Source organism: Perna viridis, chromosome 2 (assembly GCF_037379345.1).
Source record: "Perna viridis isolate PV_CMFRI_1.1 ecotype Kerala chromosome 2, ASM3737934v1, whole genome shotgun sequence".
Taxonomy (NCBI): domain Eukaryota; kingdom Metazoa; phylum Mollusca; class Bivalvia; order Mytilida; family Mytilidae; genus Perna; species Perna viridis.
The window spans coordinates 23,194,292-23,302,416 of NC_142446.1; the positions used below are offsets into that span (position 1 = coordinate 23,194,292).

The window sequence follows — 108,125 nt, forward strand, 5'->3', positions numbered from 1 at the left end:
TTAACTGAAGAAATGAATAAAACATTTGTTAAGAACAATGGATATCTACATATTTTCTACTAGTCTAAAACAATAGCATCGACATCATGTGATTAAAAATATGCGAGGGATTAGAACCATATACAGTTAACAAGAGTGGAGTTTGAAGATGACTCTGTCGGTAGTGTTGTCGAAGTATGCTCTCAAAACTCCTCAAACGCTACAAAATCATAACTCTTACAACTAATTAAAACAAGAACAGTTGTTTAAACTGAAAACATATTTTCGTGATTATTGTATCTAAATTTAGAACAGAATGATGACTTATCCTCCTAAAATAGAAAAAGAGTTGTAAAAATAACGTGAAGAAGAGCAGAAGTGCATAATTTTGTCGTAAGATCAAAAGATTTTGTAAATGTAAAAACTGATATGGGTTAGTCATCAATATGTAATCAAAGGCAGACGGGGTGGAAATTTCTATGCTGGATTGGCAAAGTAGTGATGTGCTATGCCTTATATTATTGGAAAATACTAAGTTTTGCAGGATAACTATTGGAATATTGCTGCTGATAAAAAAACGAAATCTAGTTGTTATTTTCTTGGTGATGATAACGCGTGGGAGTATAAATCAATACATCAATATAGCTTGAAACTTGTATTGGTCTTATTTTGTGTATAGTGAGATTATACCATGGACAGTTTAAAGGTAAGAATACTTTTACTTTTTGAGTCGAAAAGATTCTCAAGAAAAACCAAACGGACATCTTAGCCAATAAATCAAGCCTACCTACATGACATCACGGAATGGGCTAAAGTTGAACCGATGTAGAGTTAGAGTAGCACATTCATTTCATTTTCGGTTGCCTAAAATCAGGTGCAAGATGCGTAAAATAGCCCAACTGACTAGTTGACTAATAAATCATTGATGATACAAAAGATGATCTGTCCATGTTGTTTACATTTATATTTGCGAAAGAGCGAAGATTACAAATGAAGGAAGCAAGTGTTATTTCAGTTGCAAGAATTACAGTATGTAGGTATGGAAAATAGAACCTTCTTTGTATTGCTTTGTATTGTTGCAATTAATTACACCAAATCCGCAACACGTGTTTCTCCACAGCGATAATTCCATTGAATTTTAAAAGAAAACTTCGAACAGGTCACAGGGGATTATACTTTCATTCGCTTTGGAAACAAAGAGCGTCTATTTTGCTTATTTTTCTCTCTATTCATATTGATACGTTTTAAGTACAGTGTAGATAGAACTGGTTAACCAACTATTGATCTGACGTAGAGTTGATTATGACGTAGTGGGTGTTCGAGGTTGATTCGATTGATTTTAATTAATCTATAATTTTGTCCTTACAATGGAACTCGTTCCTTGAATGTTCATTCTGGTAAGCAGTTGAAACCATTCAAGGTATTTTGTTCTGAAAATGTTTGCGATTTTAGTTGCTGAAAGCTGTTTTCTGTCACAGAGAGGCTTGTGTGAATATGAAAGTATTTTTCTAACAATTTAATGCTGATTTTACAAAATGCTTTCTAAATCGCATAAAATTATGTACCACTTTCACTGGTCAACGATATTAAACATAATTTGTTTCCAAGTAGAGTAAAATATTTGAATGTATATTATTATTACTATAACTCTTAATTGATTCGAGACTTTTTGAGCACGTGTTCATTTTCATACCCACCATAAGGAAAGCAATGAACCTGATATTAAAAGATATATATATATATATATATATATATATATATATATATATATATATATATCAAGCACAAATACCTAGAAAGTAATAGATGTGAAAGCAATACCCGCAAGCGAAAAAAAAACCTAGAATCTCGATAGAGATCATTCTAAAACACATTAAAAATCCACAAACAAAGACCTGTTAACGAGTTGCATGGGCTTTCATTAATGGATTTTCCTGTTGATCAATTAGTTTACTACCGCGTTGCTTACGAACACAATATTATGCATTTGTAACATGTCTGGACAAAGATTCCGAATTTCCATTCATCAATTCATCATTGATTGATAAGTCTCATTCATGGAAAACCCCAGCGACGAGAAAAATACCTGAACTCCCACTCGGAAAATCCAATGACCGTTTATATAATGTTTCGGATACAGATCTTCAGAATAGTCAAATCAATATTGCTATTTATAACTCTATTCGATTGATGGCTTACATTTGCTTAATTTGTCAGCATTTATTGTTGGACTGCTCGGAATAGTAAATAGGAAAATTATAGATTAACAACAAATACAGAAAAAAAAGCGAAAACGCGAAGCACGTTGTTTTGCTATTTAAGTCATACAGGCGTTATAAATTATATCAATGTTAATGCATCCAGTATGAAAGCTTTATGTTTTACAAACATGTTGTACGATCATACACTTTGAAAGGTTTTCTACATGTATTAAAGACGCTCACTTTTTAACTGGTTCAAAGTTCAGATTAATCCTCATGTGGTTAAATATTGAGTTCCACGTCTCATTTAAAATGATGTAAATGCTTTCTTAACAAGGGAAATATAAGATGTTCAAAAAGACAATCTTCCCATTGTGAACCATCGGGATTTATGTATTTTTGTAGTAATTAATTATGTTAGCCATTCAACTGCAAATTCATGGCCAAGTAACTTGAAATAAAAATGTCTAATTAAACAATTTACGGCTCCTAAACGGCAATGTTAACATAACCTTAACTTATCAATTTGTAACAAGACTTGTATTAGAGCTGAAGCAAAAACATGTTAGATGGTCATGTAATGAAAAAAGTATGTAATTTAAAAAAAAAAAGTAATAGAAAAAAAAATCATGTAATTCCGTTTGTGAGCGTGAATATAATTGCAGTAACGCAGTAAGTTATTATTCACTTACTGAAAAAGAGGGAATAGGACACAAAAGTATCATAAGAATGAACTTCTATAAACTTACATTTGATATACGAAGTCCTTTGGTAGACTACAAATCTGAGATTATTTTGGTAATTATTTATAACAATTTATAACAAACTTTGTATAAAATACCATTTGTATTAGTATTTTGTTTGTTTCATGTGTTCACGTTTAGGCCATGTTTTTGGATTTTTTACGTAGTTGAATCATCCCACTGTTGACATTTTGGTAGTTTTTTGTCGATATTTATTTCAAGAGAAACGAAAAAGTTTTCTATCAAAGGTTATATATATTAAAACCTCGATATTATAAAAAAAAATATTTGAAAAATAGCATACACAGAAAAAGTCCCCAGTTTTATAACGGTCATACCAATTCGCATTTGTAATAGTTATACGAAGTTTGCCTTTATAATAGTAATACGAAGTTTGCCTTTATAATAGTTATATGAAGTTTGCCTTCATAATAGTTATACGAAGTTTGCCTTTTATAATAGTTACACGAAGTTTGCCTTTATAATAGTTATACAGTATGTAGCCTGCAGTTAACTTTGGTTCACGATTGTTCCGATTGTCTTCAGTTTAGAAAATATCTTATTTAACTTCCAAGTACACTTAATGACGTTGCAAAAGTATTACTTAATTCTCCTTTTCCATAAATTCACAACGTTTTCATGTGTATTCGTGGTTTTGCTTTTACTATTTTTTTTTGTGCTCAACAGCTTCTGATCTTATCACACAGTTTCTTAAATTTGGCCTCCAGATAAATTCAAAACAAGCTTGGGGAAGAACTATATTTATAACTATGATTCTGTTCACTAAATAATGACGTGTTTTTTACATCAAAAAGAAGTGATGAAAATATTCCTGAGCAACGTTATAATTTACGTTTTATACCTAATGCTATCCTAGGTTTGTGCAGCCCTTTTCACAAAAAATCGTAAGAGTAAAATTAGTCGTAAGTTGTGACGGCACAATACTTAACTCTATTATGACATCATAACTTACCACTAATTTTACACTTACGATGTTTTGTGAAAAGGCCCGCTGCTATGTTGTTAACATAGTCAATAACAATAATCCAGTAACATATAAATGAGTTCTCTCTCTCTCTCTTTTTTGCATATTACTGCATAATTCAGATGAAAATGAATTGAATATATACTTTTAAGCAACCATACAACTGTAAAATAAATACAATAAACATCTTAAGAAGAAATAATTGACATATATTTGATAGAGTAATCAAGGGAACCAATGTTATAGCGGTAATCAAAAGAATGTAATCCAGGGACAAAGACCAGACATAGAAAACAGACATACACAACAAAACTAAAATTATACATACAAAGTAACAGAAGTAAATGAGCAACTCGGACTCCACTAAAAACTGGGAGCAAGGACCAGGTGCACCGGTAGGGTAAGCGTCCTCTGCTTTTCTAGAAACACCCGCCGAGTTGCTCATAAAAAGTCAAGTCCGGGGTAGACAAAAGAGGAAAGGAAAACTATGACCCGTTGAATAAATCAGTTTTCATGGTGCTGATGGATACACCATAACGATCCACGAGTTCATGATGACGACCATAAAACTTATGTAGTGATGACTTCAATCTTGTAGCAACATAACCCTGTTCCAGAAGCCTATTTGTTAGAGTTCTAGCGCGATACAAAAAGTCTGCGTAGTTTCGGCAAGCTCTGGCATAACGTATGAGTTGTGATATGAACACTCCATACGCAGGAGCTGAAGGGATGTTGCCACAGATGAAAGGAAAGTTGACAATTCTGAATGAAAAGTCATCACGTTTGTCGTAAAGTTTGGTCAATAGTTTTCCTTTACCATCGATTTCTAAGTGTAGGTCAAGATATGAGGCTGACTTCACAGTGTCTGTAGTATCCTTTATCTCAAGTTCTTTTGGGTAGATGCGATGTATCAAATCCCCGAAATTAGGATTGTTTAAAGATAACACGTCATCTATATAGCCGAAACTGAGATAGATTAAAGGATCTAGCCCAACGATATTCTTTCTTTCGGATCAGATCAGCTACAAAGTCAGCCTCATAAGAATGAAGGAATAGGTCAGCAAGTAAAGGAGCACAATTTGTTCCCATTGGAATGCCGACCGTTTGTTGAAAAACACGTCCACCACACTGGACCAATATGTTGTCGATTAAAATTCCAGCATTTTGTAAACATCTTCCTCTGTATATTTGGAAGATGATTTGGAATTATTTCTTACAAAGTATGAGGAATCTCTACCAAGAACTATATATTTGTATCTAGGTGTACCATCTTTTTTGGAAAAAAACAACGATGTATAATGTTTTTAAGTCGGGATTTTAACTGAGTATTGGGAATAGAAGTATACAGTGTTGAAAAATCATAGGTTTTAATGCTATTATATTCAGATAATAGTCTTGAACTGATTGTCTCCAAAAGATCTTTTTAATTTTTCAGGATCCACATTGAATTAATACCACTACGGGAGTAACAAGTGTTGTGGTAGGACTGTAGACCCTCTTTGACAGTTGTGAGTATAGAAGTTAAAAGTTTTGAAAGAGGTTTGGTGGTACATTTTGCAGATCCAGCTATGAATCGTTGTTTGTATGGATTTTTGTGAAGTTTAGGAATCCAGTACATAGACGGTAAATCACAATCATCGTCCTTGGTAGAGAGATAACACAAATATTGACGGTCAATGAACATACTAAAATGACTCAATAGAACGATTAGTGTTTTAAATTTTAATTATTTCAACATAATTTTTCAAGTTGGGGAACGATAATAAATACAAACTTGTATCTTAAAGTAAAAAAAGTCATAAGAAACGAACCTCGACGTTTAATTTTCATATGCCATTTTGCGATATTTATGACGTCACCATTTGTTACGTGAGTACAACGTAAGACACGTTTCATGTTTAATGTTGCTTTCCAGTAGGACCAATCCTATTTTATCAACAATGCGTTACAATCACACAACTAATCACAACGACGATTTTTTGATATTACTTCTAGTTCATATCACATCGTCATCTGGCCGTCCAAGAAGTAGATAAAATGACCAATTCATAGATGACTCAACTGATGATATCATTTATTTTACTCTGACATTTACACGTTTCCTGAAAATTATTAGTAGGATGCAGATTAGCATATGTATTCTGTTCCAGATAATAGGGTCATCATCAATCTGCAAAACGTAATGATATTTGCTTTTGAAAAAAAAACCGTTAATAATCGAAACACTCATGAGAAACAGTTGAACCATGACCGTACCTGTGTGGTCTGTCCATAATGTAAACGCTTAGATCATACTCGTACAAAAATTACACGACATTTAAAAAGAGTTATATCCTTGTTAATTTAAATTTGTACTGTTTTTTTTTTATATACGAGTAAGTTAATAATAAAAAAAACAGTCGTATAAAGTTATGACGCAGTTGCCTCACTATAACTTAAGTGTAGTGAATGATGAATCGATAGGTCATCAGGCACAAGGTAATTTACCTCAAAAGTCAGGTTTGAATAGGGTTTTGTAACGGTGAGAAACGTTTGGTTTTAGAATTAGAAGTCACAAAGAAATAATTAAAAAAATAATTTTACTGGTTTCTTAAGAATAATAGAATAAAAGTCTATAAAATTCTTTTTCTGGACATAGCTTCTATCTTTTTTTGAAAAGAATGACCTTTACTAAAAACTGGTTGGTGCGATCTGTTCATTGATATCTTTGATGACTTCGATCTTGGATTGTTGTTTTTAATTCAGGTTTTATATTTTTGTTCTTGTCAAGTAGGCTTTGACTTTGTTTTTCTACAAATAATAATGTGTTAATCTATGAAATTTAATACTATAAAAACAAAAAGTAATGATTTTTTTTTATTTATGAAATGCAATTTGTAGTTGCAAATTATTTCAATATTTTTGCAACCTTACATCTGTAATTCATAACAAAACGATGATTTTGATTTTCCTATTGTTAATTTTCCATTCCTGGATGGTGATACTCCTGAAACAACCTTATACGATATTTATATTTCACAACTGGTCAGATATTATTGAATATAACACGGAAAAGTTTTTGCACCAGGTGTATCAAAATAACAAACTTCTAAAGCATTGAATTAGTTTTTCACCGTTACAACTCTTTGATATAAAATGTAAAAGCACTGTCCTATTTTTAATTAAAATGGTACTGCTCATCCAGTTTTTTTAACGGAAATATTGTATATAGAGCACATTCTTTCAGATAAAAAAGATTACGGATTTATCAACTGCCCTTAATAAATGTATTCGGAAAAGATACATTTTTCAAATTATTGTCTTTTTTTTAAATCTTGTTTTCGTAAACAGAAGTAATCGACCTGTAATTGTATCCCTACGTTAACATGAAATCATTTTCGGGTATTGCACTTCATCTTGCCCATTTAATACTTGATGTTCTATTGTAAATGCAGACCACTAGAGTTTTAGTGACTGATTATCTGTATTTCTAATGCTGGTAGTTTTGATGGTATTGTCGTGCTTTAATATGTTATGAGCTAGCTTTCAGTAACTGTGAGCGTTCTTTGATATGTTCTGAGCTAGCTTTCAGTAACTGCGAGCATTCTTTAAGTGGATATCTAATTTCTGCCTGTATTATGTATGTTGAGGTATTCCATGGAGAGAATTGTGTCGTATTTGTTTGTTTTTTTACCTAACATTTAAGGCAATGATTAAGGCCTTATAAAACTAGTTATACCCCACCGCAGATTCCATGCTCTTGTTTTTGACCATTTATGTGCCTTTGTGTCGTTATATTACTTTTTAATTGGATTTTGAAGAACTGTCATAGTTCTGTTATCGTGGATTATTTTACTTCTGTTGTCGGGGCCTTTCAGAGCTTTCTTAAAGGTTTAGTTACACTTGTTGAAGACTTTTTTTGTGATCTCCGAAAGCATATACTATTTGGGATTTTGGTTATAATTGTATTTGTTGCGTTTCATTTTCCATCTTGACATAACTCATTGAGTCTTTAGGCGACCGGACCAAAAGAAAGCAAAGTTTTTAATAAGCATATATCATCTATCGTCATATTAACTCTTTGCTTAATTCTTTCATCCAGACGAAACTTATTGTCTGTGTTTGCAAAGTGTTGACTGAATAAAATTGTCTAAATAGTATCGGTATACTAGATATCAATTACACGATTTACTATAACATTTTGCTATATCAGATAGTCATGAAAAAATGTGAAGGAAACTCAAACCCATTTTATGAAAATTCGGAAGTAATATTGCAGACTTTATGGCTAAGCGTATTTATTTTACAAATTTACGGCTTTACACAGACTGCAGAAATACAATAACTAAGACAAACGATTTCCTTTACATGCTGAAACTCAGCATAGATAACTGCACATATCTTGTTGCATTTCTGCTGTCAGTATATCGATTTTCTTCTACTGATGTGCGTGGGCGTAAAAACATGAATATAACAACGTCTCTTGACAATTACCGCGTTATAATTTTACATTTGGCCCAGGCCTTTGAATTCTGAATTTCAATCTAGCAATTTATATCTTTTTATTTAAATTAATATATACCTTTGTTTTGTTAGTTGGTAGAACATTGAATCAGTTGTGTATACATATTAAATTAATTTTAATTTATCAAGCTCTAAACCATTTCTTGGCATTGGCCTTAAAAGTTTTAACTTCTTGCGCCAATGACATTAATAGGAAACAATACTAAAGAGAGGATAAAAACTGAAGAAACATAACATACAGTACAGTTTTTTTTACATAACATCGAATGTGGATAACAGGAAATAAATATTTTATTTGAAATAAAGAGCTCGTATCTTTTCCATTCAAGCAGAAAATTGTCAAATACAATCAAATAAGCCAGAAAAGTCCTACGTACGATATGAAATAAAGCAGAACAATGGCTATCAAAAGATGAGGTTGCGGTCTTTCCTATATGTTAATTGCATATTTTTTTTAACTTTATAAGACGCCTTGAATTTTCACAAATCCAGCAATACTGATGTTTGTCGAAATAGATGAACAGTGTCTTACAAATTTCGTAGTAAATTTGTGTTAGAAAAATGCTTTATTCTTAATTCTTTGAATGTTATTTCTTGTTTTGTTCATTAAGATATATTAATACTATAAAAAAAAATCATTACTTTGAGTCCACGTACTTATTGAATTTGCCTAAAAATCAGTTCATCAAGATGAAAAATGTCGGCATATAACTTTCGTTTGTTTTTAACATCTTTTATTGTATGGACAGTCACGCAAACTATTTTATTATCAAGTACTGGTTCTGTAGTACATAACTATTATAAATGCATGTCGATTCTTCTTTTTATGAGGATATTATTTCAACTTATTCATGGAAATCTAAAAAGATTAGATGGACACAAAAATCTGTGAAATGTTTGATGAATACTTCATACTACACATATATAATTTAAGGAATAATGAATCATCTGTAGATTAAAACAGTGCAATTCTCGTTTACACATATGTACATCAAATCAAGAAGCACTACAGTTGTTCACATATGGCTATAGCTTGAATGTTTTCTAAATCCTTATAAATTTGTAGATTAAAGTAGATTCATGGAACTAAATGTTCAGTTGTTTAACTCTAAAGAATCTTGAACAAATGTCAGAAAAATATGAAATATATTTGGTGTGTTTGAAATAACACTATATTTTACAACCATTTCATTAATATGCCCATTAGTAAATATTATTGTCTATGGTTAGTCTTCACAGTAATTTTAAAAACAACTCTAGGTCGTTACAAAATGTTAGGAATATACCACCAAATGTATTTATATGTATTATAAAATAAAATAAAAAAAACATTATCTCTGTCCGATAACCTTGGTTGACATTAAAAGAAATAACTATTTTTTTGTACCACACAAAGTTGCTAAGATTTCAATGATGCCCATGACGTCTGAATGTGTTTAAACTTTTAACTTTTAAAGTAAGAGAGCAGTACCTATCGTTTTGATGGGCACATTCAAGGTTTTTCATATTGTAAGTCAACTAATGGAATTGTAATGACAAAAATTCCACTGTGACCTCAATAGCAACCCCGCTTGCACAAAGTCCAGCGCCCTAGACCACCCGACCAGCTGGGCTATATATAAGTCGGTGTTGCCATAGATGTCACAGCGGTACGAGTTCGAGTCCCATGGAGGGAAAAATTTGCATCGCAGATTTGTCAGTTCTAACATCGTTGAAAATAAATCAATGGTACTGAAAGTATTTATATACGTTCTTTCAGTAATAATAAACAAATGCTTTCTTGCACGTTGAATAAAAACTCTAGTCTTTTAACATGACATATATTCTGTCAAACATTTTTTTAATTTACCTTTTTAAGTTCATAAATGAAGAAAACAATTGTCATGGCTTTAATTGGTGACAAACCATCTTTTGTATTTCCGTATGTTTTTACCGTCTTGATGGAATTTCCGAATGTCTACACCTTCACCAAAATTGAAAAGTTCATGAATAAATTATCATCATAATAGTGTTAACAACAGAACGGACCTAGTTATATCTGCAAATATTGTTTTAAAATGATTGTTTCCATGGACAACAGGTTATTGAAGTATCCGGTAATATTAACTTTTGTCCTTTTATACTAGTATTTCACCTCCTGTTTTCATCTGTATACGGTACTAAAACTTTAAAACTACTTGATGTCGTTTAATTAAAAAAAAAAAGAAATATACACAAAAATAATAATAATAATAACAAACAATAAAAGTGATTTCTAAATTCGTATAAAAATGATTATTGTCTTTAAGCAATCATGTTTGGTAACATTTATTCTATTTAAACGTGAATAAAGGATGATACCTAAAAGACTAGTGTAATTTGTTCTGACTTTAAGAAGAACAAGTTTTTCTAGAAAGCTAAATGGTTTGTAAAAAATATTAAGAACGATGTATCCTCATTGTCATTATTTTCTCTATCTAGTCACAAACACATCGCATAATGAAAAGTACTGGTTTCTCTACCAATGCACAAATTCTGGGTTCTAAAATTTGTCATGGAACATGGTTTTTCCTGGAATCAGATTATATCTTTACTGTGGATCAGACTATCTCTCCCAGTTACACAATTCTTGTTAAAAGTTCGTTCGTGTATTCTATATTTAAAATTTCAAGGTTAAACCGTGTTTTTCTTTCACTCTATTTTACTTTCATCTGATTACACTTGCTATGACATAGGCCATTTGCAAATTCGTGGTTACGAGTCATATTTTGTTGTTGTTGTTATTTTTTTTATATTATTTTTTTTTTTATATTTTTTATTAAACTGCTATAAGGTACGTAACTCTTCTGTAGGACAACTATAGTAAATCTTTTTTAAGACAATCATGCATTATTTTTTATATTAAATATAGATAATTATAAGTATAATAGACACTGATGTTTCATTCTTGGGTAGAAATAGTGCAGAGTTAAGTATTACAGATAATTAGATTTTCTCAAAAATAAACAAACCCCTGTTTTAAATACTTAGTGATTTGTTTGCAACTTAGTTTGGAAAAGGTTGGGTGTATAGTTTTTTTTCCGTATTTTTTGACTGGACTACCTCCTAGTTACAAATTGTTTGCTTACCAAACAAAACTCGTTTGTTTTTTTTACTAATCGCAAATATAAAAGTAATTGCATGACTCCCTTCACATATATCAGAGGATGATAATAAAAGAGCAAAATAGTTAAATATAAGAATGAGGAAAACACTTAATTTTGATTAAAATTTATGGTTTCGATGTTGTACTTGAAAATGTATAGGTACCAATTTTGCACATTGCAACATAGAAGAAATGATTTCCTAAAATATAAATAAATGAATACGACTATATTTATGCAATTAGTTCGAACCTTTACCTGAATCTTTTCTCATTTTATGATTATGTTCTGATGTTCTATATATTACACGGACAAAATAACATAATTATTGAAGCGGATCTTTTACATCTGATTACAAGTAATTAAATGACCATACTGTCCAACTGTTTCATGGTCGGACGCCAATTACTATTTCAATATGCATTTCCTGTTTTAAGTGAATTAAACTCTTTGATTTGTTTTGCCTATTATTTAAAAAAAACTGTGCCACTATATTTTATATAGAAAGAAAATTATCATATAGAATCGTTGTACAATATGACAAAGATTATGTATGTTTATTTTTTTCTATTTAAGAAAATATACAAACGTATTACCGGAGTAGGTATTAATTATTGAGAAAATGATTAGAAGACATAGGTAAAGGTAAAAAAAATATTTAATAGAAAGAACAAACAAATTAAAGAAATTCTGGATTGAAATTTGTTTCTGATATTAAATTAAATTGCATCGGCGCTCCCTATTTCGTCTATTATTTTGGGTTAACATGCAATGCAAAATTTGACTCGGGTAGGTGATGATCAACAACATTTTTGTAAGTCAGTTTGTCAGATAGTATTTTTGATTTGTTTTTAGCTGTGTTTTAACTGAAAGGGGGCAAGAAGGTGAAATATACTTTTCGCAAATATTCCTGCAAACACGCTGTTTAAAAGGCATATATCTCCTATTATTATATTAATACTTCATAAACAAATACTCAAACTTTGTGTTTTACTTCTTTCACAGACTGGGTCTAAGGAAGCAAAATGTTCAATAATAGTTTAGTACTGAATAGAAAGGCACGTGAATTTAATAACTGACTTCCAACGCATTCTTTTCAAATTTTATTCAATCACTTAAAACGTTTTGAATCGAACAAAATAAATACTTAAAAAGAACTGAACATCTATCAGTTGCCATTCAACGACAAACTAAAAAACCTCCCAAGGATTTCTTTAGGTGCCGATAGCCTTGTGTCTCTTTGGAGAATCATTTTGTTTAAGCAGCTAACAAAAAATATGCACGCTTACCACTTAATAGGTCTTGAAACATTGATAAGAAGGTTGTGAATCTCGTCTCAAATGCCTTTATACATTTGTAGCCTCAATATCTTTATTATCTTTCATATTGTTTTCACTGCTATAACTATATTTGGTTCTCGCCATTTTGTTGAGGGTCACGTTAACCTAGAGAGTTAAATCAGCTGAATTATCGATAATCAAGATTTGACGGTAATTACGCATCAATGCAGTTTGTCAGATCAAAATATCACAATTCTAAATAGATTTTAAGAAACCTACCTTTCACATTGCATGTCATTTTCTCTTTGGTTTACACTATCCGTCTCCGCCATTTTATACCATTCTGCCATATACGCATTGTCGACACCTATGTATCCTGTATATAACAGTGCAACGATTATGTTTTATGCCAATTTATAATAACCAAAACATACTTATGAGTACATAAAGCAAGAGAAGAATGCAAGTCGACGTCGTGATTGCGAATGAAAACTAAAAAAGCAATTATCAATATAATGAGGTAACAAAAATTTTGCCAGATTTTATTACCACATGTTCGGTATCAAATTTTTGATGTTAAATAGACCACTTTAGTTTTTTTACGTACTCATTTCAATCAGAAGCTGTGTTAATATTGTATTTTATTCTGCTGCTGATCATCCAAATATGGACAAAACAAATATGATTGTATACAGTCTCGCCAAAGCTTATCATTCGAGTATTTTGTTTTAAACCCAATAACCTATAAATTACAAATTAAGCTATGATGAATTCATTAGTATAGATAGAGTTATGTAGACAATATCATCTAATTGCAATATCTATGCGTTTGGAATACAAGTGAACGAACATTTACACCATAATTTATTTGCACTCTCAACTTACTAATTCCTTTTTTTGCACCAAGATTGCTAAACCAAAAGTTGGATTCATAAAAAGCTGATGTAGCCAATTAAGAAAAATAGATAAGAATGCTTTGACATTTGGAAGGGACATACTCCTTTAATGCATATTTATAAAACAGCAATACCAACAATACCAAAACAAGAAAAAATAACCAACAAAAAGCAAACCAACATAAGGAACAGCAACAACAAACAATAACATTGTAATAAACAAATTAAGAGAATATGTCTGATTCAACACAGAATATTCTTACATCTGAACAAAATGATAGCACATCATTTGAAACTGAACTACCACAAGAAAAACTTGTTATGGTTAAATTTATGACCTTCAATTCCAGTCTATGCAAAGAAATAGACAGACAGACAGACAAACAAACAAGAAAACACATAAACAATAAATTATTTACAAACACCGTCTTGAAAACTAAACACTGATCATATCTCATAGGATAATACGAAATGCAAGGCATATCATACTTAGGGTCTACGATTTACGGCTTGTATTTTCCCTATGTTTTGTTGTCTATTGTTTTGCTGTAAACATATAAACATTTAATTAGTCTAATTTGGAGAAAACATGCTCATAATACACCTACCACTCTTGGTGCAGTTTTAAAGGGAAACTTTTTATTTGATAATAACATTATAACACTTTTTTTCTGTTTTCTTTTGTTGAAGAAGCATGAAGATATAAAAATACTCGTTCTACAAACTTTATATTTTATACTTGAATAGGGGTTGTAAAAATTATTTAAAACAATTTGTACCATTTTATAGTGTTCACACGTTGGTTGACTTGGGTTTCTATACGTAAAATGTAAAGACAACAACAATTTTTTAATTGAATCGGAATTGACGTTTACCCTTCCAGGGCATGTAGTTTATCCCGCTAGTTTCTAATAGAGTCCGGTGTTGTTAATTTACATTTTATAATCTGTTTTTGTGATAGTTGCTTAGTTCGTTTACCGTTTACTGTACTGCGAATCTAAGCATATAGTATTTAGTGTTTTTTTTTAAGGAAGCGTCAGAATATAACTCTATTTTTTATACATTGTTCAAATAATTGTTTAAAGACGATTTTCCAAAGTGGCAATAAAAATAACAGGTAACCTAGCGTTTAAGGAAAGTACTTATTTGTGAAAAGGTATTTTCAACTCTTCTGTTATGTTTTGTACTTAATATCCGAAAAGATAGTGGAATATTTCACATTTTCGAAATTTCATCCATGCTCCCAGTTTTTAGTGGAGTACTCATTTACTTTTGTTACTGTGTATGTATGATTTTAGTTACTTTATGTTCTTTGTTGTGTATGTCTGTTTTCCATGTTTGGTCTTTGTCCCTGGATTACATTCTTTTGATTACCGCTATAACCTTGGTTCCCTTGATTACTCTTTCACATACCTGCCACCCTTATCCTCTGTCTCTTTAAAATATTTCTTTTAAAAACTGTGTTATGTGTAATGTTCTGCCTCGTATTGTGTAGTGTTTTTGTCTCATATATTTGTTTGTTTTTGTTTTTTGTTTTGTATAAAAGGTTAGTGGAATAATACTTAATATTACAGGAAGCAATTTTCAGACCTACATAATAATTTATGTTTTAAGAGGTAATTGACCCTTTTCAAGAGGTTTAAAATTTAACCAACAAGTGGACAAGACATCTTAAAGTATTATTATGACTTTTGACTAGACACATGGATGATGCCGATTACGTATTAGGATAAGCATCTGAATATTTAAATTCTAGTTATTTTCAAGCAATTTTTTTGTTCATTTAATGCAAAACTTTTCAAAAGTCCTTATGTTTTCTCAGTTGTTATAGATTCAAGTCTCTTAATTCAAAATTAACACTTTTAACACTGAGTGATTACTTTTCAGTGGTATTATAGGCCAGTTAAAGCCTTTAAACCACTTCTCCTTGTTTTGGTATTCAAATCATTTTGAGTCAATTAACAAGTATGTACGGTGAAGGAATTATCAAGGGATGAGTGTTACCAAGGATTACACTAAACATTAATGGTTAATTCTGGATTTTAACCACAAATTTACAGACAAAAATATGCCCACACTGTTTTCTGAGCGAAAAAGATTATATTTTGCACACCACGTGAAAGTCATTTTTTTAAATGAAAAAATGAAATGAATTACATATGAAAATAATATAAATTCGTGAGACATTCATGTGTTATTAACATTGCTGGAAAGTATTTTGACCAGTTAAATGGATACAAGATAGAGGGGATTATTATTTATTTTAAAAAAAAAGTTGATTTGATAATATATTGTATGTTAGTACAACAAATAAACCGCCTGCATCACTCATAGTCACTCTCTTTTGACAATAAAACCATTAGGAATAAAAGAAAAAATACAGTTATTTTTCTCTTAAACACGAGAAGAAATGTATAGATAATACACAGCTGGTTACACGCTAAATTGAACAACACACTAAGAACAAGATAAAGGAACTTAATGTACTCACTTAAGTAACCAACACTCAACTCAAAACCCGAGATGATTCTGATCTTCTGGAATAGTTCCTGATCGTTGAAGGTCAAGTGCGGTGAAAATAAGAAAGTACTCATTAGTTATTAATAAAAAATAAACGCAATCTTGCAGACTAGGTAAATAAAATATGTCCGCTCTGACGACATGATTTATTCCATGCACCTGAAATTGGTTATTTAAGGAGTGTTTCAAGAAATATATTATGATTTTTCAAAAGACAAAGAAACAAAAGAATGTTATGGAACAACCTACTAAAGTCTTTGTTACTATGACGAATGATTTTGAAAAATCATTAATATTATAAAGCTTAAAAAACAATATTGTTATAAAGACCAAAATTTATAACCATTCCTCGAGCTTAAGTCTCTTATGTGTCCTTACAAAAGTACATAGTAGATACAATTATAGAATCTGGGATTCACATCCATATCACTTTATACATTTGTCATGATTTGAATTAAAATTAAATTTATTTTTTTTATTTAAGGGTCTCCTAATGAGACTTGAGAACTGCAAAATTATGTCGTTCCCTAAGCGGGATCGAAATTCATTTATTTTTTTTATACTACCGCAAAACATTTGGTGCTGTGCTGACTTCGTCGCACGTGCCGCTGTCATCCGTAGATACTTAGTTTTTATGCGATAACTAAGATATAAGTTGGTTGGTCTTTATAAAATTTAAAATTTAAAATTTTATAACAAGGTTCCAAACTACAAAAGGAAAGATGGTGTTTTTTTTTCTTTGTGTGTGTGGGTGTGTGTGTGTGTGTGTGTGTGTGTGTGTGATGGGGGATATAGTCCTAACGGTTTTAGAATAAAGATCAAAAAGAGGGCACAAATAAGCATTTTATATAGTTTAACTAAATGACGCCAGTAAACCCAAATAAATGATATTGTTCCACAATGTTTTATAATACAATGGACATACTGGGATTGACTTTGGGAGGGGAAACTTTTTAGAAATTAGGCACCAAAAGGGGGTCCAGAAACATGCAATTTCTTGATGTCCAGGCAAAAACTTGTTTATTAATAAATAGATATCTCTGAGTGCCATACCACCAACGGCTAGGATAAAAGTTAACATTTGAACCTTGTTACAATTAAGAGGCCTGAAACAAGCATTTTCTTTATGTTCGGACAACTAATTGAGTAAAACTGAATAGATCTCTTATAAATCTTATTAGAAGGTGTCATACCACATAGGAAGACTTGGATTAATATTTTGGGTTGTGACTTGAGCCTAGTAAGAATTAGGGGCACACAGGGCAAACAAGATTTTTTTCTGATTTCTTGATGTTAAATTGACTAAAAGGAAATGGATCGCTTCGAAATTGTACTACAAGTTGCCATACCCTCAAAGCAAGGTTGGGATTGTTTTATGAGGTTTTGAATGGAACCATTTATGAAAATTCTGTTCAAGTTCTTATCCTGTATCAAATATTTAATCGTTAGCAAAATTCAAAGCTGTATCAAGTTCGAGTGGTGTGTCCATATATGCCCAAACTGTTCAGGATTCGATCTCTGCGCCCTGCAAAGCATTTAATTTACATCTTATGGCAACATCGTCTGTACGTAGTTCAACAACCCACACCACTCGGTCTGAAGGGTTACATAAAATCAAGCTAACACTGCCCGGACCATTCCTCCTCGTAGGTCTATTTTAGGTATCTATTAATAAATACTTTGGCATACAAACAAAACCAAAAAAACAACAGAACCCGTACCCCAGATTTGATTTATTTTCACGATTGCCACGTCTATGTCTATGCACAGATCACAAATATTAATTGACGATACTTTTCTCAAAAAGATCTCCTGATTTCTGCGAGTTTCAAAATCTGTATATATTGAGTTTATACATATCCTCCAGTCGTATTTTAGATTTGAAAAAAATAACACAAATGTATAAAGTTTGCGGGTGAACTAATTTATAAATCAAAATATTGATGTGCACTGATGGGCTCGTATCATTATATGCAGAATGACGACGAGAAAAAAAGTATGACAAACAAATTTGTGACTTGAAAGAAACATCTGGAATTAAACTGAGATCAAGGTTTAGATTATATTTGAGGTAACACAAACATTCATGACATGTCGGAAAATGCTGAGTATTTTATAAAAGGTCAAATTAAAAAAAAAAAAAAAAAAAAAAAAAAAAAAAAGACGACTCTTACCCCACCAGATTTTAGTGAAGTCTAGGTTGCTCATTTAGTTTTCTTTGTTTATTCATGGATTGCTCTCTTTTTTTCATAATCGTTCTAATCCTGATTTCTTTCATTTAAAGTGAGTTAAAGCTGCTAGCTAATAAGTAATGTTTTTCCCCTCATTTTGGAGTTTACCATTAAAATATACCTACTTCATCAATGAAATTTTAAAGTTTACAGAACGAATAAAACTCTATGTTATTAAGATTGACACGTAGCTCTAACTACGGATTCAAAATGTCTCTTTAAAAATGGTGCAGTCCGTTTCGAACACGTTCAGACCTTATTCATAATCTTAAATGGGCTACCCATGGAAATAGAAAGGAATATTTCTTATGTGGACGTCAAGATCTTTCATATTAATGTAGCAATAATAAAAGATCAACACATCGAAGCGTTCCTTCGCCGTTTAAAATACATGAAATCTTTTTATCGCATTATTTTTTTCTGTTTCATTTTATTGCTATTAATCATATTTTTGGAAGTAATTAGGGTAAATCCTTGTAGTATATATGCTCCATGTAATAATATAAGAGTATTCAAGGGAACCAAGATTCTAGCGGAAATCAAAAGAATGTAATCCATGGATAAAAACATTGAAATCTGTCAAATACGGGATGAAAAGTCATCACGTGTGTCGTATAGTTTGGTCAGCAGTTTTCTTTTACCATCGATCTCTAAGTGTAGATCAAGATATGAAGCTGACTTCACTTGCAGCATCCTTTATTTCAAGTTTTTTGGTGTAGATGCGATGTATCAAATCCCCGAAACTAGGATTGTTTAACGATTATACGTCACCTATATAACGGAAACTTTGATTAAAGGATCTAGCTAAACGATGCTCCTTCTTTTTGATCCGATCAGCTATAAAGTCAGCCTCATAAGAATGAAGGAATAGGTCAGTAAGTAGAGGAGCGCAATTTGATTCCATTGGAATGTCGACCGTTTGTTGAAAAACGCGTCCACCACACTGGACAAATATGTTGTACATAATTTCTCTTCGGTCTATTTGGAAGATCATTTGGAATTATATTTACAAAGTATGAGGGATCTTTACGAATAACTATATATTTGTATCTAGATGCACCATCTTTTTTTTGAGTAACAACGATGTATAATGTCTTTGAGTCGGGATTTTAACTGAGTATGGGGAAAAGAGGTATCAAGAGTTAAAAAATCATAGGTTTTAATGCTAATGTATTCTGATCATAATCTTGAATTTAGGGTTTCCAGAAGATCTTTCAAATTTTTCAGGATCCACACTGAAGATGGATTTTTACCAACTTTTTAGAAAAATAAATGATAAAAGCATGGCAAAAATAAAACGCCAAATGTTAGAACGAAGATTTGAAATGTAAGTAGCTCAGATTTCTATATTAAATTTCTAACAAGAGCACAATATTACAAAATCTGTTGATATATTTGACATGTAAAATCGTGTTAAGAACAGAAATAGAATGAAATATTACGTAAATTTCCGAATGTTGACAATTTCCGGTGACACCAGTAATAACTTACCTTTTAACAACAGTAAATGTATGAGAAAAGTTTAGAGTAGAAATTGTGACAGGAAAATAAATATCAAAGTTTCTGAAAATCTGACATGAATTGCTTTTAATTTAATTTTCTTTATCGGTGATTAGGTTTCACCCAAGTTGATAGGAAATAAAGAAAAAGTGGAAAGAAGAAACTTGATTCAATATTTTAATTTTATTAACAGATTTTCAGAAATAGTTTTCTGAATTATTTGTTGGAATATTAAAGTTAAAGACAGACGCCATTTTATGTATAACAAAAGGAAGATATTCTCATCTTTTATGACAAACGAAAGAAAATACACAATAATTTTATTTATTTACGCTAATGTGTTTATTTTACAGATATGATGTTATCACCCGAAAAGGACGACGAGTCATGACCCGGAAATAATGTTTTTTTTTTCTCTTCAGGTATTCAGCAAACATCATAATGGTGTTATTTGCTTTTAAACAGTTTATTTGTGAGAATAATGTACTATTAATTTCTTTTCGGTGAAGTTTGTAAGAACCCATGACATACTCTTAGAAACAAAATACTCTATAAATAATGTAAAAATCGGCATCGGTGAACTTTTCATTTACTTTGTTACTTTGTTAAGTTTTTCAAATAATTGCCTTTTTTAAAATCATTTTTCCTTTACACTAACCTTTTGACTTTGCATAGTAATTTATTCGTTGCAATTTAAGGATGTTTTTTCCATCGAAACCAGTATGTTGTTAATTTTTTTTCGACGGAAAGAAAATTGATACATTAAAGTTCATGGAAAAAATTTATGACTTACAAAAAATATTTCCTTTTTGAAATAAAAAAAAAACACAACTCGTCAATAATATATGAGACAAAAAATAAGGGATAAGAAAACAATAATAGAAGTTCATGTCTTCTGCTGACATATATGAATAAACGTAAGGTCAATGTTTTTATTTTAGATTTGTCTAAATTTAGTATTGATGACTGTCCTCGTTCAGTCCTTGATGTCTAATTATTTTATTTCTAACACCATATATACATCCCAAGGGTGGATTTACAAATAATGCACATCATACACACATCACAAGGGTGGATATACATTTAATACACATCATATATACACATCACAAGGGTGAATAAATATAAAATGCACATCATATACACATCCCAAGGTTGGATATACATAAAATGTATATCATATACACACATCCCAAGTGTGGATATACATAAAATGTATATCAAATACACACATCCCAAGTGTTGATATACATAAAATGCACATCATATAGTACTTAGCCCAGTTAGATAACACGTTTTGTTTTATTCTGCTGAATTGAAGACATCATAAATACGTTTATAAACAAAATACATGATAGCCTTCTTTGTGACTAGAAAAATGGACACACAGAAATAACTATACAATGGGTTAACCTAATGTACCTGGCAGTTCATCCATTGTTTGTAGTATTTCCGAAGTTTATTGAAAACGCTGATGCCCATCGTTCCCCCCCCTCATTGAAAAAAATGCAATTAATACTTTGTAAATTTAGATCTTACCATTTTATTGTTTGTCAATGTGATGTGTAAATACTATAATAATTCTGAGATAGCCTATCAAAGATAGAAAATGTATTTTTTTGTTTTCATTTATTTCATGCTAAAAGTCCTGTCTATCTTGATGAATCAAATATTGATCGCAGTCTCTCTGTGTAGGCGTTCAACACTAAAGTAATATTGGATGATCTAGCCAGCGAAGATAATTGTTTATTCTTCCTAGAGTGACAAAACAGATAGTTATTTTATCCATGTTTTGGCACTGGCATCAAATAATACAGATTACTTTTAGTTCCTTATGTACCTTATCCAATTGCCGTCTTCAGTTTGGATGTTATAATGAGTAAGCACTAATTCTACTTTGTATTGACTGAAAAGACAGTAGTGTATTGCATTGTGAGGTAAACATTTTAGAAAGAAAACAATATTTAAGTTTAACCATAAATATTATAATTTCGTAGAAAAGTACTTGGCAGTAAATTTATAAAATGTATTCATTTTAATGCTTGCTTCACTCTTACATGTAAATATCTTATTTGAAGGTTTCTACTTAAGTAGCACTCAAGCTAAAAATCATGCAAAATGTGATTCAAACTACCACTTCCAAGACTATGTCGAGATAAAGAATGACTCTTTTTTTCAGAACAATTCAAGGACAGTTTTTAAAGTTTAAAAAAATACAATAAATATCTTAACCCCCCCCCCCCCTCCAAAAAAAAAAAAACAAAAAACAAAAAACAAAAAACAAAAAAAACAACAACAGCAACATACAAATAAACAAAAAACATAAACACAACTTAAGATTATTGCATGCATTTATATGAAAATAGCAATAATAAAAAAAAGATAGGATATAGTGAATCTAAACCTATAAACCTATACACCAGCGTATAACTTATGTCCAAAATAGCAGATACTTTCAGAGATCTCCAAAAGGTTAATTTAGGTTATACTAAGACGTTGATGATTTTGCGAAGAATACACACGGCTCGTGATTAACCTGTTTAAAGTGAAGTATATAGGTATAAATATATATATAATACGTTAGGGTTTTTAATGGATATATACATACAATTTGATCTTGTTCTGATTTCTATTGCTAAATTGCCTTCACTAACGCCTAAGCTCGATACTACCTAACCGACTGAATCACATAAATGTGTGTGTGTGTGATCATCTTGGTAATTGCTAACATCCGTTATAACCAATGTATTGCAATTAGAATTTGAAAATCTTTTTAGACTAATACCTATAACTGATACTTACTTCTCATGTTTTGGAACGTCTAAATAATTTATTTTACATTGAAAGAGTAATCAAGGGAACCAAGGTCATAGAAACAATGTAATTCAGGGACAAAGACCAGACATGGAAAACAGACATACACAACAAAGAACTTAAAGACTATTACCTAGAAATTCGCAGCGTTAAGTAAAACTTCCAAACAAACTAACGGTATATGATTTTTACCATAAATGGAGTTTAACATTAGAAATCAGTCGTTCGAATTAAATGTGGTCATTCTTTGATATAAGCTCAGAAATAATATTATATAGGCTTCTTTTAATGGAACAAAGCTAAGTCTGATTGGCGCGACGTATTTACTAGAAAACATTTCTGTAGTTAATGATGTTCAATTTATTTTCTATAAACTAATAGTGTTTGAAGAGATGTAAAAATAATGTTAAAATTATTTCATATATATTTTTTTAAATAACAATTATAATGATTATATCAATATTTTTTTTTAAAAAGCCTCTTCCAAGGGGAGATAAATGACGGGTAAATACTTTCAAAGGTGGATAATGGCCGGTAAAGGTTCAATTGAAATAAATTGAAGATTTTATTTTTTTATTAATATTGCAAGAAAAAGAGTTGAGAACCCAAATTTTCGTCTTGAAATATGAAATAATATCAGTAAAGGGTTTTTATAAGAAATTTTAACAACCGCATGTTTTTAGAAGTTTGCGAAATATTGGAAATTCCCTACAGAATCCATATAAAAGGTAGTAAAATATTGGCTTGAATAAGACTCAACTATCTCAAAATCAAGTTCAGTGACCTATATCTTTTTTTTACATTTAAATTCTAAAGAACGTTCATTCAGAGTCATCTTTGAGAAAATCTATGAAAATTCGTCAACTAGAAATATTCGGTATGATCTACCTTAAAAAAAACCAGAAAAAACCTACCACTAAAATTAATATTGCAAATTACGGTATACTGTTCACGTGTTTCAAGGAGTAACTTATCATTAGCTGCATTCAAACCAAATGCATAGAAAGATATAAATAAAAAATAAATTGTTTTCAAGAAGTGGTTCAAACCAAAAGAAAATAGAAAGCCAACCCCAGTATCGAGTTGTGCTAAATGCAATACTAGGAGTAAAGCTTCAATATTTTGTGGCCATTGAATTTTGTGAAAATGCAAAATTACGATAAATGATCTTTGTTATAAATCAGGTCCTGCTACAGGGCTGCTTGATACCCTCAGGGACCTTTCGTCCAACTGCAGGTTAACATACAAAAATACCACTCATATTCATATTGCAAATTTCGGTATGCAGTACACATCTTATCACCAGCTTTAAAATCAAATACGTACAAAGATTTTCATCAAAAGTCAATTGCTGAACAGGCAATACTTTTACTTCGTGTAAATTCGGTAAAGGTGATCAAACCATCTGATACAATATTAACTACAAATTCTACATGATTGAAGTCCTCTCTAAAGACCTCATGACAACACGGCAATTATTACGATAGCTCTTTGACAAAGAAAAAATAATTTCTACTTTATTTATAACTTTATACCTAAATGCGCAAATTTTCTTTATTTCAATGCAAATGATTATCATTCTCTGACAAAAGACATTTTATCCATTATAATTGGTATTTTGTACTCCGAAATTGACGCCAATATCATATCGCATTTTTATCAAGAAAATAGAGAAATAACGGACATTGACCGATTAATACTACAAATTTTAAAGAGTAAAAATGTCAAAAGTATCTTATATAGATTGGACTATTACTAAGAAACAAATGAAGAATTTCCTAGGCGTACTAAAAAAAAATTGGATGTGAAATATGAATAGCACCTGTTGCAGTAAAATTCTGTCCCGTGTTTAACTGTCGGACTGTTACTGCATTTAGATCACTATAGTTCGGATTTATATTCTGAAATAATTCAATTTAAATATTATTCCAAACCCCATTTAAAACTAAAATGGTTGTATTTGCTTTTGTTACTTTGTATGTATGATTATAGTTACTTTATGTTCTTTGTTGTGTATGTCTGTTTTCCATGTCTGGTCTTGGGAAGTTCCGTTGATTACTCTTTTACTAACTATGATTATCTTTCAAGGCAAAAAAAAGAGATCTCGATATAAAGTTTATTTGTAAATGAAAACCAAAATATTTTGAATAAGTCTTGTTTTTTGTTCATGATAAAACATATATTTGTTTTTTGATAATGATTTTGTTTAAATTTAATGAAAAACAAATCTAGAGGGTAGAAACCCAGTCCAGTCCTTACACGGATTAAGTTAGTATTAATTCTCACAATCATTACTACACAGAAAAAAATAATGAGAAATAATGTGAACATAAAACACAAAAGATTATGTTCAATCACAGAGGAAAATGAATAGGATTGTTGTGGAAGTTATCTAACTTAACAATGTTACTTTTACTGAAGAAGCATCTACGTTGTTTAGTTGGCTATGATTGGGAAGTATTTTTGTAATGATGTTGTATTAATCAGATTATTGTTTTGAAATAGAGTGCAAGTTTGCAAATCTTTTCTGTAATGTGTTAACCGGTATTATTAGTAAAACTTTACATAAATGAATTGCACGACATCCAATTTTGATTTTACCAATGCAAGAAATATGCCTATCAAAAAGCCAATGCGGACTAACTTTTTCTCTGTTACAGTGTCTTTCACTTTGTCATGTACCGGTTTTGAGATGATCAAAGTTGATATGCATTTATAACATCGGAGCATTTTAGTCAATTGATGGAATATGAAAAAAATAAAATAAAAGACTTTTTTCACAAAAAAAAAAAAAACAATGCTAAGAACATTTATTTCGATTTTTTTGTAAGCCAAACCCTCCGCGGTAGTTTTGTTTTTTGCTATTTCATGTGAGTATTACAGCGCGGAATGAATGTGTTGCAATTATTTAAAGTTCATCGAATATTATTGTTTCAGTAAAGGTGATCAAAACCATCTGATACAATATTAACTACAAATTATACATGATTGAAGTCCTTTTTAAGCACATCATGACAACACGGCAATCGTTAACGCAAAGTTGCGAATTTGAGACTGTACGAAAGTTGATTATTCGGAGAAGTCGCGAAAAATAACGGATTTCAGATATACAGTATAAGATTGAATTTTATTTATTTTTTTTTTGTTGATACCATCTTGAACATAACCTTTAATTCCCTTATTCAAAAGTTATCTCAATATTCTGTTGTTTATTGGTCATCTGAAAATAAACAACCCAGATGAAAAGTGTCATAATATGAGTATTTTGTCAGATTCTGAACTCGTTCATTATTCACAGTGGAGAATATCATATTTGTCGAAAAAAAAAAAACATCTTTTCGCCGTCTCTGGTTTGCAAATATAGTTAGACTTATATATCCATTTAATTTATATTACATCGTTTTTTTACATGTTTATTAGCTCATGTCCTAGTAGATTCTTTTAAACTCTTTTGATATGTATACATGTGTGTTTAATTTCAAGCACACATCTAATGCTTCATTATCAAATGTCATATAGGTCTCCTCATAATGAAATTAAATGCCAGCCACAGTTAATGGTAGTAGTATCGATTATCCATGTTTGCTATCAACAAATACAGTTGCTTCTTCCATTGATCTTGGGAAGTCATCAAATATCTGCGTGGGTGTAAAGGAAACGTTTAAAATGCGTTATTCTTTATTTTTTGCTGAATTATTTGAAAGTGTACAAAAGTTCCGATTAAATGAGAAACAATAACAAGACCGACTGAAGTTACTGCTAATGTATATGGAAAAAAAGGGTTTGTTGTATATGGAAGTAAAAGAAAATGGGTATGAAAGGACTTCCCTTTCAAGCTTATTTTGTAGTAACACAGCCAAAAAATAATATTTCCATTATTTAACATATCTATCAAAATAACTATGATGTATCAACTCTAAGATACCCAGTTATTTAACTTTTGTTTTATGAAGTAAATTTCATTTCCATTTTCGACGGTTTTTCTTTTTTGCACTTTTCGCAGAAGATGTATTTCTAAAAATGTTTAATTAAGAATGAAAGATAAATGAATTCGAACCAACATCGTTGTATCCACACATCGATAAATATAATAATCTATTGTTTTACTGAAGATTTAATAGTGCTTTGTCTCGATGTAGTAAACACTGGCTGTGTCGACACTAGTTTTTGTCGATAGTAAAACTTCATTGCCTTCTACCTTTGGAGAGATTGTTTAAAGTTTCTGTTTATTCTTTTTAAACAATATATTTTGAAACGAAACTAATCAGGATGAAAGGAACATTACAACATATTAATTTTTGTTGTTGTTTGTTGTGTTTTTATTGTTGTTGATGGGTCACATCGACATTGAGTTTTTCATATTTAAACACCTGTTCATTGTTTTGTTACATGTATCAAAATGTTTTGAAATAAAAAGAGAGTAAAAAAAAACACTTTTATTTTAACTATATGCATGTAATATTTGTGCCGTTATGGTAAGTCATACTTGCATATTTAAACTTTTATATAAAAGATCGGTATGCACATATGTAAGTAACAAACTGATCTTTTTACCATTGGAAATGATTTTCGTTTTTTTATAATTATTCGTTAGGAATAAGGGACCAAAAAGGGGGCAAAACAAGATTTTTCATGATGGCGAGGCAATAACTTGCTTTGAAATTATTCCACAATGTGCCATACCACAAAGGATAAGATTATGATTGACTTTTTGGATTGTGACTTAAGCCATACAGAAATCTGGAACAAGCAACAAGCATTTTACTGATGTGAAGGACAATAACTTCAGTATAAGTTTATGGCTCTCTTTGAAACTGTACCACAAGATCCAATGCCCAGACGATTTATTTTTAGGGTAATTATTTGCTCCATTTAGGAATTACGGACCTGAAAGGAAATAAAATATACCATTTGTTGTTACTTTAGATGTATTATTTTGGTTATTTTTTTTCCTTTGTTGTGTGTGTCTGTTTTTCATGTCTGGTATTTATCCCTGGAGTACATTATTTTGATTTCCACTAGAATCTTGATTCCCTTGATTAATCTTTCCGTTTCTGGGAAAAAAATTCTATTTTAATTAGAATCTTACACTGTGTCAATCCAAATTCAGAGATGTATCAAGTTAGCAAGTTATATCCATACTTGTCTCAACATCTGCGGTCGTATCAAGCTGCGCCATGCGAATCAATTCAATTATATACATACACTGGATATGAAGAGTCTATATTTACATCAATTTATAAATACCATAATATGAAACAACAAGCTTGAAACCATGTATATTCGACAAGAAGTTGTTAATAAATTTTTCCTCATAAGAAAAAGAAATAATACCAATATGAAACACGAAGGGAAATCCACGGACAAAATACATAGTCACACACTACACGAAATAAAAAAGAACAGAAAAAGTAGACACAAAAAATGCAATACTGAACCCCCTCCCCCTAAAAAAAAAAGAAAGAAAAAAAGTTAAACGTCATCTAGTGAACAAATGGTTATTTAGATTATGGAATGGATCCGAGCACCTATATACGCAGACAACTAGGTTCTGGTGATTAGTTTTGTTCAAAATATTTAAATATTTTATTTGATAAATTCCTTATAGAAGCTACGAGTAACGATCTGAAACGTGGCTCCCAGATATGGACTAAAATCATTATTTATGGAAGGCGGAAAAAACACGGATTTATGTCGTTTCGAAAGGGGAAACTATTACCGAATAACATAAAAGAAGTTGTCATCAAAGGTTATCAAGGTAACCAAGATTAGAGCAGAACATTTTCCAAGGATAAGACTAGACAGAAAAATAGAGACACACACACCAAAAAACATTACCCCCCCCCAAAAAAAAAGAAAAAAAAATAATATAAATGTACAAAGTAACAAAAGTAACCCGGACCCCCAAAAATTGGAAGCATTTACAAAATGCGGCTTCCACTGATTTTCGGGGACTTCTTTAAAGTGAAAGAGTAATCAAGGGAACCAAGGTTATAGCGGTAAATTATGTACATGTACTTAAATACTTATACACCTTTTTGGTCGGTCAAACATTTTTAGGGTGTAACCTTAAATCCCTGACAGTGTAGCCAAATCTGTAGTATCCCTTGCCTAAGTTTCATGCTTTTAGAACACACAGTGTCATAAATAATAAAATACTTTGCAGAGATGTCGATTCTCTCGGTTACTGGCCTTTTCTTTTGAATTTGTTTATTCAAATTAAGAACTTATACGGACAATCGCGACAATATTTTTGACAAAATGCTAATAGGGACTTCCACTAAGCAAACACACTTCTTATTTGAGAAGATCTCATTTAAAATTAACCATGGACAGTAATAGGTAACTATATTTGATAATGAACATTTTGTTGACAATCTCATTACATGTTGTTGTAGTAAATGTTAAACCCATGAAAAAAACATGTTATGAAATACGAAACTTATCTGCATCGGTTTTTAAATTGAATGGAAAGAAGGGAAAACTCTTGTCGGTTTGCTCTAATAATTATCATTTAACAATGACATATTAAAACATAATAATTCCCTATAAAATAGCAAAAAAAAAAAACTTAATAAACACCAATGACAAAAATATAAATTTCAATTATAATTCAGTTTAACTCTAATTTCTTCTTTGATCATTTTTAGGGTATTTTTAGGGTATAATAGCCAAATGAATTTTCCTTTTACTGAAAATTTTCAAATTAGTCAACAAATGATTTAAGGTCTTACTGTATGAGTTATACATGGGCTAACAATGTTTTATGGTTGAGCTAACAAACTTTAAACCTACAAAATGACTAGTCCTAGGGTTTTTGCTCCTGTATACTGTAATATACTGTATGGTGTTTGATAAAGCGAAACGAATTAAAGCATATTAAATATGACATTAGAGACTCTTGGTTAACTATGCTATACTGCTGAAATGAAAGTATAGTTCATCATACTGTATCTTTCTAATTATCATATGCAAACAGACATAATTAGATTTCGCTCAATGTGTATCGAATTAAAAGTAAATTTGCACTTCTTTAGTTCATTCATTGATCCATTCATTTATTTGTTCATAAATTCATTCATTCACAAAAGTTTCAGAATGAGTAAAAAACGTTAGGGAATTGTGTGCTCGTCATATTTCGTCGTTATTTGGCTTTTGATATCTTTCTGGACAAAACTGGTTATTATTTAAACTACTTCGTGTTTAATATTAAACAATACACTTCCCTGTCAACAGGCTAATTTGAATCTAATCTAGCAAACGTAAATACTAATTCTGGAAGAAACAATGATAGTAAAATCAATACCTTTAGCTAGGACAGCTGTATACATGATTCATTCATGACCTAAAGTTCACGGTCGTTGTCCCTGGCCTAGTGCCTGATTCATGACACCATCATCAAATATGGATTTTCCAATAAGATACAATTGTAATAAGGATCAAATGGGGTAACAAAAGCACATACAAACACACAGACACACACAAAACAACAACAATCACAAAAGTATTTAAAATGATATCCCGTTTTAATCGTTTTAATATCACTATATTACTGGGAACGGTTACATTTGCTATGGAAATTTTATCAATGAAAGTATTGTTTTTTCATTCATAGATAGTGTTCATTCATTATATTCAGTGAATGAAATATGAGTTGATTTACCGCTGTCGCTAATAGCAACAACATTTTCCTGAAATTGATCTGTATCGTCCAGTGGAAAAACCCGCTCCATTCATAAATTATTACAAAGTAAAATCAAATCAATGTACAAGTAGTAAATTGATTTACTCCGAAAATGTCATGTGGTTTCCGTTGAAATGTTACTAGATGTATATGTAAAAATAATAACAACAGAAAAGACCAACAATAAAAAAAACGACATTCACAACAAGTAAAACCCAACACATTAAATACTCAAGATATTAGAGAATGGAAGTTCTAATTGAATGTCATTTTTAATAAGATTGTACATGCAGTATGCACTAAACAACATTAAGAATTTAAAATTAAGATATCTAACAGTAATTTCAATATTCATACTCATCATATCTTTCTACATCAATATATTTTGGGTGGTTTCACAATATTCTAACATGCATGAATAATAACTCGGACTTTTACATTTTCAATTTAACCATTTGTTTGATTTCTTTTTTCTTTCTATTTTTATTTTTCAGTAATTTTGCATCAATTGTATGCTATTCACTAAACTGATTTTCTTCAGAAAACACCCTTTTTAAGGAGACAATACCTTGTGAATCACACAATTGTCCAGAAAAGATATGAATCAGTGTGGAAAAATATGAATTTTCATCCATTATTTCTAAAATGTTGCTTGTACCGCGATACTTGTCTGACGCTTCAAATTGTCAATAAGTTTTTTCTTTTATATCCTCTTTTTTGGGCGCTTCCTTGAAAAAGATCCTTAATATCTCGTGAATCCCCCACCAGTTTTTTTCTTCAATAAGAAATTAAACAATTTGATTGGACTTTAGCTTTACCAGTATTGATTATTGAATAAACAAACACCCACGCTATGTCAGAGATGGAGCACATTGATCAATGTCTGTTACTACGACCCAATGTCTAAACTTAGCATCATTGCAGTTTTCGAATATATTATAGTAACGAGTAAAGACTAAAGATTTGTTGGGATTAATTGTAACCATAAAGATAAGAAAACAAACAATAATTTTGAATGGTACAACAGCATAGAAACCCGGTGAAGGCGACTATGAGAGTCATGAGAAATTAAAAAACTTTCACATACAAAAGTTTTTTTTATAGATTTTTTAATAAGACAATAAAACTGTGCAAACAACATGACGTGTTCGCATTCAACGAACATTTTTGTCAGTCAAATGATATCAACATCAAACATATATTTAAAAACATATTCCTAATAAAAATAATAATATTAAAAATGAGATCTTATAAAGCGCACAATGTTCGTTTAAATGATTCACATTATGTAAAAGTATTTCACAAATAAAAAGGAATGAAAAGTTGAAAAAGTCAGTCATAGCAATGTAATACTAAGGCAAAAATGACAAAATAAATCTTTACAACAAAACAAAACAAAATATGAAAAATCTTTTCTGGACGCATATCTGCATTCTGGGCCGCATGTTTATAACAAAACACACACATACACACACAACAAAACAAAAACAAAACAAAACAAAACAAAAACAAACAAATAAAACAAACAAAAAAACCCCAAACAAACTAACAAATAAACAAAAACAAACAAATAAAACCCAAGATATTTTAAATGTAGAAATTAAACGTGGAATGTCGCATATTTATCATTTGAATCTCCACTCAACAAACATTATGACATGTTAACTTCTTACTTATTTACACCATGCCAGCTCATGTGTTTACCTGCATCATATCACAAAAGGTTCAATGATTTTGGAGAATGATAAAGTAACATACTTGTAGTAACTGTCCACAAACAATGTTTAGGAAAAATAGACGCTATTCCCAGACAAAAATCATTGCACAAAATGTTGACTAATTCCTACGATGAGAGTGTACTGCCGCCAAAGCGATATCGGCTAATACCTTTTTATGCAGCATGAAAGATTACCAGAACAACTGATAAGCGGCTTTAAAAGAGGCAGTAACAAGAGATCAGCTATGAATTTTATGAGTTATGAATTAAGAGTAGGAAATTCATGCTATTAAGATGATTTATTCATCGTCATATCTATATATTTACATATTTCCCAACTAACAAGCAATCATTACACGATAAAATTAATAGTAATAATAATTATTATTATAACGCATAGATCAGGAATAATCTTGGGTGAAAAATAAAAGTAATTGGAACATGGACCAGTAGCAAGGGTTAGGTAAGCAAGTTGCATGTCATGTCCAATACGATAAAGAGAATTGTGTATAGAATGGTACTCATCGGATGAGATAGTACTACACCAAAACTCTCCGTCTTTTCGTTGTATATATTTCCTATGATAAAAAAGTATCTTATCAAAAATTTAGACGTCTTTCATTTAGGTTCGTAAAACTACTTACGCTCAACTGGAATATGAAGTAATGATTTTAATCTTTAAGTAATTGGTAATTACTAGTGTTGTATACCAGAATAAGTGAGTAAGCACAGAAGAAAAAGTTGGTATAACATGTGCTATGAAATAAAACCAAATTTACAAGAAAGAATGAATTGTTATTACAGATGAGTAAATGAAAAGTTGACGATACGGAACGAAAGGTATCACATTTTACGAAGAGGTTATACTTGTGTCCTCTTCCGTTAAATCCTAAAGAATGTGACATATCCCAGCGTATGGAATTTTCGTCTCTCGACTCATATACTTTGCTAAGAGTAATCAAGGGAACCAAGATTAAAACAACTGCCACCATTACATCGATTTTATAGATATCAGCTTTAAGCTGAACTTAAGCGAGATGTAGGACGTTGGCAGAAGCAGGAAATGTAGAACTTTTTGTACATAGATTCTGCGTTGTGATAACAAAAGGGAAGACGCCAGTAAAACTCCAAAGAAATATGTAACAAGAGTTATTTATAAGGCATTAGGTAATCCAGCAAAACGAGACAAACTATATATTCAGTTTTGTGTGAGGACAGAATGGGCAATGTCAATCTTTTGAATATTTGTCCTGATTTTTTGGATATCTAAATTCCTTAAGTAAACTATTTTTAAATCTGATTTGACTCATTAGTCTATCATAATGACTTTAAACATCTTGTTTCTAAAAAAATGTTTACTGTCTTCTGTGAAGTATGTAGATAACTCAACATACAATTAAAGATGAAACTGAAAAAATGCGAGACCAAGAAAATACTATAAACCACGAAAACCACCAACATAAGGAGGGACTAAGAAATAAAAAGGAACCTTTTTCAGATTGTAAGCGGGGATCTATACATGCATTCAAACTGGCCATTCATAACGAACAGTACTCCTAAAAGTATAACATCCAAACAGTTAATTTTACAGATATAAGAAAGTTTTACCAACACTGTGAACAATGATCAAAGTACCGGCTATTATAAAATCCAGACAATGCCCATGGCAGAGGTACAAAGTACGGATCTGTATTTTGGAGAAAATTTGGGAGCGTGGACCAGGTGCACCAGTAGGGTAAAGTGTCCTCTGCTTTTCTAGAAACACCCGCCGAGTTGCTCATAAAAAGTCAAGTCCATGGTAGACGAAAGATGAAAGGAGTACTATGACATGTGAAAAAATCAGTTCCCATGGTGCAGATGGTTACACCGTAACGATCTCCATTACCAGAAGCCTAATTTTAAGAAGTCTAGCGCGGTACAAAAATTCTGTGTAGTAACGGCTAGCTAGCTTTTTAAAAGATAAGACGTCATTTATATAACAGAAATTGAGATCAAAGATCTGGCTGATGTTCCTTCATTTGGGCCAGATCAGCTATATGGTCAGTGTTATAAGAGTGAAGGAATAGGTCGACAGATAGAGGAGCACAATTTATTCTCATTGGAATACTGACCCTTTGTTGAAAAACGCGTCCACCACACTGGACAAATATGGGTACAATTCCAGCATTTTGAAAGCATTTTCTTCGGTATGATTGGAAGATGATTTGGAATCGTTTTTTACAAAGTATTAGGAATCTCAACAAAGTATTGCAAATCTGTATCAAGGTGTAACGTCTTTTTTTGGAGTAACAACGATGTATAATGTTTTTAGGCGGGATGTTAACTGAGTATGGGGAATAGAAGTATAAAGAGTTGAACAATTTTAGGAATTAATGATCTTGTCTTCTGATAATAAATTTAAATTGAGGGTTTCCAAAAGATCTTACGAATTTGTCAGGATCCACATTGAATTAATACCACTACCAGAAATGGGGTAATTTTAATTGTAATCGTTAATCAGCTGTATTTGATTACATTTCTTCAAGTAATCATTGATCAGCCAAAAAAACTGATTACATGTAATTTAATTTAATCAATTACTTTTCAAAATACCCTGTAAATCTGATTACTTTTTGATTACATTATGATTACAATGGAAATATTAACGACTCAAATGGTATCTATGGACAATACATTATGTCAACAACAACAAACAGAGTAAAATGATTGTTAATCATTCAATGTTTGTGTAATCTTTCATTAGCTTTTTCTTCTTTTTGTTTGAAGATATAACAAAATGTTAATCCAATACGAACAAGTAAAAAAACCGAATAATTTTAATGAAAAAAGATGTGAGAGCTATGAAAGATCCTATACAATTGTTTTAATGCATTTAATAAGAAGTACAAATGTATATACCTAGGGTATGGCTATTTTCTTATATATTCAAATATCCCTTAGGGCATACCTGTATATGAAACAAATGCAATAGTTATTAAAAATTCAAGTGAAATTCAAATTGTTATATTGAACTTATATATATTTGTTGAAAATTAATGTTCTACTTTTTGTATACTTTAAAAAATAATATTACCTGTTAATTTCAAAGAATTTAAGGCCTCAAAAATACAAATAACATAGACAAAATGTTCCAAAACTTTCAATTAATTCATATTGCAAATTCATCGTAATCAGATGTAATCATGATCACTTGTCGATGAGTAATCAAGGGAACCATGGTTATAGCGGTAATCAAAAGAATGTATTCCAGGGACAAAGACCAGACATGGAAAACATACACAACAATCAATGTAATCATTAATTTAATCAATTACTTTCAGAAATTCTGTAATCATTAATTTAATTTTATCATACATTTGACACAGTAATTGTAATTTAATCAATTACATGAAAAGTAATCGAACGCATCTCTGACCACTACGGAAGTAACAAGTGTCGTGGGAAAATTGGAGACCCTCTTTGACAGCTGTAACTATAGAAGTTAAAAGTTTTGAAAGTGGTTTGATAGTTCATTTTGCAGATCCAGCAATGTAGCTTGTTTGTATGGATACTTGTGGAGTTTATGAATCCAGTACAATCATCATCTTTGGTAGAGAGACCAAAAGAGGATAGCACTGATTTATGGTTTTCCGCTATCGGTAGCAGTATAGGTCTTATTACTGCTATTAGTTTCTACGTCTACTTTTGATAATAAACTTTATGTAATGCGTGTTGCAGACAAAACCTTTGTTATTTAGGGCTATGTCTGCTGGTACGACAAATTATTTGTCATATATAGAAGGCACTACTTTAGTAGCATCGGGATCTTTAAAAACTGATGCAGTATTGACACTCATTGACCTACTTAAGATTTTCTTAAGTTTCAAAATTAAAGACCTCACAGTATTTACCCACTACCCTACGATAGCTATTACTTAGGATAGGACTGTTCGTTGGATGGTTTTTTATTTCAAGAAAACGAAATTTCATAGAGAAGATTGAATGATGCTGTTGATTAAAATGTTTATAAACTGTTGGGAATATGTTAGTATTTATTCCCAAACGATAACCGCATATTCGTTTGTTTAATCGTTCTTGCGTTTCACCGACAAATACTAGACCGCATAAGTTGCACTACAATCTACTTAACTTAGATTAAGTTAGCCGATTTACAAATTCAATCATCATGACTTCTTAAGTTAAAGGTTTTGATCATAAGGGTACTAGTGAGGAGTCGGTTATTAGAATGTTGAGTATTTTGTAATTTTTTATTCCACATTTTCATATAGTACAATGTGTTTTGTCACCGTTGTGGTCAAATATATCAGTCCGAGTTGCTCATTTCATTTAGTTTCTTTCAATTCTTTGTATGTATCATTTTTATGCTCTTTGTTGCGTTTGTCTGTTTTCCATGTCTGGTCTTTGTCCCTGGAAATTTACATTCTTTTGACTTCTGCTATAATCTTGGTTCCCTTAATTACTCTTTAAAGTAATAGAAACTGGTTTGATCAGTTTGCACCGGAATAGGTGGTCAGCAGACTGCACGTGTAATTGGGTACACCTCGTTGTCATGACATGTCCATACTAGACGTGAGCGTGCTAAAATTCCCTTCTAGAGATACCAATGCCAAATTTGTGTACAGTCTATATAATTATTTTTATCTCAAAAGTGCAACAACCGAATGACAAACTAAGACTGGTCATGTGATCTGTAACAGAATGACAAACTAAGGCTGGTTATGTGGTCTGTAACAGAATGAAAATCTAAGGCTGGTTATGTGGTCTGTAACAGAATGACAAATTAAGACTGGTTATAGTCTGTACAAACCAAGACTGGATATGTGGTCTCTAGCTGTTCTTGAATTAAAATTAAAAGTATTTTATAGAGTTTCGACATTCTGGTATCACCTCTCTGATGTTTATAAAGGGTACTACTTTAAGGTTTAGATTTAACAAACAAATGCGAAAGTGATACACTGAATCCTAGGGAAAGGTGGACTGTATGTCTGTTATTGTTAAGGTCGGGAACACAGAAAGACTTAGATAATGCCTGGAAATGGGGACTCAGAGGACTATTTACAACACTAAACAAGATCTAGAATCGAATGTTTGGTTTTGTCATTGCAGCGTGCATGGAAAATTAATACAAAAAAAAACTTGTTTACCTTTTTGGCAATCTAGAAAACAAAGCAAAACATGTCCAAATATGATTTTGAAATGCTGAGTTAATTTCTTAACAGTCATTATGGCACATTTTTGTTCTTTCAATGACATTTTTAAAACTACTTTGTACATATATTTTTTTTTTATTTTTGTCTTATTTTTTATTTAACCCATAGTAAATTTTGATTACTAAGAGAGCATGCAAAGGGTTCCGACTTAAAGGTTTTTTTCTTAAGTTTCTGGGTTTTACTTTTCTATCTTTTTTCATCTACAACCAAGTAAACAGTATGTCAAATGGAGATAACAATGAAAATAAAATTGTCTATGATGATGTGCAGATTTATTTTGAGTGGAGATGTGTGTTTGCTTCCATAATATCATAAGTTCTTTGGAAAGATAACAATAATTTATCACAACATTCAGATGTCTCTTTCATGTATTCAATATCTTATTAACCTAAAAGAAGACAGATTTACTCTTCTCGTGAATGTTTCACTTTCTTCATCGTTCCACAATACACTGTATAAAAATTAGAAGCATATAAGGCTTTAGATGAGATCAGACATTTCATCTCATGGTAAATATGCTTTATTATGTGATGTTTATCTTCGACCTCTTCAATCCAATGAGACCACTTTTTAAAGGATGCTTAACAATCTTAATTATATTGAACTTCCTAAGTATTTGGTTGTAATGTCGCTGATAAGATGTTACTCCCTGAAGCAAGTGCATGTACAGCATATGGAAATTTGTAATATCTATATGATTGGCATTTTTATATTTACTGAAATTCTAATAGTGAATTTTGAATACAATTAACATTTGATTTCAATATCTTTTATTTACAAGATCAAAAATCATGAGCTACACGTTATCCTATTAATCTTTCCGGAAGAGTAATCAAGGGAACCAAGGCCATAGCGGTAATCAAAAGGATGTAATCCAGGGAAAAAGACCAGAAATGGATAACAGACACACACAACAAAGAACACAAAGTAATCAAAACCATACATACAAAGCAACAAAAGTAAATGAGCGACTCGGACTCTTCTAAAAACTAGGAGCATGGACCAGGTGCACCGGTAAAAAATCAAAATAAATAATTTTCTGAAATGCATGGATAAAGAGCGATAACCTTGACATGTCAAACACCCAATCGTATATGATAAATGAAATTTGATATTATTCGGTGTCAGACAAGTCTGACTACTGGTTTGGTGAATACGATGGTACCTTATATCAACCAGGAGGTATCCCAATGGCTATACAATACGGAAATAATATCAATCATACATATTGTAAATTTTGCTATGCCGTACACTTGTTTCAATGAGGAACCTATAATCAGCAGCATTAGAATTAGATCCTATATCAAACAGACTTGTTTCTTATTCATATATGTATTATTTGAATTATATTGTGATTGTGGTTGTTATCTACCTTTATAATTCAAATATTCTCAAACTATAAAAGGTTATAGAGGATGTTTGACGGCGATAACGGTCAACAAATCTGTTAAGAAACATTTTTGGACTTTTGATTGAATAGAACCACATTCTATTTGTTTTTTTAGAAAGTTATTGATAAATAATAGACAACTGATCCAAAACATTTTTCATCTTATTTCACGGAAAGGTATATTCTTTTCAGTTTTTATGCAGATTACATGATGTTTTATACTTCTGTAATCGTTTTCATATGAAACTAAGAGAAGTAAAACCAAAAAAGGCAATGAAAAGGCTCAAACACGAACAAAGGAAAAAAGTAAGAAAAGAAACACGAACTAATTACCAATACAAAAGCACATATTGGCTGGATTAGTTATTTTTCGATTGATAAGTACCTTTTTGACAAAATAAAAATAAAAAATAAAGTGAGCAAAACTAAAACAAAACAAACAATAACCAAGCGAACAAACACACAGACTGGTCCCGGATCGCAATATTCAGTATGGTACACATATACAAATATTGCTAGTAGCTAATACCTGGAACGTAGTCCCGGGAACCAGGATAATAAACACATAAATTCAAGTAAAATACAATGTATATGATTTTAACAAGAAAATACAAAAGTTATGATTCCGAAGAATCTTGAAACGTCGCAGTGATTACGACAGTATATATCTGTTTGATTTATATGTCCATTTCAGTTGTTTGTATTATAGAAGCTCCTAGTTTATACAGATTATACTCAATTGAATAAACTTATAGAGTACATTTAATGTAAACTTTGTACATATAGGACAAAAACCTTTTTAGTTAACACATGACTTAAATACGAACGTATAAAGTTTATTTAAGAAAATCTTGCCTGCCTTCAGTCTTTGGTTGATATCATCATACATGCCAAACATTATCTGCACGTCATTTTTTTATTCTACCATAGATACCACAGTTGATGTACCACACTTGATCAAAAAGTCCTTTGTTTCCATCCTATTGATCAATGTTATATTACGGGTAGTCACATCATCAATAAATTTCACATTGTTCTGCAACTGTTTTCTTTCTCTCAAAGGTCTTCTCTTCACAACTGTATTAAAGAACTTAACAATCAACGGTCTACATACTAGATCAGCAGGAAGGAAGTGAATTGCTTCAATATCTCTATCTTCAAGTGTCAAATCCGATTTTACCATCTCAATGAAATCATGACAAATATCTTGTCACGCCATTGTTCATTGTAGTTGTTGCTTGCATTTGCAATCTTTGCAGTTTTAGATGTTTCTTTCAGTTCCTTTTTCATATGGTTTCCATTTGCCTCGAGTTGTTCTTATTTTTTTGTGAGATGTTTATTTTCAATTTATAAAGCATCAACCTTCTCAACCATCTCAGTCTGAATTTTTGTAATTTGTCATTCATTTTTTTTTCAAGACTGGATTCAAACTTACTAAATAGTTTTTTCGCTATCCCTGTAACCATTTTTTCAAGATCAACAGTTTTAACAAGATTTTTGTCACTTCATTTAAATCACTTTTGGTGGTAACATTCCTCAGGGAGAATTTAATTTTCATCTAACTCTTTCTGAAAGTTAATCAACCCTGATATATCCAGACTTGTGTTTGAATCAGATGATATATCTGCATGGGCTGTATTAGCAGGTGGTTCATCTTTTTCCCTTTTGGCACTGAGTACAGATTAAACAGTTTTTTTTCCTCTGTTACGGGTTACTAGTATTACCTCCAGGCATATTTACACAACAAGTCTATTATTAACAAAATCCAAAACAATTTCTTTGTCCAGTGTTGTACATAAGGAAAAAAAGTTGCAAATTATAAATTTCAAAACAAAAATCCACAAAAGGTACACCTAAAGAATATCCATTTCATTTTCTATTTTTTTATATAAAGTTCATACAACTTCAATCACTACATCAAGCTCTATATTCTCACTTCACTCAGTCTCACCATATTTTTATGTGTATGTATTACGTACTTTGTTGATTTAATTTTTGCATTTATAATATTACATTCGTAACTGTTTTCTATATATGTAGTTAACCTGGGTGTAAATATGTTCTATCTATGTTAATATAATCCCAGTATTGGGGAAATAAAGAAATGAATGAATACCAGATTAATACGATGCTAATTGCCTAAATGTTCGTCACCGTTGTCATGGCCGTAGCCAGGGCGTGTGACGGGTGCGATCGAACCCCCATTAAAAAAAGTCTTTGGTTTATATCTTAGCCTGTAATTAAAGGGAAATCATACCAGATAACCAAGTATAATTGCTTATCAGTGATCAGTTCACACCCCTACTCCTACAACGTAAGAGGTTGGAATTCCGTTCCTCCATACCCCGACCTCTTACTTTCGAGCGCCATATTGCATACCGCTCGTTCCGGTATTCTTAGAAATGGCTGAATTATTGTAAAACTATTACCATTTAAAACATTTTATACAGTTTCTTTACCATATCACGGGAGAAGGTGAACAAACTGAAGAAAAACAAATAACCTACCTGATTAGAAAAGCCAGCAATTCTGAAAATCCTTTGTACTTCATATATGATTTTCAGCTTTTTGTAATTCCGGTTGATAAAATTAAGGATTTTAAAATTTGCGAGTATTCACACCCCCATTCAGAAAACGTGGTTACGGCCCTTGTTGTTGCCATTCGATTCTTGTCTTATATGTAACAACACAGACCTGTAATTTAATTACAGATCCATGGTAACAAGTAAGATAAATTCATCAGTAAAATTTTGTGTCTCGAACGGACGCCTACGGTATCAAGAAGTATATAAAATAATCATTCTCTGATTAGATTAAATCGGGGGTGTTAACTAGCTTTTATATTAGAAAATAAAAATCCTTGGGTGACCTGACGTTTGTATCTAGTGTTGCTGTTCTGAGGTAATAAGTGTGCGATTTGAGCAAATAGCATATTCATTTTTCAGTTTGTTTTTCCCGCAAAATGAAATATGTAGTCATGTGACAGGAAACAATTTGTAAGCGAATGTTGTGACAGGTGCTTGTGACGTTAAGGTTAGTAGCGCCACCTGTACTTACGGGATTTAATACCGGCTATATAAGCAAGTTGTGGCAGTCACATTCGGCTTTCGTTAAGCCCACCCGTTTCGGGTTTAAACTTTATACAAGCAGTACAAATTTATATTTGCACGCCGATGTCTACACCAAACCAAGTGGTGAGTTTTTGTGCACGTCTCATTCTCTAATTTCCCTATTATTTTGAATTTAAATCATAAATGCGCACAAAACTTGGCGAAACGAAAACGATGGAGTCCATCTTGATTTTCATGATGTATGTAGCTACTCAGACACAGGTGGCATTTTCCCTACTGGATGTCACCGGCAATTTTAGTAAAATAATGCTAGATATAATGAGATGAAAAATGGTAGTTCATGGTAACTAATCCGTCCCTTGTTTGCCTTACATGCTGTTATTCGAACCACTTAAGACTTAATAAAGCTCACATGCCCCCCCTTTTTTATTGTTTTAACTAGGGGTGATAAGGCTGATTCTGATTAACAGACCTTGTATAATGTGTCATTTCAATTGATGAATTATGGCAGACACTAATAACTTGACTTTAAAAAATTATTTAATAACAGTGTTAAATTGCTTTAAAGCTGCAGTAGCTGTAATTTTCGTTAAAAAAATTATGTTGAAATATGCCTTAATTCTACGATATTGTTCTTTCCCTATAAAATTTCATTTGATATCCACAAATAAAATGTGTTAAATACATGAAATAGGTGTCTATATGTTTATTGTATTGCAAGACAAAAAATCGACCTAGATAAATTCGTATGCATGTGACTTCTGGTGACCTTAATCTACACATGTGCTGTAAGGGTCGCTTTTTTTAAAAAACAAATCTAATTGCAAAACGAAAGTGGTTAATCAATGGCAAGGAAGACCGTCAGACTGAAGCTGTGAAATAAAAAAGTTCGAATAAAATGCAAGGATCCTTTTGAAATTACGTATTGTGATATAATGTGGCCCAAATATGGTCAGTAACTGTCATTATTTATTTGAAAACTAATCAAGAAATAGATGAAATGGAATGTAAACAAGACACGTGCTTACCTGGGTATCTGTTATTTTTTTTACCAAGGTTAAAGTATTTTTAACCTGGGTTGATATCCTGTCGGTAATCTTTGGAAGTAATAGCGAAAAATAATTAGATCTGAGTTATCGATCCTCTTTGATTGAAAAAAACGTTGTTTTTACAATATTCTGTAGGTATTATCGACATTTATTACGTCAATTGCATTTCTACAAACTTATTTTATTTTATCAGCAAAATTCAGTAGAATCAAAACAGAACAAATTTGGCGGCTTATCCAGCTTTAAAATATATATTACTGTCTTTCTACTTACATTCGTGTCACCTAATTTTTCACTTCTGGTTTTCTAGCTTTTAATTTTATAAACGCTTCCATGATTCTAGAATTAAATAAATAGACTATTTAAGAATAAAAGTGGCGAATTTCAAGAAATTTTTGAGAGTTTTCATTTACAATTGCTGTTGGCTCTAAAACAAGGTCAAAACTATGTTTTGAGTACTGTGTCACCTTTTTTTGTGAACTGTGTTAAATAGTATTTTCTCAAACTGACAATAGCCCTGTTTAATCCTTAACTGATGTTAAACCTCATAAATCTTCACTTAAGATGATTGAGTCCACAAGAAAAGGATTAATAACACAAAATTGCCCAGTGATGAAAACCTGACCCCCAAGAATTCATGAAAACTTTTAGAATATTAAATTACTAATTCTAAAATCATTGGAAGACTAACCCTGCCTCTTTTTGAATCAGAATAACATGCCAAAGGAAAAAATAGATTCTTAGAGACTTTTTTTATACAAAATCAATTTTTTGGCTGAATTATACTCCTATCAACAGAGAATTTTGGCAGAAAATGTACAAGGACTGTTGTTGTTTAAGTTTATAACTTTCCCAATATGGATAATGATCACAAGACAGTCACAGGAATTCATTGATAGTTGTCCTTAGGAGGTCACATCTGCAAAACAGTTTTCATTAAGTAACATGGCTAAATTATCTTGGGCATTGAATTTGAAAACAAATGGACATTAGTGAAAGCAGATAAAAATGAATGATACCATTTATTTACAATTTAAACTTGCCACTTTTCTGCCAGTTATGACCAGTAGTTCTGCATACGTTTAGCAGAAGGCTTATTTAAGAAAACATGCTCTGTTTGATGTCCTATAGAAAGCAATTGTTATTAGCAATTTTAAAACGAATTCACAAAAATAGGTGACTCTTGATAACAGGTGGTGGGACCATAGAAAAAAGAAAGTATATACATATTTGTAAATAGTGACATGCAACAAATGCACCATTGCATCACACCTATGAAAATAGTAAATACACTGTACTATCAGAGATCACCAAAACATCTTCAATAAGTGTAAACACACCTTGAAGTAAGCTGTGAAAGGCTACCAAAGTAAAAAAATCCATATTTATACTGTGATTCTAACTTTTATATTCTTGAATATTGAACAGAATTAGAATTGAAGCAATAGTTTAAACATTTTTTAAATACATGTAAAAAAGGCTTTTAGGTAGTTGCATTACTAGAATCAACCAATTTATCTGAATAATTAAGTTTCTTAATGTGTTAAAGTTATTTCACTATTAAAGTATCCAAATGTTTGGTTCAGTCTTCATGCAAAAATTGAGTAAAAATAAACTTTCTGGAAAGTGGTGTATTTCTTAAGTACTGGTTCATTTATTTTTAATGACATTTTCATGTACATGTATATCAATACATGTGTAAATTTAACTACATTTATTGAAATGCAAAATATTTGGTCTACAAAAAAATTATTGTGGGCAAATTATGTCAAGGAATACATTGTACCTTGCAGCTTTTTGTAGTCGTAGGATCTGTTTTTAGCAGACATTTAGGTAGACTGTCCAGTCAAATCCTATTCACATTATGGAACAGTCTACTCTGCTACAAATTTTGCATGGTTCATATATAACATGTTCATTGTTAGAAATATGACTGAAAAAATTCTTCATTTTATTGCATATTGGCATCCCTGTAGTACAAACATTAAAATTTGAAAATTCTATGCCCTATGTGCCTGCTTGTTTTTTTGTTGTTTTTTTTTTTCATTTATAAAGTTGACGAGTATTTCAACCTTTCTTATCATTTCAGCCCAGGCTTTATAAGTCTGTGGTGGATGATGTTATTACCAATGTCAGAGAAGCATTCCTTGATGAAGGAGTAGATGAACAAGTACTACAGGAGCTGAGACAGGTACATTCTTATGATAAAGTATTGTTTTAAACTTTCATTTTAATTTTTAAAAACCTCATATCAAAGATTGTTGAAGTTCATTTATCATAGGTATAATTAACACATTTAACATAGTAGAATATGGGAATTCTCTGTGTTAAATTTTGTAAGAGAAAAGCATGCTTCAAAATTATGACTTAGTATTGAGTACAACTTTCTTTCAAACAGTCTTGTACATTGTGTAAAATAATCTAGTTTTTCTCGTGATGATTATTTGTATTGACCTTATTCCCTTTTGTTTGACCTTATGTCTATCATGAACTTCAGTTATGGGAGAGCAAGTTACACCAATCTAAAGCATTAGATCCTGTGATAGAGCCAGATCCAGCTGTTGCACTGCCTACAACAATACAGTATACAACTCAAATGGTACATCAGCAGCCTAGGACACAGGGTGAGCAATGAACATTCAGTAAAAAAACTTAAAAAATTTAGAAGTAGAAAGTTGGTTTGGTGTGGGAAATGAATCGGTGTATCTCATGCATTGTTGTTTAAGTTAGCCACACATGTTTTACTATTAAATAAATTCATTAACGATTGTTCAATCTAATGAAATGAAAAAATTCAGGAAAAACAAAAAGATTGGTGTTTACAGCATGTTGACAGTGGTATCCTTGGTATTGATCTTGTTTTGAATACAGTAATGTAAAATTTTACAATTACATGGCAGATTGCAAACATGATAAGTATTGACAGTTTTGTCCAAATAATATATTTTGAAATTAATACAATGTAATGTCAGTATACACAAGACAAAATGTAGATTGAATAAGGCCTTTAAAAAAAATCTGTGTTTTTTGGTAACATCTCCTTCGGTTGGTAGGATTTTTTTTTTTTGGATGAATTTTGAACCTCCACATCGGAGAGCAAAGTGGTTCTAGTACGCCAAAAGTTTGACCATCTGTATAATAATATAGAGTTGCTGCATTTATATTGGTTCATATTATCCCTAGCAGTTATACTGAACAAGGTTGCAAATTTACACTAATATTTTTTATTGATTTATAGCCCAAACAGTACAAGTTCCTGTTCAGATAGCAACACAGCAGGGAGCAGACTTGGTATGACTTTGACCTATACTATATCACTGAAACGAATATATTACAAAAAAAACTTTAAAAAGTATATGTTCTAATACTTGTATAACATTTCAGTATAGGGATTCCTACCAATCCTATTTTTTTACTCTGTCTGCCCTAATTTCTCTTTCACCTCACACAATTCAACAGTATTGTTCCTAAAATATATAAACTTTCAACAAATGTGTGTTAACAGCAAAAGTATTAAATTGATGAAACAACTTCTGATATTGATGCTAATCTGCAATGAAGATTACTATATTGCTGAATCAGATTCTGGAACTGAAAAGTTCTACTTCCAGATTTGACAATTCATAACATTTTTTTAAAACTCTCCATCTACCAACTCTTGCAACTCCTGCAATATAATTTACCATGTGGCAGAGCAATATACCAAAAAAATGTACTTGTAACATACATATGTTCCATGTGTGCATGTAGCTTTGAAGTAAATGATATAGAAATAATATCATATTTTTGTAATTTCAGTCGAAAGGTTTGGGTTTCTCGACAAAAAATTCTTTTCATCAATTTTGGTAGGATAATGGGTCACTAAGTAATGATTTAATAAAAATAGAGTTTTGCTATGTCATGAACTATATTTTTAGAGTCAACCAGCCGCTGTTGCGGCTATGGCATTACCACAGGGAGTTTTCGGACAGCAGTTACAAGCTTTAGCAGCTCAGGGTTACACATTATTACCCACCAGTAAGTAATATTTTTATGCATTTAATCTGATTATACCCAGTTTTAAAAGCAGAAGTATATACTGATCATGCAGCGTGGCAGTTCAATAATATGTCCATCTTTTTTTCAGCCCCCAATCTAATCGGCAACTGTTCTTAAACTGGAATTCAATTAAACTGAGCTCTTTATCACATGATGCTATTTTGCACCTTCTATTTTGTTTTTCCATCTGATTGACTTTTGGGGTTTTCTGATGCAAGATACAGACTTTTCATTAGTTCAATTGCATAGACTATCCTTTCATATGCTTTTGTTTCTTCCACTCAAGGAGTGGATGATATATTGTAATCACCTCGTCTTTCTGTCAGTCTATCCATTTGTCAAGGTTTTGTCTCAAAAATCTTTGCTCCTGGAGGATAAGTAATCAAGGGAACCAAGATTCTAGTGGAAATCGAAAGAATGTAATCAAGGAACAAATACCAGACATGGAAAACAGACACATACAGTACATGTACAACAAAGAACATAAAATAAACAAAATAACATGTACAGAGGAACAAACGTAAATGAGCAACTTGAACTCCACTAAAAATTGGGAGTATGGGCCGGGTGCCCTGGTAGGGTAAGTGTCCTCTGCTTTTCTAGAGACACCCGTCGAGCTGCTCATAAGAAGTCAAATCCAGGGTAGATGAAAGAGGAAGGGAATACTATGACATGTTGGACAAATCGGTTCTCATGGTGCAGATGGATATACCATAATGATCCACAATTCATGAAGACAACCATAAAACTTCTGTAGTGATGACTTCAATCTTGTAGCAACATAACCCTTTTCCAAGAAGCCTGATTGTAAGAAGTCTAGCGCTGTACAAAAAGTCTACAAAGTTACGGCAAGCTCTGGCAATATGTATGAATTGTGATATGAAAACTCCATACACAGGTGCAGAAGGGATGTTGCCACAGATGAAAGGAAAGTTGACAATACAAATGAAAAGTTATCACATTTGTCGTATAGTTTGGACAATAGTTTTCCTTTACCATCAATCTCTAAGTGTAGGTCAAGGTATGAGGCTGACTTCTCAGTGTCTGTAGTATCCATTATCTCAGGTTTTTTGGGGTAGATGCGATGTATAAAATCCCCAAAACTAAGATTGTTCAACAAAAGTATGTCATCTACATTGCAGAAACTGAGATCCAAGGATCTGGCTTAACGATGTTCCTACCTTTGAAATAGATCAGCTATAAAGTCAGCCTCGTAAGAATGAAGGAATAAAAATGCGTCCACCATGCTGGACAAATATGTTGTGGATAAAAAATTCCAGCATTATAAAAATGTCTTCTTTGGTATATTTGGAAAGATTGATTTCAAAGGAGTAGGTTCAGAAAATATCAAAATCAGCCCCGAAAACAAAAGTGTTTCAAATAAATTGCATAATTCACTAGTTGTATATATGCCTTCATTAAAAACAAAGTTTCATTGCTGTAAATGCATGTGTTGCACTAAAATTGAAGATGAAAACAAAGCAAAATCAGAAAATTTAGCTGAATTGTGTTGAAATGGCATATTTCATGAGACATTTTTATGTAGAAAATATAGAGCGAATTTGTCGAACTCTTTGATATTTATACAAAAAATAGCCTTCTGTACCATCTCAACTTTTGACAAAAGATCTTGTTGTTCATAGCTTGCGCTTTATATTTTCTGATTAAAAAAACTACCCATTATCTTCTCATTTGTGTGAAAATTCTTTGAAAATTGTGTAGAAGCAGAGTTTTATGCCCTCTTTGTGACTAAATCATGACACAACAGCTTGTATTTTCTCTATAGTAGTATTAAGATAGTATTTTAGCTTAAAATTAGGCAAATAGAAAATTTCCAATACTAAGTTGAAACCAAAATAGTAAGCCAGAAACTTGTGTTAGTGAATTTATCCCTTTGTATGTGGTTTTATAAAGATGTTATACAAGTTGTTTGTGATACTTTTTATGTGATGCATATTTTACATTCAATGTAGTGTACAAATGAATGTCATTTTTCTTAAAGAAAACAATCAATGGTAGTTGGAGATTTGAGTGCAATAACAAAACATTTCATATCTTTCTCTTCCACCTCTTTTATTTTATTGATAGGTAATGGCCAGTTCATAATCCAAGCTGCAGTACCTCAGCAACAGCCCCAGACAGCACAAATTGTACAGGCTACCCCTCAACAGGCTACTATTGTACAGAACAGAGGAGTACCAACAGTAGTACAAACTAGTCAAGTACAGGTAATTACTACTTATAAACTGCTGGTATAAAAAGGTTATTTTCACTTTAAAAAAATTTATTCACTTCTTACTTTGTTCTTTGCCCTATTGTTTTATTTATTTGTACTCAATGTTAAATGAAGAAATGAAGCTGATTTTTTTTTCATATGTTTTTTTAGCATGCTGGTTTACAGATCTAATGTAAAGATCTCCTTTTCTGTTTCACTGATTCTTGACAGAGTTACAGGACTATGACAATTTCATGGATATACCCTGGTATTTTCATTTTTTAATGTGTGCTGATTTGTGATGTGAGTCAACATTTGGTTCAGCTATGCTGTAAAGTAATACCTTACATTACACAGGCTCTGCATTTTAAAAATTGAATGAATATAACTTCTTAGCTCATCCATACTGCAGGAATCTATTTTGTAGTTCGGTAGTACATTGCAACCCATCTAAATTGAACTCTAGTATTTGGGATTGTAGAATTTGTTTGATTTAGAAAAGTGTCTTGTTTAGACAAGTATTTGGTTTACAAAGGTTTGGTTGAGACAGGCTTCACTGTATTTTTTTTTAAAATATTGATTGATGTTATTGCTGCTGAATATCGACTGTTAACCCTAGAGACTTTTCTTAAAATATTGAAAAATATTTTTCCCACAGGGATGAAAATTACCAATGGTCAAGTATAATTTTTTTAAAACCAGGTAAAGAAGCCATTGAAATGTTCCTTGAGATGAGATTTCTCAGCCTGGTACTTTGTCCGTTCACTGGGGAATGATTTTTTCGGCAGGTCGTAACCTAATGAATATTGGGAGTATGTATTTATCAGTTCGGTATCAATTTTCAGTTCTGGATCGTCATATGACGCGTTTCTGTCCCCCATAATAAATTTTCCTTATGTGTTGAAAAAAACAGCAAAAATTTTCCAAAAATAAAGGGTTGGGTTCTGCTTTTAAAACAAGGAACAAAATCATTGATTGAATAAGTAGATAAATTTTCCCTCCAACACCAAAACTATTTTAAGTAGTCCTGTAACCTGAAATATCCGTACTTATGAAATTGAAGTTGAACTGATAACCTCCAATACAAAATGTAAGTCATTGAACTAACTTGAAATAAGGAACAAATTTGAAATGACACACTGTTGTAAAAAAAAAGGAATTATCAATAATTATAGGAGAAGACTATGTTAGTTGGCAAGTCATGAATATTGAAACTACTTAGTTAAATGTTCATGAAAATTCATTTGAAAAAAAAATAATATCCTTTAATTGTGATTCATATTTTGGGAATTTGAATTGATTGATTATGATGTCTGAAGAAAGGGTAAAATTTGGGACTTTTCCAATTTAATTACATTACAAAATACACAGAAGAAGAGATTGAGGCACAACATGTAAGCAAATGTCAGAAAACATTGACGAATGATGGTATTTGTAGCTAGAACACGTAAAAGGAAAATCTACTGGCTACTTCCGTAGACTGTTTGTGTTGCTGGTAAAAAAAAGTGTTTGAATATTTCTCTTTTAACATTTGTGCAATCATAAGCTTGACAAGACTGCATGTTTTGGTGATTAGAAAAGCAGAATCATAGAAATATTTATGAAATATTCATTGTTTACATATTAATATGCAGTACTTGGATTAGTACCAAACCGACTTAGTGACACACAAGCTAATTGGAAGCTATCAGTAAAAATCAATATAGTCTGCATGTGATCAACACTATTGATTCCTTCAGATAGAAGAGTTTTGCAAGATGGCAATTCACATATATCTCAAAGATTTTGAATTTTGCTTAATCTTGTGCATTTTACAAAAGTGCACTTTGCACTAAAGGTTATTGGTTTTTGGTTATATGAGTATAATTTTTCAGCTTAACTTAATACAAAGATGGTCTTTCCCGTTAAGTACATGTACATGTGGGTAGATTTTTTAAACAATTATTTACATTGTTGTAGAACACACAAGGGGTAATACAGTTCGATGGTGCAGGTGATAGTAAGGGTATATTACAATTAGATGGAGCTGGTGATACAAGTTCTGAGGAAGATGATGATGATGACAATGATGACGATGATGATGACAACGATGAAAATAGAGAGGGTGAGGATGACCTTGAAGGGGAGGAGGAAGAGGAGGTTTGTTCATAGACTACTATTTAATGTGGAAACAATCATATGAAGTAATGAAAAAACAGATTTTTTGCTATATTAGAGTATAAACATTAATATTTATCCAATTGGGGCATTATATTAGATTCTAAAATTTGCATCATTGAAAATTTAACTTATAAACTGTGTCCTCAAGTTTCCTAGAAAAGGTCAAGTTACTTTTTCTGTAAAAGGTGGATTTACATTATGACTTGCATAAGTAGTGGTGCTCTTGCAAAATACTTCAAAATCCCTTATTTTCAGAAGACTAATATACTGGGAACAGACGATTGGTTTCTCCTTAACTTTGATTTTATTTTTTGCTATAAATTGCAGAATTGCAGGTTTTTAATTCTTATTAGAAAGCTCCATGTACATAGTGAGAGGAATCCAGTAACAGAATGTTGCAAATTTGAGTAAATGTATTTGCAATCAATTAATCATTTAGTTACTTTACAGTTATAATACTGACATTAATTTTGCCAATGTTGTTTTGTATTAAAGGAGCCACTGAACTCAGAAGATGATGTAAGTGATGAAGATCCATCAGATTTATTTGATACAGATAATGTTGTTGTGTGTCAGTATGACAAGGTAGGTTCATTATACAGATAATGTTGTTGTGTGTCAGTACGACAAGATAGGTTCATTATACAGATAATGTTGTTGTGTGTCAGTACGACAAGGTAGGTTCATTATACAGATAATGTTGTTGTGTGTCAGTACGACAAGATAGGTTCATTATTCAGATAATGTTGTTGTATGTCAGTATGACAAGGTAGGTTAAACGTCGATTTTGGGGTTATACCTCTAATTGATATGGAATAAAAAAAAAACAGTTAAAAAACTTACTATTATTTGCTTAATTCTTGACCTACTTAAATTGGATTTAATTTAATCTCTTGACTTCTTCCGTCTTTGGATGTGCTAAATCTATCTGTGAATTGATATTTATGATTTTTGGGTTGGTTTTCAAAAATTTGTCTCCAATGGGGTAAAAAATTATTTTTTTATTCCAGTTCTAAATGTCATCTTCACATTCTTTGATTAACTGAATCTTTTAATGGATTTTGAGCCCTGTTTTCAAATTGGTTCATGTTGAGATCCTGTGAAGTTTGTTAAATGCATTTTTTTGTGGTTTTATGTATTGAACCTGATGCAGTATTCTAGAATTTATTTTTTTTTAAGTTTTCACTTTCTGTGAACCATTTAAGCTAAAAAATCATTTTTGCATTGTAAATGACTGCAAAAATAGGTCAAATTCCACTTTTCCTGGGTTGAAATTCACTTGCCAGGGGTGATGCAGTACTAGAGTTCTAGAACACTGTGATGACAAATTATTTTAATGTTAAAAGGTGATGTCATTTGAATTAAAAAAGAAAAAAAAACTTAATAAAAAATGTGTAAAATGCACAAAAACAAAACATCACAAACATTAGCTCTTTCACAGAACAAAGAAAATCTGCTGCTACCTTTCTCTAAATTGTCTTGTATCCAGACATTCTCATACTGTCTTAAGATAAGATAAATTTAATTATTATCCTTGTAACATAAATTTATCAGTATCATTTTGTCTATTTACAGATAAACCGAAACAAAAATAAATGGAAGTTTTATTTAAAGGATGGTATAATGAATCTCAATGGTAGAGACTTTGTATTCTGTAAGGCTAATGGTGATGCTGAATGGTGAATGTGATTAATCCTTCCTTGGGTACAGTGGTGCAATCATTTTGTTTGTCATATTTTATGAATCAATGATTTCCACATTTTTATGATGTTGTGTGAATGATGGTGCTGTTTTGTATACTTGTAAGTGTCAGGTTATGGTCTGTAAACTATGGTAATGTTGTATTTTTACGGGGGACTTTAGGCTGATCTCCCAAGAAAAAAAATGTTTGTATTTGATGGAAATCCCTAAAACTGTTGTTTACCTCCTCAATCAAAGTCTGGGTATATTTTGTACCAACCCTTCCTTCCTAAAAAAAAAGTATGAAATTTTTTTTTTTTATCTTGAATGCAATAAGTAATTGTGGTTTAATAAAGCTTTGTTAATATACATCTTCAAAAATATTGTTACCTGCGTATTAATCTGAAATTTTTAAATTTTGTAAAGATTTTGGCATGAAAATTTAAAGCACTGCTGGGTAAGTCAAGATGATTAAAAGAATAATGCCAATACATCAATGTTGTTTTTTTTTTGTTTTTTTGGTCTATGGACAAATTCCTGCAGGTGTTGGCACAATTTTTTTCGTCAATGTTTATCATCCATGATGTACTGGCCTTCCCAGAAAGGTACACCACAATATTACACTGGCACATTACTGTTTATGTAAAGTAAATAACTATTATGATACAGAAATTTACACATGCATTTGAGATTGCAATTTACTGAAATTACAACAGAAATTCCTTGTGTCACTACACGAGTATTTTTTTTTCATCAAGCATGGATACAATTATATTGCAAGAAACTATTTCAATTATTCAGAATGGTTTGGGAAAAGACTTAAGCCATTTGAATTTTTCTGTTATGGAAAATGTGCTGCGTAAACAATTCTGTTCAGTAATGTTTTATGTCAGTCTTATTATAAATATGGAATGAAAGAGTTGTATATTTTATGGTGTGAACATCTTAATGTTTCATGTGTAATTACTATTTAAGGATCACTTTTTGCATTTTTCATTGAAATGTTATGAATAAATCAAAACAGACTTAGTTTGTACATGTTTGTTACATATCAAACCATATGATATAGTGACATGTTGTAGCCTTAGGCCTGATGCTATTTTGAACTAATTTTTTAAAGTGAACTTTTTATCTATAGAAGAAGTACAGTTAAGTTGAATTTTAAAAACATATGGAATTGCTCTGGATACAAACAATTAAAAAAGACTTGTGACATTTTTATACGACTGCAAAAAAGTTGTTGTGTATATATTGGTATGGCACTGCTGTCATGGTGTTGTTGTCCATAGACACTCGGTTTTTGTGTGATAATTTGAGTAATAGTTTGTTGATCTTAAAAAATTTTGTAACAAGGTTCTAAAACACAAAATGAAGGTTGGTTTTGATTTTGGGGGTTATGGTCCCAACCATTTTAGAATTAAGGGCCAAAAAGGGGTCTAAACCAAGCATTTCACTGAATTAAACAAATAAATCTAGTAAAAGAATAGGAATGTCTACAAAATTGCTTCACAATATTCGGAACTTGGGTTGATTTTTGGAGTAAAGACATGAAATGATCATAAATTAGGGGCCAAAAGGGGGCCAGAAACATGCATTTTCCTGATGTCCTGATAATAATTTTGAAGTCTTTTAGTAAATGAATCTCTTTGAAATTGTATTACAAGGTGTTCTACCTCCATAAGGAGACTGAGATTGAGTTTAGGGGACAAAAAGTAGCCTGAAACCATCATTTTCTTATGTTCATATAATAACTTTAGTAAAAGTGAATGAATCTCATATAAATTTTACTACAATGTACCATATCACAAAAGGAAGACTGAGATTGATTTTTGTGGTTGTATCTAAGTAAGAGTTAGTGGCCAGAGAAAGTTTTTTTTTCTGATTTCTGGAGTGGAAGGGAGTGAATGGCTTTGAAATTGTACCACAAAGTGCAGTATCCCCTGAGAAAGTTTTGGATTGATTTTGCTGATCTTATTTTTATCTTGTGTCAAATGTCTTCTCAGAATCAAAATTCAAAACTGTTAAGTTTGAATGGTATGTCCATACTTGCTCAGACTGATCAGGGTTTCGACCTCTGTGGTCACATCAAGCAGTACCCAACAAAGCATTTTATTGAAGTTAATATGTTGAAAAGCAAGCTTTTTATTGTGTTGATCCATATACTAATTCAATCTTAAATTTGTATATGGATCACCTGACAACTTTTATCAGGTTTCCTCTAATTCAGCTGATGTGATAGAGGTGCTCCATTTAATATTATAAAAGGTCATGTCATCAAGAGTTTGAAAGACTTAAATTTATGTGGTATAAAGTATCTGCATTGGTGAAGTTGTCAAGTTGCTTGGCTTTGCTTGCGTTTTGAACAGTTGCCTTCTAAGAAAAATAGAAAAGGGAAGGCATGAAATTAGTGTTGTGAAATTTCTGGTATATTAGAAATGTATGGGTGACAGAAAATGACACATGAACCTATTTTGATTATGTTAGCTGTTTTAAGTAACTTTATTTTAAGAAAATTTATCTCTGGAGAAATTACAATATTTTAGTGTTAGTAAAACTAATTGCAGATTATTTTACATGCATACTTAAGAAGTAAACAACATTTGTTACCATTTAATGTATAGTGGAGTAAAAAATAGTAGAATATATAGGTTGTACTGGGGGTGTAAACATGTCTATGAATATGAATGATGTAACAAATTTATTCTCAGTATTTGTCCAAGAATGTCTGTTTTATGGTAAGTGGACTATCATAAAACAACATATAGCTATTATTTCGATATTGTTGCAAAATTGAGAAACTCAAGTTGGATTTAGTCCAGTGAAGGGACCAACTTTTGGTAGAAATCTACACTTACTGAAATTTCCAAGTTTTATAGTTATTTATTTGAAATTTTTCAATTTATTTTTGCGCCAAATTCTGCTGTTAATACTGTTATAATCTGATGAATTTGCACATACAGTGCAAATCATAGTTACTATTTTTGGACATAAGCAAAGCAGTTACATTGAATGTAGATGCAGATTCAAGGAAATAACATTTAGAAAAATGATTCTGCAGTTGCTAGAAAATGTTTTCAATGTTTTTTTTCTAATACTTCACAGTAAACATGAGACCTCAATATCTCCCTGATTACTTTTCTAATACTTCACAGTAAACATGAGACCTTAATATCTCCCTGATTACTTTTCTAATACTTAACAGTAAACATGAGACCTTAATACATGTATCTCCCTGATTACTTTCATTGTATTGTAGCTATATATTGTGTGACTCTGTCTTGAACTCAGTACATCTCTGCTTTAAAAACTAGGCAGAAGCTTATTAATTAATGATTCATGCATATCATAATCCCAAAATTTTTGATTAGAAATCTTTCAGAAGGCCTCATAGATATTGCATTCAGCAATAAAAGTGCAGATGAAATTCGGTCACTGGAGATATTAACACTGAAGGTTTGGTTATGTTCTACTGTTGAAATGTGTGGGAAATTTTACTGCCGAATTTTTACACCATAACCAGTAAAAAATTACTTAATAATATTATAAAGCAGATTCAAGGAGAGTTGTTTTTGGAATGTACAATGTAACAAATCTTGAGATATGATGAATCACCCACTGCCTGATTTTTAGACAGACCCATACTTTCTAGTTACAAATGGGTATATTGTGCTGTCTTGGCTAATAAAAAATCAAGATAGTCTTTAGTACAGTGATAAAGGTTTTTTTTAATTTTTTGGCCTTGTTCAATAAATGTTTTGTTAAATTAAGAAATTCTCTTCAATTTTTATACCCCATGCAACGAAGTTGCAAAGGGTATAATGTTTTTGACCTGTCCTTCAGTCCATCTTCAGTTTTCCAGACTTTTTTTTTTAAATGCTTGCAGATATTGACATGATTTTTAGTATATAAATTCACCATGATAAGTTACAGGACAAGTTTGTAGTTGGTTCCGCTGTGGTGATTTTTGCGGAAATTACGGGCCTTGAACTTAACTAAATTCACAGAAATAACCATTTTTTGGACTTTTTTCCTAATTGCTGGCAGATTATGACATAGTTTTTGGTGTATAAGTTCACCATGATGAGTTACAGTTTAGTGTATGTTTTGTTTTGCTATGATATTTACTTTGGATTAACTGAAGCTCAAAGAAATCACAGTCTGGAGTTTGAAACTACCATTCTGAGTAACAGAATTTAGTTAGAAGATAAAGGTCTAAAGCCTGAAAAAACACTCTTATTCCTTTTTTATCAGGGTCCTTCTACATGTATTTCTTTTACGAACAAATTTACTTAAGTATCCAACATTGGGATGCATGGGATATGTAAGCGCACTCACTAAGGTTCTTTAATTTTGATATAAAGGATTCAGAATTCATGAATATGAGCTGTTTGTCTTACTTCATAATTTTGCAACTATTTGAATTAATCATCAAAGCTAAAATTATTATGAAAATTAATACTGAAGAATAAAAGTCTTTGCTTGAATTTTTTGAGTGTTGTTAATGTTAGCACGATGTGTTTTAATGATGATCATGAGTAGATTGCTGAATTTAAAGGATTTTTGTGACCTTTGTTGAGTTTAATAAATTTCCTGCTTTATTCATATGCTTGAAAAATGTCTTTAGATAATTTGAAAAAAATGATTATAATACAATGTAGTATTCAGACAATAATTTTTATTTCATTTTTTCATTGTAAAAGAAAAACAACTTTTAATTACATTTTTGATTGATGTGTTTGTTTTATTTACATTTTTGAAAAGGATGTTTTCCTTTCCTCTTTAAATATGTTTATTTATGTGTTATGTCTGTTTAATCAAAAAATAGCTATCAAATTTGTATGTTTATGCAAATGAATGTATGATCTTATCCCACATTAATTTTTGGTTTCTCATTTTTATAAAATGGCAATGTTTCAGTAGACTCAGTGCTGATAAGTTCAAGCTTCTACATATAATGAGAATCATAGAAAAATCATTCATTTTGATGTTTGACCAATTTAATGTAACCTTATGTTACATTCCTGTTAGTAATTTGAAACTCTTTTTGCTGACCTGGCTTTTTTGCTTTTTTCAAATTGTAACAATTCTTCTTGATTTGCCAATTCTGGCTATTTTGTGTTTTTTTTTTAATTCTTGTATCACAAAACAAGAGTTAAGTCTTTAATTTTTTAGCTCACCTGTCTGGAGGCCATGTGAGCTATTGCCTTCACTTGGCATCTGTCGTCGTCGTTGTTAAAAATTTTTCAAAACTCTTCTCCTCTGACACTACTTGACCAATTTGAACCAAACTTGGTATGAATGTTCCTTGGGGTATCCTGCATTGAACTGTCGTGGGGATTTTTGATCTGTTGAAAAACATGGCAGCGGTTACTAAATATAGAACCTAGGGGTCAGACAGTAGTTTTTTGCATATATCACCAAAACCATTAGTTTTAGCTAAAGTCTTTCAATAGCTGATCCATATTATTTGGACTACAAAAGTCTTCAGGAAAAAAAGTTGTTAGACGATTCCTTGTAAGAATTGTTGCTCTTGAAAAGGGAAAAATGACAGGTTTTTTTTTTTAGTTTTCAGCTAATGTCTTGAAAACTATGATAGGTAGAAATTTTTCTTAAATTTACTGCCCTTGAAAGTCAAAAGTCAACCAGGTGAGCAAGTCAGGCTCCTGGGAGTCTTTTGTTTCAGTCTCACACAAGAATATTTTATCCTTGTACATTTGACTAAATTCAGTCAATTAATTTTTAGCATTGTTAAAGTTGATGTATGGAGTAAATGTCAAACAAAAGATAATTTGGACAAGAAGATAAAAAAATGCCAACCCAGTAGCCAAGATATCATTTTGAAAGATTTGTTTAAACATTCGAATATGTGTTTTTTGTATAAAATGAAAATCTTATTTTTACTATTTATTTATAAGATTTTTTGTTTAGAGAAAATTACACATTGTTGTAATTTTTCTACAAAAATATTAAAACTAACTTTAAAGTGATTGTTTTCTTTATTAGCCCCATATTTGCATGGATGAAAGTGACCTTTAAGAATGAACATCGTCAATCTTGTTAACATGTCATTTTCTGATTTTCTCAACTTTTTTTTCTAATCGCCTGCAGATATTGAATCAAGTTTAGTGTATGTGACTGTGTTTTAGTTCATATTTACTGAGGTTCTTTTGCAATAACAGATTAACTGTATATTAAGCCAACATCACATGTTTCCTTTATAAGTTACTTGTACCATTTGGGCAACGAATGTGTCGCCATGTCTTTACAGAACACTTGGGGCAAATTACTTAAATCAATTTAAAATTAAAAAACAATGAGATATAGAGTAAAATATAGGCAACCTACCTTATTGAAGATCTCAACGAAAGTTTCTATTGGGTTGAAGTTGAAGGATGACTCAATATTAGTGTTTTTGCCCTTGATATGCCAGAAATGATGCCTTATATTTTTGTAGAACTGGAAATGAAATGTGTGGTAGTATAAAGATGTGGTGCTGTTGTTCTGCACTTCAAAGAACAAGCTGGGATTTATTTTTGGAGTAAGGTTGCACTATATAGATGCCGTTGATGTGCACTGTTTGGTACGCAAAGTTGACCCGGTCTGATTTCGTGAATTTTGAAAACGGAATGTGAAATTTGGTGGCTATATTGATTGTAGGTAGTAGAGCATTCGTGCATGAATAATGCGGTACATGTGAAGGTAAAGAAGTGTAAAATGCATGTTTTAAGCTATCCGGAAAGATACAGGTCCTTGCCGGATTGGATTCTGCACGAACTGGCTGTTTTTTTTTAAATGCAAAATTTCGCAAGAACTTATATTCATGAACAAGTAGCAGAAAAAGGTACATATTTTTATAACGTTATATTTAAGAAAACCTGTCCTGAGAAGGCACCCAAAATTTGTCATGAAAACAGATATATTTAACCATAGCTACAGGTTTGAAAGACAATCTTCTTTCATGGATCTCCATGTGGTAGGGATTCGATAAATATATACCTTTTACAGGAAAAAAACATGTAGGAATTTTCTTGTTTGATTGTCCAAATGGGTATCAAGTTAGTGAACGTTGCTCATAGGTTAGTTTTTATTTGGCAACCATACACTGTACAAAACAAACAGTTTTGAGTTATTGCTCTTGATACATTTAGCATGAAATTAGAATTAACTGTGTAGCCTTCATATTTTGTACATTAACAACACCCACTATCACGATGATGCGCTTCAACCACGTGTTTGCACACGTAAGATTTCTAATAGGTTTCGAACATTTTATAGTAAATGGATTCTTTAAACACCTGCAGTTTTTTCTATGGTCGTTTGATATTGTTCTTTTTTAAGTATTAATCGTTCGTTAAAGTGCCCCAATTGTCCACATGATAGGATTTTTGTAACGCACAACTCACTGGAGGCGTTGTTCAATAATCTTTCACATACAGTATTATTTTCTTTGAATTGAGAGATAATACGCAACAAATTACACAATAAAAAAAAAAACATGGCAGACATTTATTTTAGTTCGAATTTTGTTAGTCAAGTAAGAAATTTCCCAGACATATTCTTAAATAATGATACAAGTAGTAATGTGGCATATGAATTACAAAAAGTGGAAAGTGTTTTTGTTTTTACATTAAAAGGTAAAAGGGAACATAATACAAATAACATGTAAAAAAAAAACAAAAGGGAGCGTTCGGCCAAAATTTTCGGCATTACGGTTGATTGACTGATTATTGGCGTTTAACACCCGAGCAGCAATATTTCAGCTATATTCAGGCGATGAACATGAAATGATGATGATGATGATGATGAAACGAAAAAAAGGATGGAACACAAGGATAATAGGGTCGAACAAATTTGATTGTCACTACAAAAAAGGAGGGATGGGTAGGGTCGGGCAATTTAGCCTTATGTGGCGGAGCACAAAGGTTCCTACTCCTATCGAATACCACAGCAGGATTTTTTATCATGCGAGAAACGTGGCATCTTTCCCAACACGGTGCACCACTATAGTTTGCGGTTAGGTTTTCCGTATTATAGCCTGACAACCCAGCATGTAAACGAGAGGGTTCCCCATTCTACCACCTGGTGCACACAACCCAGTTGCTCTGTGAGCAGAGCACCCTAACCCCTGGCTAGGATTCTGAGCACTATTTAGTCGCCTTTTACGACTAGCTTAGCCCTGCTACAGGCCTATCCTAATAGAAATCTCAGCATTACGGTAAATAGTACTAACCAACAGGAAAATACACCATCTGCCAACTCAGACGAAAAAAAAATCAAGCTACCGTCAAAATAAGATAAAAATTGAAGATCAATATAAATGTATTAAATTTTTAAGGTAAAATTCTTACGGATATTTTGAATGCTTAACCTATTGGAGCCCACCGAATTTGACCCTTAGATAAGCACATATACAATACATGTACATTGCTGGAAAATATCAAATTTATTTGTAAGAGTTTTATGAGCGACTTTGACTGTTTCGCAATGATTACAATAGACTTTCACGAAGAAGAAATTTTATATCGTTTAAAACATTATGTATTAATCGGGTTTTGCAGAGTGCTGAGATTGAGTCTCTCGTTTGTTACCTAAATCTTTACAATTATTTATATCTGAGGGCATACAAGTAAAAACAAAATCTTATTTAATTTGAGCCAAGATCTTTAAAAAATGACAATGCTTTTAAGACGAGTATATTGATTTTCAAGGGAATGCCGCTTTGTAGTAGAACAAAATTTTGATGTTCTATTTCGTGGAAGCTAAAGCTAACAAGTTTAGACTCAATTTATTACTTATAGTCTTAGATATTATATTGCTTACATACCAAAGGCAAACAGGCCAATTCTAGACAATCACCAATATAAATATGAAATTTCCATATTGCAGATAGAGAAGATATTTGTTATCATAATGTGATTTTTCCATACAAGAAATACTCGGTAACATTATGGGGTATAGTTCTCCTGGATGGTCAACTTTGATACTTCGGTAACATTAAGGGGTACAGTTCTCCTGAATGGTCAACTTTGATACGTATGTTCCTCGATAGAGTAAACATTTGTAGGATGTTGTTCCCTTTGATCTTTGATAAGTCATTTTGCTATAGGTTATTCAGTTCGTTATAGCTTGACCTGACATTGTCAACAATAACTGTTTAATTTCAAACAAACAACCGTTCAAACTTATCAAGAATTTGAATTTGGCTAAAATGTAGGTACTCGTACAACTTACTGAAAATTTCCAGTTAGATTTGCTATTTTGAACATTTTTGATCTCCAAAGGCTGGTAATGGCCTTGTCAAAGTTAATCAAAATTGATGCGTAAAGTTCTGGATAAGTCCTTACTATATAAAAAAAAATATCTAAACGTATTTTCATTAAGGCAACATTAGTGGAGGCAGTAGATGATTAGATGACTGTCATTTGTAACTTATTTATACCCATTTTCTAATGTCCAGGGATGTGCTTACACGGCTTGTATAACAGAGATCAAGTCGTTGTAGCCTATTTAATGGATCTTGGTTTCACAAGAAAATGCGGACTATATTTATTGCAATTTCCAGTACATAAAATAAAAAGGTTGGATTCTAGTAATCGGCTTACAATAAGATATTTGTGTGTTATGTTGTTCTTACTTCGTCCTGATTTACTGATTGTATTTACTCTATAATATCTGCCGCATGATGATGAAATGATATCAATCACGTTAAATCCAGACTCCATTTTATCTTAAATTCAACCAGACACATTAAATGCATTACGATAAAAAAATAGACAAATATATTACCATTAAAACATGGTAAATAAAAAGCAATGAAATGCCCTTTTTCATATTGCGTTTTTAACTTCACATTAACACATTTCCATTCAAAGTCAATTACTTGATTAATCAAAGAAAATTACATGTTTATATTTTTTCGAAAGTAGAAATGTGTCTTCTAAATACCATTTATAACCAATAAACTAACACAAAACGTTTATTTTCATTTAATGCGCGATTCGTTACCGTTTCCCAAAGTAAATGCTGTAGTTGATCTCATTAGAACTCATCTAATACACGACCATGTTGATTGGTCAACATCTATCGCGATTTTATCATCCATCATCAATGAAATACGTTCAATATTCAATACATTTCGATATACGATCGAATTTCGATCTGACGTGAAACTCACAACCATTGAAGTAGTGATGAAATGTGATATTTGTATTACGTAAAATAACAATTAAGGCACATCCCAAAACCCCACACGACACTCATTATCTAATATATCATCACCCACTGCATTACATCAACACTTTAGCTTTTCGTGTAGATGATAAATCCAATTATCAAGAGTGAAGTTACCTGCTGTAAGCAGCTTTTCTCATTTGAACTGAAGTTGTCAGCTATCAAGAGGGAAGCACCCTGAGTTAGTAGCCTTCCATCCTGGACTGAAGTTGCAAGTTATGCATAATTAAGTTAAATGGTGTAAGTAGCTTTTCTCATTTGGGCCGAAGTTGTCGACTATCATGAGTGAAGTCATCTGGCGTAAGCAGCCTTTCTCAACTGGAATGAAGATGTCAGCTTGGAAGAGCGAAGTCCACTGCCGTAAGCAGCCTTTCAATCAAAGAGGTTTTAATCTGGATGTGAATAGACATAAAAGCATAGATATCATCAGTGATGCAGTACGATATATTATGGTAAAAGCATAGATATCATCAGTGATGCAGTACGATATATTATGGTAAAAGCATAGATATCATCAGTGATGCAGTACGATATATTATGGTGAACAGTACCAATCAAATACAACAAATACTGACAAAAATTGATATCTTCATTTACTTTTTCGAATGTCTTAAACCATTTTATTAAAAATAATAATTGTCTGAATATGTTTGTGTAGGCATGGGAAGATTAAAAGCTTAAAACATGTCTTTTTTTTTTAAATTTGCATTAGAAATCTACACGACGAAAATTAAATCTCAAACTTTTGTTGCATAATGTCATTTGTTTCTTTTTTTATATAAAAGTAAATTTAAAAATCTTTTAAAGGTGAATTGAAAGATTAAAAAACTTTAATTTTTAATTACGTTTCATGTAATACTTTAGTTCATGTGAAATCGATTTCTTACACCAATAAAATCTTAAGGATCAGGTGGCGATTACTACAAAGTGGTATAAATTTAACATGATCGTATATTTTATACCATATTGAATTTCAAAAGTCAAGAAGAAATTCCAATTTAATACTAATGTTTTATTTATATTGATCTATTTAGAACAATATTATGAGATATGACAACACGTGGAGAAGCGTGACTAAAATGAATACTCCTCTTAAAGAACTAAGACACAAATAAATACAACTCAAAAGAACAAAACATAGTTTTTAGAATAATAAGTTATGAAGATAGATACGCTGCTACGCATCTTTTCTGCATGTTCAAGACTTTTTTTTATTCATCTTGTCAAATAAATATGGTTTTCATATATCCATTTTTTTATTCTCCGTAATTATACAGAATTACAGCTTATTTAACCCATATACCTCCAACCACCCATTTTCACCATCTATCATTTTTACTGTTTCATCATACGCGGTGTCTTGCAAACATAGTATTAGTTTATTTTACATCATGACATTAAATAAAATCACTATGTGGATATTTAGAAATATTATGTGAGGAAGGTGAACCCTTAATTTTCAAGATTTTCAATCTTTCAAAGTTTCGAAATTAGTATATTAATTCAGTAAATGAAGGTCTCAGTATCTCAACAAATATTAAGTACTCAACTTACAAAATTCGCCAATTGTTCAATGCTGTAGTTAATATATTACACCATTGAGCAAATGAAACTGGTTTATCAATATCAGACACGTTGCATTGAAATCTACTAAATCGCATTTGTAAGTTTTAAAAATAATTTCTCTATCAAGTATTTGGGAGTTGTTGATTAACATGAAGAAAACTCAAGTAAAAAGTTATTAGAACTAATCATCAGAAAGAATCAATTGAAATCCACAGAAAATATTATCTTTAGTATGGGGACGAGAGACTTGATCAAACTTTTATCTTTAGTATGGGGGCGATAGACTTGATCAAACTTTTATCTTCAGAATCGCGATGATAGACTGGATCAAACTTTTATCGTCAGATTGGGGACGATTTAACACAACAGAATCAACCAGCATCACAACCACTCAATAAAATCTTTGTCCCAGTGGACAAACAGAGCACAAGAATACTACACACGTCCTTCAGTTCTACGAGAACCATAGCTCTTTGAGAGATCAGATATGACCAACACTTCAGAAAACGCTACTACACCAATGGTTCAGTGAATGCCATACAGAAGACCGGCAGGTTTAAGATCGATACTCAAGTGTAGAGGCAAACAATTAAAATATACTTCATATTTTTTTTGCAATCGTAATCTTCAAGACTAGTACCGAATCTCAATAGAAATCGAGGAAACCGTTACTATTTTTCAACAGGCCACAAAATTACTATTAACATCTTTAATGTTCAATATATGTATTGCCATTTTCTAAGAGAAAAAACATGAAGACAAAGTTGTTTATTGCCTGACAAGATATTCAACACAAATAAAAAAGTATCTGCCAGCTTAAAATATCGCAGGCAAAATTTAATCCTTATATATAATGACGCTACTTTATTCCATTGCTTTCAGGAGTGCACAAGAATTTCTGGTGGACGTATTTACGTCTGGTTGGAAATGAAAGTGAAAAAAAATCCCAAACGCTTTACGTAAAGCTTATGTCTAGTTTCCTCTGGAATATAAATTAAAGACATGTCTATGAATTATTGACTGATTTTTTCCTGGGAGTTTACTAATTATAATTGGATCAGTGTCCTTATCACGTGACCAATAGAATTATTAGTAATAGATATATATTCATATTAATACTTCTTAATCATTATTGAATGTTTACTGCTTTCTTTTGAAGTGCTTACGCGGTTTGAAGCTTTTCCAATAGATGAAGATGTCTCATCTACCATCGCTGTGTACTTACAAGATTTCCTACATTCATTACTAACGACAATTGGTCTGGTATGTTATTTTAAAGACATACGTCAAAAGCTGAGATAAATTGAGCGATAGTTAAAGATTCCCCTATTTCTTTCTAGACTTCTTAAGACAGGAAATACTAATAAGGAATAAGCGTGACAACCAAAAGTAAAAAAGTCTGCTTCTCATAAAAAATAAATTTGACCGGATTATAGTGGCAACTTTGTAGTAAATACGATGGAAAAACCTTTTTAATTAACATCTCGATCAAATTTGAGAACTCTGTAAACTATCGGATATGACCTAAACAGGCCGATTATAGAAAAGCAAAGGAACATCATTTTATCGCGTATGTGCGTGTGTGTGTGTTGTTCCAGATTCCCTTATTTATTCCCACTATTTTTTTATACTGTATTTTATTTCTGTCGAGATTTGCACTTTCAAATTTTCAATTCATTCTTATTTTTAATTCTGGTTCATTAATGTTTCATAAGAAAGATTCTAATTCAAATTATCATAATTTAAATTTGTATACTAAAAAAAGATATCAGAATTGTTGGATAATGAGATTAAAAAATATATAATCTGATTGCTAAGTAAAAAATGATTTCTGAAATTTAGTCCTAGCAATCAATGTCTAAATTGAAGGAAACTTGGGGAAATTACTTTTATTCATCAATCAGTGTTGTCTTGTTCTCTTTCAGTTGTATATGTAATTGTATGTTGTTTTGTTAGTACTTTCAGTATGTAAATTGTCTTTGTTTTTCTGTATTCACGTTCAGGCCATGTGATTGTATTTAGATGTCTGCTAACCGTCCTTTTATTTTAATGCTTCGGTACTTTTTGCCGATATTTAAGACGATAGACCCTAATTTTTGTGATAAGTATTCACGTTCATACTTCTCATAAGTCATTTATAGCATTGTTAGAAGCAGAAACCTGCAAATGACATTTCTGTTGTAGCTTTGTCCATTTATGCTTAATACTTGAAAACATAGTTGCATGAAGAGAATGAACTTCGGAATTTCATAATCAGTGAATCGAATTTATTCCATTCTTCTGAAATATTGCCGACTTAATTTGTTGTTCTTGATAGTGCAATAGTGAATATAGCGATGTCTATATCGAATAGTGGCTTAAGTTTATACACATTATCTAATATAAAAGGACTTCCAACATTGTGACAGTTAAAGTTCGATAGCAAATAATGAATCTCACATTGTGATGTTTTGATGTCATTTGGTATCAAACATTCTAATTGGTCAACCTGATTACTGTGTTGTCAAGCTGATGACACCTCCTAACCTTCCACAACCGATTTCTCGCTGGATCAGACGGATTGGTTTGATCGTATTTAGAGTATACGGAATAGCGTAATCTCCACACTGGGCATTGATCACCCGTCTGCAATTGAAATTAAAAGATTAAAAGGAATAATTATTTGCGATAAAGAATTTACTTTTTGATAAACGAATTTCATACCAATACAGTTAAACGTTTCCTAAATAATCATTTAAAAAGAAAACTGATATAGAGAACTATTTCAAATTATTTTCGGTCAACGTTTTACGAGAAGTGATATTTGATATTTATGTAGAAGTGCAGAAAACATTCATATTAGATCCATAAAGGGTGTCACAGTGAATTATCGACATGAAAGTTTTATTAATTTTATATGCCTTGCTTTATAACGAAGCTCTTGGACAGACCGGCTCGGTTTTTAAAGACTGTGGGACATTATGCCGATGTGATTTTTTAAAAACTAATACAATAGTGACTTGTAAAGGGCTACATATTCAAGAGGTACCGAAAAGCTTACCCAGGAACACAACAAAACTGTAAGTATTCAACCATTAGTATAATACTTTATTTTTGCGTGTATATTCTTCATAATCTCGAGAACTCTTGAGATGTTTAGGTGGTATATTTTTTTTTAGTTTTCTAAAGATGATGTTTCGGAGATGAGTTAAGTTTTAACATATTCTATTCGTTGGACACGAGTAATAGCTTACTTTTGAATGATGATAATACACATTTAATTATGAAACATAAAGATCAAGGTACACATATGTGTAAAACATTTATGTTGTTTCCGCTTAATGCATTCATACTTACAGGGGAAAAATACAAACAAATTAAGGGTACAAAAGGAGAAATGGTGTGCTGATGTCTGATGGTCCAAAAGTCTGAAAATGAGGAGTGTGTAGTTATATTGACGTTTTTGGTTGAATGATAAATAACCAAGCAGGTATTCAAAAATAGAAATCTATATGAAACCTTGGGATAATTTGTCAACTTTATCATTAGCATGTGTGATGTTTGTCGTTTTTCTGGAATAAAACCAAGAAATTTGTTTATGTACGTAAAAATAAAAAAAGTTAAAATTCTAGAGACACTATGCAGAATAATGTCGAGAAAACAGGAAAGGAAAATTCGTTTAGGTCAGGAAATACGATATATTTATTGTGAAATGTAGTTTCTAATATTATACTGTACTAGATCATGTTTAAAAATAATTTAAGATTTTATTCTTAATTCAGGTGAATGTTTATGATTTTTACAATTGATCGGCTTATTCATTGTGTCAGGGAGGGTTTTGCATTTTTTAGGATGGGACACATTCTATTTATGCAGAGAGCATGTTAAAATTATTCTGAACATAATTGATGCGTTGGCATAATATTTATCTTATAGTTTGCTTGGTAATACAAATTTACTGGGAAATGTCGATAAGATGTATATACGCTATAACCTTGGTTCCCTTGATTACTCCTTAGCACGGTCCCGATATCTATGAAAGAGTAATCAAGGGAACCAAGGTTATAGCGGTAATCAAAAGAATGTAATCCAGGGACAAAGACCAGACTTGGAAAACAGACATACACACATACACACATCCTAATATGGTAATTTAAAGCTGCATTAGCTGACAAATTTGTTCAGTTTTGATTCTATTCAATTTTGCTGATTCAATGAAATAAGTTTGTAGTAATGCAATTAAAGTAATAAATATCGATGATACCTACAGAATAAATATACAGACACCTAATTCATGTATTTAATGCATTTTATTTGTGGATATCAAATGCAATTATACAGGAAAAGTACAATTTAGTAGAAATAATTCAAAGTTAAGGTATGTTTCAACAGAAACCAAAAAAAAATAAATAAATAAAAAAAAGTCGAAAATGGCAGCTAATGCACCTTTAACACGCCATGAAGTTTCATAAAATACCTGCAAGTTGTTGAGGAGGAGTAGCGGACAACGCATTATACTTAATATTGATGAAAAACGCGCAAGTCCATCAGCCATCATTTTTACAATCTTTGCCCAAACTTAAATTCCTTACAGTATGCACATCTCCATGTGATTATATCAATCATATAAAGTTTCATAACAATGATGCAAAAGATGCTAAGAAAATATTTGCGGACACACAGACCGGGTGAAACCTATATACCCACCAGAGATGGGTCCGATTACTTTCAATGTAATTGATTAAATTACAATTACTTTGTCAATTGTATTATTAAATTAAAGAAATGATTACAGCATTTCTAATGGTAATTTATTAAATTAATGAATACATTGGCAAGTAATCATGATTACTTCTGATTACGATGAATTTGCAAAAAATATATGAATAAATTGAAGGGCTTGGAACATTTTATTTATGTTATTTGTATTTTTCATAAGGCCTTAAATTCTTTGAATTAATAACAGGTAATAAGTAGAGCAGCACCCTTCACCAATTTATTAAACCACTTAGATCTATAAAATGTATTTAAGTTCAATAAAACAATTTGTGACTTTCACTTGAATTTTTAAGAACCATTGCACTTGATTCATGTAAAGTTATGTCCTTAGGGATATTTGAATATAAAAGAAAATAATACCCTTGGATTTTAGTTTTGTATTTCTTATCGAATTCATTAAAACAATTGTATAGGATCTTTTGATAGCTCTTACAAACATTGTACTCTTTTTTCTTTGTTGACCTACCGATGCACCAGGTCCATGCTCCCAGTTTTTAGTGGAGTCCGAGTTGCTCATTTGCTTTTGTTACTTTGTATGTATGTTTTTAGTTACTTTATATTCTTTGTTGTGTATGTCTGTTTTCCATGTCTGGTGTTTGTCCCTGGAATACATTCTTTTGATTACCGCTATAACCTTGGTTCCCTTAATTACTCTTCGACATAATGCATTATCCATAGATACCATCTGAGGCTTTGCTATTTCCATTGTAATCATAGTGTAATCATAAAGTAATCAGAATTACTGGGTATTTTGAAAATTTATCAATTAAATTAAATTGCATGTAATCAAATTTTTTACTGATTAATGATACCAATGATTACTTGTCGCAATGATATCTTACCACTTCTTTTCACTGACCTATTTTCTCTCAGGCAGGGGGGGGGGGGGTAGCGGCATTTATGGTAGGTACGGCTAGTGCACGACATGATGGACCTAAAACTCTTGTAAAAAACAGATAACAAATCAAACAGGGTTTGACACTCTGTTACTAATTAAAATAATTCCAAAAATATTTGTAACTCCAGTTGTACCAATAGAGATTTGGGTTCTACGGCTGATATTATGAATCTTTACAATACATATGCAACAATTTTGAAAAATAAATCGGTTGTGTTCTACACAGTAATAGAGATTAAGCATTAAATCAATTAATAGTATAAAATACAAGAAAATCTGAATTAATATTCTGTCAGAAAATTTGACATAATAATATCAACTGGCGTCCAATCTATTACAAAATACACCCCCCGAAATGAGAATGATACGAATTGCTCCATTCTGTCAACACCATAACAAATAAAAATGCTGCAACTATCAATTTAAGTGCACGAACTTAATTACGCTTAAAATGTCGAATGTGTTTGATGACGTCGGTATTATCCAAATCGATGTTTACCATGTCTTAAAACATAACGTACTAACCGACTGATTACTGTACAGCAGCATGACACAGAATGATTCCAATTTCAATACAAATCCAGGTAGGCTACTGAGTAACAAATTTAAATAGCTCTCAATGTAGAATTCTGTCCTACATTATACCAATGTGTCCTACTTCGTTACCACCGAGCACTTTTGTGATCTTTTGGGCACTTTCTTTTTCTGAATAGCTGTCAATTATGATGACCTTAACCTCTAATTTATTCCATTCACTACTGTGTTTTGTGTAGCTTGTATTCTATATACAAGTGATTTACTTGTTTCTCATTGGATTAAATTGTATATGATATTTTAATATTCATAATGGGTTAAGAAAAGCACATTTTTTAATTAAAGTGTCAGTTGAAACTTCTTTTATAAAGTATGAGGTGCGCAAAAATTGTATTTTTTTCTAGATAAACTATTTTCCAGATTTTTCTACAAACAAGATATAAACCCTGATATTGCACCTTATTTCGTATTACGTTATATGCAATGATATGCAATTCACATATTCATATGCAATATAATGAGCATCTTAATCTTATCTTTCCCAAGATTGAAAAGCCACTTTTAGTTATGATGTTGGTCTTAGCCTAAAATTTTCAATTTTCAAAACGGGTTTCAATAGATCAGCCAGAGAAACCGGCAATTGGGTATTCTTACGACAATTGAACTTAAAACCACCCATCCACCCAAACACCCACCCACCCCATAAAACATAATCTGCATTATAATGCGCATTGCAAACCACTTTTACATCAGTGAGTTTTGTATATCTACTAGTACAAGATAAATAATTGATCGGTTTATCGCTCTTATTGTTTTATTTTTCTTATGATGCACCTGCTTAAAATTATCAACTACATGATAACCATCATTAGCCAGTATGTTAACTATTTTTTCATGTTTCATATTTACAAAAACTTTTTGCTCTACAATTGCACATATAATTAATGCTTGACTGCATGTATGCATTACCCTGCTACAGTCTAATGACGCTGTTCGTTTTAAGAAATCAAGGTTTTCTGACTTGGTTACAGTCTGTTGGGAATACCATTAATGTTGTCTAGTAATTCTTCAATCCTAACAAGTTCGGAAGCACGCTCAGTCGAATTTCCATTACTATGCCAATTCAGCACTATGTCTACAATTATTATCTTAATGTACTTCAAATACACTTTAATCACTGAAATAAGCGGAAAATACATCTCGACATCCTTTAATACAATGTTGATCAGTTCCGTGTTTTAAAAGTTATGAATAAAAAATTCTTTAAAAGTCATATTTGTGAATTTTTGTTCACGTGTTTCTAACAATACATGTTATAATGTTTTGCATAAATTTGTTTGTAAATGGTTTATAAAAATTGAGCCAGGTTAAATCGAAATATGAAAAAAGTAAAGATATGGGGTTTTTCCACTCATCTCTGAAATTTTGTATCTTTCTCTAGTTCCACAAGCGACGAAAGTCCATACACTTATGGAAAATGTTGTGCATCTTACCCATTTGTAAGGGACTATCATGGTTAACGAATATGTGAATCACAAAATGTTACTGCATATGCAATATTGGTTATGTATTTGACTGTTTGGTCTGCTCAATTATTTTTTCCCACTATATCCAACCGATTAAATTTAATAAAGGCAAATCTTTGTGTGTGCTTTTGTTATTTATGTAAAAGCATACCGGCAATATAAACAGTAAAGATTATGTCGATAATTCATATGTAGGTGTGGGAATATGTAAATATTTGAAAGTCTAGACATAAACTCATCTAAATTTGAATTTTTATTCCACGGTATTTTTGGGGAAATTAAAAGACAAACAGTTTCGATGTCTGTAAAATAAAACAATGAATGATCATTTCAGTGATTGATTTATTTTTTAAAAATGTGTGGAATATTATTTTTTTAATCATGAATTGTTGGCAATGTGGGTGTATGAATTAGGATTTCAAAATGTCTTTAAACTGGAACACATAATTTTTACAAAAAGGTTTGGTAGTGTCTATATTTGTGCCTCTCTAATATATGAAGTGGATTTCACAGTGTGATTTCTCTCATAGTGTCATCTCGAAAGAATAGGTTATAAAGTTTTCAACGTGCAACAGTTTTAAAACGCTTCTAGAGAAATACTCTTAATATTATGAAGATATTCCTGATATTAAAGAAATATTAAAGAAAACAAGATGTCAGCGGATTTTATTCATCTTTTCTATCTTATCTGAATTGTGGTTTCATATGTTGATTTCTACATAATATTACGTTATATTTTGCATATCAGGCTTCATAGCAATTTAGCTGATGCATATTATTTGTTGCTACTTGTGTAATATATTTCATTAATATATAGATAGCAGTGATTTACCTAATGCTCCCTGTGTAAAAAATTGATACTTCACATTGTAAAATGAATTCTGTAATTTAACTCTCGGACTTTCTCCCGTCAAAACGTCACAAAAGATCACGACACGAATACTAATGCCGCAAACATCGCAGCTTGTCGTATCTTCACAAAAAATGATTTGGCTGCTAATAGTGCTGTTACATTGTCTGAGAAAAGGCCACAAGAACGGTCGGGCAACTTGGTGTATGGTAGCAGAGCAATTCTATCGCTATCTGTACTGTTTAAGTCAGGAAAGTGAGTGATGTCGTCTAAGGCCGGAAGGTTACAATCAGAAAACGGAGCAATTCTCTCGCTCTTGGCTGGTGGCAGTGCTGTTACAATGTCCAATAAAATGCATTTATATATTAAGTTTCCTCTTCCCGATATGCAAGAGCACAGGAGTGTGAGTTATGATATCCATAAAGTTGCAAACAAATTCTACAGAAAACCTGTTTAAACGATTTTTTTTTTACATATTACTATCCATTGCAAAATACTAAATAAATCATACCGTTAAAACAGCATTTGGAATTTTTGGCAATTTTAAGGATCTAGGATCTAACTAACAAACTGAAGCCCTGTATTTTGAATGTAGATTGTCACAGAAAAAATGTGTAAGTTACTGGTGAAAATTAAGTAACAGGAAAAAAGCCAAGAAAATAAAGTCACAGCTTATACATATGTTAAGTTTTTATGGGAAGCATCGGCTGCAAATAAAAAAATGTTTTATCGTTTAATTAATAATGTTTAATACTGAAAGTAGATAATTTTATATCACATTTGTACACATGTATATTTTATCTGAGGAGTTGAAAATTTACTTTTTTAACAAACAAAAAAGTGAAAAAAAAATTCGTGAAATATGAAATTAGAAAACAAAACAGTTTAAAAATAGACATTAAATTGACAAAAAAGCCATTTACAATTGTACTTACTTATAACATGTTTTTAAAAAGGGAAAAGGCACATTTGTTTTTTTTTATATTTATTATTTATTTTTTAAATGACTTTATTGTGACTTTTCTTCCGTTTATCACATTTACGTGTGGGGTAAACTTTCACGTTGTAACTGTGCATGTATGGGTTTTACTACATTTCCAGTTCTTTATAGACAATACTGACTTGCAAGACGCTTTGTTAAAAAAAACTAGAAAGAAAGAAAGAAAAATTCTAAATTTACTTCAAAGAGTTCGTATGTACTAGACAAAAGATCTGCATTTGAAAAGTAAAAATTATTCTATTTTTTTTTCGGTGTTGTATAGAACTCAAAGAAACTATACGAAATGTCTTGCCTCAAGACGTGTGTCAACATAATATGAACTACTACTACTGATTGAAGTAGACTTGACCCTACGAACGGATTTTAGACATGTTCTCTGCAGAGGAAAGAAACAAAAGAATACGAAATGGTTTGTGATTAATAATTTGGCCAAACATTACTTGTGTACGGCGAAATATTGTTAATGGAACGGGTGACACATTTTGGTTAATACCATTTCAATGAAAATTGAAATACAGAAAATCTAAAAACATCAAATTTTAGAAAAAATCATTGTCATTTTCTTATTTTGCAAATGTGTACATACTTTCAGCTTAAAATATCAATAAAGAAATCGGCAAAATAATATGGGACGAGTACGGTTATACATTTTGGTCCGTGCCCTTTTGAAAGCGTCAAATTAAACCGGGAATATTTTATTTAGTATATGTTATTTGTATTATGGACTACTTGTTGAGTTTGTACTACACTTTCCAGAGAATCTCTTTGTTGGGGATGAAACTTTTTTTATACTTCTTGGAGTTCAATCAATTTTGTTTTGGCTATTCACACAATCTATAAATGTGATAACAACAAATATTCTTTTATCATTCTATACAAATAGAAAATTGGCCCACAAAAGGTTTTGTGTTTGGCTAATGTGATTGAACATAGGTATAGATGTCCTGCCTTTACCTATCAGTCATGTTTAATATTATACCATGAGTAGTGTCTATGCCTTCTGGAATCTGTGAAGCCAGCCTCATATCTTGACCTTCATTTACAGCTAAATGGTAAAGGAAAACTATTGACCAAACTATACTACAAATGCGACGACCTTTTATTCTGTATTGTCACATTTCCTTTCTGTGGCAACATCCCTTCAACACCTGTGTATGCAGTTTTCATATTTCAACTCTTACTCTATACCGGAGCTTGCAGTATAACGTAGACTTTTTGTACAACGCTACAGATCTTACAATAAACCTCTGAAACAAGGTTATGTTGCTACAAGATTGAAGTCATCACTACTGAAAATTTATGCTCGTCATCATGAACTCGTGGATCGTTACGTGTATCCATCTGAGCAATGAGAACTGATTTGTTCAAAGTGTTTTAGCCTTTCTTCCTCTTTCGTCTATCGCGGACTTGACTTTTTATGAGCAAATCGGTGAGCGTTTCTAGAGAAGGAGAGGACGCTTACCCTGTCAGGGCAACCGATCCGTGCTCCCAGTTTTTAGTGGAGTATGAGTTGCTCATTTACTTTTGTTGCTTTATACATATTATGTTGGTTATCTTATGTTCTTTGTTGTACATATACTTTATGTGTCTGTTTTCCATGTCTGGTCTTTGTTTTCAGGATGACATCCATTTGGTTTCCACTATAATTATGGTTCCCTTGATTACTCGTTATCAGAATGTATATAATTTATGTACATTTTTTTCACAATTATTAATTATTATCGATAACTTGCACAAACGTTTAATTTTCATTCTCTCTCAGTACATTAAAATAGTGAAAAGCCAACCAGAAAAAGGTTGACTGGCGATGTAAATTAGTATGGTAGTATCCATCTCCTTTATATTCAGAGTGATTCCTAAGAAAAACTTTTTCACCCTTTGCAATATACGCAACAACAGTTCCGGTGACATACTCGTCATCGCGATTTTCCGACCGAAGAAATGTTGCCCCATACACTGTGTTATTAATCAAAAGTTCAGTTGAATGTTCAGCACTCAGCAATCTGATTGCATAAATAAATACATAAAAGCCACTTTCGGGAGCGACGAATATTCCTCTTTTTTATTGTAACCACCACCCGCGTTTGTCTTGACGCCATCAAAAACTAAAATTTGAAGTTTTTCAGGGTTAATCCGTTTAGTCATGGCAACATGAAAGGCCATCGCGCCATTCTTTTTCTCACACGCATGCTCTTCGTGCTCCCCTGTATTGATTGAGACATGCACACAATCAGTAATGGTGAAATTGCATTTATTTGTCCATTCATTTACCGTGTGATATTTTGTTTCATTTTCTTTAACAACATTTCAAGTACCGCGAGCTAAAATTGCTTTTAAGTACACAGTAAATTGGTCACCCCATCCGATTGATAGATATACATGTTACATGTACTTGATGTAATTAAAGCTGTAGATCGTTGCGTACTTTTGCTTTTTTGTTAACTGAATACAATCGTATACTATCATACATTGCCCTTTTGTTGTTTACACCATTCCCAAAATCACTTTAATAGATCATATATTTATTGGTGATTAATATGCCGACTAGATTTTATACTGCGAGTTCAATATGATACCGTGCAAGAGATTTTATCATTATACTATGATTGTACCAAGTTTTGATTCGTGTGCCAACAGTTATTTACTAGACAATAATACCTGCATGTATGACATACATATTTCACTTAAACTGGATGTACATAATTTGATTATTCATTCTCCGCTATCATTCTTTTTTTTCTTGTCGATTTATCAGCTATAATTCACAAAGTGGCAACCTGAAAAAAAAGGATTTAATTTAAGGATATAACTACATTGTTTGTCACCATTTTATTGACAGTAAAATGTCCACATTAAAACGTAATTAAGACAAATATGTTTCACGATTCGCAAACATTTTGTTAAGCTGATTATCATCTTTATTTCTTTTCATTATTTTTAAACATAAATTAGCAGGATGTATATCATTTAATTTCCTATGAGGACTAGAAATGAATATTTTCAAATGTGAAGAGATACTTTTAAAGCATTAAATGATCTTGAAAATTCTTCAGGAAAAAAACCTGACTCTTTGAAAAGTTAGAAGTGCACATCTAAGATTTCGTCTTTTAAGATTCTTGAAACAAATTATAATTACCCTTTTTTACAGCAAGGCAACATACTATCACAACCACCAGTGCTAAAATCCTCATAGTCATCCAAATTACAGTTTATAACGATATTTTCTAAATGTAAATTTAATCACCGGATACGTGGCTTTGTATTAAATTCTTAAGAAACTAATTGAAGGACCTACGTATTGTAAGTATCATATTAGCAACGTGCATATTTAGGTTCCAATTTTTTTTAAAATGTGTTTTAAATTAAGGATACTGACTACAGGTTTCATACGCTTATCTCAAAAAAGTGTAATAATGTCTCCAATCCCCACTTCGGTGGGGATACATATCGCTTTCGCCTTTCCACCGGCCTGTCTGTCTGTCTGTCACACTTTTTATAGCACAAATCATCCAAAACTACTGAACCAAATTTCATGAAACTTTGTAGCTAGTTAGAACATGATATGTATAAACTAGTGATCTATTGAATTTTGGGGAAGATTAATCAAGGGAACCAAGGTTATAGCTGTAATCCAAAGAATATAATCCAGGGACAAAGACCAGACATGGAAAACAAACATACACAACAAAGAACATAGAGTAACTAAAATCATACATACAAAGTAACAAAAGCAAATGAGCAACCCGGACTCCACTAAAAACTGGGAGCATGGACCAGATGCACCGGTAGATAAGCATCTATATAGAGGAATGTAAGATTACAGGATCTGGCTAAACGATCATAATAATTTGCAAATGGTCACCTATAAATCCAGTCTAAGACGAATAAAGAACATAGGTCAGCGAGTAGCGGAACACACTATGCTTCCAATGGAATGCCGACCGTCTGTTTAAAAGCAAGTCCACCACGCTTGACAATACAATAAATAAATAAATGTGTTTTTTGTTGTATCAATTACACTTGTTTGTCTTGACCTCATCAAATATTGAAGTATGTTGTTTTTCATGAATAATACGTTCTGTCCTTTATAAACGCAGGCAATGATTCACCTTTATCTTTGTATTTTTATTCCCACTTTTTGTCCTGTATGAACAGAAACATGAACACACACAAAAAAACCCATAAAATCCCAGAAAAGCCTTAAATTTCCCCAACATTAACAAAGAGGTGGAACAATACGAGGTTGCCTGTGGCGGTGCACATGCTCAAAATTGTCTATATAACCATCGTTTTTGTTAAGTTTTGTAATCATTATTGCCATGTATACTGAAAAAGACGCATAATTTAAAGTAACTGTACAAACTAATCCATGTATTTAAAATACTGGAAAGATGTTATTAACTTTCAGACTTGTTACTTATCAAGGAAATTTTTTTACCCTTTTTCGCCTTGATAAATTCAACAAACAGCAAAACTTGGATCAATTTAAATATCATCATTATAAATAACCTGTTTTTCAATGTATACAGTTCACTTCTGATTCTAAATGCAGATCACTTATGTATAGACTTGTATACATGTACTTGTAAACTTATTTGTTTTAGAATGAGTAATCAAGGGATCCAAGATTCTAGCGGAAATCAAAAGAATGTAATCCAGGGATAAAGACGAGACATAGAAAACAGACACACACAACAAAGAATATTAGATTATTTAATATTTTTTTCAACGATAGGGAGTTTCTCATGCTGATCTCGTCGGGTGGCTTTGCTGCGAGACGAGATGAGTATGAGAAACTCCCGCGAGTTGAAAAAAAAATTTAATAATCTGTTTATCGCCGTTATGATGAATTATAAGATATAAGTTTGTTTTTTTTTTCAGTTTTCTTGACCTAAATATGTAAGCACTGCAAAATTTCCTTTCAGCAGCGACGTGCTACATGACGTTACGTATTACGTATGTTGTGCAGCTGTGATACACATTTAAAAACAAAAATCGGTTTACTATGACAATTGCGTTTAAAATTTATTAAATAATTTTGGGATTTATTCATTTTATCGGGTAAGTTACTGTATTTAATCATTTTCCATTGTAGACTAGAAAATATTGCCACAAATTAGCCATTATTTTATACGCAGTAAACAAACAGATGGTTATTTGGGTCGTCAAATATTCCTATGCTGTTGCTTGTATGTCACGCGAGGACATAGAAACTATCGATAATTTTCATTCTCACTCGACTGGCTTGAGATTGCAAACTATCGTATAGCAAGATCAAAGGGATTTTAAACAAAATAGCGATAACATAAAATAACCAAAATAATACGTACAAAGCAACAGAAGTAAATGACAGACGAATTTTGAGTTATGACAGCAGTTTACATGCAAATACATGCAAATTGGATATAAGATATAGTTGATGACTGTAAGTCCAGGTAGGCTGATAAAAAATCAATGTAATTACTTCCATGGAAGCCCAAAGCAATATCATTGTTTAATTAGATTCACTCACCTTTACATAGAATTAGCCCTAAAGTTAAAGTAGGACTGGGGAAATATTTAATTAAAAGGTTACGATTGCATGGTTAAATTTGGATGGTTCCCTAAAACTTAACAAATATAAGAAAGATACAAATCTAAAATATTCGTTTGTGCATGTTTCAAGTTGTCAATCATTTCCATGTTCAAGATTTAATCCAATTTGCTTTGAAATATTACAAAAAGCTCTCTAGGGATACTGGATCATCACTGAAATATTTATGCAAACAAATTGCTGCGTTTGCTCTCAATTCAAATATTCAGATTCATTGAATATCAAGTAATTTCAACGACTAACTTGCATTGATAAAACTAATCTTAGTACACAAAATCCCGCTATCTAGGACATTGCATTTAGATCTTCGTATTTTGTTTCCTATAAGACAGCTTAATGAATAAGTGAAATTACTTTTTAAAACAGGTTTTAAAACCACAAGTTGAAGAGTGAAATTAAAACGGAAAACATTGTGTATGCAGCATATAAATTAGAATGAATGCAGGACATGATTATTTTGAATAATCATGTCATAATTGGAATGGCTAAGCAAAAGTGCGAATAAGACTTAAAACATCGTTTACACATAAAATTGTAGAACGATAAGAATCTAATTAGTCAATATTTCTGCAAGGAAAATGAAAGGTTTCATTTTTATTAATTTAAAAAAGTACTGTGTTGATATTTCACGAGCTGTATATAAAGATGGACATTTGTTTCTTTTCCTATGCTTTGCGGGAAACTTTCGAGTTTCAAATTTTAAAAATCGGCATATGACAATAATTAGATGCAATCTCACAAACGTTTACTTTTCTATTCGAATTTTTGAAAAGGTTTTCTGGGGCTTGGAGGGAGTTACTAATTTCAGAAGCTTTTTGGAACTCGAGACTGTCTTTGCCCAGTGAAAAGAAACTAGAGAAGAAAAAAAAAAACAAAACAAAAACAAAATAAAAACAAAAAATAAAAACTAAACAAAATTGTAGCAAAGCTCTTTAGATTACAAATACTTCAAAGTATTAGATATACTTATCTTTTTCTTGTTGGAAATTTAAAAAAAAATATTACTTATTAAATAACCCATTTCAATGTGTAAGATACAAACAAGAAACTTAACGAATTGTTTGATTGCATTTCACAACACAGTTTTATTGACGCACCGAGAACTGAAAATGGAAATCAATGACATGTTAATATCATATCCAATCCAATTATATATATATATATTCCCAACGATGTTAGAACCGTCAAATTTGCGATGCAAATTTTTGGTCGTTCCCTCAGCGGGACTCGAACTCGTACCGCTGTGACATCTATGGCAACACCGCCTGCACAAAGTCTAGCGCCCTAGACCACTCGGCCAACTATGCTATAAAAATATAGCTTTCATTAATTCATCATTAATTTGATCCTCTACCTCTACCCTACATAATAACACCTAGATGAACTATGCCGTACTTCCATACATCTTGCACTAAGTTAAAATCCTAGAATAATCCTACGATGAGGAATGACCCGGCCAGCGAAAGCTATATCTTTATAAATTTTTCAGACCCTTCTATAAGTTTCTATTATCTTCCCTGTATCAATTTGATCCGATAGAGCAGTGTAGCGAATAGAGCAGCTTCCCTTTTTTCTGCTCTACAGAGTAATTTATGTCAAGTGATTTACAGGTGATTGATGACAAAATTTTCGTGACATTTACTTTAAATGAAGATTGGAATAAACACAAACCTTTGAGTAAATTTAAAATAATGCGCATTGCTTAATGCATTTCAAAAATCATGGAGGTTCCTGCCTGGATACTCAATTAACATCAAAAGTATGTGTTGTTGGTATCATGAACTAAACAGAAATATATTTTTGTTTCTTCAATAAATCGTCATTTTGTTTTGTTCTGTTTTTGTTTCATTTTTTTTTTATTTCGGGGGGGGGGGGGAGTATTTGTATCATTAAAATTTGTTTGCTTTTTATATTTGTTATGGTTATAAAACATTAAAACAAACATCTACCCTTCCTGAATGTTCAAAACAACTTTTGTTAGAATTTATGTTGCACAGCGTATAAACATAGATATTAAGAAATTAACATCTTATCGCCAAGAACCCAATATTGTTATTGTAACTAGAGCTCGAACGAATCCTTTGAGAATTCAGAGAAGCCAGAAAAAAATTAAAAGAATGGAAATCATGCAGTCTATCAGGAATTCAAAGAAATGTCATCTCTAGAATGAGATGTAACTGATATAAATAAGAATACCTAGAAATGCAGGGTTAGGATCGAAACAGACTTCCAGATTTAATTATCTCATATGGTTCCTCATAGTTTTTTCATTTATCTGTTTTCTCTAGGTACAAAAATAACTTTATTTTGATACTTGCTTCAATAAAGATATATGTCTTCGATGTAAACGGATCTGACAAGTAAAAAGCTAAAAACTGGTGCATTTGGAAAACAAAACTAATCCTTTTTTTTTTTTGATAGATTTGAATTTATTTTGAGCATACCCCAGCATCAGAACTATATGAACTGAAAACATATCTTAAGACATGGTTAACAAAAAGGATAACTGTTGATTACAATACTTGTTATGTCTTCAGTTCGTCATGGTAAATATTTAAAACTTATCACTCAGCAATAATTTTTGTCATATCATAGCACATACAAATTAAAATCGGATGCTTCTGTTGTTATATTTTTATTAAACGTAAATTCAGTGCATTAATTGTGTGTATTATTGAGAAGGAAAAAATACTGTATGGTTAAAGCGAAACATGATAAGACGTTCATCCGGCATCATTTAGCTCTCCTAACCAGAAGTGATTCTAGATCTTGATTCTATATTTAGATATTATCATGCCATCACATTAACATAATTTTCAAGGTTCCTGATCTCCCTGTCACTCACTATAGACTTGAAACACACCATTCAATATGAGTTTTAAAGTATCAACCCTCCGATCAATGATTTCGCACCAAGCGAAGCTTTGTCGTTCTCTGGTGCATTTAGAATACTATGACACCAAAAACGTTATATTGGCATCTCAAATCTGTCTCCTATTGCATTCGAATTTACATCAACCAAATGTTCAATTTGAAGGATTGATTGCGCTCAAGAGGCAAATGTTTTGCGTTTGTCGTTGATAACGTTCATTTAAAGCCACTTAGACTCGTCATTTCGTTTTAATTCCCTTCTGCCATTAAATTAATAGTACACGAAATGGGGATACGTGTGCTTTCAACACATTTGTTGAGCTTAATCCGGTCAAATGATTGTTAACATGTTTATGTGAATTGGATAACTACAATTTTATATATTAGTTTTTTTACCAATTAAACATTGAACAGTCTACAATACTGTAAAATAGTATCGACTTCTCTTTTACAGTCAGAATTTACAACAATATTTTCATATTAATATTTCATTTTAAATTAATTCTTTTCAGAGCTGTAAACACTATTTTAACTATCGTGTAATTAAAAAAAGATATTACGAATGTTGTCTAAACCAGAATTTAATTTGACACGGGAAGGTCGGCAATTCTTTGATAGTCTCTATCAGTCCAGTCTGGGGAGAAATTTGTCATGGATCATTTCAAACAGTGCTCCTACAATTAATGATGACTAAGTCATCAGATCAAATGATTTCTTGAAAAGAGTGTGTAATTCCTAATGCTATATAAATAGTGATACTATCTGTTTTTTTCTTTCTGGATTTTCAATCAACAGTGAGTGTTACCAACAATAATAGTACATTATGTACGTCATTTCAATTGACTAACTGGAAGAAAAGTAGATTCAAAAAGCAATATTACTCTATGTTCTATTATAACCGCAAGTCTAACCTGGTTGTGACATCCCATTATTAATCTATATCAGAAATGCCCATTAGCAAATTTCATAATTGTGTTTGTTTTTGAGTCAGCCTAAGTATATAGAAATATCAACCTACTACGATAATTTGAATGGTCTCAATAAAAAAAAACATGCTTTTGTTGATGTTCTACAGGTGTAGACCGTCATGGCGTGTTCTTTATGAGAAAAAGAGTAATTACAAAATTACCAAACTTATAAACTTTAGGCTATAGTAATAGAGTCAGTCCAATAGGAAAGTCCGAATAAAAAATTGTAATATCAAGGCAAAAATCAGAAAGTCCAATGATAGCAATCTGTAATCGCTACATAGTATACCATTTTTCATATAAAGCGTCTGAAAGAGTTACTTTAGATTTATCATTGAAGACGTCGATGCCAAGGGTACAACTAAGGTAGACAATTGTTGGTAATTTCCACTCTTAGTTTAATAAAGACCTTATTTAGTATTACAAAGAATATAGAATAGAGCAGTGTTTTGATTCCATTTATGTATGTTTAAAACTAGAAGTCCAGAAAATTGGAATGTGATTTAAATAACAAAAAAATGATTTTTTTATTACTTCTCTTATTCAAACCTATATGCATTCATGCAAGATTAAATTCTGTTGGTATAGATGAATGCATTTGTCTTCATTTGGCATTGAAGATTAATAGCTTTTGTCGTTTACTAATTTCTGACATTCAGCATGGAAAGACGCCATGATTTAGGTTATAAAAGCAAAAGTTATCAGCCTTCATGAAAATCAGATTGGCCATCATATATAAGGCATTGGGTACTTATGTTTGTTTGGCTTATAATCACTAAATGCATGATTTAGTAAACACTACCTTCCACTCATTAAATAACATGTCCCTCATTTAAATAAAAGATAATGAATAGCTCCAATAGCTACAATACAATTCTAAAGAGTGTTTGAGAGAAATGAGAGAAATTACTTTGTTAAAATGAAGTTACATGTTTGTACCATCACACATGTACATTACCATTAAACTAGTTTAAATACAAGAAATCATCCAAAAATGTGAATTCAAAGCAGCAAGCTTAGACTATAAATGAGAATGATACGTCAAATAAAAGAATGCAACAGATCAATATAAAATTTTGGTAATAGAACGAACGAAGTTGGAAAGTATCAGAAATACATCAATTTACAACATCAGTGCAAAATATATATGTATGCAACAAAATGAAGCTAAGCATGAATACATTAAGCACTTTCATACTATGAAATACGCAAACTTGATTAGGGCCATTGTTTGAATTCTTATTATTTTTTAAATTATGGGAATAAAATACTTCTGATTAAATTGCGCTTACAGAGTTAATAATTTCAATATTAAAGTAGGAAATTCCAACATTGTTGTCCATAATTCCAACATTAAAGTCGGAATTTCCACCTCTAAAGTCTACAAAATAAAAATAAAAACAGTAGGCTTAAATATCGTATGTATTTTACATTCAAGTGCCAATATGAACAATTATGATTGGCCCAGAACATTCTCATGCCAATGAATGCAGCTAAAAATCTGGTAAATAAATGAACATTTGAAGTAATGCATTTGATACTTTATTTTCTCGCTTTTTGTGTTTAAAGCAAAGAAATTGAATTTCAGAAAAAGAAAAAGAGAAAGACATCCTTCCACCCAAAACCAAAAAAAAAAGCCAAAAAAAAAAACAAAACAAAACAAAACAAAAAAAAACATTACAATGATTGTGTTGGAGTTATTTCATAATCTGTAGTCGAATGGGTAACATTACAAAATAAAGCCCATGGGCTTGGAAATTGGTCGGAAAATTAAACCCTCAGTTGGTTAAACTTTCAAACTTTTTATGCTAATATAAACAGTATTTGAACTTGCTGCCTTGTTTATTGTTTTTTTTTCTCGGTTGAAAGTTTCTACGATCAGTTTCTACGACCTATACTTATTTATACCTATACTTACAACCTATTTTTCATCATCTAGTCACACCTTTGTACCATTTCTTACTTGTTTGGACGTGACAGTGAAAAGATCAAACACCTATTCAAACTTTCATTATTTTATTCGTTTATAATTAACATAATTAGATAGCTTTGTATACTAGTATTTCATATTTCGTATAAGAGAAAAGGATTTGTTCATGGCTATTTTTCTGATTCTTTAATTTTTATTTAACTTTAATCCTAGCCATGAAAAGTGAAAATTAGGTTTAATATTAAAGTCTACAAATGTGATCAGGCATTGAGTCTAGTTCGACGAAGGTTCCTTATGAAATTGTTCTCTGGTGTGTCAGGAACCGAATAATTTTCCGGTGTAAATCCGAGGGATTTTATTATGGTTGAAGGTGCTCATGTCTGTATGAACTTCTTATTCCTCTGTATTACATGTAACTTGCTTATCTATATTCTGCTAATTAATATATTTCTACAGATGCAATACTAAGAGACTAAAACTTTACAAGCTACGTGTCATTATTGTAAAACAAAGATTCAATTGCTTGAAAGGACATTGTATCTCCATCAAACCGCCCAGCAAAAACCTGGATCAAGAAAATAAAAAAAGTGGCTAATCAAGGATTTACTTATTCTCATCTCAGCCTGTAAATCATATAAAACCTTGGCAAAAAAGGCAGAATATTTGGTTTGCAAATCTCTCGAAACATGAGGTATTTTGTAATTAAATTTTTACTCGAGTTACTTATATATGAAATGATAACAAAATTACATAGAAATTCGACCGTATTCAATCTTGTTTAGTGTTTTTGATTGATGAAATCGACCTCAATATTTCTCTAGGTTTATACTTTTGTTGGGACTAGCACCTTTCTAAAGAATATATATTTCAATATAGGTTTTAACGCGAGTTAAAGCCTACTGAAAGAGTTATCAAGGGAAACAAGATTCTAGCGGAAATCAGAAGAATGTAATCCAATCCAGGGACAACGATCAGACATGGAAAACAGACAAACACAACAAAGAACATAAAATAACTAAAATAATACATACAAAGTCACAAAAAATAATGACCAGGTGCGTCGGTAGGGTAAGCGTCCTCTGACACAAAAAGTAAAAAGTTTAGGAATATGAATCGGTATTGAATTGTCTTTGAAATATGGGGGAATTTCGTTGGTTCCGCTGTTGTGATGGAGGATGTTAGCAAAATTAATTGCATCTATACCTTTGTTGTCAAACGGTAGTGAACGAAATGATCGTTTTTCTTCATCTTGACTTTTACACAAACTGGTTTAAAGAGTATCCAATATCCAAAATGATCTGTATACTTATTAGGTATGTTGAGAAATAGGAATGTCAAGACTTGTTTTGTAAAGGGAGTGTAGTAGAATGAGAAATATAGAATAGAGTTTAGTTCGGGTGTGATGACGTCCAAGGGTTTTTTTATAAGAATAAGAATAAGACTATCTATGGAGACATCAAAAGTGACGTTTAGTATCGATGGCCATGACTCCTTTTCCGTCTTGGATTTTTGTCAAATAAATTCATCATATTTATGTTATTGTTATATTGGCTTGAAAGGTTTTCTATACTTTTGATGTTGTCATTGCACCCGTAAGGTATTGCAGTACCGAGTCTGCGTATCCAGTTTTCTTCTCTTATCCTACGATAATTTTTACTTAGGAAAGGACTGTTCATTGGATGGTAAAAAGATCAGTTCAATATAATGTAGCTACTGGTATATTTAAAGTGCCATGTAAGATGTGTTAGTAGTTAATTATTTAGTGACTAAGACAGTTTGTGTGTGTGTGTTACGCCAGGTGTTTGATACTTATGTTAATTATTGCTTGACATAATTAAATAATAATAAAAGTACGAAACAGCAAAAGGGAATAAAGGATTTACTTGTATAATAAAATAGTGTTTGACCTGTTTAGAAGATAATCAATCACATCCTTGAGACACTGAAAATTTCATTTTAAACAATCAAAAAAAGTTAAAATAAGAACATGCCAGTATTTCAACTTGATATTATTCACCGTTTTTTTCACAAAGCAGGGGGTATAAGATATTAAGTAGAGAAAGAGCGAAAAACCTCATTGACTTTGACAACAATTACTCAAGGTCTGATGTTTGGATCTTTGTTCGACAATGTTTTTGTCTAATTGGAGGATAAGAGGTTCCAGTAGACCATTGAAATGCTTATGGGAACAATTTTCAATTATTCAGTTTTTCTGTAGTTTGTCCAGAGATGAAAAAATGAAAACAAAAGTTCACGCTAAGTCACTAAATAGCGCAAACGTCAAATAATGCATTCGACATTATCGTTACGCCAAAAAAAGAGGTGTACCAGTCTTTGAAATTCTATGATATACTCAATAGCTTAAATATGATAAGAATAAAAAGTTAAGAGACAACGAACCAAGTAAGGATGGCTTTACAAGTTGGTCAGGAAACATGCCAATAAAACGATAAAAAAAACTTGTCTAGATTGACTAAAGATATAGATCATCTTTACCGTTGTGGACAAAGATATCGATTAGTTACAGTGATTATTATGCGTGAAAATATTTGATTCCTAATTTAGTCATATCAGATCAAGACTTGATTTTATTTGACATTTCTGAAGACAGATGATTTACTCTAACTATTTTTTTACGAACAGTAAATGTCACAATTATATCTGTATGTAGTTGAAAAACAAGTAAATATTTTCAGCGTAATTTTTATTAAACCAACGATTTACTTCCTTTTTTTATGTTTTTTTTGAGATATTTAGAAGAAGTCACTCACAAATTTTAAGTTTTGATGTTTTGCGTTCTCTAAATTACTATCATGCTCAAACTGTTTTAAGCAAAACAAGATCTGACAATTTATCCCATCACTTTCATTTTTCTACATGCACCATTTATCTAATTTTTGACGGGTCTAGAAACGATTTTCCGGTTTCATTTTCATCATTCACGTTGTTGTTGAAACATTAGAATAAGTTTTGGAATTGATCTGACAATGATAATATAACACGAGCTCTGTTATTCGAGTCGCGCAATGGTACAAAAGTATTCGAAGAATATGCAATTATCCCCAATTCTTGTTACGGCGCAAATTTTATTACTTTCTTTGTCTTGTGTGATTTGTTCTCCCTATGTTTTACTTTAAATGTTCTTCGCTACACAGACTTTTCCTTAGTTGAAGCTTTAGTTTTTTATTTTTTGTTCCATACGTTCTAAACATCGTATATTATGTGTTAACAAAAACATAATGAAGAAAGTATCGAACATACATTTTTATCTTTCAGTTTGATCTGAGGATACAAAATGTGCCGATTTTGAGTTATTATGGTAAATTCCGCCTACTCGTTTAATTCAGGCGTTTTTTTCGCACTTGTGATCGTATTTTTGTTATTCGCACTTTCCAATAATCCTCGTATTATTTTCTATTCATTTGATATCGTGATTTTGGTGTAGTTTCTTCAGTGACAATATCTAGAATTTAACTTATTATATGAGTTTACATCTTCTGAATCAAGTGTAAAACTAGTTAATTTCATTTGAATGAATATTTTATTCACTTTCAATGTACCAACTTCATTTTCACCGTTCGTACCTTCGGTATGCTACACCTCATTATGGAATACAGAAGAATGCAAGCTTTACAATTCCATAAAAATGGTAGTTGAACGCCAAGCTCTCGCATCATTTATAAGTTGTAATATGAAAAGTCCATACGCAGGTGCTGAAGTAATGTTGCCAGAAATAAAAGAAAAGTCGGTAACACAGAATGAAAAGTCATCGTATTTGTCGTATAGTCAGTAGTTTTCCTGTACCATCGATCTCTAAGATTAGATCAAAATATTAGGCTGACTAAAATCCCCAAAACAAAGATGTTTAACGATAATACGACATCTATATAACGGAAACTGTGATTAAAGGATCTAGCTGAACGATGTGTATCTTTTGGATCAGATCAGCTTTAAAGTCAGCATCATAAGTGTGGAGGAATAATTCAGCAAATAGAGGAGCACAATTTGTTCCCATTTGGAATGTCGACCGCTTGTTGAGAAATGTGTTTTAACTGAGTATGGTTAATAGAAGTATAAAGGGTAAAAAAATCATGGAATGGTATTCATATTATATTTACTCTAAATCTGAGAAAGGATCAAACTGTAGTATAGAATTCCAAACGTTGAATAGTGCCCCCTCAAACGTATGGCTTTATACCTATAGAATTGAGTAAGGAAATACAATTAATATACTTCTACATACAGCTTTCGTGAATGCTGTTATATAATGTGAAGATTGGGCTGTCACTTCTTGGCTTTATTCCTTCATTTATATTCATAGGGTGACAGGTGAAACAAAGATGCCTGATATTTCCTAGTTTCATGTTTAATTGTCGAATTGTGATAATTTTCAGACGATCAAACTATAGAACTGACAGATTGAGAACCTCTGCGTTGTTTGAAGTATATATGGGAATGTTTTATACCATAGTCCGCCTTTTTGTAGAAGCGTAATAAACGAAACCTTTATATGAAATCAATCGTATGGATTCGGTTAAAGTCACCATAAAAGATATGTCACTGATAATTCTATTATTGTCTATCAATTTTATTAATGGAAGAAGTTAATATCAAATGTTACGATTGCCATGGTGTCGCTTTGATGAAGTGTTTCGTGGTGTGGAATATAATTAACGGTGTTTATTCATGGGTGGTATAGTAGACTTCTATTATAACGGCGGTAAAAAAAAGTTTAGGGGTATGAACTAGTCACCTTGTTCTGTCTTCGTTCGTTCGTTCATTCGTTGATGTACTTTATGTGCAATACCTTCAAACCATTGTGAAAATTCTAGAATAAATCTTTTGGGCCATAAAAAGAGCATTTTTAAAACTACAGTTTTGTTTTATTTACTAATTAGACTTTAAGTAGCAATTTGTAAAAATCATGCAAATTCTGTAATATATGACATTTTTATTTCTGTAATTATTTGCTTTATTATTCATTCCAGCCAAGAATAGTATCTTGCTTGATTCTTATCTGGAGTGCTAATTAAATCATTGCTGTGATATCAACATTTTGTAAAAAAAAACAAAAAAACACCGGATATTTTTTTACAATCAACAGTGGAAAACACTTTACTTTCAGTAACAACTCAAGAGAGTTTCAGACAGTGTAATCATTTTTCGATTAATGAATACACCACGAATATTACTAGTCCCAAACATCTCAAGAACGTAAAAAAAGTTTTTATGAAAGTAAACGAAAGAATACAATTAAATATATATATATGTATTAAATACTTGAAATCACCTGAACGAAACCGTTCCCCAAAGACATTTTTACAGACCTATAAGTTAATAAATGTAGATGTGTACATTAGAAACATATATCCGCCCGTTTGCCAAAAAAAAAGTGCAGCGTTGTCACGGAAACCAGGGTATGGTCTAAACGTAGGACACGAAGTCACCTGAGTATTCGTCCTTGAAAAATTTTGTTTCCATCTTAGAAAAACAAATATTTTTTTTTAACAAAAATAGTATTAAAAGAAAACAAAATTATTTGAGTTTATTATTGGTTTATAAAAAAAGGTTGCTAACATTTAAGAATAAACTGGATTAAAATTCAAAACTATATCCCGATAAAAATAGCCTAGTAGAGGTAAAACAGATTAATGCCTTTGGCTAATACGTGCTTAAAGTGAACAATTGAATGATTACTATTTTTTAGGTCTAACAACCAATGTTTAAAGGGGGAAAAAGCCTTCTTTTCATTTAAAAAACAACCGAAAAATAGGCAATTTCCAGATTTTTAACTTTGCAATGACACGGTTTAGTTTATTTGTTATTTCACATTTGTGATAATTTTTTAACAAGAATCATCGTGCACAAAATGCATTACAGACATATATATTAAGATAAATCATCATATATTTCATCTGTAATTTTTTTCAGAATTTTTTACGCTGAAAATAATGTTTCCAACAAAGTATGCCTGATTCTTAGAAATACACACGCCAATGTAAACCAACTCCTGAATTAAAGGTTTCTTTACCAATATTATTTATCGCTTAACTTTAATCACTTAAATTTAATTATATCAACTAAAAATTTTAAAACTCACCCACAGGTCCCGCTTTTTCTTTGGTTTTAAAGAATTTCTAATCAATTCGACAATTTTAAAAACTATTTAGGAGATTTAAAAAGCTGAGAAAACATGCATAATTACCAGTTTCCAATCAAAAGCATCGCAATGGATACTGAATAATGGGTAAAAACGCATATGGGTATGAATAACTTATGTTGAAATCCCGTAATAAGTGAATTTTTTTTGTAGCCATCTATTGAAGTAAAAAAAAACACTTTTCTCTATAAATGATTATTAAGCATCTGAATGGTAACCAGTGTCTTTCTTACTTGATAATTTTCACCACATACAGTTCAAACACTTTTATTACACGAGTTAATCCATTTATTTTTTATGTGACATACTCATAAAATAGGACATCCACGAAAGGAGTTAGTCTTCTTGACTGGTCAACATCATTATTAATTTTTTACGTCTATGTACTGGATTCCTCCACAAGAATCCATACAAACAACGTTTCATAGCTGGATCTGCAAAATGTACCACCAAACCTCTTTCAAAACTTTTAACTTCTATACTCACAACTGTCAAAGAGGGTCTGTAGTCCTACCACAACACGTGTTACTCCCGTAGTGGTATTAATTCAATGTTGATCCTCAAAAATTCGAAAGATCTTTTGGAGACAATCAGTTCAAGACTATTATCTAAATATGATAGCATTAAATCCTATGATTTTTCAACACTGTATACTTCTATTCCCAATACTCAGTTAAAATCCAGACTTAAAAACATTATACATCTTTGTTTTTTCCAAAAAAGATGGTACACCTAGATACAAATATATAGTTCTTGGTAGAGATTCCTCATACTTTGTAAGAAATAATTCCAAATCATCTTCCAAATATACAGAGGAAGATATTTACAAAATCCTGGAATTTTTAATCGACAACATATTTGTCCAGTGTGGTGGACGTGTTTTTCAACAAACGGTCGGCATTCCAATGGGAACAAATTGTGCTCCTTTACTTGCTGACCTATTCATTCATTCTTATGAGGCTGACTTTATAGCTGATCTGATCCGAAAGAAAGAAAGAATATCGTTGGGCTAGATCCTTTAATCTCAATTTCCGCTACATAGATGATGTATTTTCTTTAAACAATCCTAATTTCGGGTATTTGATACATCGCATCTACCCCAAAGAACTTGAGATAAAGGATACTACAGACACTGTGAAGTCAGTGTCATATCTTGACCTACACTTGACTTTTTATGAGCAACTCGGTCGGCGGGTGTTTCTAGAAAAGCAGAGGACGCTTACCCTACCGGTGCACCCGGACCATGCTTCCAGTTTTTAGTGGAGTCCGAGTTGCTAATTTGCTTTTGTTACTTTGTATATGTATGATTTTAGTTACTTTATGTTCTTTATTGTGTATGTCTGTTCTCCATGTCTGGTCTTTGTCTCTGGATTACATTCTTTTGATTACCGCTATAACCTTGGTTCCCTTGATTACTCTTTCACTCTTTTTAGAGCATACCTCAAAATAAGAAAAAAAATACACATTCAAAAATTAACAACGCATGAATGTATGTAAAATAACAATCCATTATCAAAATTAATCGCAAAATGGTTATTACATATTAATTTATCTACACAAAGTATTGAGTCATAAGTTATTTGTGACCTAACCCGTAGCCTTCTAAATCGCATAATCTTAGGATAAGACAGGTTTCGTTTTAGAATATGTAGTTATCCTGTTAAGAGACAAAACCTTGAAGACAATTTGTGTAGGTTTCTGTGTTAATAATATTAATATATTAAGAACAAGAACTAGTAAACATGTTTCCGACTTCTGATATGCATACAAAATTTTAGTCCAATAGAAGCAATTAAGTTTCTTATAATAAAATAAATGATAAAAAAATAATATTCATCAGATCTTTGATTTTTTAATTATATAAATGGTTTCCATCATAAAGAAACAAATTGACAAACATAATTTGCATTTTTAGCAAAGTCAAAAAAGACTAAACGATAAGGATATCATTATGATTAAATACATCAACCTTATAACGAGAATACGTATGGTGTCAAAGAGACAACAACTCAACCGTGTCAAAGCATCATTATACACAAGTACAGCGAAAGAGTTGCCCGTATTTACTCATGTTATATATATAAAAAAAAATAAACTAAATATGAAAACGAAACAAGACATACAGAAGCCAGAAATTCCTGATTTGGGACAGCGTAAACAATTCGGCGGGGTTAAAGTTTTTAGGCATGACATCAACTTTCCCCCATTAAAATCTTGCAACTGTGAAAAAATATTACACAAGTATACAGACTTAAAAATCAGTTCAAAAGGTCTGAGTCCCTCGCTACAACAAAAATAATGAAGCTGAATATAAACTACACAAATGTACAAACTAAGGCGTACAAGCAATTAATTGACATGCCAGCTCCAGACCAGTTTAAAAAGTTATATCTCTATCGTATATAAAATCAAACCCAATTATTACCATGCGGGATAGAGTATCACGGTACATCATATCATAAGTCATGCAATAAGGACACAACCCATGTCATGCCAAAAAACTGTTTTGAATATAGTGTCTTAATTTCTATGTAAAGACCCTATAAGCGAATCAATGATAAAACCAAAAATACTATCCTTAACGATTTGACGACAATATCATAAATATATCCCTTACGAATGCGTCTATTCAAGTGTTTAGTTAAATTATTGGGTGAGTAACGAGCTTTCCGTGCTTTATGTAGAATATTTCCGTGAGACAAAGGATGGGAGATACCTACACGTATCAACCCTTTTCATGTACATCTGTATTTGTATCGGTTGAAAAAAAATAGTGAATATTTTAACCAGTTTGTGATATCGAAAACCTTGATGTAGTAATAACTCGGTTATATAAAGATTCCTTTCGTTAAAATCCGAAACAGTGTGACAAGTACGAGCAAATCAAACCAATTATGACATGTAAACACCACATTATGATGACAAAGGGACGTCACCATCTAAAAATGGATAGTTGACAATAAGGAATGAAAAACCATTCTTTTTATCGTAAACATGCATGTAATTAATAATTTCACAAATTGAAGTTCAGAAGATAAAAAGTGAAATCCTATTAATCGTAAGAATATTATCTATATCAAACAACATTTCCATGCTTTTTGTTTACAATAAAAGTATTTGAAACAAAAAGAAACTAAAAAGCTGTCTATCAAGACACACACAAAACAAATAAAAAAAAATAAGGTCGAGAAATACTTATTTTGTATACCTTTTTATCGGGGCATCATTTAAAAATACAACTTCAAAAAATGTAAGCATTGAATTGCATTAACCATAACACAATGAAGACCAATAATCCAATTATAGTAACTGAACTTTAAAATGGAAAAAAATGTTGCTTTTTAACATGTAAGATTTACTTTAGTAATAAGTATTTCCTAGGCTATTTCATATTGGTTCAGCAAATTTAGTTTCAACTGCATATGATTATAAGTGATAATGTGTCGTAACAAGTCAACATATGTTTAAGTTGATTTTACTCAATACAAGTTAACTGGAAAATCCTATAAATCAAGCTGAAGCCTGAGACAGATTACCTGTTCCGTACTACCTTACATAGTACACGATGTACTACCATACATCGTGTACTAAGTTACAACCCTAGATTAATCCTTCGAGGAGGAATGACCCGGACAGCGAAAGCTATATTTTTATACAGCCTAACTGGCCGAGTGGTCTAGGGCGCTGGAGCAGTGTAGCGATGCGAGGTTGCAAATTTGGAAATCAAATTTAGTCGCTCTCTCAGCGGGATTCGAACACCTTCTCTTCTGTGGCATCTATGGCAACAAAGCCTGCAATAAGTCCAACGCTCAAAACCACAAAATGTATATATGTATAGATTAGTTCGGAGAAGTCTAACAAACATTTTAGATAACATATTCAATGTAAGAAGAAAACACTTGTTCTCGGGATCTTTTTTTTTTGCAAATCAATGGCTTTTTATTTCAGTTTTATTAAATAATTAGTGCCATTAATTGTAACTTTAAAATATATATATATATTTCATTCAATAAGCGGTCCTTGGTTTCCCAGTGAAACGGAAGTTTTTTTTTTAACTTTTCTCGATATCATCAGTATGCATGAAACGGGAAAAACTAATTTCCTGAAACTGTAATGAGCTATTTATCGTTGAACAAGACTACAAATTATCTAAGATAAGGTTGCTAACTAAGATGTTTCAAGATAATTATCACCGAAAAAAAATATGTTATAGATTTTGGTTGTATTTGCCCATAACATAATTTTATAACGTGATTTTTCAAATCAAAAATTGCAAATAACGTTAAAAGAATTGATTTCTTGTACAAAAACTGAATATGACCACTAATTATAAATAATTTGTTATACAATAACCATGTAAAAATAAAGAAAATATAAAATAGAGAAAAACGAAATCTAAAGGTACAGATAAAAACCCATTTGACCAAAACAAAATGTAAAAAACATTTAAAGATATGTGATTGCAAACGATGAAGATGGATCGACTTGGTGCTAAAGTGCCGAAGTTATAATTAAGGACACGTTGTTAACTTAACATTGATATATCTGATATAACAATTGTTCTTTTACCTTTTTGTTTGGTTTTAACAAATAATATTGTAAAATAATGAAAATTCCATGCGATTTAGTGATCGCATTGCGATGTATTTGTTTACTTCAACGAAGATTCTATTACTTTTGTTTTCTGTACTATCAAAGTTTTGTTCTTCTTACAGGTATTTTAGTGGTACGTCTATTAAAGTGGTTGCAGCAAATGCTTTCTCGTCTTTTCAACAGATGACTGTTATGTGAGTATGAATATTATTTTTTCGAGCACCTGTTCTTCTATAATCTTGTTCTATAAATTTGTCCTTATGTTTGTGTCCAGACTTTTCAATTTTAAATCATATTTAATACTACTAATTGTTTTGCATTATTAGCTCACCTAGACTAAAAGGCCATGCGAGCTTTTGACATCGTCGTCGTCGTCTGTCGTTCGTCGTTAACTATTTAAAAATCTTCTCCTTTTAAACAGCTGAATAGAATTTGATAAAACTTGGCATGTCTACTCCCAAAATTGTATTCGTTATAGACTCTCACAAAAAAAACATGGTTGTATACTAAAAATAGAATATAAGGGTATCACCAAATATTTTTGTTTATATCTCAAAACAAAAACCATAACAGGTAGAAGAAATCGCGACATATTGGGCTCTTTGTCTCGAAGAAGAGATATATCTTGCCTGAAAATTCCAAGATTATTGCTTTACGACTTTGGAGTTATTGCCCTTTTTTGCTAATCTTACCTTTTTAGCAGTTTTTGCCTATTGTGTAGAAAAAGAAAGCAGATTGATGATAAATGTAACTTGATCAAATTTGAGTTATGTCATTTGAAAGAGTAATCAAGGGAACCAAGGTAATAGCGGTAATCAAAAGAATGTAATCCAGGAACAAAGACCAGACATGGAAAACAGACATACACAGCAAAGAACATAAAGTAACTAAAATCATACATACAAAGTAACAAAAGCAAATGAGCAACTCGGACTCCACTAAAGTGTCATTTTTTGTCATGTTTTATCATTTATTACTTATTATTTAGAAACGAAAGCAGATTGATGATTAATGTTAATTGATAAAATGTTCAGTATTTCAATATCTGTTTTTTGGTGCAAATTTCAGAAAAATATGTTGACCCTTCTAGGAGTATGACCATTGAAGGTGTTTATTGACCATTTTTTCCAGTTGTTGCCAGTTGTTAAGAAAACAATACCAGATAGATGATTAATGTAGATTATAAAAAATATCAAATTTGAACAAATTTAGGGAAAATTCGTTGATTGCATATTTTAAAGATTTTTTTTCACTGTTAGCCTGTTATTCAGTAACATGAGTTGAATGATGATTCCGTGCAAATTTGGTCAAAGGTATTGACCATTTTTAGTTTTTGCATGTCTTCAATGTTTAAAGCTATCAAACCAGGAGAACTAGTCACGCTCTTAAGAGCCTCTTATTAGTGATTGATATACGTTTTCAGATTGATGTATATGAATTGTATGGATAGCCAAAGTACTTAGATCAAAATTAAAATTGTATTGGACTATATTATTGTTTGCTCTTTTATAGATACACTGCTAGCATCTCATTACAGTTTATTGTTTAAAAAATAGTTTCTAATCCGCCATGGAGCATGGTTTGTACAGAATCTGTATTTTTTCCAGATATTTTAGAGATACCGACAAGGCGCCCTGTTTGCTAGAAACTTTGAAACCATCATGCTTCGACGGTTTACTTAATCTTAAAATAATGTAAGTTTTGGTGTAATAATGTTTGTCTGCATTAAGAGTGGCAGATTCTTCTTGTCTTGCGTTCTGTCGTTTTAATATAAGCTTCTGTTAATCAAGAAAATGCTATAACGTTACATATTCATTTGAATTGTTAGATCATAGACAAGGTCAACAAAGGTAAGGTTTCTGTATTATTCACAAAGCATCCAAGAGTAATCATTCCAAAGAAGAATATTCCATAGTGTAAATGAAATAAACAGTTGTTGATGTCATGTCAAGACGGTCATTACTCGTATAGGAAAGATCTTCCTCGGTATTTTCGCCAGTACAGTAAATACAATTTCTTAAATTTCCGTTCTGGATGTGTCGCTTGTAACCAATGACAACAAAAAAGATCTATTTAGATAATTCCCTAATAAGCTGGGACTTAGGGAAATTAAAAATTAATAATAAAAGCAAGGAAAACTGTGAATAAGGCTTAGCAATAAAGAATAAAGCAGATATAAGTGTGATAAATGACTGTTTTAAAAAGAAAAATAGATTAAAAAACTAAAGAGATTCATTCGTAGGATTATTTTGTCTGCAGAGAGGAACAACTACTTCCAGAAATTATTTATAACTTGTAAGTCCATAGACGACATAGAGACCGCAAGGAAAGGACAGCTGGCGAATCAAACTAAAATTGATGGTCCGTGTGTATCAGTTACAAGTTTTCATTTACCTAATGTTTTTCTCTATTTTCGTTGTGTTTGTTTCGTAATTGGACTCAGTTAGAGAGTATTTGTTACAAGGTTACAAAAATCTGAACAAAGGTAAATTTGTAATACAAGGTTCCATATATGATTCCATACTCATTAGTTGATGATAATTTCATGGCCGAATGTCAAACAATACAATCCTAAAGGAATAATTGAATAATTTATTTTCCATTTGTTTCTACTTGATATGAATTGAAATGCATAAATGGTAAATCCTTCCAATCAAAATTGACACAAAATTTAGAAGTTGATACGTGAAATCTACAATTATCATGACATACTGTTAAGTCTAAAGACAAAAAACTAGCATGAAACTGTATTTCATTGGAATGATGGTCACATTGTTATAAAAAAAAATAACGAGTTTTGTATTTTAAAGGAAATTTGGACATGTTTTGTGATACCATTAAAATAAATTATGTGATAAAAAAATTACAAGAATATGACAAATCGACAGATGTTGTTATCAATCACATTGCGAATATTTATTGTATGTTTAGAATTCCATCTTGCCTTTAACGATAAACGGAAATTGTTCCGCCTTGCCGCAGCAAGTGCTACCTCGGGGTCACTTTACTACCATTCTTTCTGGAAAAAAATAAATCCGAAAGTACGTCTAAATCAAATTATAAATGAACAATGTATTAAAGAAATCAAATTTAACATTGAAGTGGGTTATTTCAATTATAAATAACTGTAAAAGTGGAAATTGGTAATACATTAATCGGTAATACAAAATTCATCTGTCATTTTATATATAAACTTTTTCTTGTCATTTAATGTCGATCTATCCAATAACGGATACTTCGGACATTCTCTGCTTGGCCTCATTTTTTAATTAACTTACGGTGGTTTTAAAGAATGGTTAATACCTCTGAAATAGATGCTGAAGCCAACTTCATCTGCAAAATCATGCTTTATTTCATTTTAATACCAATATATTTTTCAATACCCGACCTGCATCTGGATTAAAAGAAGTTTGTTTGAAATTAGTTTTGCAAATATTTTTATACTAAAGTTAATTTTGTTATTTACCAGTTGATTGTTGAAGGGTGTTAGGGTCTTTGTAATGCATTTTAGTATATTTAGAAATGCAGACTAGAAACCTTGACTTTGATAAATCACCTTCTTCAAATTATTTTGTACAAAATTAATTCGACTCATTGATAAATCTATCCTGTGAAAATAGTTACAGTCAATTAGCAACTATTATGGACTTTGTAAATTTGTGTATATTTGATATACTGCTATAAATGATCGTAAGTTCTACAGCAGAAATATACGAGATGAAGGATCTGTTCACCAAGGATAATGTTTTTTATTGTTTATTTTATTCCTAGTGCAACCGCTTCAATCACATCTGGTAACGAGCTCGTCATTTGACAGTGTAAATAGTGTGATCTGAAACGATAACAAACGATTTGTTCTTTAAATTTCAGAGGGATTGTAAGATGTCACCGTCTTCAATCGATAGCAGCTGGAGTTTTTGGAAAATTTAGAGTCCTAAATACTATGTAAGATATCGTTAAGTGTCCTAAATGAAGTCTTTTACCCCATAATTTATACGAAAAGTTCACTTTTCATATTGGATAAGGGGATTTTTCCTATTGAAACTTCTTCAGCAACATAAGAAATGAAGAAGATGTTGCTACAAGATTGAAGTCATCACTACAGAAGTTTTATGGTCGTCATCATGAACTCGTGGATCGTTATGGTGTAACCATCAGCACCATGAAAACTGATTTATTCAACGGGTCATAGTTTTCCTTTCCTCGTTTGTCTACCCCGGACTTTTCATGAGCAACTCGGGGGGTGTTTCTAGAAAAGCAAAAGACGCTTACCCTACCGGTGAACCTGGTCCATGCTCCCAGTTTTTAGTGGAGTTCGAGTTGCTCATTTACTTTTGTTACTTTGTATGTATGATTTTAGTTACTTTATGTTCTTTGTTGTGTATGTCTGTTCTCCATGTCTGGTCTTTGTCCCTGGATTACATTCTTTTGATTACCGCTATAACCTTGGTTCCCTTGATTACTCTTTAAAATAATAGAAAATAAATCTTTCAAACGGAACATCAAAATTACTACAAATTATCCATTTAAGTAATCTTTTATATATCTCTACAAAGAAATGGCGATAATGCATTTGATACCGGTGCACCTGATCCATGCTCCAAGCTTTTAGTGGAGTTCGATTTGCACATTTACTTTTGTTGCTTTGTATGTATTGCTTTAGTTGCTTTATGTTTTTTGTTGTGTTTATATCTGTTTTCCATGTCTAGTCTTTGTCCCGGGATTACATTCTTTTGTTGTTAAAAATGCTCTTCAGTCTTACGGCGACATTTATTTTACAAAGCGGTTTAATACTTTATGTGGACTAAAGTAAAAAAGGATCTGGTGGAAAACCTCGATTCAGGGTTATTATCCAAGTTTTAGTATTAAGACTCTTCCAATACGTTAATTTCACATTAGAACCGGTATTAAGGCTCAAAACATCATGAACTGATGCTACTCCATAAGCGAGGATCACCTAGGAAAACTGTACCGTAATTAGCAGACATACCTCTTGTTCGTTAAAAACGAGTCTGTCATTTCCTGAATACACCGAATTATTATCAAAATGGTGGAATATTTAATCGACAATATATTTGCTCAGTGTGGAGGACATGCTTTTCAACACACAGTCGGTGTGTCAATGGGAAATTAGTGTGCCCCTCTGCATGCATGCATATCTGTTCTTCCGTTCTAAAGAGGTAGACCTGGTTAAAAATTAAGAAGGGCAATTCCCCAGTTCATTACATACCCTGCATAAATTACGTCCTTTCATTTAATAATCAAAGGTTTGCTGATTTTTTTTTAATATTTTATATTTTATCCATCTACAAGAATTTTAGGATTATGAAGATAAAGGACACTAGAGACACTGAGAAGTATGCTTCATGTGTTTCCCTAATATTAGATTTCTACGAAATAGGAAGGCTCATAAATGAACTACTACATTATTGTAGTATACACCAAATGCGATCACTTCTCATTTAAAATTCAATTACCATTAGTCTGTGGCAACATTCCTTCAGTAACTGTGTATGGAGTTTTTATATCAGGCCAGAGCCTGTTGAACCTACATGAATTATGTTACCACGCTAAACTACATGCAAGTTAGCTATTGGAATAAGATTATGTTGCAAAAGACCTACGTCATCACTTAAACATTTTGACCTAACTATATGACAAACGCTACGACTTTTCATTCCGTGTATTGTCAATTTTCCATTCCTCTGTGGCAACATCCCTTCAGCATCTGCATATGGAGTTTTCCTATCACAACTCATATGTTAAGTCAGAGCATGCCGTAACTACGGAGACTTTTTGCACCAAGTTAGACTGTTTACAATTAGGTTTCTGGAACAAGGTAATGTTGCTACAAGATTAAAGTCGTCACTATAGAAGCTTTATGATCGTCATCATGAACTCGTGGATCGTCAAGATGTATCTATCTGCACCATGAGAAGCTATTTGTTCAACGTGTCATAGTTTTCCTTTCCTCGTTTGTCTACTGGACTTTTAATAAGCAACTGGGCTGGGGTTTCTAGAAAAGCAGAGGACACTTACCCTACTGGTGCACCTGGTGCATGCTCCCAGTTCCGAGTTGCTCATTTACTTATGTTGCTTTTTACGTATTTTTTGGTTATTTTTGTTCTTTGTTGTATGTGTATGTTTTTCATGTCTAGTATTTGTCCCTGGAATACATTTTTTTTTAATTTCCGCCAGAATATTGGTTCCCTTGATTACTCTTTGAAATTATATAATCAACTCGGTGGGTGTTTTTTTAAAGCAAAGGACGGTTACCCTTCTAGTGCACCTGGTTCATACTCCCAATTTGTTTAAGAATCTGACTTGCTCATTCTGTGTTTATTCTTTAAGTTAAGTTCTGGTTAATTTATGGTGCTTTATCGGTTTTCATCAGTTTTTGTTCCGGTTAATTTATACATACCTGTTCCTTGCTTTTACAATGTAGTCTGCTTTAAATATTTATAGCAGACAAATATATCATTCAATCTAAATAAACACATTTCAGACAAATTTACCAGAGTGGACTGAAAAGTGTTCCAAACTTTGAACATTTCCAGACATTTAACGAGAACTTCAATAGTTTTATGCTTGAACTGTAAGTATCGTATGCTTTTGTATTTCATCCCCAACATTCCAATAAAAGTAAATCAAATGCAATGGAAAAACAAAGACAAAAAGAGTACTTTCAAATACATACTACAATCTCAAAAAAATTATGAACGCACATAATTCCCTCAAATGATTGTAAAATCCACGTATTCAGAAACGCATGAACAATAAAAAAGAGTGACTGGAGCTATCAACAAAAGAAACAATATAATGTTTTAATATATTGCTGTTATCACTAGAAGGAATAATAGTCGTCAAAATCCGGTCGGCCAAGAGTTCCTTTTTTCTCACAATTATGGGTAAACTAAATTAAATGTTTATTTTCTGTAAAGTAATTAGAAGGTCATTTTTACTTTTGTTTATTTCAGAGATTTGTCTAACAATCAAATAGAAAATATTATGGAACATGCATTTATGAGTGTCAAAACCCATGTTCTGTAAGTATTTTATTTATATGTTAAATCGACAGACTTTCTGCAAAAGCGGGCAAACATCTTTTCAAATCATGTGCAAAGATGGTTTATGAAGCACTGTAATTATTTTAGTGGTAATCACCAATTATCAAAGTTAATTCTTGAAGAGACATTAATACATATACATTTACATATTCGATTTTCTATAATAGATGAGCAGATTAAATCTTCCATTTGCATTTTAAAATACAATGTAAGTATTAAAAAATCTTTGCATAATTTAGGAAGTTGAACAACAACAAGTTGAAAAGAGTACACGATGCAGCCTTCTACAAAGCACAGATATTCAATTTGTATGTATTTTCTTGAACAAGAAATATTTTAGTTTTTAAAAACTGGTTTAAGTGGCATTATGCACATGACAGCAATACTGAGTTCATCGCGCTAAGTAAGTCTGCCATTTTTCCATTCTGCCTGATCTGATGATACATTTAGGAACCAGGTGTTTCAACACAGGCTATACTAAGCTTGTGTGATGTAAAATAAATTGACGTGTACTTATTTCTTTTGTTATTTTTTTTTAACTGGAACTAATGATACTTTTGAAAATAATTTATAAAAGAAAAATTAGATTTTAACTGACATTTGGCATGTATTTCCTTTATTCTTGTCAATACAAATGTATTTTTACTGTTTGTTTATTTAACAGACAACTTGATAACAACCCTACATTGACACAGTTAGAGGATAATGCATTTCATAAGATCGAGAAACTGGAAAAGCTGTAAGTATCAGTATATAGTGTTTAACTAATTTTTTGTTCATTCAAATGATGCATATGACGAGATAAAAAGGCGTTTTTTTTTAAATTTAATTTTAATTAAGATTTTACATAAACTAATGTCAATACCATGTCTTTGGATTTTATAAATGGTTATGGTGAGTGAAATTCGTCAGAACTAATGAAATTATGAGCTACTACTACCCCAATGGCAAAAGTTCAAAATTATTTTCAAAAAGCGTTGAATGAGAAGTTAACTATATTTTTATACAGAGATCTCTCAAAGACGTCGATCGAAAGTTTGCCTGGAAAGGGGTTGGAAAAGATAGTTGAGCTTCGATTAAAAGGAACAAAGACATTGCGACAATTTCCACCTGTTATACATTTCAATAAGATAGAAGTTGCTGAATTGTATTATCCTCACCACTGTTGTCTTTTCAAAAATCCTGAGAAACAGAATCCAACTGAATGGAAAGCTTACATGGAATTCCAAAGACGAGTTCAGCAGGAATGTTCAACATCGCCTCCTGGTTCAGCTTTCAGTACCGATATTGAGTGGTTTGGAAAATTTGTTACTGCGTCACCAAGGTTGAAGCGGAATATATTTCCGGGGCACTTTATGTCAAATAACACACTTGGATTTGGACCACCTGCACCAATAAGTAATACGTCTGTTCACTTTAAGCAGGAAGTAAATCTAGGAGAGTCACTTGGAAGCTTTCTTTCGGATTTCAACCTTTCTGCAAAGGAATCAACAGCATTCTGCGGACAAGTTGTAAAGGACTATCGTCAAGTAGTATGTACACCAGAACCAGATGCTTTCAATCCTTGCGAGGATTTAATGGGTTATGACTGGCTCAGGATATTTGTGTGGATAATTTTACTAGCGGCTTTAATAGGAAATTCTGTTGTTCTTATTGTTCTTATAAAAAGTCGGGGGAAAATGTCTGTTACTAAGTTTTTAATGTGCAACTTAGCATTTGCTGATCTAATGATGGGTGTTTATCTTTTACTTTTAGCATCAATAGACGCTCATACCTTAAATGAGTATTTTAATTACGCAGTCATCTGGCAAAATGAGGGTGGTTGCCAAGCTGCAGGGTTCCTCACTGTATTTTCGTGTGAACTATCTATATTTACATTGACAATCATAACGTTAGAACGTTGGTACGCTATAAGCCATGCCATACATTTAACAAAACGTCTACGTATCCGCCAGGCAATGATATTCATGGCTTTTGGCTGGCTTTACGCATTATTTATGGCACATCTACCTTTGGTGGGAATAAGTAGTTATGGTCACGTCAGTATTTGTCTGCCAATGAAGGTGGACGATGCCGTGGATGTTGCCTACGTTGTGTCACTTCTTGTTGTTAATGGATTTGCTTTTATTTGCATATGTGGTTGTTACATAAACATGTACTGTAAAGTTAGGGGAAGCCAAACGAATCTTCGTAACAATGATGCTACAATTGCTAAACGTATGGCAATGCTCGTTTTTACTAATTTTGCATGCTGGGCTCCAATAGCATTCTTTGGGTTGACTGCATCTGCTGGACTTCCACTAATAGACATTACCAATTCCAAAATTTTACTTGTATTTTTCTATCCGTTGAATTCTTTCGCAAATCCATATTTATATGTGATAATTACCAAGCAATTTCGCAAAGATCTTTACATATTACTAGGTAAATATGGCATTTGTACGGAAAGAGCTAATAGATACAGGGTAACATTCACAAGTAGTAACTCCAGAAACAGCTTAGCTAATAGGAATGGCGTTAAAGGAAAAGCCACCACTTTATCTAGCAAACATTTGCTATCGAGACCATCAAATAGTGAGTCAAATTGCTCTACGTCAACATTTATTCAGAACCATACAAAGCATGCATCCATCCGTATTCGACTTCCAGAATCAGGTAGCAGTGAGTGCGAAAAATCAGTTGCTAGTACATCAGAACCGGCAACGGAGAGAAGATTACGGTCTCCGCCTCCATATGTACGTAGTGCTAGTGAATACGTGATGTTCTTCCCACCACCACGTAGGGACAGTTATTCTAAGTATAAGTACCAGAAGGGCCGCCAAATACCTACGGACAACAGCGAGTCCGTAGAAGATCACAGTACAAAACACGAAAACCCATGGGTTCTACAGCAAAATGTTAATGCATGTACAAATGACAAAAAAGTAGTAATTGGGATTCAAGCGGTCAACGAAGAAACTCTCGCTGACTTTGAAATGCAGAGATTATCAGACATCAAAACAATCAACGCTTCGTTGTTAAATGGTGATGTTTTTACTAAAGATGGCGGTTACACCACAGACGATGAATGTGATGACGATAATGTTCAACAAACGTTGCTTAAACATTGTACTTTAAGGGAATCGCCTGTATCGGTAATTGAGAAGAAATGTCCCAGTGATTCTGTTTTATCCGAGTTCTTTAAGGAGATCAATGAACTAGGCATAGTAGGAGTTAGTTCATCTCGAAGTAGTCCTAATATAGACGATAGTAATTCAACGAGGATTTCATTCACGTGACCCCGTCTATTTCTTTTTATTAATAAGATTACATGAATCATGGAATCATGATTGACTCAAAAAGTATATCCGTTGGGAAGAAGCAGACAAAAAAAAGACATTAAAACAGTTTTATAATCGTTTTCAATCTTTCCCAAAAAAACAATCTATTTCGGTCAGTCGGGGATTATATCAATGTATTTTTAACGAAATTTAAGAGAAAACTTATTCTGTTGCATGGACAGTGGATTCTGATACATAAGTTATGGATATATACATGAATTAAGGAAAATTCTTTTTGTAGTTCCACCAGCTACTGGTAGGCGCCTAATTAATGAATGAATATATGACGATTTACATTTCATTTACATGAAGCTATATAAGAAAAAAGTTTATTAAACGTTTAATCAGCAAAAGTAGACATCAAAATCATATAGTAAAAGTGTTCATTGTCAAACAATGTACAGTTTGTTGTGTTAATGGTATGGTTGTTATAGCTGTGATTATAATACCATTAAATGGTTGAATCTATGAACTGATTAAGATGCCTGAAACTGTTGCTTGTAGATCAGCGTATATATTGTAGTAATTCATTGTAAACTTCATTCTAAATCAAGTAAACTTACAGATGCAAGCATTTTAGAGGAACTTAAATTTTATGAATTTAAACAAAGAAACAAAAATAAAACAAGAAGATGGAATTAAAAGTTCGTTAATCAGATAATATTATATCGGCAAAAAATATCGAAGCGTCAGCAGTGTGATGATATCCCAAAACATGGCCTAAACATGAATACATGATACAGACGATCTATATACACAATGTAGTGAACCGAATAAAAAAAATTACACAAAAAAACTGAAGATAAGGGCAACAAAAATAAAGCGTTAGCAATATGAACTCCAACAAAAACAGGGAGTGATATCTCCGGAAGACAAATGGATACAAATCATATATATCATGAGAATTAAAAATGTCAAAAAGAAAAAGAAAGAAGGAAGGAAAAAAACTTCTAATTTTTTAACATATCTGAACTGTTTTTAAGATTGGTACAAATACACATATCTTTACTCCAAAGAAAAGGGGATTTTTCATACAGAACATTCAATATTTATGGTTATGTCTCACAATACAGGTGTCACTGCGTTGAAAGGAATATGGTTTCCGCTATTTGACCTTTTTCTTTTGGACTATATCAACTGATAGGATGTTTTTTCCATATCAATAAAAAGAGTTTCTAAAACTGAATAAAATATTTTAAAAATCATTATTGTTTCAAATTATATAAATGTGACATTTTTAAAAACATTATCTTCCGACAGAAAATTCTGATGC

General features: G+C 31.6%; 2 protein-coding genes and 3 long non-coding RNA genes across 7 annotated transcripts; 3 read left to right on the forward strand and 2 right to left on the reverse strand.

The window, feature by feature from the left end:
• The first annotated feature begins 301 nt into the window (after positions 1 to 301).
• Positions 302 to 22,377, forward strand: LOC148624123 (uncharacterized). The gene is made up of 3 exons (XR_015919611.1): positions 302 to 685; positions 19,688 to 19,787; positions 20,314 to 22,377. It is a non-coding gene; the product is annotated as an uncharacterized LOC148624123 (long non-coding RNA).
• LOC148624124 (uncharacterized) lies at positions 5,263 to 13,477 on the reverse strand. The gene is made up of 2 exons (XR_015919612.1): positions 13,093 to 13,477; positions 5,263 to 6,010 (listed from the first exon to the last, which is right to left on the reverse strand). It is a non-coding gene; the product is annotated as an uncharacterized LOC148624124 (long non-coding RNA).
• Positions 22,378 to 41,791: 19,414 nt separating the features above from the next.
• On the forward strand, positions 41,792 to 56,705 carry LOC148624125 (transcription initiation factor IIA subunit 1-like). The gene is made up of 9 exons (XM_088566647.1): positions 41,792 to 41,969; positions 44,985 to 45,086; positions 45,393 to 45,519; positions 46,134 to 46,186; positions 46,813 to 46,912; positions 49,022 to 49,161; positions 51,108 to 51,287; positions 51,804 to 51,893; positions 52,884 to 56,705. The coding sequence occupies exons 1-9, from the start codon at positions 41,949 to 41,951 to the stop codon at positions 52,989 to 52,991; spliced, it is 921 nt and encodes a 306-aa protein (XP_088422773.1). The 5' UTR covers positions 41,792 to 41,948; the 3' UTR covers positions 52,992 to 56,705.
• Positions 56,706 to 60,767: 4,062 nt separating this feature from the next.
• LOC148624126 (uncharacterized) lies at positions 60,768 to 71,209 on the reverse strand. Of its 2 annotated transcripts, none has more exons than XR_015919614.1 (3): positions 70,966 to 71,209; positions 67,224 to 67,409; positions 60,768 to 63,610 (listed from the first exon to the last, which is right to left on the reverse strand). It is a non-coding gene; the product is annotated as an uncharacterized LOC148624126 (long non-coding RNA). The 2 variants fall into 2 exon arrangements; XR_015919613.1 differs by lacking the exon at positions 60,768 to 63,610 and adding an exon at positions 70,402 to 70,484 and having other exon boundaries at positions 64,749 to 67,409.
• On the forward strand, positions 67,606 to 107,909 carry LOC148624127 (follicle-stimulating hormone receptor-like). 2 transcript variants are annotated; one of them, XM_088566649.1, is made up of 9 exons: positions 67,606 to 67,843; positions 96,588 to 96,659; positions 98,073 to 98,159; positions 100,336 to 100,410; positions 102,971 to 103,060; positions 103,443 to 103,511; positions 103,772 to 103,840; positions 104,197 to 104,271; positions 104,542 to 107,909. In XM_088566649.1, exons 1-9 carry the CDS (start codon positions 67,659 to 67,661, stop codon positions 106,808 to 106,810), a joined length of 2,991 nt encoding a protein of 996 aa, XP_088422775.1. In that variant the 5' UTR covers positions 67,606 to 67,658; the 3' UTR covers positions 106,811 to 107,909. The 2 variants fall into 2 exon arrangements, with proteins under 2 accessions (XP_088422775.1, XP_088422776.1); XM_088566650.1 differs by lacking the exon at positions 67,606 to 67,843 and adding an exon at positions 79,303 to 79,411.
• Positions 107,910 to 108,125: the final 216 nt, after the last annotated feature.

Excerpts from the sequence above, each read along its gene's own strand:
- LOC148624125 (XM_088566647.1), top strand. The coding sequence starts at position 41,949 with ATGTCTACACCAAACCAAGTG. Across the intron at positions 45,087-45,392 it reads TACTACAGGAGCTGAGACAG|TTATGGGAGAGCAAGTTACA; the intron begins GTACATTCTTAT and ends CATGAACTTCAG. Across the intron at positions 46,187-46,812 it reads CACAGCAGGGAGCAGACTTG|AGTCAACCAGCCGCTGTTGC; the intron begins GTATGACTTTGA and ends CTATATTTTTAG.
- LOC148624127 (XM_088566649.1), top strand. The coding sequence starts at position 67,659 with ATGAAAGTTTTATTAATTTTATATGCCTTGCTTTATAACGAAGCTCTT. Across the intron at positions 100,411-102,970 it reads TTTAGAGTCCTAAATACTAT|ACAAATTTACCAGAGTGGAC; the intron begins GTAAGATATCGT and ends AACACATTTCAG. Across the intron at positions 103,841-104,196 it reads AAAGCACAGATATTCAATTT|ACAACTTGATAACAACCCTA; the intron begins GTATGTATTTTC and ends TTTATTTAACAG.